Source organism: Amphiura filiformis, chromosome 16 (assembly GCF_039555335.1).
Source record: "Amphiura filiformis chromosome 16, Afil_fr2py, whole genome shotgun sequence".
In the NCBI taxonomy this organism is placed as follows: Eukaryota; Metazoa; Echinodermata; class Ophiuroidea; order Amphilepidida; family Amphiuridae; genus Amphiura; species Amphiura filiformis.
In genome coordinates this window covers 16,405,432-16,549,188 of record NC_092643.1, presented here as the reverse complement: position 1 = coordinate 16,549,188, position 143,757 = coordinate 16,405,432, and the positions used below count along the sequence as shown (strand labels likewise).

The following is a 143,757-nucleotide window of genomic DNA, read 5'->3' as shown; positions in this document are numbered from 1 at the left end:
GAGCGCCGTCCTGGCTAAAAAAAATTTGGGTCAACAAATTACAAAAAATTTCCGTCGGCAAACCATATACTGTACACCCCCCGAATCATATTGGTCTAGCGACGCCCCTGATTATGACCTTGCACTGTTGGGGTCTAGAATAAAAGTAGAAGAACCCTCGACTCAGTATGGGTGCTTGTTTAGGGTTCACTGTTGAGGGTACTTCTCGGTAGACTACCAAAAGCAGGAAGCAGAAAACAAAAAAACACATAAGAAAAAGTACAGTACAAAAACTTTGAGAACTTTGACACAAAGGGCTATTCTACTACTATCCATACACCCCTATGGAAAACATGACCTTAATCATTCACACAGGGAGTGTGAATTTCAAATGAGGTTACCTGAAAAGGATTTCAATTGGAATAGCCCAAGTATAGGTAGAAGTGTACAGATTTCAGCAAGAGCATGCTTGGTTATTTTGCAAATTGATGATGATAATTTGAAGGGGAAAAGGCCTCCTTCAGTTCGTTTGAATAGATTATGTCACATGAAACAGCCAAGTACAGTATGTCTGGTATCCCAGTTGGTTTCGTTCCTTTACCAAACAAACTGTCTGGCGACAAAGATCAAAATAATTATGAAGATCGCTGAATGATTTATGAATTTAAATATAAATATTCAAAGAACAGACCTTCTAGAATAGGTAGTACAGAATACCACCTATTCTGGAAGGTCTGTTCTTTGAAGTTTTATACGCTCTCCCTTCTTGGGATTGAGCACTTTATTTAAAAGATAGTCTAACTATGAGTAAAAAGTTGAATTTCCATATATGTGTACATCCATATCAAAACGATGCACTTGTCGGCTGCTACATGTGTCTCATTTCACAAAATAGCTAGGAATAAATACCAGACTCATATCAAGTGTAGGTCACTTCAAATCATCCTTAAGTCAAATTGTATAAGGAATGTTCTCAGTATTCCCAAACCATGTGACTTGTGATGATTTGAAGTCGGAGATGAGTCTGGTATTTATTCCTAGCTATTATGTGAAATGAGTCACATACAGCAGCCGACAAGTGCATCGTTTTGATATGGATGTACACATATATAAATGTTTTCCATTGGATATGGAACCATATGATTGCGGAATTAGGATGTGACTTGTGTAGGAATCAAACTCGGAACAATATCCGGAACAATATACCGCTAAGATTTGTAGCTGAAAACTGCAAGTGCAAAGTATATACAACAGAATGACTAGACTTAGTGGCGGCAGCCATGGAGGTGCCAATCGTCTGATATCACCTTTCATCCCAGAGAAACCACAGCACATACTCCTGTGCAATGTGTGGATTTATATCACCGTATGGCTGTCAATCAACCACTGAAGCCCAGTGCTTGATTGACAGTCGATTAAACCCGTAAAAATTCCGGGTTCAGTTCAGGCCAATCAGAAAAGACATACCTACAGCTTGTCGCCAGATGGTTTGTTTAGGGACGAAGAAACACAAGCTGGCTGGGACCGAGACTAGATGGAATCAAGCAATGACTGGATAAGTGTAAAATGAGGATAAGTGAAATCATGTGTAACTACGCATTGAATGTCTAAAATTGTTGAAATTTAAAGTTGTCCTTTCAATGCTTCCCAGCATACAAGGAGGTATCATTGCATTGAAAACATGTTTCTTCAAAGATAATTTTTTCCAAATAACTGAGATGGCAGTATAAAAGAGGTCTGGATATATGTGGTTGGATTGTACAACCAGAGAAGATGCTCTGGTACAACATTTTTATCACTAGCTGAAGGATTTTTGCTCATCATATCGACTGCTAAGTGCCAGAAGTGGATAAATGCAATAGCTGCCTTTTGTAGCTGTCATGTGTAGATGAGTGCAATATATACTATGTGTTCACAGAGCAACTATTGCCCTTACCCACTTCTGGCACTGAGCAGTCGATATTGATCAGTATAACAGCTTGATAGGCAATTAGTCTATTGATAGCTGGAGGGGGTGACAAGGTACTTACTCCCAGATGGTGTGTGCCACAAACAGTAACCTCCATCCTGGCCAGTCCCCAAATGTTTGCATCCTGGGGGGGGGGGGTACTCAACTTTGGTTTTGGTAGGGACGTGCTGCTGAGATTTTGGAAGTGGACCCATAAATATACCAATTTTTCAAGAAATTTGGACCCATTGATATACCAAAAGTCAAAATTTGCGGCCGAATTTAACCAAAATTGTCTTAGTTCTTATCAATTTTCCCAAAATTTTGGGAAAATTTTGAACATTTTGGCTAGATTAAAGAAAAATTGGGCTGTTTTCCGAAAAAATTGAGAAAATTTTGAAAAAAGGACCCATTCATATACCAAATATATATATATATATGTGTGAAAATCATTATGCCATCATTCAACAAGTAATTAATTCGTTTGAAGGCAAGTTAGTGGGGTTCATTGTGATTGTAGATTGTAGTAATACCGTACTGACGCGAGTATAGTCCCACCCGTTTTTGGGTGAACATTTTTCAAAATTGGGGGGTGGGACTATACTCGAATTTAAAAAAAAAAAAATTAAAAAAAAATTTCAAGATATTTTGTATTTTTAATATGAAAATTGATAATTTGTATTCATGTCATAGTCTATTAATGATTTCAAAATGCATTGAATTGAATGCATTTTGAAATCATTAATAGATTATGACATGAATACCAAGTATCAATTTTCATATTAAAAATACAAAACATCTTGAAAAATTTTTTTTTTTTTTAGGTCAACCATGAATGATCCTAGCATTTAGGTCTAGGTCCTGGGACACTCCAAAGCCGAAAAAATAATTTAAAAAAAAAAAAATTTATTTATTTTTTTATTTTTTTTATTTTTTTTAAATTTCTGAAATTTTTCGAAAATTTGGGGGTGGGACTTTACTCGAAGGTGGGACTATACTCGCGTCAGTACGGTATTATTTATTAACCTACTTATTTGTTTTGTGAGCTTTTTAAAGTTTCAAATTAATCCCATTCAATTACACGGCAGACAAAGGAAAATCCCTGAATTTAGTAAATTTGATACACACACCACCTGGTTACTACAATCAGTTTCCATTGTTGGTTTTGATTGCAGATGAGTCCTTCATAAAGCAATAAAGCACTTCAGGCAGTCCTTGACGTCTAGATTTTAAAGGCCAGTGATCAGTCGCTCGCTAGCATAATGCTAGGCGAGTGGTCGGATCACTCTCTAGTAGTATGTAGTGGTCGAATCACTCTCTAAGTCTGAAAGATCATTCATACCAAATGAAATACGGACTGGTGATTACCCCTTCGTTCGTTTTAAGGAAGCAAGGCTAATTTATTACAATATATCAAATGAAAACATTGAAAGTGCTGAAACTTAATGTAATTTGGGTGATCATGATGATTTGCAGCAAGCGATATTTTAGTGTCTATGGCGAGTGGAAAATCGCTCACTAGAAATTGAGTTTGGGTGAGCGGTGGCAAGCGAGAGTGATTCCTCGCCTCGAACGGCAAGGCCTGTTCAGGGTGTGATTGCTAAATTGTGAAAGTGGTGTTGATAACTTTATGTTTCTGAAATAACAGATTGATAAATTACCAAAGGAAAGCATGCATCATGAATAACCAATGAAATTATTCACCAGTTGCATGTAAGAGAGACCAAAGATCATTAAACTGCATGTTATAGTATAATTATGCTTATGCCAAACTAAAGCACAAAGATAAAATAATATCCAGAAATGGAATCCTTTAGCCATGCATAAGCATGATGCTTTGAATTGATATCAACATTAGTTTTAAACAGCACATTATAGTATAATTATGCTTATACCAAACTAAAGCACAAAGATAAAATAATATCCAGGAATGGAATCCTTTAACCATGCATATGCATGATGCTTTGAATTGATATCAACATTGTATAGTAGGTTTTGTGCATGCTAGTTTAAAATGATAAATGGGCTGTTCAATTTGAAATCCACACTACCCCTGTGGAAGATTTTGGTAATATTTTCTACATGGGGAGTATGTTTTTCAAATATAATTGGTTAGAGTTACTCATTTTGAAACTCCTACTCCCCTTGTAGTATGGCTTCACCTCTATCTCCCACAATTGGAGTGAGTATTTTAAATTTGAAGTTGCCCAACTGTATCTTCTATTCAAAACTTATACTCCCTCTGTGGAAGACTTTAGCTAAATCTTCCACAGGGGTAGTGTGGATTTTAAATGGAATAGCCCAATGATTATGAATGATATCATATCAGAAACAAGGTGTTCTACAAAATAGATAAAAGACTTGTGCGTAAAAGTAAATAGCACTCACTTTCAAAGTGTGTTATTATCATAGTCTGTATACCTTCCTCGAGGCAGTAAAGTAAAATCAAATATAAAATACCTTTATACCAGGGACTGCCTTTTGAGGAGAGCGAGAGCAATCACTCTACCGCTGTCCTTAAATCTGATATAGGAGGGTGATTTTTAGCTCTCCTTAGTTGACCATTCTCTCCTTACATTCTATTGTAAATGCTCTAAACAGCTCTCCTTGAAGGCTCCAGAAGAGCTATTTAATGCTCTCCTGCAAATTCCAAAAGACAGTCCCTGTTTATACACCTTATTATGATTGCATTTAGAGATACCAAAAAAATCTGAATTGCTGCACCGAGAAAGGCATACGGACTATAGTTTCTATTTTTAACCCTTCAGGGTTTCTGTATTCAACATAATTATTTTATATTTTCAAATTTTGGTGGTAAATATATTCCTGATAAAAAAAAACACCCTCATTCCTTCTGAAAGAGGGAAAACTGAATTGTGTAATGTTATATATAATCCAGCTTTTTGTTACTTTGTAGCAATGAACTTCTTTCTTTCTTACAGTGCACCTGATTGGTTACTTGCATGATATAATTATCGGAGTAACCAAAAGAGCTTTCAGATCTTTGATAAATCTTAAGCTGAATCTGCTCTATCCCTACTGACTATTTATCTCTGATTGGCTTAGTGCATGATATATCCCTCTTTGTAGCCAATCAAAATAGCTTTTAGAGGCCAATAATTCAGCTGGTAGTGCACATTTGGTTAAATTTACAGCAAGAAAAGAAAATATTGTTTTGAACTGCTAAATATCATTAACATAATTTGTTCAATTCAGTTGGACAAAAATAGTGAAAGCCACATGCAGAAATGTTCCTTGAGTTGTCGTGTAGGAGGATAGTTTCATTAGGAGTATATCTGGGGGCATTTTTGAGAATATCTTACATGCTTTTGTCCTGATCTCTGCATAAGAAAGTTAACATATCCTTGAAGCTGTATGTAAAATTTGACAGAATTTTGTGGGGTTGCCTTAATTGTTGAATTTTGGAATTCTATTATATTAGTTACTGGGTTTTCTTTGTTTTTAGAAATGCATTCTTATTTTCAAATTTATAAAATGTAGAGTTTTCTAACATTCTTTCTCAGGACATATGTCTTTAATATTTGATCAAAAACCTTATGCTTTTACCTTCTTTGAGACTGAATATTTTGTACACAAGTTAATTGTGTCTTTCATTGTGGGTTTTTCAAATCAACATTGGCTATTCCTGTTGAAATTCTTACACCTCTATGGCAGACTGGACCTTAATTTTCCACACAGTGAGTGTGTATTTCAAATGGAATTACTTGTGTGGATGACTCCAATTAAAATCTACACACCCTGTGAGGAATATTAAGATTGAGTCTTCCATATGGGGTGTATGAATTTCAACTGGCCCGTTCACAGTATTCATCATTGACTTTCAATTTTATGTTCTTTTTTATGTAAAGGAGAAATTTGGTTGAATTGTGTGAAAAAAATACAGTAAAGAAAATATTTATTATTAAGACATCTATATATTACTGTGTTGTGGGTGGCAAGGTGTATCAATTTAATTTTTTTTTGTAGCAAAGAAAACAAATTGAAGAAAACAACTCTTTACAAAATTTATTTTTGTTGAATGAAATAAAAACAAGTAATGAATAAATTAATACTACAAATTGTTTGTAAGCCCTTGAATTTGGAACTTGATGCCAAAGGACACAGTGGTGCAGCGATATGGGGTCTGCCTCGCAATTGGTGGATTACAAGTTTGTGCCATAATATTGTGCTTTACCTCACTTGCCTCTCTCTAACCAGGGGTGAAATGGGGAGCTGTTAATATGAATATTTTCCACTGAGCACCAGCCAAAGGTATGAGCATGCCTTGGGCATTGTATTGCAGCTGACATATTGTAACAACAACAGAATAAGACACATAACAGCACTAAGCAGCCATTCGATGACATCAATGCCGTTATGCATTACGAAATTAAAATGCCCAGTCAGATGTATTTCGCACCTGCCAAACACATGTCACCCAATTTCCAAAACTGGACGTTGAATGTACACTCTCATGAATATTGATTGGCAACATTGTCCAATATGTCAGCACTCTAATCGGAAACAATAGAGCAATAAACCTTGCAGAGCGTTGCATGCAACTTTAATTAATAGGACCATATTCTTATTAAAAAATAAGTGATATATTTCGTATGCTTTTTGTATTCAGTATTCAATGTGTCACTTGGTATGTATAGTCGAGTAAATAATACTTGAAATTTATTGTGTATTATTCATATAACTAACATAAGATCCCATTACGAGCTATTACGTCCTCGAACATCATCGCTTTTTACGACATAAGGGTGTATCCTCGTGTAAGAGAATACCAAACAAATCCTAACTCTTAATCCTAACCCTAACCCTAATCCTACCCTAACACAAACCCTAAACTCGGCGTCAATATATCAAACAATCTCTCATGGGCAAAACACATAAGCAACATAACATCATCTGCTAATAGATCCCTAGGCTTCATTAGACGTAACCTTTACTCTTGCCCCAAACCATGTAAACAGACTGCGTACATGTCCCTAGTTAGACCTATTCTTGAATACTCTAACGCAGTTTGGGACCCACACCAAAAAGATCTCATCAACAAGTTGGAAAAGATCCAAAAGAGAGCTGCTAGATTTACCACTAACACATACGATAGAAAAACAAGCATCACAAATCTCATCAAAGACTTGGGTTGGGATACCCTTCAAAACAGACGTCATGCTAACAGACTAACAATTCTTCAGAAAGCCAGAGAGGGCCTCCTGGCTCTGCCGGTGGATCACTTGCTTAGACCAAACCCACGTCAATCGCGGCATACTCATCCAGCAGCCTACCAGATCATAACAAGCACCAAAAACTGTCACAAGTTCTCTTATTTACCAAAAACAGTTATTGACTGGAACAGTCTACCATATCATATTACTCAGATAAAGGATCCAGCTAACTTCAAGGAAGCAGTGCTTCAGCACCTTCGCCAAGACTAGCTTTGTTCCGTATGCGCACACTACCCTATACGCCTGGCTCCAACATTGGGAGCGTTGTATAGTACAACCACAGATACAGATACAGATACATCCTGACCCTAACCCTAACTATAATGCTATCAGTATTTCGTGCACTCTTACGCTAAGGATAAACCGACATAAGTCCTTACGCGAGTATAGTCCCACCCCGTTTTGGGGTGAACATTTTTCAAAATTGGGGGGTGGGACTATACTCGAATTTCAAAAAAATTCCGGTTTTGTAGTGTCCCTGGACCTAGACCTAAATGCTAGGCTCATTCATGGTTGACCAAAAAAAAAAAATTTTAATATGAAAAGTGATCATTTGTATTCATGTCATACTCTATTAATGATTTCAAAATGCATTGAATTTGAATTTTTCGAAAATTTGGGGGTGGGACTTTACTCGAAGGTGTGACTATACTCGCGTCAGTACGGCATATGACGCGTGTTTGGTGTTTTATTTTTCTTCACTGGTGTTTTTCAATGTTTTTTTCGGCATCCTTGCATCTCAAATAATAAAGCTAGAATTGGTTCCATTTTTATATACTATATGCTTCCCAAGCTCATAATGTGATCAAAACTCAAAATTGGTCATGTCATGTTCAATGACGTAATATATCTCAAATTGGTTCTTTCATCGCTAGGAATTAAAAAAAAGTCAATTTTCCAATTGTATACCTGAGTGGAAGAAGGGCCCAACTACATTTATTTTACAAAAATGAGTTGTTTTTATTTTATTGCCAGCAGACTGTTCTTCCTTGTTTGTGAAAGATAAGCCAAAATCCACTCTCTAAATAGTCTTCCACGTACACTTAATCATGGTTTTTATGGAAGAAAGGCCCAACTCCATGGAGTTGGGCCCTTGTTGGTTAAAGAGGAATTGTGTTCATCCATGAAATCTGCTTTTCACTTCAAAAACTTTCTTGCTATGCTTCTACTTGTGCAATTAATGGATAATTACCAAATTTCTGTACCTACAAAGATATAGCCACGAAAAAACTCATGTGAAAAGCATTAAAATGCCCAAGAAAGAACCAAGCCAAAACAAACCCAGGAGATTTCCCGAAAACTTGCATCTCTGGTACAAAGATAATAACCACCAGCCCCCTGTAGGGCCTGAATAATTCATACAAAATTTAACATTTAACAAAACGGGTTGTTATTTTTTCCCGCTATCTACTGAAGATAGCATTAGGAAAATAATTCATACATATATGAGCATTACTATTATTAATATCGTCCAATTATTATAACCCCAGATCTTCCATCTCTTTCTACTAGTCACCTTTTTCACTTATTTTATTCCCATCACATCCCAGATCTTCTTCTCTCCCTATACATACACGGCCCGTTCAGAATTTTGATCAGCTGCTGTCATTTTACCCTTTTCTTTATATAATTGAAGACCGAAATAAAAATTAAATTCAATCCGCTCAAAAAGACTGATGTCTGAAATATTAGGCAAACCAGAGAAGATGTAAGAAAAAAATTGCCTACCAACTATCCTAACGTGTACTTGTACTGATAGCATTGGATAAAATATCATAGTGGGTTTTTTCCTGTTAATTCTTTTCCAAAGTCAAAAACCACCAAATCGCAAACTATTTCCACCAGTTGTTTAGTAAGTTTGATATTGACGTCATATATTTAGGAACAGATAGTGTTACTGTAAGTAAAAAAAAATCTTCTTTAGATATTTCCGACTTTGCCCAATGAAGCAAAGAAATCAGTACATGTATACTGCGCCAATAAAGTTTCCTTACACTTGGAAAAATAATCACAATTTCCAAACTGAACAATTATTGGGGTAAATTTGTTTTTCTAATAGATGCACTATCTAATCTTGCACATTATGACACCACATTGAATGTTATGTGACTTCAAGGAGCAAAGTTACAAGCATTTGATTAGACGAAGGTCCAGTTTTAAAAGTGACAAACTGGCCTATTCAAAACTTCATAGACTATAGAAATCTGGTTTGAGAGTGGTGAATGGCTAATTAACGCGTTTGGCTTTAATTTGAAACAAAAGGACCAAAAGAAAACTGAAACAAAAGAACTGACAAATAAAAGTTATGAAAAGTACAGAGAAGTAAAAACTGAAATAAAAACTGCTTTAAATAACGCTTCATGGGAGAAACTGTGTTGTCTCTTTGTTGCGCTTGTTGGAATCTTTTTGCGTCTTGTATAGGCCAGTTTGTCACTTTTAAAACCGGACCTTCGTCTATTCAATTGCTTGTAACTTTATTTCTTGAGGTCACATTGGATTCATTGTGGTGTCATAATGTGCAGGATTAGATAGTGCATCTATTAGAAAAATAAATTTACCCCAATATTGTTTAGTTTGTAAATTATGATTCTTTTTCCAAGTGTAAGGATACTTTATTGGCGCAGTATATATATTTTACATTGTACTTGACGTTACAAGTTTGCTGTGTAAAAGTTGTCCCATGATACAATATATTAATAGCGTAACGTGGAATATTCTTAAAATCATGAAACAAATGTAGCTAGTCCGGCTACGCTATAGGCTAACCCCAAAATATAAATCTACTGATTCACACTTTTGGGAAAATACCGCAGTGGCTGGTGGGTTTTCATAACGCCCGGTCATATGACGTCAATCTTGCTACGACCTTGATTTTGAAATCACTCAACTGAACTCGAATTTCAAAACAAGGCATGACAATTGTGTATTCGTATACTATTAGTAAAATAGACATCCAGTCATAAACCACAGACACCTTTTTCTAGGGTCTGTGCATAAACTTCAGAAAGTCTGGACTCATCAATATAATATAACTATAGCAGCGGTAAAACGAACGCAGAAGCTTGGTAAGTGAAATAGTTTTTTGTACATGTATTCTCAGAAATATGTTTAAGAACAGAAAAGTTCCTGGTAAATTATCAGTTTTACTTTTGTAAATAGCCAAATTTCCCAATTTTAACCCAATTTTGTTCCCCTGGAAATTTCGAGTGATGAATGGGGATAGCTCTTTTTGAAGTTAATATTCCAATTCAAACGCGTTTTGTCCTCCTAAAACCTCACAGGACTGTGATTTTGAAAAGCATATACCCCAGCACACCCCAGCATAGGCCTATCCCATGACTTCCGTCACACGTCACTGTGATAATGAGCTATAACGACTGGATCGGATTTACCATTGGGCCAGATGGGCCCCGGGCCCCGATACCCCCAAATTACTGTGTGTATCTATCTTTTTAGCCCATGTTTTGGGCCAAAATATGGTAAAAAAATCTCAGTGATTCAAGACAAATGGTTCATTATAATTATATAAGAAATGAGGTACATTTTAGCGGTATACCTCTTTTCTTATTAAAAGTAACGCTACAGTTAGCTAAATTTAGCTCAATCGTTAAGGCATTCGACTAGGCCTATGGTGCGAGAGGTTGCGGTGCCCAATAGGCCTACGCTCTCCTGTAAATATTTAGTTAACTTGAAATTCCCCTGGACAATGAACTTACTGCTTATTTGTCTCGTTGCAACCCGTACGAAATTCGGGGAGCTGGTTGCGAAGGTTATTTGTGGAATGTCTAGGGTGTGCGCTCTTGAAGAAGCAAAGTCTCTGATTTGTTGTTTAATGGTGTATGGAATGATGTAGACCGTAGTGGTCAACGACAACCTGTAAAGTGTGCTGAGGCTTGTACGTGGATCAACGTCTAGGCGTTGTGCCTGTGCGTAGCGCACTATAAATCACTGCGCTTTTTTTAAATGTTTTTTTAATCATAAATAACGTACCGCTTGTCTTGAGTCACTGAAATTCCAGTAGTAACTGGATTCCTTGCCCCTATAATAAAAAATAATATACATAACTTTTGTTACCAGTGTGTTATTATTTTTTGAGAAAAATGCAAAAATAGTCACAAATTTATCAAGGGGTGTAGTACCCCCTTAAACATGTTAAAGAAGGAAAAACAAGAGTCAGTAGTTCTGTGACCGGTTCCAATTGAACAAAAATGCCACACGGCAGGTAAAAATCTTAGTAACACGTCGTTCAGATGTTTATGTAAGCCCCAATGTATTGTGCTTTATTATCTATACCTTCTGGCTCTGCTAGAAACGCCTGAAACGGACTTTGTTGTTGTTGCTGCTGTTGTTTGGTCAATCTATATGGTCAATTCCAGCCAAAGCGGGACAAAATTCTCTCTGGGGGCCATTTTAAAAATGTTTTCCTTTTCAATTCTAGACTTATCAAATGAGACGACCATGTCTAGTGAATCATCAGGTGGAAGTGCCATCGGATTGAAAAATAACTTTTCTTGCTAGACCAAATAAAGTGTTAAATGCGCATATGCATGTTACCCACGAATTCAAGCCTTTTTCACCTGTTGTACGCCATAAAATTTCACTTTCTTTAATATCTTTCAATATTTTATGTGTGACTCATATACACTAGAAATCGGTGAAGACTTTAAACGTAAAATAGAATTTTATTACATATATCTACAAAGAAATATTTTGGTTATTACAAATTTTAAGAAAGAACCAGGTGTACAGTTAAGATTGTGTCAATTCTTCGAACTCTTTCCAAAGTGGCTGTCATTTAACATTACTGTATTATTTCGAAAGATTAGAATAAATGCTTCATAGAAATATAAAGTTAGATTTTGTATCTTGTCGCAGGATGAGGATCTCGGATGGATTCGTGGGGTAACAGCGTCTGAAAAATAGCAATTCCTATTAATTTTTTAATAAAAATAAAAATTACTTTTCCGTATGTCAATAATTCAGGCTGCAATGGCACTAAAATGAATTTTAATCAAAATACAAACTACATGGAATATTTAGAATTGATCATTATGGCATTTTGGGTATACAAATTTTGAGAATAATGAAGTTGCCAAATTCAAATAGAGCAAACAGTTTTTTTATTATTATTTTAAGTAAAATCATTCCATATTTTCATGCAGCAATATTCTATTAACTCGTGTTTGTTAGTTCCTATGATCTAAAACACTATCAATACATTGTTAACTATAATTTAAGTAGGGATTCGTGGGTAACCCAAATGTTCGTGGGTAACACATATTTGAAGGTATGTATTGGTAAGGGGCAAAATAGAAAATATTACAGAAGGTTGGAAACCATCATGCGGTTATTCCTCCATTGTGTTTCAATGATTCCCGTTTCTCTAACCAATTGCATTTACCCAAAAAAATGGTAATTTAGGATAATCAATCAAAACTTCATGATACAGCTTCAGTATACCTTCAAGAGGACGCTATTAAACAGGACTGTTTTGGAACCTATTTCGCATGTTTTCAAAATGTTAAGATGCATAAGAAACATATAATTTACGAGTAAATCCTTGGATTCATGGGTAACGCCGAATTCGTGGGTAAAGCTATAAGTACTATAGTACCGTTTGGGGTTTGCGTTTTATAGGTGCATAAACTGTAAGTACTGTAAAAATTATAGCATACCCATAGCTTGAATATGTGCTGATTTAAACTTAAAATAAACAATCTCCTTGTTTTTCAAGGTTAGCATCTATTCGGGATTCGTGGGTATCAAAAGTTTAAACCGTCGTAGATTCTTTTATAAAGCGGTGAACGTATTTTTACGATTTACAATTGTAAGCGCTTGTCAAACTAAATTCAGTGTCCAAAGTCATTAAATGTTAATTTAAGTCATGGCAATTATATTTGCTGGACTCGTGGGTAATAGTTGATACGTGGGTAACGTCAAATTTGATTTTATGGAATTTCATGGGTAAAATGTATTTGCATAAAATAATCACTTGGACTTCGTTTCATGATATAGTCATTTATGGCATATTAACATTTTTCAGAATGATCATTTTACTTTTGGTACGCGGGTAACAAAGTTATTAGCCAAATTGACTTAATGGCCTCTAGAGTCCACAAACTTTGGTGGAATTCAATCGTTTTACATATGATGAGAAGTCATGCAAACGTCTTTCTAACGGTAATAATTTCATTTTGATTGAAGGACATTCAATGACATATATGGTGCTTTATCTTTGAATTCGTGGGTAACGCCAATTCATTTAAGCCATCATAACTTGTCCCCTGGTATGACTTGCTAGTAAAGGCCTATATGCTCAAAGAGAGCACATTGGACGAGACATGGTATGCTCCATCAATAACGTGATTTCCGTTATTAATGACATTTTAAAGTGGAAAGTTAACATAGAGAGAATTTTGTCCCGCTTTCGCTGGAATTGACCATATACGTGTGTCTTTTAAGCCATTCAGAATATGGAATCACCCACCACTAATTGCAACATAATCCATTTCACATGCGTCCATCTCCCAAAGCTCACACAAAAACATATCAAAAGTCCCAAAAAATCCAAGTAGTGGAGCAGTGCCTGATTTGCATAAATCCAAAATGTCCGCTTATGCAGGGACTGAAATTTCAGAGTGGGTCAAATCTTGTTTAAAAAAAACCATACCAATGTATTTCTCTCGTCATAAGGATTTAGAAAAAGTTTAGTTTGGCCTATCTCCGATTTTCTGTTCTTGAGTTATCCGGGGGTAAGGTAAAATGTCCAAATTTGGATTCCACAGGGGACAAAAGTTGAAAAATTCTCTGATTGCTCCGTTTGCAAAAACATTTAAGAATATTTTGTCATATCTCAGCGTTATCTTGGTAACATGAGCCTTTGACCTTGACCTATTTTATGATGTTATTTATGTGACAAAACATCCGGAAACAATGCAACTGTTGCTACTTGGATTTTCGAGGACCTTATTATGTACTGAAATGAATAGGGATTAAATGGATTCTGGTGCAATTAGTGGTGGCTTCTCCCCTTATTTTTCTTAATTTGACTGACCCAAGATGTTTGGACTATAGTTTGTTGAGGTGTGCATTATTAGCGTGGTTCTCAATATTTGCGAAGCAGTACACAAATGTCATAAATGTTCTTGTGTTATAACGACTTTTGCTCTTTGGACAGTGTAGGTACATGTACTTCCATGCATGGCACAAGAACACACGTGCGTACGTTGACAATTGTGACGTATCATGTCAAAAGGAGACACTTTTGGGCAGGTTATGAATTTTGAGGTTTTTACATATCTTAAATATAGAGATATTTTGCTCCACAACGCCGTTTTCTCCAATGAAATCAGACATTCCTAAGTGAAGATATTGAGTTCGTAAGTTATGGTATTATGAAATTGAAAATTGAGATATCGGCCTTGAAAAATATTATTGATAATGTTGAGAGTAGGAATTACCATGAAACATGTCTCAAAAAATACAAGATGCCAGTTATATTCCGGTCTGAAACTATATCAGACAATATTTTAACAAATTCGCAAGAAACTCAAATTGTGAAAAAATCACCCCCAGTCAGAATTTTGGCTATTTCTCCATTTACGATCCTGCCCAAAAGTGTCTCCTTTTGGCATGACACGTCACAATTAGCAAATCAATGGCGTTTCCCTGTCTCTACGTTAACAATAAGATGGTTTTGACCTATTCTCAAATGTAAATAAAATTATCATCCCCTACTGGGAAATCTCCGGCTATACACAATGGTCTTTATTTCCGTGTTCTCTCACACGCAACACGTAGATTCAACTTTTATTTTGGCATACAATACGAAACTGTTTTAACGTACTATATTCAGTATAGACGATTTTATGATCAGATTCAACAATATGTCAAGTAGCCTATGAGGCCACATGTCAGGGAAGTTGCCCAAAGACGGCAAAATTCTCCAAAACGCCTGAAATTTTGCAACATTTTTAATGTTACGTAAAGTTTCCCAAAGCTGCGCAAGACTGTCATGACCTGATTGAGCTGCATTGGACATGAAATCCGCGCCCTCTTTACGCAGTTTGCGCGGAGGGTGAAACATTTTTGAATAGGCTAGGCCTAATATTGAAAACTTTTGAGCGTCTTTTTAGCAACTTTAAGGGCTGGGGTATGAACGTTTGGACAGTATTTATTTTGGGACATTAGAGCACATCAGACATATCGAATTGCATTCTGAATACGAAGAATGTCATTTTTTGAAATTCGCAATTTAATACGCATTTTATGGCAAATCATTAAAAATTGATATTTTTGATATTTAACAGTACTTGAAGTAAACTTTATAAATCTGATGATTTATACTTAAAGTGTAGGCCCTATGTAGGTGGGATGAAAAGCCGACGATCAATTGAAAATTTTGACCTTTCGTATTGAAGATATGGATTTTTTTCCCAAAACACCAAAAAAAATTAGATCTTTTTGGGAAAAAAATCCATATCTTCAATATGAAAGGTCAACATTTTCAATTGACCATCGGCTTTTCCTCCTGCTACATACACTTTAAGAATATATCATTAGATTTATATAATTTACTTCGAGGACTGTTATTTATAAAAATTTGAAAAATATCAAATTTTAATAATTTGTCATAAAATTTGTATCATATCGTGAATTTTAAAAAATGAAAATTATTTGATATCAGAAAGACATGCTTCGTATTCAGAATGCAATTCGATAGGTCTGAGGTGCTCTCATGTCCCACAAAAAATACTGTCGAAACGCAATAAACGCTCATTTTGGATCCCTTAAGCAATTTTGAAAAAATGTTAAACAATTTTGTGAAACTTTGAATAACTTAACACGATTTTGAGAAACTTTAAAGCAAGTTTGAATCTTACCGCGATTTAATTCGAGGAAGTTTTTAAAAACTTGCTTAAAAGCAATTAGTTTGTGAAACTTTGAGTAACTTTATACTATTTTGACCATTTTTGACCACTTTGTGCAACTTCCCCTGTGACATGGGGCCTCCTATGTCACGATTGTTTCCCCCAAATCCCCTTTATTACAGTATCGCATAGCAGAAAACTTAGTCACTACATTTAACAGGATGCAACAAGTAGGAAAATAATAATAATCAAAGTATAATATAATATTTTATGTTTTGTCAGTTTTTCTTTTGAAATACACAACTGATTTCTGGTACCTGACCAAGGTCAAGTTCAAGGTAAATAATTATTATTACCCACGCTTATTTCTTTTCATGACAATTATCTAAACTGTTGCGATTTGGTAGTTCACAGCATCTTGCGAGTGATAGGGAACTTTGGCCAAAATTGTTTTCATTTCATAGCGAGCGTGTAGAAGAATTCAAATATCACAGCAGGGGGGGGGGGGGCAGGGAGGCACATTGGGGCTTACATAAACATCTCAACGACGTGTTACTAAGATTTTTACCTTCACTTTTTCAATCAAGCAAAAAACTTTTGGGTCAACAAATCACAACTTCCGTCGGTAAAAAATATTTCCGTCGGTACACTCATAGAAATGACTTGTTTGCCTTGTTGGCGCGATTCAAAAGGAGTAAGTTTGAACAACTCAAAAATAGTGTAAAAGTTGCCAAAACAAAATTCATTTTAGTTATCCGAACTTAATCCGTTTTCCGTCAACTAATCAACTTGGTTGGCATTACTTAAAAAGTTGATGTAAGTCGTTGCGTCAACTTTTTAAGGGATCCAAAATGAGCGTTTATTGCGTTGCGACAGTATTTTTTTGTGGGACATGAGAGCACCTCAGACCTATCGAATTGCATTCTGAATACGAAGCATGTCTTTCTGATATCAAATAATTTTCATTTTTTAAAATCACAATATAATACAAATTTTATGACAAATTATAAAAATTAGATATTTTTCAAATTTTTGATATATAACAGTCCTCGAAGTAAATTATATAAATCTAATGATATATTCTTAAAGTGTATGTAGCAGGGAGGAAATAAAAGCCGACGGTCAATTGAAAAATTTGACCTTTCATATTGAAGATATGTATTTTTTCCCAAAAGACCTAATTTTTTTTGGTGTTTTGGGAAAAATCCATATCTTCAATACGAAAGGTCAAAATTTTCAATTGATCGTCGGCTTTTCATCCCACCTACATACACTTTAAGTATAAATCATCAGATTTATAAAGTTTACTTCAAGTACTGTTAAATATCAAAATATCAATTTTAATGATTTGCCATAAAATGTTTATTAAATTGCGAATTTCAAAAAATCAAAATTATTTGATATCAGAATGACATTCTTCGTATTCAGAATGCAATTCGATATGTCTGATGTGCTCTAATGTCCCAAAATAAATACTGTCCAAACGTTCATACCCCAGCCCTTAAGTAATGCCAACTTCTGAATTCAAGTTCAGGGAACTTGGAAAAATAAACAAGGTTCAAAGAGCCAATTAGTTGAGTTATTGTAACTCAACATATGTAAGTTGATGTAACTCGTTCATACTAAGTTACTGGTACTTATTGTTTTGAGTTATTCCAATTTGGTACTTTGTTACTTAATTCACGTAATTGGATCATTTTCTGTACAATTAGCAGTATTCAAATATTTATTTTTGTAATCAGTGCAAAATTTTGTATACTATAGCACACCTCTAGAAAATTATGCTAACCTAGGCTAGTTTTCTGAGTTGTAACAACTCAATAAAAAGTAAGTGCAAATGAGTGCGACCAACATAATGATATCGAGTCAGCGTTACTCAAAATTGTACGCGTTGGCATTACTCGGAAAGTTGACGCAACGACTTACATCAACTTACCGGTACTGAGTAATGCCAACGAACAATTTCTATGAGTGTACATTTACAAGTTGTGCCCCCTCGGTTCCTAAATCCTGGCTACGCCACTGTATCACATATATACTTTTGTAGGCCCTGTGGTTCTGTTATAAAGAGGGTTGAAACAACAACACTTTTGTAAAACGAACACAACTCATTAACAACAATAAATCAATCAAGTTTTCAAAGTATATGATTTGTAGAATGAACTTTTGCAAAACATCAAAGTGTTATTTTTCAATAATTGATTTAGATAATTGGCTGCTTCGACCAACAATACCTATACCTAGTCTACCCTTAAAGGCCCATTCAGTAATTTGCTCAACCCGACGATTGTAAAAATCTGGTCAACCAGGCATATGGACGAAACCAACGTTCAAATGACATTGAGTATTTAAAATCCAAATGTAACATTGTGTCTTCTTGACCAGATTCAGTTTTAGGAAAATTCATAACATTAATCTGCAAATCAGGCGTATCTTATATTTCATTTTGATGTGACAGTCTTGTCCATAATTATTGGAAGCAGATGGGTATCAATTTTGCCCGCAATTCTGATACACCCTGTAGATGACAACCGACGAGGAATATCATCTTTTTATGATTCTGTCCCAGCCGTGAGAAACCTTTGCCCGGACGCTTAATTTCTTTCTGCAACCATAATGGGCCGCAATATATCACTAACCGCATAGTCCGAGGCAAGGTTCATTATTGTCAGGGTTAGGGTCTTAGGGTCTTATGGTTAGGGTTAGGGTAAGGGTTAGGGGTTAGGGTTAAGGTTAGGGTTAGGGTTTAGGGTTTAGGGTTTAGGGTTAGGGTTTGGGTTAGTGTTAGGGTAAGGGTTAGGGTTAGGGATTAGGGTTAGAGTTAGGGTTAGGATTATATTCGTATTTATTAATATAATATACTAGTAATAGTATATTGTGTGTATACACTTTATTTCGTAATCAATAAGTATCATAAACAAACACCTTTCTGGCACAACGAATCATAGCACAGTCGTGTAGGCATTAGATTATGGATACATAGATTGTGGGTTCGAACCCCAGGTAAACCGTTGTAGAATTTTAATTCTGTCGATTTCTTTTTATTTTATTAAGCAAGAGGATAATAATAATAATCGTAATAAACTCGTGTTATATCTAGCCTCATAGGCCTATAATTACATGTATGTACTATGTGTTATCGCATTGCGGCCCATTATGGTTGCAGAAAGAAATTACGCTGCCCGGACGCCTCCAAAATGAATGTGATTCTGCACAGTTTTATAAATTTCGGGCAGTCAAGTTAGCTCAATCGATAAAGCGTTCGACTATGGTACGAGAGGTTGCGGGTCCGAACCCTGGCGGTACGGTGTCTAGTACGCTCTCGTAGAAAACTTAAGTGTAATAACTTGAAATTCCCCTGGACAAGGAACTAACTGCTAATTGTCTTGTTGTATATCCCGTATGAAACTCGGGGAGGTAGTCCTGGTTGCGACGGTTGTTTGTGGAATGACTAGGTTGTGCGCTCTTAAAGCAGCAAAGTCCCTAATTTGTTGTTAAATGGTTTATGGAATGACGTGGGCCGTAGTGGTCAACGACAACCTGTAAAGTGTGCTTAGGCTTGCCTGTGCGCAGCGCGCTATAAATCACTGCGCTTTTTGTTTTGGGAATTTTCTCCCCCTTTTCGCCCGGGGTGGGCACTCAACATTAGAAGTGACGGGTATGTGCCTACCGGAGTCGCGAAGTAGGGGCCTATCGGGTACAAAGCGTTATTTTAAAAAAGGGGGTCATTGGGTACAAACAAAATAAAAAAGGGGGTCATTGGGTACAATATTTTGAAAAAAGGGGGTCATCGAGTATAAGATTTTTAAAAAAGGGTCATCGGGTAGAAAATTTTGAAAAAATGGAGCAAAATTTTGAAAAGTTTTGGCATAATTTTGAAAAAATGTAGCAAAAGATGAAAGTTTCGGCATTTTTTTGTTGCATTTTGATGATGCTATTCTAGAAAAAATGGGGTCATTGGGTAGCCGTAACCAAAAAAATGGGGTCATTGGGTAGCCGAAACTAAAAAAAAAGGGGGGTCATCGGGTATGGCTTTAAAAAAAGGAGGTCATCGGGTATAGTCGACTTCAAAAGAGGGGGCCTATTGACAGGCACATACCGTCACTTCCAAAGTTGAGTGCCCCCCCGGGCCTTTTCGTCCCCTTTTTCGTCGTGTAGGTAAGACTTGACTAAGTAAACAATCAAGTTCAATCTACTACAGACGTGTTTATTGTTTGTCATACCACTGTCAACTCAGACGTAACATTTTTTTGTTCACTGTTCAATAATATGATATGAACGACGAGTATCAAAAGTCACGGTTTAACAGATTTGAATAAAATAAATGACCTTAAAAGAAGTAACCCTTTTGCAGTGGACAAATTATTTAGTCTATTGTATATCATTTAGTCAACTCGATTCTATGGGGAAGTAATTTCTCGCTTTACTCGCTTAGGTTCAATGCTTTTGAGTTTAAACGTAAAGGACAAAACGTACCTTACACAACGAGGTGAAAAAGGACATAAAACGGTTACTAAAACACCTGGTAAAAATGATCTCTGAAACTTCAGACACCGACTAATTGCAAGAGACAAGTAAGGGAACTAACTGACTAATGAAAAGCTTAATTGGAAAACAGGAACATCTTATCTTAGTTGTGAAAACAAGGCAACTATAATGGTTTAGGTCATTTTGATCACGTATAAAAAAACAGCCGTGCCAACTCCACCACTTACAATGCGGGACTGATTGTACAAGAAAGAAGATCAAAAATTGGACATGGATTTATTGACCCGGGGCGCTCCCACTTTGGCGGTGATTTAAGACCCCCCTGTTTAGTATCGCTATCACCCAAAGACCCCATACCCGCCTGAACACATGCTCTGCCACCCAAAGACCCCCTACTTTTCAATCGACACGGTTACCCACTGAAACCCTTATTTTTCAACTTTCATTTATCACTGATAAACAAAGCCATTTGAAGACATTGCTTCTGCATGTGGTACATTAACCAGTGGCTCCGGAACCGGGGACCCGGGCCGCCCGAATACTTTTGGTGGGGCCCCAAGAACTCTAGCCCCTCCCCAATATATTAAGGTAAAAATCCTAATTTTAGGGCAAAATTTCTAATTTTAGGGTAAAATTCTTAATTTTAGAGTAAAATTCTTAATTTTAGGGTAAAATTCATAATTTTAGGGTAAAATGCATAATTTTAGGGTATAATTCAAAATTTAAGTTACAATTTAAGGTACACATTTTAAATGTAGGCCTATACACCCCTCCCACACCCACCCCTTTAGCGTCTCGCGCCTCCTCGGTGAAGGTCTCATGATATGTGTCTTCAGTCTTGCAAAGTTAAGTCAATACCCGGTCAATACAGCATGAACCCATCAGTCAGAAAAGTTAATGTGAAGTTGTTTTTTGCCGTTTTCTTTGGCAAATGATGCATGCATGTCTAGACTTGGACAATACAAATATAAAACAATTGACTTGTCGAGCTTCGCAGATTCTGAGGTAGATGACATTAAGGGTAGCGAGCTGTGATTAGTCAAGTCAAACTATGAAATGACTCTTCACAATTGCAAAAGAATCCATTTCACAAGCTACCAAAATGAAATGATTACGAATAGCTAAATTAAGCAGAGAATAGACATTCGTGAGAGGGTATTCAATTCACCGTGTTTTTACGGCAAGTTCCGCCGACGAGTTAAGATTTTTAAACAACCCAGCAAACACAAAACGTTTTCGACATCATTCGCAAAAGGTTATAGAAGGTTGTCAGAAAACGTTTAAATGTCGGGTTATATAAAGGGTATTTTAAGAGTATAAAACGTTTTCATAACCTTAAAAAACATTTTTTGATAATCTACTGCTCTGTAAACAAAAATGTTTTACAAAAAACGTTTAAATGTCGGGTTATATAAAGGGTATAAAAACGTTTTAATAACATTCCAAAAACATTCTTGAAAACTTGATACAAAACATTCTAAACAGAATGTTATTTGGGGTTGAAAAAATATTTTGCGAAAAATGTTTGCACAAAATATTTTCAATAACGTTTTAAAAACGTTTTCATGACCTTTATATAACCCGACATTTAAATGTTATTAACAGGTTTTGAAAAAAACATTTTAAGAACATTTCTGTGTTTGCTGGGTTCAAATATTTTAACATAATGTTATTTAAGTATTGACACAATATTTGGCAAAAATGTTTGCAAAATTTGGTTTACAATAACATTTTTGAAAACATTTAAAAATATTGTTGTAGTGTGTTTTCATACAAAACGTTTTAAAACGTTATCATGACCTTTATATAACCCGACATTTTAATGTTATTAAAACGTTTTACCTAAACCAAAAGCCAAACTATAACTTATTTAAAACGTTTTAAAAACGTTTTTGTGTTTGCTGGGAAGTCCCATCGGCGAGTTAAGATTTACAGCATGTCCCCATTGGCGAGTTACGATTTATAATATTCTGAAATATCAAATGCTTATAGTTTCTTCTCACCATCATGATTTATGTATTAGCCTTTTTGAGGGAGTGGGAATTTTACCCAAGTGAAAGAGATATTGAAATCGTCTCGCAAACGGTAAATAAACCATTGAATATATTACTCCTACACGAAAGCTTAGAATCGTTACTGAAAAGAGCCAGTAATTTCCTAAAGGCCACAAAAGGGCAACTAAAAACCAATCGCTATCGCTCAGCGATTAGGTATAAGTTCAGCTTTTGGTGTAATGATTGCACACAAGATCTGCTCCTGTTTTTAATCCCTTGTTTTTGCATTCTGAACAAAACAGAAACTAAAACTTGGACGAGGGCATGTCTACCATTGTGCACTAGACACACGATCAATAATATTGTATGTATAGGGTCTTTGATATTGCCCAATAAAATGGGCCGCCCGCAAATTAGTTGGAATAAAATATTTTTCATTATTAATTAAAAACAAAATCTAATAATGTTACCATATTCCCGGCTGTTTTATGTAGTGGTACCGCTTTTATTCAAAACAAATTTTGGTATCGTCCTTCATTTGGGGCTTAGTAACTGTAAGACTGCTTAAACAACGATGGTTTAGCTGTCCGAAATTCGAACCCATAAGCGGTCACTTAAACTTATCCATAGCAAATAACCCATAGTAGCTAGCTAAGACCGTTTATAATGCGAGAAATAAATTGCCATCCTCGCTGTAGATGAAATATATAACATGGAAAAACAGTGGTATGATCGACGAGAAATAATTTAAAAATAAACAAAAATTTTCACATGTTCACCGATACGTTTAATGGACCGCTTATGGGTTCGAATTTCAGCAATCCTAACCAGAGCACGTGTCTCATAAACCTGAGGTCCCGGGTTCGATTCCCCTGGGGGGTATTTTTTTCTTTTTCATGTTATCCGAATATATTGTTGAAGAGATTGATTTCGACAAGATTCTGTTACGTCCCCTCAGAATAGTCATGCTTGTCAAATAGGTTCTATTCATTTGTGAGGAGTTAATTTTAAGAGTGTATCCCCTTGTGGTACTATTTTACTTTGGTATCGAGCTGTAAAATTGGTGTGTTTTTTTGTCTTTTGTGCAAAGTAAGGGCCGAGCGCGCACTCTGGTTTATATTTGTGATGCTGATGATATTTCGGTTTTATTATCAAAAACCTATGTCAAAATTGTCTCCAAGCGGCGCGGTGTCGTTTGAAATGGGCGGAGGCGGAGCTTGAATGTGACGTCATTTCAGTTTATGCAACGAGAAGTTATCTCTAATTTGCAAAACACTGGACTGTCACATTTTGTCTCTTTTATTGGTATACGTACGTATAAAGTGCACCACTGCCTATAATTGACTGTTTGTCGAAAGTTGTGCGTGTCTTTGTCTGGTCTCACGTAAGTTATTTACTCTATTTATTTATATATTTATTTATATATATATATATATATATTTATTTATTTATTTATTTATTTATTTATTTATTTATTTATTTATTTATTTATTTATTTATTTATTTATTTATTTATTTATTTATAACAAGTATACTTTACAAGTGACTAACTTTGGAATTTAGAGTGCTCAAACCCATTACAGGTGAGCTATAGAAACAAATTCAAAGTATAGACCTCTGGCAAGGCAACCGTTACTTAAAGTTTCACGGAGTACCCTCACTTACGATCATTGGGTAAACAGATCATCAGACGGATGATGATCGGTTTACCCAATGATCGTAAGTGAGGGTATTCCTTGAAACTTTAAGTAACGGTTGCCTTGCCAGAGGTCTAAACTTTGAATTTTATTTATTTATTTATTTATTTATGTATTTATTTATTTATTTATTTATTTATTTATTTATTTATTTATTTATTTATTTATTTATTTATTTATTTATGCCTATGCCTATATATTTAATTGGTTAGTTACTTACTTGGTTAGTTAGTAAGTTAAAGGGAAATTTTGACAAAGGGACTTCTTACAACACAATTACAGGACTTTTATTTACAAATCCTAATTATACATGGCATGTGTGACTTTTCATCATGCAGTTATTGTTAACTACACGTACGCATACAACACAGGGGCACTCACAATAGGCAATTGACCCGTACTGGTAGCGCTGTGTTGTAGATATAGGAGATGAACTAGTTAGCATCATATATCAAAAAGTATAAAAGCTATGATTTTAGTACTTGCTCTATGTTTCAATTACTTATTCTTTTCAAAATATCTGAATTTTTAACCCGGTACAAGCTTTAATAACGGGGGACCATAAATTTGTATGAGAAAGGAAATACATCTTATCCAAACTCCCGTGTTAATCCAATGCACATTTTGCTTCACCAGACCGCCCTGACTTGGTCGCATTTGCAAGAGGGGTGCCACGAAACAGTAATAGGTACAAATTTAGTACTTTCTGTCAATCAAGTATGGTTTATTCTCTACATGTCAATCTTTAAATTATTAGCATAGTCCTTATAATAACGGGGGACCGCCCTTGATAAGTAAATGATCGCAAACCAGTGAAAAATACCCTAAAACGCAGTCAGTGGAGCTCCGCCCGTATGTCAATAGCATCATTATCGATTGGATTAGTCGACCGTAGCGGACAATTCGATCGCTCATTGGATTAATATTATCACGTAGTAAGAAATTTGCATTGGACAATCGATTACTATAATGGTTTAGTACTTCATATTTCGGTTTAATCTTCATTCGGTTTATGGCTGAAAAGGTCACGGTGAATTTGCCGTGGACAAAACTGCACTATGTTTCTCTCTGATTTTTAACTAATCTGTTCCAATTTACCGCACTCCCTTAATCATGTTAATAATTTTCCCCCAGAAATAATCGGTTGGTAAAATTGGAATATCGACAGTCGTATATGTCCATGACAGCGAGCGCTGCACGCATGTTTTCCACACTCTTTTTGGCTGCGTTGATTTTTCACGCAGCCAATGCTGCTCCACGTATAAGACGTAATGGTAAAGCGCCTCTGCATTCCCAGGCCCAACAACACAGGAGAGTTCCAGGACAATATATAGTTGTTTTTAAGGTAAGGAAATATTGTTCTTTGGGTGAGGGACACGGTTGTTTGATGGCATGTAAAACTGAGTTATTTTAAAGAAAAGTTGAACAATGGTGGCGCTATTTATCTAAAATCTTGTTTCCATCTTTACAAAGGGTAGACAGACACTTGTAAAATGGTATTAGAACTTCAACAAACAGACTATCAAATGACAAAGGAATTTTCATGAAACGTAAAGTATAACTCATATTATTTGGCTAATTCAAATTTGAAAAATATGTAAATAGCGCCCTCAATTTTCACACAAATGTACAGTTTATATAATACAATTACCACAAAAAAGCAGAAAAAGATGAAGAATTTGATATAGAAACGAAAATCTATGTTAAAAATTGCTACAAAATATATGTGTATAATACAGTTTATTAGTGTGATAGCTGTTGGTATTATTCAAGTATAGAATTGAACAATATGATAATGTTTTGTTAGAAAAATTAATAAATGATCACATCAAACAACCGTGAGGAGCCGGGGAGGGATGGTTGATCTTGGTTGGGTTTTCATGATCGTGCTGAATGTGGCTTAAAACGGAACAAAAATGGTCAAAATTATACCGTTTTACTTATCGTGCCCTTAGCAAAAATGATTCTGGTAAGAGGAAATTTAACCTCCAGTGGGTTCTTGCTTCAATGTGTAAAGCAGATGAAAGTGATAACTGATAGTGACTTTTTTTAATATATTTTTTTATGTCAAGCATATCTGGGCATTAACCTCTGAAATCAGGGAGATAACGTTAAAAAAAACTTCGGCCAGGCATGCTGGCACAAGTGACCTGGTGAATGGGTCGCCGTAGATATCTGTCGGGCATTCTTAAATGTTTACAGGAACGTGTCCAACAAGCGGGCGTATTTCCTTGATCGGACCCGATTGTAACGAGGTCTTTTACCATTGGTAATCTGCTTTGCCTTTTCCAAATGAGCCACGGGAAGAGCAGATTTGATTTTTTTTGGTCCTGCAGGGATTTGAACACGGGACCTCTCGCACCAAAGGCAAAGACCTTATGTGCCAATGTTAATCTTGTTACTATACCATTTTGTTTTGCCATCCGTCAGGACACACTGAGCGACGAAGAAGTGGATGCCGTCGTCGATGCGTTTGACGCTTCCCGTGGTAATTCGTCTGGATCATCTCAGGAGCATTCAGTAAAGAGATTCAAGCGAGCCATGAAAGGATTCTCAGTTCGATGCTCGGTCTCTTCCATGGAAGCGGTTAGTGTTATTATCCCCCATTATCACCGAATGGTTGCAAACGGTGTCCCCGGTGTTAAACAGTAATTTTCAGTATTTCTGGTTCTGTCCGGTTCCCATTGTTTAGAACAATAGAAACCAGACGGAACCGGTAGACAACCGAGTTTTGATTTCATCCTAACTAATTCCGTATTCTGGACTCACCAACGATTTTTAGTAACGTTGCGACCCGTTCACCAGGTCTTCATCAGACTGCGCAGAGACTTGACTGATGGTTTGGTCACGTGATGGTAATCGGCGAGGAAGTAGTAGTAGTAAGTGGTTTGAGAGGGGAGTGAAAGAAGCCATCCGGGAAAGAGCTGAGGAGCCAGAATGGGGGCCTCCGTTTCCTGCTATCACACGCCTGGACCCCACCGTGAAACTACTTCCTCGGCGATTACCATCACGTGACCAAACCATCAGTCAAGCCGGGCAGTCAAGTCTCTGCACAGACCCGGTGAACCGGCCGCAACGTTACTAAAAATCATTGGCGAGTCCATAATTTGATTCATATTATTGTCTATTTTATACTACTGGATGACTCAAAACATTCTTAATCTTACTATAATAACTTGCACTATAAGGATGAAAACGAAACACACACCAAAAAACCATAGGCCGTATTATAATAGTGAGAAAAATAAGAGCAAATGTTAGGAAATGCCAGGAGTGATAGTAATTATTATGCTAGTTTCATATTGCCGCTGAGCGACGTGACGGTGACACACTCGTGTAAAGTCGCATCGCAGACAAAAGGACACAATCAGTGCTTGTCATTGGCTGATACGGCATGACAGTATGACATTATAATTGCACCATAGTGGTATTCGGTGGACAGTCACGGTCACATATATGATTGAATCAGTTTCCTTGGGGATTGGTGCACACCGACATCGCCTGGTTAATAATTACATTATACAGCAGAGACACTGAAATGAATACCCGGGATCGATACACGTGAATGTGCTATGCACGATTTGATATTCAGACGATAAATCTTTGGGTACCGGGGTAGAAAATGATGAATATCTCCCGTAATTTATTTAGTCTAAAGAAGCCAGATTTTGTTCCTTGCACTTGAATATATGTGTTGAACGGATAAGATAATCGTTAGATTGCGTCTTGAGAAAGAACCGTGCATCTTGAACTCAAAAACTGACAAAATTTCTGATTTTATATGTGCCGAACTATAGCGCAGCGTAGGCTAGCTGTACTCACTCGTTGACGGCAGTCTAAAAGCAGATGACCATTGACCTCATGGCATATACATGCTCACTCACACACAGAGAGGTCAATTACCAGGCTATTGTCAGTAGCCTTAGTCGGATGCCCCTCGGCTCATTATGCGTCTCAAAGGTCGGAACAAACTGGCCATGCGTGGCTGTGGATTCAACCTACCATGGCGATTTCTGCCATGAAGATATCGGGGCGATGACACTGTGTGGTGTAATTAAATTTGCTCGTGGCAGGTTCGATTTGCCACCACTGAACTTATCCCGTTGGACTTATAAACAATCGCCCGTGAAGGATCCATGACTGTCAATTAGGGGGTGCAGAGGATATGCAAATTAGGCTGATTTGGCATGATTTTAGCTAAATTTCCTTTTTATGGAATCCGCCCCTGATCGCGTAATTACTCAGTGGTCAGTCGCCCCAGTTACCTGACTTTCAATGCATCTCTTTTTTATCTTGATCTGTACTCTTACAAAATCACGAAGTTTGGTGCCATTTTTGTCCCATGCAGTTACGTGATTTAGAAGCAGTAGCCTATGTAGAGGAAGATGCCATAAAGACAACATCTGCCGTGGCATCATGGGGTTTGGATCGTGTTAATCAACGTGATTTGCCGTTGGATGACTCGGACGTATTCCAAGGTTTGTTTGCCAATGTTGTCCCTTTGTTTACAAGGTCTTTCAGAGTGGAAATATGGACATTTCCAATTTTCCATTCCTGTTCAGAAGACGCTTATGCGCAGTTGAGGCTAACACGGGGAACTTTGAATTATGGGAAGGGAAACTGGAATTACGTCATGATTAACTTAGGTCCTAGGTCTAGACAATAGGCGCCATTAGCAGCCAGTTTAGTTCCTGCATGATGTTATTCACGTGTCGTAATACTTTGGTACAAAATACATTAGTTAACATTTTTACAGTTTTAGTATGTTTCGTTTTGTTTGTTTTGTTTTGTTTTATTTCTTCTTTAACCTGGGACACTCAATCAGTTGAAAACACAATTAATCATCTGTTCTTCCTTGAGGCCCAGGGATCAATACAACATTTATATAACATAATTATTAAGGTTTAAAAATACTACATACATTCAAATACACAATAATATTGCAAATTTAGATAAATACAATGCTTACAAAATAAATCAAATTACAATGTAACTTTACAACATGTTTAAAATACTATTAATACTACATACATAGGCAAAGCATATAGAATAAAGGATCAAATAATATGGGGACCCAATAAGCATTTAAACTACTTAAAAGATAAAACACTACAAAAATCAACCTATGAACCAGCATAGCTATAAAACATTAATATTATTCAAAACTATTGATTGCACCAAATACAAACTAAATAATTCATTTAATGTCAAATACAAATAATTCAATATGGAAACTGATTGCACAAAATAGTAGTAAGGCCTAGCATGATAGTATAAATACAACTCAAAAAAATCTTGTTTTGCAAAATAAACGAATGAATCCAAAATATGAAACAAATTAAAGACTACAATTTAAGAATCATAAAATTGAGAGTTGTATATTGTTTTGAAAGTTGCTGTGCTAATTGGGAGAGGTGATTTCAGTTTAGAATCAAGTGAATTCCAGGCCTTAGCCCCTCTGAATAAGAATGAGCGTCTACCAGCTTCAATTCTGGGTTTGAAATTAAGTGCAATATTGCCATGAGCGCTACCACGGGTATTGTGACGATGACTGGTTTTCACTGAAGTAAAATTGTTTGCATATACTTTGGAACAAAACCAGCAACACATTTATAAGTTAAAAGACACAGATGGTCTTGTCTAAGGTTGCTAAGAGGCTTCCATTTAAGTTTTTCCCTGATTAAAGAAGACGGTGTCCGGACTGGAACTTTAAGAATGGCCCTTCCAGCCCTGTTCTGGAGACGCTCAATCCTATTCAGAAGTGTGTTATTGCAATTTCCCCATACAGTATCACAGTAAGTCAATCTTGGAAGAATAAGAGCTTTATAAATTGTATTCATGTGGTTAGCAGATAGCCATTCCCTGATTCTGTACAACATTCCAATGTATTTCGAAACTGTTAAACAAGTTTGATTAATTTGTGCTTCCCATTTTAGATTTTGGTCGAGAATGACTCCCAGGTATTTACATTGATTGACATTTTCATTCAAGTTGTTCCCTATTCATGTAAAGACTTAGCTCATCAACCCTTGCATTAAAATAACTTGAACAAAAAAGGTTCAGCATACAATATTTTGTCGGGGGGTGGAAGCGTTACAACAGGGTCTATGGTTACAATTTAGGGGGGGGTGGCGTACGAGGATATTTTGTAGGCCTACTGGTTTTACTGGACTTCTTTTCGCGCGAAAAATTTCAATTTCAGACCATTGAGGTGTGTTTTGCTATTTATAAATGGACAAAATGTTGCAATTTTATCCTATCTGGGGGGGTCCCACTTGCAATTACGTCACGAATAATTTCATAAAGTACATTCACCGATTCCTGGGGATCATTGTAGGCATCAGATGCCCACATTCTCCAGTTTCCACCATCCAATACAAAACGCTGCAAGCCCTGCACCTCTGGGCGCACCAACCGGTTTATAATGGCTGTGTTATCTCCGCTTATAATGCCCACTGGTGCCCAAATTAACTTGAATGGTGCATCAGGGGTCCAATAAGGGGCAAGTGAACTTAAAGTCCTCGTTAAGTCTTCTTATAAAAATAATTTGCACTAAGGTTACGCACAAGACTCTGACATTGCGAACTGGTTACTTTTAATTTCTTTTTTTAAATATAATTTTAGGATCTGGATCAGGTGTTCACGTGTATATCATTGACACTGGAACTTCGAAAACTCACCAAGAATTTACTAATCGGTTTAGCACCTCCGGATATGATTATTTTGGTGGACCAATAGGAGTGGTAAGATCATTATAAGTATGAGAGGAATTTAACTAGCTATTGGGTTACATCTTGCACCACGACCCTCCGACCACCAGACGGACGCCTTATCCATCAGGCTAGCAGCTCCCACTGATAAACGGTGGTTAAAACTGGGTACTAATATAGGCAGTCGAGGTATACAATACACACAAATAGATATTACGCAAATACGCATGTCTAGGAGATCATTAGTACTGATGCTTAATCGTTTCCCCAGCATATTACAAGTTAAAGGAGTATTTCGTGATCCTAGCATCCTCTATTTATGTCATTTTTAATTAGATATCCACGAAAAAAACCTATTCCCAAAATTTCAGTTGCTTCCGATTTTGCGTTCGCGAGTTATGCATGATTATGTGTATTACACTGCTCCATAGACAATGCGTTGTAATTTCGTTCTGGTGCACCAGAACGAAATTCAAATTTCACGATATCTTTGCTAAACAAATTAATCTGCAAGAAATATTTTGTACATAAACATTATGTAGCCAGAGGTTTCCAGTGATATAAAAATCTCAACTTTTTTGAGAAAAGTGGGGGATGAGGCTGTGGATCACGAAATGCCCTTTAAGTAGGTAACGGGGCTATGTATCCTGCACAAAAACCTATAAACACAATGGGGAACGATTGCTCGCTACAAGAGGAAACTAAATATAATTAATAAGAAAGAACGAACAGTTCAGCAGCCCAAATGCCACAACCAAACAAGACAACAAACAAACAAACACAAATCCCGACCGGCACACAACCCAACTTGAAAAAACAACAACAAGGGAATGCGCCGGCATGGGACCCGAACGCACGACCCTGCCGACAATCAGACTGACGCCTTATCCATCAGGCTACTAGCTCCCACTGATAAACGGTGGTTAAAACTGGGTACTAATGTAAGCAGTCGAGGTAAACAATACACACAAAATAGATATTACGCAAATATGCAGGATATGTCCAGGAGATCATTACTGATGCTTACGATTGCTCGCTACAAGAGGAAACAGTTGATCGTCGGCTTTTCATCCCAGCTACATACACTTTAAGTACATATATCATTAGATTTAGAAAGCTTACTTCGAGGACTGTAGAATATCAAAAATTTAAGAAATATCAAATTTTTATAATTTGTCATAAAATTTTGTATTATGTCGCGAATTTCAAAATATCAAAATTATTTGATATCAGAAGGACATACGAGATTCAGAATTCAATTCGATATGTCTGATGTGCTCTCATTTCCCACAAAAAATACTGTCGAAACGTTCATATCAGAGCTCTTAAACGCGCTTGCAATATAACATAACCCTTACCTTTTGCTCGAATGTCTTTTAAAAACGGAAAGCTTTAGGTGAACTGCCTTTCATTTGATTCATTCTACGTTTCTTCCATAGGACTATCATTATCATGGAACACATTGCGGGGGGACCGCATGTGGTAGCTATGTCGGCATGGCATGGACTTCCACAATCCACAGCGTAAGGGTTCTTGACGCAACTGGATCCGGAACATCTACGACAGTCATTGCCGGTAAGTTTTGACTCCTTTAGTAGGCCACCTCCCCCTTGTCACAGGACAAATTACGACAAAATTAAAGCCACACAATCTACCAAAACAAACAAAATTGGCACAATTTGTAAAACACTTGTATATAATAATAATAATAATAATAATAATAATAATAATAATAATAATAATAATAATAATAATAATAATAATAATAGCAACAACACCACAAACAACAACAACATAATAATAATAACACTAATAATGATAATAATAATAATAATAATATTGATATTAATAATGATAATGATAATGATAACATTGATATAACAATAATCATAATTATATTGTATATGAAAATGTTTATTATGATAATTGTCACATTGATGTTATTAAAATCATAAAATATAAAATATTATTTGTTTTATTGTTAGGAATTGATTGGGTAGAGGCCAACGCTGTCAAACCAGCAGTAGCTTCACTCTCTATTGGTGGAGGTTATTCGTATAGTGAAAATCAAGCTATAAAAAGCTTGAGTGATTCTGGAGTTTTTGTAACCGTGGCAGCGGGCAACGATGATGTTGATGCTTGTACCGAATCACCGGCGTCAGCACCTGAGGTAGGTAACCTACGGCATTAATTCGTAGCGATTTGACTTTCATGCTTGTGTGATACGACTTCCGACTCCTTATTTGGAAATAAATATCACTGATATTACAAACGCGAAAACGACTTTGCTAAACTCAGAAAAAGATACATTCAATCCTAAGAGATTATATAGTACCCAATGAGTCCGCCATTTTGGTCTGTCGCTCATGGAGGACAAAGAGTGTACCTCCAGCACAGACAAGAGAATATACAGACTATTCCCCAGCAGGCAAAGTCCAGCATCATCCATTAATGAGGGCCAATTGTTCCTTTTTTCAAAGCACAGGTGAAAAAGCCATGCCTTTATATACATCTAATAGTCTTGAAGAAATACATTTACAACGTCTAACAAGCTGGCGACAAACTTATTTCTTGGTGGACAAATATTTCGTGTTATATCGTTTTATTTGTCTCTCTGTCTTACATCTGTGTGACCTACCAATTTTCGTTTTAATTCTCTTTCTCTCTCAATCTCCCTTTCTTTCTCTTTCCATCTGTTTTGCGTGATCTTATTTAACAGGCCTTTACTGTAGCTGCATCCGATCAGTCTGATTACAGAGCTGGCTTTTCTAATTGGGGCTCCTGTGTCGACATATTTGCGCCGGGTGTTTCTATTTATAGTTCATATGCCAATCAAAACTATCAAGTTTATTATTATGCTTACGTGAGTGGAACTTCAATGGCTTGTCCACATGTAGCAGGTAAGTTGGACCCGGAGTGACTCATTAACGGGCTTTGCAATGTGTACCCCCGGGGTGATGAATTATCAAAATTATCTACCACAAATTGCTTGCCCCCTCCTCTTTGGCCAGGCCAAAAATCTCCCCCCCCCCACTTGTGACGTGCCAGCTTTGCTTCTCCCCCTTTTTGACGCGCCAACTTTACCCCCTCCCCCTCCCTTTACACGTGCAAGATTTTTGGAGCCAAATGTAAAGCCTTATTATTGTTTTTTTTTACGACATGGCATAACTGGGCATCAACAGCAGAGACAAAAAATTATTTTGAAGCTGCTGACGAGGAAGCACCCAGAATGCGATTAACCTCCCTGCTAAAGCTGACCATTGATCTAATGGCTGGACTTTGGGGCAGGAAGAGAATTCCACAATTGGGCTGTAGATGGTGGAAATGATCTTTCATGGCTGACAAGGTTTGATCTTGGGACTTCCACTGCTAGGTCATGAGATCTCACAGCATAATGCAGTTTTGTCCACGGCAAATTCACCGTGACCTTTTCAGCCATAAACCCGCTTAGTGAAGATTAAACCGAAATATGCAGTACTAAACTATTATAGTAATCGATTGTCCAATGCACATTTCTTACCACGTGATAGTATTAATCCAATGAACGATTGAATTGTCCGCTACGGTCGACTAATCCAATCGATAATGACGCTATTGACATGTACGGGTGGAGCTCCACTGACTGAGTTTTGGGGATTTTTCACTGGTTTTTGGTAGTTCATCTCCTATACCCACAGCACAGCGCTACTAGTACGGGTCAATTACCTATGTGAGTGCCCCTGTGTTGTGTGCATACATGTAGTTAACAATAACTGCATGATGGACCGTCGCAACCTGAGATGATGGACATGGATGTCTGGCATCAGCTTGCAGAACAACTCAGGACCCTCCTTGTAGAACATACGATAGAATATGGTGGCTGCTCTTCGTACTCATTCGTTGGCAGACCAATGAAACGCTTGGCTCTATATTGGATGACGTCAAGCTGAGCTAGTGAGGTGGGGGTTGCACCAATCCAAGCACTGCTAGCATATTCCATTTTGATCGTACCATGGCCTTGTAGATGATGGCTCTCTGGGCAGGTAGAATACAAGGCGAGGCTCTGATGTGGAGTCCCAGTCGCTGCCCGGCTCTCTTAGACATTTTGGTAACTACTTGGTTCCAGGTCAAGTTGTTATTTAATGTAAGGTCCACGCTGCCAGCTTCTTCAAGAGTAACACCGAAAAAGTGAAGTGGTGGATGGTTGCCATCGGCATCTCTCCGGTTGGAGATAGTAGTGGTTTTACATTTGGCAGCACCAAACAGGACATTCCATATCTTAGCCCATGTCTCCATCTTGGCTAAATCCTGATTGAGGAATGCAGCAGCAGGAAGTCTATCCTCACTGGATTTGACGAAGGACTTAATGGTGGCATCATCTGCATACAAAATGGAGTGGTTCTTCAGATCCTAGTATGGAGCCTTGAGGTACCACAGCATTAATTGATTTCAATCCAGACTCTCTCCCATTCAGGACGACCTTCAGTGATCTATCTATCTCCGTCAGCCAAGCATAAAGAGTACCTGATAAACCCTAGTGCTGTAGTGCAGAAAGTTCTCGAGCAGACCGGGGTGCCACACACGGTCCTTCCACATTTTCCACATTTTCTTGCTGCTTTTTAATCACCTTTCACATGATGCTTTGTTCTGCTTTGTCGTCTGAAGAGATATGTGTATTTCAATTGGCCTTCAATATTGGTATATCAGATATTCCACTCTTCCCAGCTGGTCTACGTGCTGTCCACCATCAGCTCTTTGCCCCTGTTTTCAGTTCAGTTGTCATCTTTTCTCGCACCCGTAGTTTATGGGAGGATATAGCCTTTCGGGAAAAAGAGGTGCAGGTGTTTCGTGCCTGATTATACTCAAGGCGAGACTCAGGTGTTTGAAGCAACTTCCTTCTTCTCCATTTGCTAGTTTTCTTCTTCAAAGCCTCATTACACACCTCATTCCACCACTGAGGACAGTCTTTCGTGGGATGTTGCTATGCATCGTTGTCTGGATGGCATTTGGGATGTTAGAGCAAGCTGTCTCCGGGTCGTCATTTTTCAAAAGCGGGACGGCAGCCAGGTGCTTTCTTAAGTTGTTCCAATCAGCCTTTTTGTACAACCATACATGTCTGGGAGGGGATGGTTCAGAGAGAGGAGAAACTTCCAAGGCAGTTTAGAAAGGAACTGGTCTGAAGTACCCATGTTGCACTCGATCTCAGTTGGTGTGAATATGTTTGGTGCATCGGTCTTGATGATGTCAAGACGATTTCCCAGTTGGTGGGTTGATCCATTGACAATTTGAGTCAGTCCATGAGAATGACACAGATTCAGTGCAATCCTGCCTTCTTCATCAGTTGGAGATCTACTGCCAAGCCATTCCTAACGTTTTCCTACACCTTTTAGGGTGTGTTAGAAACGGTGCATAACACATCTGTTCCAAAAACTGCCCCCACGACCCAACAAAAATAGCCCCCCCCCCCCCATCTTTCGCCTTGCCAAAAATACTTCCCCCCTTTGGCCCGCCAAAAATCTTTCCCCTTATATTTAACCAACCCGGTGTACACATAATTATTGCATGACCCATAATATCAGGGGAAAATGGTGCACATTCATCGTACTACTTTTATCTAAATGATATTCAGAGCTACATATATTTCTTCATTAATATTTAATACCTGAATTTTGCGTTCATTTTGCGCATTTCTAGGTAAAGAAACAAACATCTCAACAAACAAAAAAATTATAATCTATAGGTCACAAATGACGGGTGAATCTACAGCTGATTTAATGACAACGTTGCTCTATACCAGTTAAAGGGTTGATCGGTCGGGATGTGTTTAAGAAATTTTTTTTATGGAATAGACGAAATGACCCTAAATAAAACCAGAAAGATTGAAAAATCTGAAAAAATATTTGCTCTTGGGCTACATTCAACAATTTGTGGATAGTGAAACATTTTAGCTCCATAATATCTATTCTGCCTTACATAGAGTTGCAATTGTAATATACCAACTTTTACCTCATGTCTCATGTCATAGGGGCTGGTGCCATTTTGTTGGGAAATAATGACACATTGACACCATCAGAAGTAGCTGCCCGATTGACAGAAATTGCAACCACAGATTATATATCAGATCCTAAAGCTTCAGTCAATAAGCTTTTATACATTGGAGGTAAGACATAAATTATTTTATTTATTTAAAAAAAAATCGGTGATCTGAAATCTTAGTACTTGTGCAGTTCACTCAGGCTAATGTCGGCAAATACGAAACTGAAATATATAGCCAGAAATAGGTTAATGTATATAGTTAGTCAGAATTAGACTATTAACATATAAAAATGTTGTAACTTTGCAACCAAATCAGTTGAGTAATAGAAAGGGATTTGTTTACTTCATATAAGCCTGATAATAATTAAATTTTGAGAAAATATGACTTAAGCCTGAATGGACTGGATTGGATCAACTTTACGACACTTTTGTACAATTTCAGCCGTGGATGATTGTCCCTCTAACCCATGTCAGAATGGCGGTACTTGTAGTGAAACACTTCCGGGTTACACCTGCCAGTGTACGGCTGCCTTCAGTGGGACAAACTGTGAACAAAGTAAGCAACAGGGTACTCTCTTAAAACAGAACTAAACAAAAACTATCAACTCAAAAGAAGCCAACAAAGGTAAGACTTGCAAACAATATTCATTCTACTTTTATTGAAGTCACAAACAAAGTAATGCATTCATGGGTGAACTTCAAAATGTAGACATAGGTCCGATTTCTGGAAGCTTAGCTAGTGGTCGGGTGTGCTAAGCCAGTATGCTAGCCCTATCAATGTGGATCTCTATTTTATTGATTTTCTTTGTAGTTGATGTATGATGTGAAATTGTAAGCACTTGTATATAGGACTAATTGGGCTTAAGACTGATGGCTTAGGAAGCCTGACCACTAGCCATACCTCGAGAAACCGGCCCTAAGTGACCAGATCAAGCAAAATAAAGTCAACATCTGATGCACCATTCAATTTGTTATGTGCATTGTTGTTTAAAGGAAATGACAATTGCATTAAAAGCTCTATATCATGAGGCAAGTGGATACTCAGGGCGCTGTTGTGAATCAATTTCGCCCTGTCAACGCACAGAAAAAAGAAAAAGAAACTTTTTTATAGAAAATTTAGCGCGCTTAATGCGTAGATATCCCGGTAAAATTGGGCAGAACTAATGCTCAATGGGCAAGTATTTTCCTTGTCCCCCGACAAAACTCCAGGTACGCCATACGCATTAATTCGCAGCTATAACACCACGAGGGGAACCAGATATGATGGCACAGAAATATGAAAGTTATATATAAGTGGTACGATTTTAGAATGCAGGAGAAGCTGCGGGGAATCGAACCCGCGACATAGTAGTGAGAGGCTACACCAACCCATCTCATAAAAGGTCGTTGATTCCCGCTCTTTCTGTGCAGATACGTTAACCCCATAATGCCATTTAACTTAAAAAATAAAAACAACATAAAACCTACCTAAACATGACGAAACTTGAATCCATTTCAGGTGATAATGAATGTGATTCAAACCCATGTCAAAATGGAGGTACTTGTACGGATGGAGCAGATTTGTTCACGTGTGAATGTGTTGCTGGATATACTGGAGACACATGTGAAACAAGTAAGAGAAAATTTTTACATTTACATCAACCATGTTAAAGTTACATTAAAATCGTCTGTGTTGTGCGCCATACACGAATGTAAATACAGAAATGATAAACAATCACGCTATTTGGTGGATCAACTGTTAACCCACTGGTCGTCGACTTGTAGAAGGTGAGGAAACATCGCCACTTTACTTTAGATATCCATATAATAATACGCAACGTCTGTCTATAAACTGTCCATCTCTCTGCCTATTTTCTCGGAGACTGGGGGTCGCACGTTCCTTAAACTTGGTGGATGGGTGCCTCTTGACCCGAGACAGAACAACTTTGTTTTGGTTAGTGGGTCAAGGTCACTCGAGGTCATCCAGGGGTCATCTGAGGTTAAATTAATAAAAACTGTCGGATGGGCATGAAACTTGGTGGATACAGTCACCATTTTGCCAAATTTTTGGGTCACCAGGGGTCATCTAAGGTCAAATTGTCATATGAGCATGAAACTTGGTAGATACAGTCAACATTTAGAGCTAAATTTTTGGAAGTTCATTTCAGGGTCACCAGGGTCATCTGAGGTCAAATTAGTATAAACTAGCGTATGGGCATGAAACCTGGTGGGTACAGTCACCATTTAAAGCCACATTTTTGGAAGGTTATTTCGGGATCATCTAAGACTAAGGTCAAATTATGACATCTGGGGTATAACCGCAAGGAAGGTGTGAGTTTTTTGCAAATTTGTTTTGAGAATTAAATAATCTATTGATTATTAGATATAAACGAGTGTGCTGCGAACCCCTGTAAGAATGGTGGAACTTGTACTGATGAAATCAACACCTTCAGTTGTTCTTGCGCCCCTGGATATACTGGAGGAACATGTGGAACGAGTAAGTTTTACAAAATACTTGAATTATTTTTTAAACTTATTAACTAACTATATGAAGGATAACTCTAGAGTTTCTAGATTGTCATTCGCACAGTTTGTGGAGTGGAGTTGATTTACTGTTTTCTATTTGCGTTTGTTTTTATGTGGCTTTATAATTGGTAATATTATTTTGACTTCGTCATGTTCATATGTGGTATATACTTTACTGGAATGAAATACTGTAATAAAAGCTGCAAACTCATAATTTATGTTGGCAATATAGAGGATTTGTTTAAAGAATATCGATGCTATATTTCTTTGGTCAGCTGGTGGCTGCACGTAGCTATATGTGAACGAAAAAATTCTCAATTCTTTTGATGAGAAACTTTAACCACAATGAGATGAAAATTTTCTTTGTCAATTAATAACTGGTTTTCAGATATAAATGATTGCAGCCCTAACCCATGTCAAAATGAAGGTAGCTGTACAGATGGAGTAGATTCCTATACCTGACATGTCAATATTCGGACATGTCAATAAAACGCTAAATTTCATCTGCAAATATATACACAATAACACTTACTTAGGTTTTACGAGACACATTTAACTCAATTATTTAATTGATGGCAATTACACTTGTCCAATATTTATTTTCAGATATCAATGATTGCAGCCCTAACCCATGTCAAAATGGAGGTAGCTGTACAGATGGAGTAGATTCCTATACCTGTACATGTGCTGCTGGATACACTGGAACCAATTGCGATACAAGTAAGTAAAAATGTCACACATTTGTTGCGGGTTTGCTCTGCTTGAAATGGTAGGATGATTATTTTTGAGAATTCATAGATTCAGACATGTCAATGAAACGATAAATTTCATCTGAAAATATATACACAATAACACTTAGGTTTTACGAGACACATTTAAGTCAATTATTTAAATGATAACAATTACACTTGTCCAATATTTATTTTCAGATATCAATGATTGCAGCCCTAACCCATGTCAAAATGGGGGTAGCTGTACAGATGGAGTAGATTCCTATACCTGTACATGTGCTGCTGGATACACTGGAACCAATTGCGATACAAGTAAGTAAAAATGTCACACATTTGTTGCGGGTTTGCTCTGCTTGAAATGGTAGGATGAATGTCTTTGAGAATTCATAGATTCGGACATGTCAATGAAACGATAAATTTCATCTGGAAATATATACACAATAAAACTTAAGTTTTACGAGACACATTTAACTCAATTATTTAAATGATGACAATTACACTTGTCCAATATTTATTTTCAGATATCAATGATTGCAGCCCTAACCCATGTCAAAATGGAGGTAGCTGTACAGATGGAGTAGATTCGTATACCTGTACATGTGCTGCTGGATACACTGGAACCAATTGCGATACAAGTAAGTAAAAATGTCACACATTTGTTGCGGGTTTGCTCTGCTTGAAATGGTCAGATGAATGTCTTTGAGAATTCATAGATTCGGACTTGTCAATGAAACGATAAATTTCATCTGGGAATATATACACAATAACACTTACTTAGGTTTTACGAGACACAGTTAACTCAATTATTTAAATGATGACAATTACACTTGTCCAATATTTATTTTCAGATCCCATAGCAAAAAGAAAAGTTTCCCGGTGACCACCCGATGACCATTCGATGGTCATCAGAAACGTTTCGGGTAATTTTTCCAGAGTTATCCGAAAGTGCCCGCTAGCGGATACCTTGCGGATACCTAATTGTTATCCAAAAGTTTTCGGGTAGACATCCGGAAGTCTCCCAAAAACTCAAATATTTCAAATGAGTTACCCAGAAGGTTCCCAGAAACTTAGATTCACTTGCAGGATTTACCCGGTGGTTATCCGCTTTTAATTTGACCTTGAAAACAGCATTAAGTATCTTAAGAATGCATTGTGGGTGGGTATATGGTCTAAGGTCACTGAATGAATTCAAAATGGAGCAGCTAGCTGTTGGCAGTTGGAATATATTTGTGCAGAATAGTCAAGTTATTTGTGGTCCAAAATGTATGGATTTACATGTAGGACATTACAAGATGTTTACTAATTAATTTGGAACATGCTGTAGGAATTATAAAGCATTGAATGCTTGATTTCATGACAATGCAGGTAGGAAAATTTGTATTGTATGCAGTCTTTATACACTATGTACCTAATATATGACACATTTGAATTTTAGTTTATATCCTAATAAATCATACATGATTTTGACTAATCATCAGCTAATGTGTCAATTAACTGATGTTGTTGTAAATAAATTATAATATTTGATATCAAAATTATAGGCTGTGTCAGTGATGTGATCACATTTAGATACTGTAATACATGTATATATGCTGATATCATATTAAATGATGACAATTACACTTGTCCAACATTTATTTTCAGATACCAATGATTGCAGCCCTAACCCATGTCAAAATGGAGGTAGCTGTACAGATGGAGTAGATTCCTATACCTGTACATGTGCTGCTGGATACACTGGAACCAATTGCGATACAAGTAAGTAAAAATGTCAGACATTTGTTGCGGGTTTGCTCTGCTTGAAATGGTAGGATGAATATCTTTGAGAATTCATAGATTCGGACATGTCAATTAAACGATAAATTTCATCTGGAAATATATACATAATAACACTTACTTAGGTTTTACGAGACACATTTAACTCAATTATTTAATTGATGACAATTACACTTGTCCAATATTTATTTTCAGATATCAATGATTGCAGCCCTAACCCATGTCAAAATGGAGGTAGCTGTGCAGATGGAGTAGATTCCTATACCTGTACATGTGCTGCTGGATACGCTGGAACCAATTGCGATACAAGTAAGTAAAAATGTCACACATTTGTTGCGGGTTTGCTCTGCTTGAAATGGTAGGATGAATATCTTTGAGAATTCATAGATTCGGACATGTCAATTAAACGATAAATTTCATCTGGAAATATATACATAATAACACTTACTTAGGTTTTACGAGACACATTTAACTCAATTATTTAATTGATGACAATTACACTTGTCCAATATTTATTTTCAGATATCAATGATTGCAGCCCTAACCCATGTCAAAATGGAGGTAGCTGTGCAGATGGAGTAGATTCCTATACCTGTACATGTGCTGCTGGATACACTGGAACCAATTGCGATACAAGTAAGTAAAAATGTCACACATTTGTTGCGGGTTTGCTCTGCTTAAAATGATAGGATGATTATCTTTGAGAATTCATAGATTCGGACATGTCAATGAAACGATAAATTTCATCTGGAAATATATACACAATAACAATTACTTAGTTATTAGATAATTAAATCTGGTCAACCAGAAAAACTCACTTTTTTGGTCAGATGGAATCACCGACGTTGCGGCCAAAACCTTTGGCCTTCAGCTGGGTGGATGATCTTGGGTCATGTGAGGTCAATCGATGAGGAAGTTGCTTGATGACCCGATCCCAACCATGTGACAGATTCACTCGAACGCCCCCACTCCTGTTGAGCGACGGTTGTTCGGCTCGTACCCACACTGCTTCTTTGACGCCCCGTTCGAACCAACGAGGCTCCCGATCCAAGATAACCACGTCGTCTATGTCAAAACTGTGGCCGCTGCCCTCTAGATGTTTGTAGACCGCCGAATCGTTGCCACTTGAACTGCCGCGTCTATGTTGGGACATGCGACTCTGCAGGGGTTGGCCGATTTCTCCAATATAACGATCTTGACACTCCCGATCCTCAGCGCACTTGACACCGTAGACTACACCGCTAATACGGCCCTTGGGCTGCTTGTCCTTTGGGTGCACGAGCGATTGCCGCAGGGTATTGGTAGGCTTAAAGTGTGTGGTGATGCCGTGATCGCGGTAGATTCTCTTCAATTTCTCATAAACATCCCCATGGTACGGGATGGTGACAAAAGTCTTGGTACCGGTACCAGAGGAAATGGTGTCCTTGTTAGCTAGTTCAGCGACTTTATCACCAGGATTAAGGGCTTTGTCAATCGCCCAGTCTTTATATCCGCACGTTTTCAACGCTTGGCGAAGGTGTTGATGCTCAGAGATCTTGTCAGAGTCTTTTGTGATAATAGTGTCAGCCCTGTGGTAAAGTGTATTTACAACACCAAGTTTCTGGACCAATGGATGGTTTGAGGTAAACTGCAAATATTGATCAGTATGTGTCGGCTTGCGAAATACTGATACAGAGAGAGTACGATCTTGGTTAACAGAAACCAAGCAATCCAAAAAGGGGAGTTTATTGTCCGTCAAGCCTTCTTGGGTGAATTTGATATTGTCATCCACTTTGTTGATATGCGCAAAAAAGTGATCAAGTTCAGATGTCTTGTGTTAACAATTACTTAGGTTTTACGAGACACATTTAACTCAATTATTTAAATGATGACAATTACACTTGTCCAATATTTATTTTCAGATACCAATGATTGCAGCCCTAACCCGTGTCAAAATGGAGGTAGCTGTACAGATGGAGTAGATTCCTATACCTGTACATGTGCTGCTGGATACACTGGAACCAATTGCGATACAAGTAAGTAAAAATGTCACACATTTGTTGCGGGTTTGCTCTGCTTGAAATGGTAAGATGAATATCTTTGAGAATTCATAGATTCGGACTTGTCAATGAAACGATAAATTTCATCTGCAAATTAATATATACACAATACACTTACTTAAGTTTTACGAGACACATTTAAGTCAATTATTTAAATGATGACAATTACACTCGTCCAATATTTATTTTCAGATCCCATAGCAAAAAGAAAAGTTTCCCGGTGACCACCCGATGACCATTCGATGGTCATCAGAAACGTTTCGGGTACCTGTTCCAGAGTTATCCGAAAGTGCCCGCTAGCGGATACCTTGCGGATACCTAATTAAGTTATCCAAAAGTTTTCGGGTAGACATCCGGAAGTCTCCCAAAAACTCAAATATTTCAAATGAGTTCCCAGAAGGTTCCCAGAAACTTAGATTCACTTACAGGAGTTACCCGGTGGTTATCCGCTTTTAATTTGACCTTGAAAATAGCATTAAGTATCTTAAGAATGCATTGTGGGTGGGTATATGGTCTAAGGTCACTAAATGAATTCAAAATGGAGTAGCTAGCTGTTGGCAGTTGGAATATATTTGTGCAGAATAGTCAAGTTATTTGTGGTCCAAAATGTATGGATTTACATGTAGGACATTACAAGCATTGAATGCTTGATTTCATATGACAATGCAGGTAGGAAAATTTGTATTGTATGCAGTCGTTATACACTATGTACCTAATATATGACACATTTGAATTTTAGTTTATATCCTAATAAATCATACATGATTTTGAGAGTAAATTAATGCCAGTTAAATTACTAATCATCAGCTAATGTGTCAATTAACTGATAAGCTTTTTGTTAAGCTATTTGTTGTAAATAAATTATAATATTTGATAGGCTGTGTCAGTGATGTGATCACATTTAGATACTGTAATACATGTATATATGCTGATATCATATTAAATGATGACAATTACACTGTCCAATATTTATTTTCAGATACCAATGATTGCAGCTCTAACCCATGTCAAAATGGAGGTAGCTGTACAGATGGAGTAGATTCCTATACCTGTACATGTGCTGCTGGATACACTGGAACCAATTGCGATACAAGTAAGTAAAAATGTCAGACATTTGTTGCGGGTTTGCTCTGCTTGAAATGGTAGGATGAATATCTTTGAGAATTCATAGATTCGGACATGACAATGAAACGATAAATTTCATCTGGAAATATATACACAATAACACTTACTTAGGTTTTACGAGACACATTTAACTCAATTATTTAAATGATGACAATTACACTTGTCCAATATTCATTTTCAGATATCAATGATTGCAGCCCTATCCCATGTCAAAATGGAGGTAGCTGTACAGATGGAGTAGATTCCTATACCTGTACATGTGCTGCTGGATACACTGGAACCAATTGCGATACAAGTAAGTAAAAATGTCGCACATTTGTTGCGGGTTTGCTCTGCTTGAAATGGTAGGATGATTATCTTTGAGAATTCATAGATTCGGACATGTCAATGAAACGATAAATTTAATCTGGAAATATATACACAATAACACGTAAGTTTTACGAGACACATTTAAGTCAATTATTTAAATGATGACAATTACACTTGTCCAATATTTATTTTCAGATATCAATGATTGCAGCCCTAACCCTTGTCAAAATGGAGGTAGCTGTACAGATGGAGTAGATTCCTATACCTGTACATGTGCTGCTGGATACACTGGAACCAATTGCGATACAAGTATGTAAAAATGTCACACATTTATTGCGGGTTTGCTCTGCTTGAAATGGTAGGATGATTATCTTTGAGAATTCATAGATTCGGACATGTCAATGAAACGATAAATTTCATCTGGAAATATATACACAATAACACTTAAGTTTTACGAGACACATTTAACTCAATTATTTAAATGATGACAATTACACTTGTCCAATATTTATTTTCAGATATCAATGATTGCAGCCCTAACCCATGTCAAAATGGAGGTAGTTGTACAGATGGAGTAGATTCCTATACCTGTACATGTGCTGCTGGATACACTGGAACCAATTGCGATACAAGTAAGTAAAAATGTCAAAAATTTGTTGCGTGTTTGCTCTGCTTGAAATGGTAAGATGAATATCTTTGAGAATTTATAGATTCGGACTTGTCAATGAAACGATAAATTTCATATGCAAATTAATATATACACAATACACTTAAGTTTTACGAGACACATTTAAGTCAATTATTTAAATGTTGACAATTACACTTGTCCAATATTTATTTTCAGATCCCATAGCAAAAAGAAAAGTTTCCCGGTGACCAGCCGATGACCATTCGATGGTCATCAGAAACGTTTCCGGTACCTTTTCTAGAGTTATCCGAAAGTGCCCGCTAGCGGATACCTTGCGGATACCTAATTAAGTTATCCAAAAGTTTTCGGGTAGACATCCGGAAGTCTCCCAAAAACTCAAATATTTCAAATGAGTTACCCAGAAGGTTCCCAGAAACTTAGATTCACTTGCAGGAGTTACCCGGTGGTTATCCGCTTTTAATTTGACCTTGAAAATAGCATTAAGTATCTTAAGAATGCATTGTTGGTGGGTATATGGTCTAAGGTCACTGAATGAATTCAAAATCGAGTAGCTAGCTGTTGACAGTTTGAATATATTTGTGCAGAATAGTCAAGTTATTTGTGGTCCAAAATGTATGGATTTACATGTAGGACATTACAAGATGTTTACTAATTAATCTGGAACATGCTGTAGGAATTATAAAGCATTGAATGCTTGATTTCATATGACAATGCAGGTAGGAAAATTTGTATTGTATGCAGTCTTTATACACTATGTACCTAATATATGACACATTTGAATTTTAGTTTATATCCTAATAAATCATACATGATTTTGAGAGTAAATTAATGCCAGTTAAATTACTAATCATCAGCTAATGTGTCAATTAACTGATAAGCTTTTTGTTAAGCTATTTGTTGTAAATAAATTATAATATTTGATATCAAAATTATAGGCTGTGTCAGTGATGTGATCACATTTAGATACTGTAATACATGTATATATGCTGATATCATATTAAATGATGACAATTACACTTGTCCAATATTTATTTTCAGATACCAATGATTGCAGCCCTAACCCATGTCAAAATGGAGGTAGCTGTACAGATGGAGTAGATTCCTATACCTGTACATGTGCTGCTGGATACACTGGAACCAATTGCGATACAAGTAAGTAAAAATGTCAGACATTTGTTGCTGGTTTGCTCTGTTTGAAATGGTAGGATGAATATCTTTGAGAATTCATAGATTCGGACATGACAATGAAACGATAAATTTCATCTGGAAATATATACACAATAACACGTAAGTTTTACGAGACACATTTAAGTCAATTATTTAAATGATGACAATTACACTTGTCCAATATTTATTTTCAGATATCAATGATTGCAGCCCTAACCCTTGTCAAAATGGAGGTAGCTGTACAGATGGAGTAGATTCCTACACCTGTACATGTGCTGCTGGATACACTGGAACCAATTGCGATACAAGTATGTAAAAATGTCACACATTTATTGCGGGTTTGCTCTGCTTGAAATGGTAGGATGAATATCTTTGAGAATTCATAGATTCGGACATGACAATGAAACGATAAATGTCATCTGGCATCTGGAAATATATACACAATAACACTTACTTATGTTTACCAGACACATTTAACTCAATTATTTAAATGATGACAATTACACTTGTCCAATATTTATTTTCAGATATCAATGATTGCAGCCCTAACCCATGTCAAAATGGAGGTAGTTGTACAGATGGAGTAGATTCCTATACCTGTACATGTGCTGCTGGATACACTGGAACCAATTGCGATACAAGTAAGTAAAAATGTCAAAAATTTGTTGCGGGTTTGCTCTGATTGAAATGGTAAGATGAATATCTTTGAGAATTTATAGATTCGGACTTGTCAATGAAACGATAAATTTCATATGCAAATTAATATACACACAATAAACTTACTTAAGTTTTACGAGACACATTTAAGTCAATTATTTAAATGTTGACAATTACACTTGTCCAATATTTATTTTCAGATCCCATAGCAAAAAGAAAAGTTTCCCGGTGACCACCCGATGACCATTCGATGGTCATCAGAAACGTTTCGGGTACCTTTTCTAGAGTTATCCGAAAGTGCCCACTAGCGGATACGTTGCGGATACCTAATTAATTTATCCAAAAGTTTTCGGGTAGACATCTGGAAGTCTCCCAAAAACTCAAATATTTCAAATGAGTTACCCAGAAGGTTCCCAGAAACTTAGATTCACTTGCAGGAGTTACCCGGTGGTTATCCGCTTTTAATTTGACCTTGAAAAAAGCATTAAGTATCTTAAGAATGCATTGTTGGTGGGTAATTGGTCTAAGGTCACTGAATGAATTCAAAATCGAGTAGCTAGCTATCTGATGACAATTACACTTGTCCAATATTCATTTTCAGATACCAATGATTGCAGCCCTAACCCATGTCAAAATGGAGGTAGTTGTACAGATGGAGTAGATTCCTATACCTGTACATGTGCTGCTGGATACACTGGAACCAATTGCGATACAAGTAAGTAAAAATGTCACACATTTGTTGCGGGTTTGCTCTGCTTGAAATGGTAGGATGATTATCTTTGAGAATTCATAGATTCGGACATGTCAATGAAACGATAAATTTCATCTGGAAATATATACACAATAAAACTTACTTAGGTTTTACGAGACACATTTAACTCAATTATTTAAGTGATAACAATTACACTTGTCCAATATTTATTTTCAGATATCAATGATTGTAGCCCTAACCCATGTCAAAATGGAGGTAGCTGTACAGATGGAGTAGATTCCTATACCTGTACATGTGCTGCTGGATACACTGGAACCAATTGCGATACAAGTAAGTAAAAATGTCACACATTTGTTACGGGTTTGGTCTGCTTGAAATGATAGGATGAATATCTTTGAGAATTCATACATTCGGACATGTCAATGAAACGATAAATTTCATCTGGAAATATATACACAATAACACTTACTTAGGTTTTACGAGACACATTTAACTCAATTATTTAAATGATGACAATTACAGTTGTCCTTTATTTATTTTCAGATCCCATAGGAAAAAGAAAAGTTTCCCGGTGACCACCCGATGACCATTCGATGGTCATCAGAAACGTTTCGGGTACCTTTTCCAGAGTTATCCGAAAGTGCCCGCTAGCGGATGCCTTGCGCATACCCAATTAAGTTATCCAAAAATTTTCGCGTAGACATCAGGAAGTCTCCCAAAAACTCAAATATTTCAAATGAGTTGCCCAGAAGGTTCCCAGAAACTTAGATTCACTTGCAGGAGTTACCAGGTGGTTATCTGCTTTTAATTTGACCTTGAAAATAGCATTAAGTATCTTAAGAGCTCTTGAACATAATTTTTTAGAAGTGGCTCTATACCTCAAAAAATAGATTTTTCTGATATTTTGTGCAATGATGCATGTTAGGGTGTTGACTACTTGTGTGACTAAAAAAAATTCAAAAATCGGCTCGTTGCCATGGAAACGGTCAAAACCCAGATTCTGTCATTTTGGGCCAAATTGGCAGTGAAATTAGTTAAAAAACATGTCATTTCAAGTGTTCGCTGCAACTAAGCCATATAATGCTGGTACATAACATTAAGTTCCTGTGAAAGGACATCTATTCATCTGATGATCAGTATATTTAGAGGTCAATAAGTTATTCTTAAGGGTACGTGCAGAGCCCATCTGCCAGGTGTACTTTCACTTTTACATAAAATGTCATTTTAGCACCTAAAATATCATCATGAAAATCAACAACCCGGTGTTGCCAGGATTTTGTCCATTCTAGTGTGGATAGTACAAGCTAGGTACTTTACATTTTAGTAAAAATCAGCTTGGGCAAATGTTACTTCTAAATACAGTGTTGCCAGAAAAACCGGTATTTTTGCAAATTGACATTTTGTCAAATTACGCCTTTTGTCAAAATTTTGTGCATTTTGACAAATATTTTCCTTCAAGGTGAATCCAAACAACACTTTTTCGTCTTTGTAAATATCTAAATACTGAAAATTCAAAATTAGTGTTGCCAGAGTTCTTGATAAAACACCCAATATTAGTATTTTACTGATAGTATGATTTGTTGTTGATGGTTTGATTGGGAAATGCTTATTTCTAATTTTCATACATCGAATGTACAGAGTATAGATTGTTATATGAATGTTTAAACACCTGAGCACAACGTAAGTGTTGCCAGAATTCTTGATAAAACACCCAAAATCAAAATGCCATGATCCAGTCATCTCACGCTAAAGTTGACAACGTCAAAATTTGGTTTACTATCATCAATAGCTTGTCCTAAAAAGCGTATTCAAATTTTAAAACCCAACGGTTCTAGTATTATCTAGTACAAAGTTATAGTCAGAGTAATTATTGGTATTAATTTTGTTCTTTGTTTTCTATTGGATTTTGAACTGGTCACTCAAACCTTACTGGACTGGATCAATAATAATCAAAAATATTGATATCAATTTCAGCAATAATTAAAAATATATAAATATCGTTATCAATATTATAAATAAACAAAAATATTATCATCAATATCAAAAACATTAACATCAATAATATCAATAATAATCAAAAATATTACCATCAATATCAATAATTATCAAAAATATTAATATTAATATCAATATAATCAAAAATATTAATAAAAAAATAACCAAAAATATAAATATCAATTTCAATAATAATCAAGAATATTAATATCAATATCAATAATAATCAAAAATATTAATATCAATATCAATAATAATCAAAACTATTAATATCGATATCAATATCAATAATAATCAAAAATATTAATATGAATATGAATAATAATCAAAACTATTAATATGAATAATAATCAAAAATATATATCAATATCAATAATAATCAAAAATATTGATATCAATTTCAGTAATAATTTTAAAAAAATATTAATATTAATATCAATATCAATTATAATAAAAAATAATGATATCAATTTCAGTAATAAAAAAAAAAAATATATATATCGTTATCAATAATAAACGAAAATATTATCATCAATATCAAAAATAAACAAAAACATTAACATCAATAATATCAATAATAATCAAAAATATTAACATCAATATCAATAATTAATATTAATATTAATATCAAAAATATAAATATCAATTTAAATAATAATCAAGAATGTTAATATCAATATCAATAATAATCAAAAATATTAATATCCATATCAATAATAATCAAAATATTAATATCTACTAGTATATCAATAATAATGAGAAATATTAATATCAAAATCAATAATGATCAAATATATTAACATCAATATCAATAAAAATAAAAAATATTAATATCGATATCAATGATAAAAAATATTAATATGAATATGAATAATAATCAAAAATATTAATATCAATATCAATAATAATCAAAAATAGTAATACTAATATCAATTTTAAAATATTAGTGATATTGTTGATATTGATATTATATTTTTGATTATTATTGATATTAATATTTTGCTTATTATTGATATTAATATTAATATTTTGCTTATTATTGATATTGATATAAATATTTGTGATTGTTATTGATATTGATGTTAATATTTTTGATTATTATTGATATTGATAGTTTTGTTTATTAGTGTTATTGATATTGGTATTAATATTTTTAAATATTATTGATATATTGATGTGAATATTTTTGATTATTATTGATATTAACCCTAGAACTACGAAGTACCACCACAAGATTTCTTATCCGTCATAAAAAATGTGCGCATTTACGCCCCGACATAAACTAATCATAGATCCATTACCTGGGGTAGGACCGGCTGTCAAAGATGACCATAGAGGGGGTGTTGGTGAGGGCCACCAATGGTTTCTACAGTAAAATAAATTATTTTCACTTCGCTCATGTAAAATTATTATAAGCTATTGACTTTTTACTTGTTAGTTTGAGGAGAAAATTCGGTCAAATTGCATTTTTTGTAGAATTTTAGCCGAAAATCAATTTTGCCAATACTTTTGTAAATAGCTGAAATTTTCCAAATTTGCATGGGCGCCCTCACATTATGACGTCACAGCGACATAATATGAGAGGAATGTTTGTACTTATTGGTATCACTGGGGTAGAGGAGACCCATAGCTATACATTGATTCCAAATATAACGGTATATGACGTTTATAATATTTATTGAAAATTAGGGGGTTGCAACCCCCCTTCGTAGTCCGTGTTACAAAATATGGCTCAGTAGTTCTAGGGTTAATGTTAATATTTTTGATGATTGTTGATAATGATGTTAAGGAGGCACACAGGATCACTAATTATCCATTATTATTCACCTCATAACTCGAAAACTATTTATGTAAAGTATATAAAAGTATACATTTTTTGAACGGAAATGAGCTCATAAATCCATTTAAAATGTCAGTTTTGGGTCAAAAAGTACAATTTTCGAGAAAATCACAAAAACGCCTTTTTTGACCAAAAATTTTTGGTCCGCCATAAAAAAATTATTTGAAAATCAAAAACTGTAAAACATAAATTTTATTAATTTAGACAAATAAATCTAGAAAGTGTTTTTTTATTTTTTCGAAATTTTGCTTAGTTTTTAAAATATAGGCAAAAAATCCGTAAAAACGTGTGACCCGTGTTCAAATTTTTGAATTATGGGTGATAAAAAAAGTTCTAGGCCCTAATTTAAAAAAATGAAAAAACACTATCTAGATTTTGGCCATATCTAAACGTTTGACTTAAAAACTTACCTCAGTGATGCTTCATTTAGACGCTATGGCGGACCAAAATGGTTAAAAGTGGTCAAAAGTGAACTTGCCGAAAATCGCGATTTAGAAAAATACAGCGGATTTTAGGTCCATTTTTGAAGATTATTCCATAAATATATAATCCGGTGACTTGTGACCTTTGGTCAAGTTAGAAAATGAGAAGGGGCGTCCAACTGCAGAAGACTGGCATTTTTTTGGTGATTTAGAAGGTAAAATATACAATATGACAAAATTATCCGTGCACATTCGGCAGATGTTTATCCACATGGAGTAGCCATTTTATTTACTTTAGTCTTGTTTCCATGGTGCAGCAAAGCTTCCGGCAAGGCCGCGGCGTCGCGTGGGCGTTTAAGGAGCGACAGGGCGCGCGGACAGACAGACAGGTTACGCGAATAAGTTGCACAGTGCATGGTCGTGTTGCCGCGAATGAAACCATGATTAAGCACAATTTTGTCCTGTTCCGTATAAAAAAAGATCATGCCCTGTTAGGTATTAAAAGTTGCGGACATCAGAACATTAAAAGTAGCATAGAATAACTGACAAGCAATTATTTCAGCAGATAATCAGGAAGTTTTATGAAATGAAGAATAAATTGAGACATAATCAAGATAATTGCGATTTCTGTTTTGTCCTAATTTTCATAATTTTGCTTTAAAAATGCAATGTTTTTAATTTATCGTTTTTGGTGATTTTTTTTTTTTTTTTTTTTGGTGTGGACAAATATTGCATTTTTATGTTCATTGTCCTTTTCTGACCGCAAACATGATGTTGTTACTACTCGTTGCTTTTTCTTTTTAGTTGGTGCTTGAGAGGCACCACAGCGGCCCGTCCGCACCAAAGATAGGCATTTTAACGCCCGTTATAGCTAGGCCTACACCACAGGAATCCCAAGTAAAATTTTAAAAGATTCTGATGTATTGCATTACTCAATATTCCGTTTTTGTTATTGTAATTGTTTGTTGTTATCATATTTTATTTTTAACTTTTTACGGAATATCAAACACGTACAAAAGTCATAGGCCTAAAGCCACAATAAAGTTGTATTTTGTACCGCATAAAAAGTGAATAAAATACAACAACAAAAATAAAAATAAAAGTGTGTCTGTTGTTGTTTTCAATCAAATAAACGTGTAAAAAGTGGGGTAAAAGTTGTAATATGTCTTGAATAAACTTCTTGTAAAACGGACAAAAAGTAGGCCTAGGCCTATATATATATGTTAAACGGGCAAAACACGGAGAGGTCACAAGAAAACTGAAAAACACGGAAATTGACATAGCCTAACAAAACCGAATTTCAAAAGTAGAAAACGGAACACTTATGGCTTTAAATTAGATTGTGGTTTATGCAGTAGGCCTACCGTATATAGGCATCATGCTATAAAGAGTGTTTTAAAACACTGCATGAAAACATTCACGAAAAATGCTTTAAAGCAGCTTACCTTTTAAAGTATGCAGAAAACATTAGGCCCCCTATAAACGTGAAAGTTGAAAGCCAGACAAACATTGCAAATAAATTTGCGTTTTCGATTATATTTCTCGTTTGAACTATTTAGCATGCATTAAAACATTCATGAAAATGCTTTCATAAACGCGTGTTCGCTATGCATTTTTGACATAGAGTTGTAGGCCTATGCCTAGATGGTCGATATGATGTATTAATATGTCAACGTTTTTGACATTGCGTTAATGGTCAATCAGGAGTAGAGAACGTGCTTAAATCCGTGTTTTAATAACACTTTGAAACATTATTCAGGGCCTTAGGTATCTAATATAGGCCTACCGGTAGTAACTGCTTGCCTATTTTTTATGGTCTTCAAAATTAAGACGAGACTGAACGACCGCAGAGACCTCCGAACCATAGACAAAATATAAGCTAATATAATAGGCCTATATTCTTGTCCAACTACACCAACTTGGTAAATTAAATAATAACAATGAAATGAATGAATGAATGAATGAATGAATGAATGAATAAAATAAAACAAATTTTAAGCATAAAATAATAAGCCTAATGATGTACTATAGGCCTACGGGCTAAGTCTAGCCTACTAGCAAAATATTTAGGGCCTACGTTTTCCATCGTATCTACCAGATTGCATCATCATTACAGGGCTTCTTACGGGTAACTACTTCTTATTATAGATAAATGTCATCTTTTCAAGTTCAGAATGAAACTTTAAAAACAAAACAAAAACAAACAAAAAATTCACTATTATGTTCATATAAAATAAACCTATAATTTATACCACTATATCAGCACTTTTTTGGCGAGTAGGCCTATGATTCTGGGACGGGGACGGTCGGCACGCAGTTTCGCAATGCAATGGTGCAAGCTTTACCTACCTTGGAAGAGATCAATACGATAAAATACGGTAGTGATCGCGATTGGCGACTCCAACGCCTCACTCAGCAATCACCTCACCCATCCAGTTTACCATGTGTGCGTGTCTTTTCTAGCTGTACGCCGCAGTACGCGTTACGAGAACGCGATCTATTGCGGGAAAACAATGATTTATTTGCTTTTGCATTTTGACGAGTTTTTAATGAAAAAGGGTCTTTAAAATAGCTTTTCTTATGGTTCAAATTTTAAGATTTCTTTAAAATCTACTAATGACAAGATAAAATACGGTTTGAAGATGACATTAGTGATGAAAACTCAATTTTGGCCATGTAACACTTCAGTGATCCTGTGTGCATCCTTAATATATTATTAATATTATTGATGATAGTAAACCAAATTGATGTTAATACTTTTGATTATTATTTATATCGATATTAATAGTTTTGATTAGTATTGATAATGATGTTAATAGGCCTACATTGATATTATTATTAATATTGATGATAGTAAAAAAATTAATGTTGGATCATGGCACATATAAATATATATATATATGATTTTGGGTGTTTTATCAAGAATTCTGGCAACACTTACTTTGTGCTCAGGTGTTTAAACATTCATATAACAATCTATACTATGAACATTCGATGTATGAAAATTAGAAATAAGCATTTCCTAACCAAACCATCAACACAAAATCACTAAAATGCTAATATTGGGTGTTTTATCAAGAATTCTGGCAACACTAATTTTGAATTTTCAGTGTTTAGATATTTACAAAGACGAAAAAGTGTTGTTTGGATTCACCTTGAAGGAAAATATTTGTCAAAATGCACAAAATTGTGACAAAATGCGTAATTTGAAAAATGTCAATTTGAAAAATACCGGTTTTTCTGGCAACACTGTATTTAGAAGTAACATTTGCCCAAGCTGATTTTTATTAAAATGTAAAGTACCTAGCTTGTACTACCCACACTAGAATGGACAAAATCCTGGGAACACCGGGTTGTTGATTTTCATGATGATATTTTAGGTGCTAAAATGACATTTTATGAAAAAGTGAAAATACACCTGACAGATGGGCTCTGCACGTACCCTTAAAAATAACTATTGACCTCTAAATATGCTGATCATCAGATGAATAGATGTCCTTTCACAAGAACTTAATGTGATGTACCAACAATATATGGCTTAGATACAGCGAACACTTGAAATAACATATTTTTTCACTAATTTCACTGCTAATTTGGCCCAAAATGAGCCGATTTTTGAATTTTTTTTAGTCACACAAGTAGTCAACACCCTAACATGCATCATTGCACAAAATATCAGAAAAATCTATTTTTTGAGGTATAGAGCCACTTCTAAAAAATTATGTTCAAGAGCTAAAAGAATGCATTGTGGTTGGGTATTTGGTCAAAGGTCACTGAACGAATTCAAAATGGAGTAGCTAGCTGTTAGCAGTTGGAATATATTTGTGCATAATATGCAAGTTATTTTTGGTCCAAAATGTATGGATTTACATGTAGGACATTACAAGATGTTTACTAATTAATCTGGAACATGCTATAGGAATTATAAAGCATTGAATGCTTGATTTCATATGACAATGTAGGTAGGAAAATTTGTATTGTATGCAGTCTTTATACACTATGTACCTAATATATGACACATTTGAATTTTAGTTTATATCCTAATAAATCAAACATGATTTTGACAGTAAATTAATGCCAGTTAAATTACTAATCATCAGCTAATGTGTCAATTAACTGATAAGCTTTTTGTTAAGCTATTTGTTGTAAATAAATTATAATATTTGATATCAAAATTATAGGCTGTGTAAGTGATGTGATCACATTTAGATACTGTTATACATGTATATATGCTGATATCATATTAAATGATGACAATTACACTTGTCCAATATTTATTTTCAGATACCAATGATTGCAGCCCTAACCCATGTCAAAATGGAGGTAGTTGTACAGATGGAGTAGATTCCTATACCTGTACATGTGCTGCTGGATACACTGGAACCAATTGCGATACAAGTAAGTAAAAATGTCACACATTTGTTGCGGGTTTGCTCTGCTTGAAATGGTAGGATGAATATCTTTGAGAATTCATAGATTCGGACATGTCAATGAAACGATAAATTTCATCTGGAAATATATACACAATAACACTTAATTAGGTTTTACGAGACACATTTAAGTCAATTATTTAAATGAAGACAATTACACTTGTCCAATATTTATTTTCAGATATCAATGATTGCAGCCCTAACCCATGTCAAAATGGAGGTAGCTGTACAGATGGAGTAGATTCCTATACCTGTACATGTGCTGCTGGATACACTGGAACCAATTGCGATACAAGTAAGTAAAAATGTCACACATTTATTGCGGGTTTGCTCTGCTTGAAATGGTAGGATGATTATCTTTGAGAATTCATAGATTCGGACATGTCAATGAAACGATAAATTTCATCTGGAAATATATACACAATAACACTTAAGTTTTACAAGACACATTTAACTCAATTATTTAAATGATGACAATTACACTTGTCCAATATTTATTTTCAGATACCAATGATTGCAGCCCTAACCCATGTCAAAATGGAGGTAGCTGTACAGATGGAGTAGATTCCTATACCTGTACATGTGCTGCTGGATACACTGGAACCAACTGCGATACAAGTAAGTAAAAATGTCACACATTTGTTACGGGTTTGCTCTGCTTGAAATGGTAGGACGAATATCTTTAAGAATTCATAGATTCGGAAATGTCAATGAAACGATAAATTTCATCTGGAAATATATACACAATAACACTTACTTAGGTTTTACGAGACACATTTAACTCAATTATTTAAATGATGACAATTACACTTGTCCATATTTATTTTCAGATACCAATGATTGCAGCCCTAACCCATGTCAAAATGGAGGTAGTTGTACAGATGGAGTAGATTCCTATACCTGTACATGTGCTGCTGGATACACTGGAACCAACTGCGATACAAGTAAGTAAAAATGTCACACATTTGTTGCGTGTTTGCTCTGCTTGAAATGGTAGGATGAATATCTTTGAGAATTCATAGATTCGGAAATGTCAATGAAACGATAAATGTCATCTGGAAATATATACACAATAACACTTAAGTTTTACGAGACACATTTAAGTCAATTATTTAAATGATGACAATTACACTTGTCTAATATTTATTTTTAGATATCAATGATTGCAGCCCTAACCCTTGTCAAAATGGAGGGAGCTGTACAGATGGAGTAGATTCCTATACCTGTACATGTGCTGCTGGATACACTGGAACCAATTGCGATACAAGTAAGTAAAAATGTCAGACATTTGTTGCGGGTTTGCTCTGCTTGAAATGGTAGGATGAATATCTTTGAGAATTCATAGATTCGGACATGTCAATGAAACGATAAATTTCATCTGGAAATATATTATACACAATAACACTTACTTAGGTATTACGAGACACATTTAAGTCAATTATTTAAATGATGACAATTACACTTGTCCAATATTTATTTTCAGATACCAATGATTGCAGCCCTAACCCATGTCAAAATGGAGGTAGCTGTACAGATGGAGTAGACTCCTATACCTGTACATGTGCTGCTGGATACACTGGGACCAATTGCGATACAAGTAAGTAAAAATGTCACACATTAGTTGCGGGTTTGCTCTGCTTGAACTGGTAGGATGAATATCTTTGAGAATTCATAGATTCGGACATGTCAATGAAACGATAAATTTCATCTGGAAATATATACACAATAACACTTAAGTTTTACGAGACACATTTAAGTCAAATATTTAAATGATGACAATTACACTTGTCCAATATTTATTTTCAGATATCAATGATTGCAGCCCTAACCCATGTCAAAATGGAGGTAGTTGTACAGATGGAGTAGATTCCTATACCTGTATATGTGCTGCTGGATACACTGGAACCAACTGCGATACAAGTAAGTAAAAATGTCACACATTTGTTGCGGGTTTGCTCTGCTTGAACTGGTAGGATGAATGTCTTTGAGAATTCATAGATTCGGACATGTCAATGAAACGATAAATTTCATCTGGAAATATATACACAATAACACTTAGGTTTTTCGAGACACATTTAAGTCAATTATTTAAATGATGACAATTACACTTGTCCAATATTCATTTTCAGATATCAATGATTGCAGCCCTAACCCATGTCAAAATGGAGCTAGTTGTACAGATGGAGTAGGTTCCTATACCTGTACATGTGCTGCTGGATACGCTGGAACCAACTGCGATACAAGTAAGTAAAAATGTCACACATTTGTTGCGGGTTTGCTCTGCTTGAAATGGTAGGATGAATATCTTTGAGAATTCATAGATTCGGACATGTCAATGAAACGATAAATTTCATCTGGACATATATATACAATAACACTTTCTAAGGTTTTACGAGACACATTTAACTGAATTATTTCAATGATGACAATTACACTTGTCCAATATTTATTTTCAGATATCAATGATTGCAGCCCTAACCCATGTCAAAATGGAGGTAGCTGTACAGATGGAGTAGATTCCTATACCTGTACGTGTGCTGCTGGATACACTGGAACCAACTGCGATACAAGTAAGTAAAAATGTCACACATTTGTTGCGGGTTTGCTCTGCTTGAAATGGTAGGATGAATATCTTTGAGAATTCATAGATTCGGACATGTCAATCAAACGATAAATGTCATCTGGAAATATATACACAATAACACTTACTTAGGTTTTACGAGACACATTTAACTCAAATATTTAAATGATGACAATTACACTTGTCCATATTTATTTTCAGATACCAATGATTGCAGCCCTAACCCATGTCAAAATGGAGGTAGTTGTACAGATGGAGTAGATTCCTATACCTGTACATGTGCTGCTGGATACACTGGAACCAACTGCGATACAAGTAAGTAAAAATGTTACATATTTGTTACGGGTTTGCTCTGCTTGAAATGGTAGGATGAATATCTTTGAGAATTCATAGATTCGAACATGTCAATGAAACGATAAATTTCATCTGTATATTATATTATACACAATAACACTTACTTAGGTTTTACGAGACACATTTGACTCAATTATTTAAATGATGACAATTACACTTGTCCAACATTTATTTTCAGATATCAATGATTGCAGCCCTAACCCATGTCAAAATGGAGGTAGCTGTACAGATGGAGTAGATTCCTATACCTGTACATGTGCTGCTGGATATACTGGAACCAATTGCGATACAAGTAAGTAAAATGTCACACATTTGTTGCGGGTTTGCTCTGCTTGAAATGGTGGGATGAATATCTTTGAGAATTCATAGATTCGGACATGTCAATGAAACGATAAATTTCATCTGTATATTATATTATACACAATAACACTTACTTAGGTTTTACGAGACACATTTGACTCAATTATTTAAATGATGACAATTACACTTGTCCAACATTTATTTTCAGATATCAATGATTGCAGCCCTAACCCATGTCAAAATGGAGGTAGCTGTACAGATGGAGTAGATTCCTATACCTGTACATGTGCTGCTGGATACACTGGAACCAATTGCGATACAAGTAAGTAAAATGTCACACATTTGTTGCGGGTTTGCTCTGCTTGAAATGGTTTGATGAATATCTTTGAGAATTCATAGATTCGGACATGTCAATGAAACGATAAATTTCATCTGTATATTATATTATACACAATAATACTTAGGTTTTACGAGACACATTTGACTCAATTATTTAAATGATGACAATTACACTTGTCCAACATTTATTTTCAGATATCAATGATTGCAGCCCTAACCCATGTCAAAATGGAGGTAGCTGTACAGATGGAGTAGATTCCTATACCTGTACATGTGCTGCTGGATACACTGGAACCAATTGCGATACAAGTAAGGGGTTGTGCAATAATTATGTGCACCCCCGGGGTGGTGAATTATAGGGGGGGCAAAGATTTTTTGGCAGGCCAAAGGGGGGGGCAAGCGATTTTTGGCAGGTCGAAAGGGGGGGCAAGCAATTTTGGGCACAGATATTTTGGGCACTGTTTCTATATTACGCCCTAAAAAGGCGTAGGAAAACGTTACGAACACGTTCAAATATGCAAATTTCCTGCTCGCTGCGCTCGCATTATTATATGATAAGACAATTTAAGGTTTTAAATTTGGGTTCTCCCAAATCTTGCATGTGTAAGGGGGGGGGGCAAAGATTTTTTGGCACATCAAAAGGGGGGGCAAAGGTTTTTTGGCACATCGAAAGGGGGCAAAGATTTTTTGGCACGGCCAAGCGATTTTTGGCAGACCATTTTGAGAATTCACCACCCTGGGGTACACATAATTATTCCACCACCCCTAAGTAAAAATGTCACACATTTGTTGCGGGCCCGGGGTGTCACTTACCCCATTGTGGCCTGTACACCATCCGCGATAATCAACTTTTGAAAAGCACCCTAAACAAGGATTTAACCCTTGGCTAAAACGACACCCTAAACAGGGATTTCATTCCTAACATCAAATTTCATACCCTAAATTTCATTTCCGCGTATTTAGAAATTGCAATTTTGCTACCCTTTTTCCATTTTTCATGTTTTTGACACCCTAAACGCGATACGCGCGTATCGTGCCTACCCACGAAAAACGACCCTTTTACGCGTTTTCATTATCGCGGATGGTGTACAGGCCACAATGGGAGTGACCCCGGGGTTGCGGGTTTGCTCTGCTTGAAATGGTAGGATGAATATCTTTGAGAATTCATAGATTCGGACATGTCAATGAAACGATAAATTTCATCTGTATATTATATTATACACAATAACACCTACTTAGGGGTGGTGCAATAATTATGTGTACCCTGGGGTGAATTCTCAAATGGTCTGCCAAAATCGCTTGCCCCCCCCTTTGGCCGTGCCAAAAACGTTTGCCCCCTTTCGACGTGCCAAAAACCTTTGCCCCCTTTTGACGTGCCAAAAAATCTTTGCCCCCCTTACACATGCAAGATTTTGGGGAACCTGAATTTAAAACCTTAAATTGTCTTAACATATAATGCGAGCGCAGCGAGCAGGAAATTTTGCATATTTGAACGTGTTTGTAACGTTTTCCTACGCCTTTTTAGGGCATAATATAGAAACGGTGCCCAAAATATCTGTGCCAAAAATTGCTTGCCCCCCTTTCGACCTGCCAAAAATCGCTTGACCCCCTTTCGACCTGCCAAAAATGCTTGCCCCCCCTTTGGCCTGCCAAAAATCTTTGCCCCCCTATAATTCACCCCTGGGGTACACATAATTATTGCACCACCCCTTAGGTATTACGAGACACATTTAACTCAATTATTTAAATGATGACAATTACACTTGTCCAATATTTATTTTCAGATATCAATAATTGCAGCCCTAACCCATGTCAAAATGGAGGTAGCTGTACAGATGGAGTAGATTCCTATACCTGTACATGTGCTGCTGGATACACTGGAACCAACTGCGATACAAGTAAGGGTAAACAATTTTCATGTAAACCAAACCAAATTTTACTCACGAGTTTGACGGTTTCGCTTTTCATGGACGAAAAGCATCATCAGAATATTGATTGATGATCACTTCTTCCGGTTGGACGAATTCCGACCACAGATCGAGGGTGTAGAATTGTCACTCAGTAGAGGATCATATACGTGACTTAGATGGTGGGCCCCGTCGTCCCTGTTCATGACGTTGGGTCCTCTTCTCCGAATCCATATGGACTCCTTGATCCGTCTTATGTTTGCGTTATACTCCTTGCCAAGGATTTTTGAATTGTTCCAGTCTATGACATGGTTTTTCTGTACTGCATGGTCTGCTATGGCGGATTTTGATTGCTCTGTTTCTGACTGTTTACGTGTTTGACGCGTGTAATTTTGCTTAGACTTTTCCACCCTTGTGGTTTCTTTTTTGTGTTCATTGAGACGAGTTGCAAATTTTCTTCCGGTCTCACCGACATATGTTTGGTTACAATTAGTGCATGGTATTTCGTACACACAATCCGTGCTGTTAATAGGATCTATTTTGTCCTTTGGGTGGACCAGAAGTTTTCTGAGACTAGTGTTGGGCTTCATAGCCGTTGCGATACCGTGTTTTCTGAAAATTCTATTGGCCTTCTCCGTAAGTCCTTCCACATATAGGATAACCACAAGACCTTTAGTTTGGATGTCATTGTCCTTTTTCTTTTTAGGTTTCTTTGCCTGTTTCTTATCAATTTTTTCTTGCACTTGTTTGAACGACCAATGTGGGTAACCACAACGACTGAGGGCCTCTTTGATCTTAACTTCCTCTAATTTCTTATCTGCCTCCTCAGTTACGATTGTGTTCATTCTGTCGAAAAGGGTCCTGACCACGCCAAGTTTTTGGTGGAGGGGGTGATGTGACTTGAAATTGAGGTATTGGTCAGTGTGAGTAACCTTCCTATACACTAGCAGCTTAACTGACCCATCTGGCTTGCGTACAATTAACGTGTCCAAAAATGGAATGTTGCCCTCCTGCTCTTTTTCATAGGTAAATTTTATGTTCCCCGTGGGATCACTCTGATTGAGGTGCTCTGTGAGATCGTCGACTTGGTCTTTGTGAACTATTTCTAGGATATCATCCACGTATCTCTTCCATAATCTCGGCTTACATGTGAGCGGGGCAGATGCTATGGCCTTTTGTTCTAGAAATTCCATATAGAGATTGGCTACGACCGGGGATACGGGACTTCCCATGGCAGCACCAAAAAGTTGTTTGTAAATAGTGCCACGAAACAGAAAATAAGTAGTTGTGAGGATGAATTGTAATAGTTCCAAAACATCATCAACCGAGAGTAAAGTCCTGTCTTTCAAGGTGGGGTCATTTTCCAAACGTGATTTTATAACTTGGAGTGATTGTTCAATGGGGGTGTTGGTAAACATAGATACCACATCATGTGAGTTAAATATCTCCTCCTCTTCTACCATAACCTCAGCTAAACCCTCAGCTAAATGTTTAGAGTTTTGCACATGATATTCAGATCCACCAACAAGGGCAGACAAGATGTCAGCTAGGGCACGGGACGTTTGGTAACCGATGGTACCCGTGTAGTCAACTATGGGTCTGACTTTATTTCCAGGCTTATGGATCTTCGGCGTACCATAGATCCTAGGGATGTTTTCCGCCGTGGGAAAAAGGAGATCATACTGAGATCTGTTGATTTTACCTTCCTTCTTTAACCTACTCAATATAGCCACTAAGTCTCTTTTAAAGCGCTGTGTAGGATCAGCGGCGAGGGTTTCATAAGTTCTTTTATCATTGAGCATCTCAGATAATTTCTCTTCATATTCTTTCACATCTAAGTCACGTATATGATCCTCTACTGAGTGACAATTCTACACCCTCTGTGGTCGGAATTCGTCCAACCGGAAGAACTGATCATCAATCAATATTCTGATGATGCTTTTCGTCCATGAAAAGCGAAACCGTCAAACTCGTGAGTAAAATTTGGTTTGGTTTACATGAAAATTGTTTATCTATTTATCTACAAACCTGATGAATCTGTTCAGTGGATACAAGTAAGGGGTGGTGCAATAATTATGTGCACCCCCGGGGTGGTGAATTATAGGGGGGGCAAAGATTTTTTGGCAGGCCAAAAGGGGGGGGGGCAAGCGATTTTTGGCAGGTGGAAAGGGGGGGCAAGCAATTTTTGGCACAGATATTTTGGGCACCGTTTCTATATTACGCCCTAAAAAGGCGTAGGAAAACGTTACGAACACGTTCAAATATGCAATTTCCTGTCGCTGCGCTCGCATTATATGATAAGACAATTTAAGGTTTTAATTTGGGTTCCCAAAAATCTTGCATGTGTAAGGGGGCAAAAGATTTTTGGCACATCAAAAGGGGGGCAAAGGTTTTTTGGCACATCGAAAGGGGGGGGCAAAGATTTTTTTGGCACGGCCAAAGGGGGGGATGCAATTTTTGGCAGACCATTTTGAGAATTCACCACCCCGGGGGTACACATAATTATTGCACCACCCCTAAGTAAAAATGTCACACATTTGTTGCGGGTTTGCTCTGCTTGAAATGGTAGGATGATTATCTTTGAGAATTCATAGATTCGGACATGTCAATAAAACGATAAATGTCATCTGTAAATATATACACAATAACACTTACTTAGGTTTTACGAGACACATTTAACTCAATCATTTAAATGATGACAATTACACTTGTCCAATATTTATTTTCAGATATCAATAATTGCAGCCCTAACCCATGTCAAAATGGAGGTAGCTGTACAGATGGAGTAGATTCCTATACCTGTACATGTGCTGCTGGATACACTGGAACTAATTGCGATACAAGTAAGTAAAAATGTCACACATTTGTTGTGGGTTTGCTCTGCTTGAAACGGTAGGATGAATATCTTTGAGAATTCATAGATTCGGACATGTCAATGAAACGATAAATTTCATCTGCAAATATATACACATTAACACTTAAGTTTTACGAGACACATTTAACTCAATTATTTAAATGATGACAATTACACTTGTCCAATATTTATTTTCAGATATCAATAATTGCAGCCCTAACCCATGTCAAAATGGAGGTAGCTGTACAGATGGAGTAGATTCCTATACCTGTACATGTGCTGCTGGATACACTGGAACCAATTGCGATACAAGTAAGTGGTGGTGCAATAATTATGTGCACCCCGGGGTGGTGAATTATATGGGGGGGCAAAGATTTTTGGCAGGCCAAAAGGGGGGGCAAGCGATTTTGGCAGGTCGAAAGGGGGGGGGGCAAGCAATTTTTGGCACAGATATTTTGGGCACCGTTTCTATATTACGCCCTAAAAAGGCGTAGGAAAACGTTACGAACACGTTCAAATATGCAAAATTTCCTGATCGCTGCGCTCGCATTATATGATAAGACAATTTAAGGTTTTAAATTTGGGTTCCCCAAATCTTGCATGTGGGGGCAAAGATTTTTTGGCACATCAAAAGGGGGGGGCAAAGGTTTTTTTGGCACATCGAAAGGGGGGCAAGGATTTTTGGCACGGCCAAAGGGGGGCAAGCGATTTTTTGGCAGACCATTTTGAGAATTCACCACCCCGGGGTACACATAATTATTGCACCACCCCTAAGTAAAAATGTCACACATTTGTTGCGGGTTTGCTCTGCTTGAAATGGTAGGATGAATATCTTTGAGAATTCATAGATTCGGACATGTCAATGAAACGATAAATTTCATCTGTAAATTATATTATACACAATAACACTTACTTAGGTATTACGAGACACATTTAACTCAATTATTTAAATGATGACAATTACACTTGTCCAATATTTATTTTCAGATACCAATGATTGCAGCCCTAACCCATGTCAAAATGGGGGTAGCTGTACAGATGGAGTAGATTCCTATACCTGTACATGTGCTGCTGGATATACTGGAACCAACTGCGATACAAGTAAGTAAAAATGTCAGACATTTGTTGCGGGTTTGCTCTGCTTGAAATGGTAGGATGAATATCTTTGAGAATTCATAGATTCGGACATGACAATGAAACGATAAATTTCATCTGCAAATATATACACAATAACACTTAAGTTTTACGAGACACATTTAAGTCAATTATTTAAATGATGACAATTACACTTGTCCAATATTTATTTTCAGATATCAATGATTGCAGCCCTAACCCATGTCAAAATGGAGGTAGCTGTACAGATGGAGTAGATTCCTATACCTGTACATGTGCTGCTGGATACACTGGAACCAATTGCGATACAAGTAAGGGGTGGTGCAATAATTATGTGCACCCCGGGGTGGTGAATTATATAGGGGGCAAAGATTTTTGGCAAGCCAAAAGGGGGGGGCAAGCGATTTTGGCAGGTCGAAAGGGGGGGGCAAGCAATTTTAGCACAGATATTTTGGGCACCGTTTCTATATTACGCCCTAAAAAGGCGTAGGAAAACGTTACGAACACGTTCAAATATGCAACATTTCCAGCTCGCATTATATGATAAGACAATTTAAGGTTTTAAATTTGGGTTCCCCAAAATCTTGCATGTGTAAGGGGGGGGCAAAGATTTTTTGGCACATCAAAAGGGGGGCAGAGGTTTTTGGCACATCGAAAGGGGGCAAAGATTTTTGGCACGGCCAAAGGGGGGCAAGCGATTTTTGGCAGACCATTTTGAGAATTCACCACCCTGGGGTACACATAATTATTGCACCACCCCTAAGTAAAAATGTCACACATTTGTTGCGGGTTTGCTCTGCTTGAAATGGTAGGATGAATATCTTTGAGAATTCATAGATTCGGACATGTCAATGAAACGATAAATTTCATCTGTAAATTATATTATACACAATAACACTTACTTAGGTATTACGAGACACATTTAACTCAATTATTTAAATGATGAAAATTACACTTGTCCAATATTTATTTTCAGATACCAATGATTGCAGCCCTAACCCATGTCAAAATGGGGGTAGCTGTACAGATGGGGTAGATTCCTATACCTGTACATGTGCTGCTGGATATACTGGAACCAACTGCGATACAAGTAAGTAAAAATGTCAGACATTTGTTGCGGGTTTGCTCTGCTTGAAATGGTAGGAAGAATATCTTTGAGAATTCATAGATTCGGACATGACAATGAAACGATAAATTTCATCTGCAAATATATACACAATAACACTTAAGTTTTACGAGACACATTTAAGTCAATTATTTAAATGATGACAATTACACTTGTCCAATATTTATTTTCAGATATCAATGATTGCAGCCCTAACCCATGTCAAAATGGAGGTAGCTGTACAGATGGAGTAGATTCCTATACCTGTACATGTGCTGCTGGATACACTGGAACCAATTGCGATACAAGTGAGTGGTGGTGCAATAATTATGTGCACCCCGGGGTGGTGAATTATATAGGGGGCAAAGATTTTTTGGCAAGCCAAAAGGGGGGGCAAGCGATTTTTGGCAGGTCGAAAGGGGGGGGGCAAGCAATTTTTAGCACAGATATTTTGGGCACCGTTTCTATATTACGCCCTAAAAAGGCGTAGGAAAACGTTACGAACACGTTCAAATATGCAAAATTTCCAGCTCGCATTATATGATAAGACAATTTAAGGTTTTAAATTTGGGTTCCCCCAAATCTTGCATGTGTAAGGGGGGGGCAAAGATTTTTTGGCACATCAAAAGGGGGCAGAGGTTTTTGGCACATCGAAAGGGGGCAAAGATTTTTGGCACGGCCAAAGGGGGGGGCAAGCGATTTTGGCAGACCATTTTGAGAATTCACCACCCTGGGGTACACATAATTATTGCACCACCCCTAAGTAAAAATGTCACACATTTGTTGCGGGTTTGCTCTGCTTGAAATGGTAGGATGAATATCTTTGAGAATTCATAGATTCGGACATGTCAATGAAACGATAAATTTCATCTGGAAATTATATTATACACAATAACACTTACTTAGGTATTACGAGACACATTTAACTCAATTATTTAAATGATGGCAATTACACTTGTCCAATATTTATTTTCAGATATCAATGATTGCAGCCCTAACCCATGTCAAAATGGAGGTAGCTGTACAGATGGAGTAGATTCCTATACCTGTACATGTGCTGCTGGATACACTGGAACCAATTGCGATACAAGTAAGTACAAATGTCACACATTTGTTGCGGGTTTGCTCTGCTTGAAATGGTAGGATGAATATCTTTGAGAATTCATAGATTCGGACATGTCAATGAAACGATAAATTTCATTTGGAAATTATATTATACACAATAACACTTAGGTTTTACGAGACACATTTGACTCAATTATTTAAATGATGACAATTACACTTGTCCAATATTTATTTTCAGATATCAATGATTGCAGCCCTAACCCATGTCAAAATGGAGGTAGCTGTACAGATGGAGTAGATTCCTATACCTGTACATGTGCTGCTGGATACACTGGAACCAATTGCGATACAAGTAAGTAAAAATGTCACACATTTGTTACGGGTTTGCTCTGCTTGAAATGGTAGGATGAATATCTTTGAGAATTCATAGATTCGGACATGTCAATGAAACGATAAATTTCATCTGGAAATATATACACAATAACACTTACTTAGGTTTTACGAGACACATTTAACTCAATTATTTAAATGATGACAAGTACACTTGTCCATATTTATTGTCAGATACCAATGATTGCAGCCCTAACCCATGTCAAAATGGAGGTAGTTGTATAGATGGAGTAGATTCCTATACCTGTACATGTGCTGCTGGATACACTGGAACCAACTGCGATACAAGTAAGTAAAAATGTTACATATTTGTTACGGGTTTGCTCTGCTTGAATGATTTGGATGCGTACGAATAAGATGTTCCTTAACTCTGATAAGACAAAAATCATGCTTTTCTGTTAGAATTGATGGTAATGATCTTGAATGTGTTGATAATTTTAAATGCTTGGGTGTTGTAATTGATAATCAATTAAAATGGCATAAGCAAGTTAATAATGTTGTTCGAAATGTTTTTGTAAACTTGCTTTGTTACGTCGTGTTAAACCATATCTTAATGTTGATACTTTAAATGTTCTTTATAAAAGTATGGTTCAACCTCACTTTGATTATTGTAGCTTAGCATGGTATGGTCGTTTTAAAGAAGATTGTCATAGACTTGATGTAATACAAAAGCGATGTGCGCGAGTGATCTTAGGTGTTAATTACTACACTCCATCTAATTATATGTTTCAAGAGCTAAGGTGGTCACGGCTATCAGATCGTAATAATTATTTCAAAGTTCTAATGATTTATAAATGTCTTAATGGTCTCGCTCCACAGTATTTAAATAATATGTTTAATTATGTGCGTGACAATCACGATCGTGTTACGAGGCAAGCTGCAGCTGATTTGCTAGCTCTTCCACCCATTGTTCATGGTACTGACATCGAGTCTTTTAAATTTTCGTTCAGCTATAGTGGCGTTAAGTTGTGGAATAATATTGACCCGCCTACTAGAAATGCTGTCAATGTTCAGTCGTTTAAGACAATGTATAAAAGTAGCCATCTAAAGTAGATTGCATATTCGCTTGATTTGATGTTTTTAAAAGTTGTATATACCTATGATTATATGAAATTACGTGCCATAATTGTTTGTATATTATATCTAAATCATGTGTTTTTATGTATAATTACTATATTTTATAAGAGTGTCTTTTAATATTGTTGTAACTTAATTGTATATTGCAGGGCCCCGGTTAGAACAGCTTTAAGCTGATTCGGGTATACCCTGGGTAAAGATAATAAATAATAAAATTGAAATGGTAGGATGAATATCTTTGAGAATTTATAGATTCGGACATGTCAATAAAACGATAAATTTCATCTGTAAATATATACACAATAACACTTATTTAAGTTTTACGAGACACATTTAACTCAATTATTTAAATGATGACAATTACACTTGTCCAATATTTAAAAGTAAAAGTGGTGTAGCGTGAATCATCCTATTGTGGGCACCAACCATGATAGGGGCAACAGACCTGATTGTGATCACAATCCGTTTCTTGGCAATTTTGCTATGGGATTTTCTAAATTTACAACTCGATTGCGGGCAAGTGCCTTCCCCTGTTACGCCACATGGTAAACCATCTCATTTGCCAAGCTATAGATGCTCTCGTTCAAGCTCAGCATAATAATCAGTTTCCCAGCCTGTGGCACACATTCGAGATACTATAAATCCAGAGTTTTTCGGAACTAGAGATAGATGCCGTTGGTGGTGTCTGGAAAGATGAAGGGGCTATACCCGGCTACCTGTACATGTATAGACCCGTGACGTCACGCAGACGTCACGGGTCTATTAGATCTGTCGATTAAATGCAGTTTTTTGGCCCAGATCTATGCTGTTTTGTATATATATCAACGTTTCCAACCCTTTTGAAACCATTCTAAGGCATTCCATACGCTACAGTGTCAAAATTGTGGCTTCATCATAGATATCTCGGGTATCTCAGAGCATTACCTTGTTTTTCCATAATATGAAAGTAATTAAGGTGTTCCATCAAAAGTGTCGTCGTGTGCTGCCACCTAGCGGTGGTTCCGGGAACGTTGCATCCAGAAATGTATCCTGACCCCTTGTTATCCCCCTTTTCATTAAATCACACAGCTGCATGCACCTTAAATTGGAGCGAGTACGAAAATTCATGTTACATTAAGATCACAGATCAGCTCGCATGGACTGCCGCGCGGGATCACTGTATCGGACTTGTCAGCGGCGGCAACCTCACTAGTATTCATTCCGCAGGAGAGAATGACTTCATCGGTCTCAACCTGACAGGTGCCAATGTAAGTTAATTTTCATGCGCTTTTTCGTGCTATCAAGGGTTTCAATCCTGGGAGAACACAATCCCGATTTTCAAGTGAGGACACAATCCGGGGACACAATAATTATCAAATGTCCCCTACACATTTGGGCAACTTTTACTATAAAATCACAAGCACAATGTTGCTCGATTTCGAGCAAGCAGAATATCATAGTAAAAATATGCACCAAATGGCTTCAATTGGGACTTCATTTTGAAGGAAAAAAAGACAGCCTTATCGCTCAAGTCTGAGGTATGTTTATACTATATAACTATAACCAGTGATAGTATGAAAATGTGTACCAAATGGCCCGATCATTTGAAAAAAAAAGCAAAAACTCAAGGGTGCATTATCTTCAGACACCCACTCCGGGCACATCTCTCTCTGACACCTCTCCGGGCTCACGCACAGAAATACATTTTAAAGTCATAATATACGATTTCGATTTTAAAAAGATAATAATTTCTTTATTCTATGCCAAATATTATGAAATAATATTAGTATCAACTGTCCAGAAGGTTTTCTGTCCATTTTATAATCAACAAATAAATCAGGTAAAATGAAAGGAACCCCACCTGTATCTTGGCTGGTTAGAATGTAGAGATATTAATGGCGACTTAATGTCATGATTATTTTGCCATAAATTCAAAATTGCTCTGTTGTTCTAGAAACATACAAACACAGCATACTTGATCGATTTCAATTAAAGTATAAGTTAAAACATGTGCAAACATTACCATGATTACGATATGCCCAAAAAAATCAGATTCGAAAGAAAAAATTAACCAAATCCATGTAAAAAGTTTATACATGTTGGCTTTAAAAATATGTATTCTCTACTTTTAAGAACGGATTAACGCCCCTCGGTTGCTAACCAGAGGTCACCAATTTTCCCTCTTAGGGACCTACCATTAGATTTTATCGGGGGAGGGGCGGACTTTGCCCACTATGCCCAAAAATTGGCCTCACTGATGAGTAAAAAAAAATCCCTACCCAACTCTGTATAAATGTGTACATCAAAATTGATGAAGACAACTTCAACAAAAAAATTTGCCCCCAAAGCCAGCGGAAAAATCACTAGACTATGCCATTGTCGAATTTTGATAAAAATATGTTATTATTATTTAATCATGATGAACGCATTCCGTTGAACTCTAAATTATACTGATGTTTATTAAACATGTTAAAATTAAATTGTTCAATAGTAAAATGGTCATAAAGAATTTATATAATTAGATCAAAGTATAGAATACTTTGATTAGATGATTAGTGACAATAAAAGTTATCGATTGCCACATATTTTGCATAATTATAATGGCTCACTTCAATGCTAAACAATTCTGGTTTTGGAATCTACCAGTAAAAAATCCGACAATGTACATTGGATTTTAAGCAGAACTCCGGGACTTTGGTCTCTAAAACACACTGTCAATCATACTTGTTTATCAATCCAATTTAACCGCAAGTACTAAGCATGGTAGTACATCGACGCGCTAAATGTACGTGTACGTCCATGCACCACTGTAAAACTTTCGCGCCACCTAAAACGTGCCGCAAAGTCCATAGATTGATGTGTACGATGTAGTTAATGGTAATAGCACGTGCCCGGAGGATTTAAACAATAGCGAGATCTGGGCGACCAATCACACGCCAGATCCATTTAAAGATGCATTACATCATGGTCAATTTTAGTTAGGCCAGATATTGGCATAACTCTCCATAGAGTCCCGTGTTAAGAATCTTAACCGTAACCCAAATTAAGTAGGCCCCTTGGGAAGCTAACAATCAGAGGGAGTATGGTGACTGAAAATATCAGATGTGAAAATCTATCAATTGCACACAAATTAATACAAATCAGCGTTTTATGCTTAAATGTAATAGCCAGTGTATGAAAAATGGGCAAGTGGACTACGGAGAAGTCCATGATTTTTATTTCTTTATTTAATTAGTCTTGCATGAAATAAGTTTACATGGGAAAATATAAAAAAATAAAAGGTATGAAGGTTTTTATTTTTTGCGTCAAAAAGTGGGTAATCAGATATCAGATGTGAAAATCTATAAATTGCACACAAATTAATACAAATTGATCAGCGTTTTATGCTTAAATGTAATAGCCAGTGTATGAAAAATGGGCAAAATGGGCTAGTCTGACCCTAACTCACTAGACCCCCGATAATATCTAATGGTACATCCCATATACTATCTTGCAGGTGTGGGTTGGATTGAACGACAGGACGACAGAGGGTACATACACATGGAGTGATGATGGTTCAGTCCTTGGTTCTTACGCAAACTGGAAGGGTAACAAGGAACCAGACAATGGAAAACGTAATACAGAAGAAGATTGCGTGATGTTGAGCCGACAGGGGCAAAATGTCGGCTTGTGGAGTACTGAACAATGCTCTCTTCAGAAGGCATTCATATGCAAATATCAACTTACTTAAGGACTACTGTGTACTCTTAAAAATACATGAATTACAAAAGTGATGTAACTTCTTATACAAGTATTCATGCAAGATAATATAGATTTTGGAAAAGGATATTAGCCACGTAATCTAAATATAAACACATGTAAAAATAACAGTGGAGAAAATCATCAAATTACACTTTTCTACATTGTTTCCTATTGTTTTGGAAACTCTTTAACTGCTCATATCTTTTGAACTGGTTGTCCAAATTCAATGAGATTTCAGTTTACAATCCTATAAGAAACTGACAATTGAATATATCCGACCTCGGACTGATTATGCTTGATGACACCACAAATAGGTTTTCTCTTTACACTGTAGACGAATGTTCAGGGGTGTCTCGATGGTTGGAAAAGGAGGAGGGAGGAATTATATTAATTTCATGGTTAATTGACCGTTACATTTTGGAAGGTAGTTCAAATAACCATACACTTAGATTTTATTGAAATTTAGTCGAAGATAGAGCCGTAAAGTTGCGTACTAATGGCATTGTTTTGTTGCTCACAGTATTAGAGGAGGATGTGTAGATTCAGAATCTGTTGGATGCCAAAGAGGCACCCTTGAGTAAATTAAGTTATTGAAGCCAAATGTCACATGGAGAATTAAATTTGAAAATGCTTTGATCGTTGTTCGTTTGATCCCAAGGAACAAAATAGTCAATGGTCATGTATCTCCTGGTCGTATAGGTCAAAGGATACAATAACAATGTCATAGGTCAAATTTTCAAAATGCTCCAAACTGAAACGTCTCAAATATTTCGTCTTTACAAATGATTATGATGAATACCAAATAAACATCTCAAAAAAAGTAACTAACCCCCTTAAATAATGGCCATTATTCAAAAACAAATCTGTAAAATGCGTTGGAAGCAGAATTTATTTCTGCGTATTTTGACACCTCATTTGATACGATAGCCCAAAAAACATTTTAACACCGGACCGGTCAATTGATTGTAGTGATGTCCAGATTTGAAAGTTGCACTTACATACAAATTTTTACAAAACAAAAACACTCGGATATCATTACACAGATTTCCTTCCATTACACTGAATACAAAATCAATACAATTTACTGCAACTTTCAAGTCTTGTGTTACATTGATTTAAATGTACGCTGTGACGTCAATATTTAGTCAATTGCTACTATGAGGTGTCAAAATGTGCAGAAATAAATTCTACTTCCAACGCATTTTACAGATTTTACAATCTTGTAAGTACAATACGGAGTCTGCAGCGCTCTTTACCCCTGTGTATTTTTTTTCTCACAGTAAATTGATTTGCTTGTTCTTCAATCCTTGTATAAATTCTATTATAAATGCTTGTCATTAACACTAATAAATAAAATACAGGACAATGTACATTAAGGTCACTGAGTAAGTGGCAGTAATATGTAATAAGAAACTTTGAATAAAGTCGGCTGTCAAAAAAAAGAAGAAAAAAGAAAGAGTCGTGAGTACTCATTTAATGGATTTGTCAAGCAAAAATATTTGAATCAATTGTTGATTGCTTTTAATTCATTGTTGACAAGATCGTATTTAGATATTATGTCCTTATGTGAGTAAGTTAAAGTAGTACGAGTTTTTTAAGACGAATTTTAGAATGGTGGAAGTATTTATGATCTCATGATGTCATTAACATATAAAATGAATAATAATGGGCCTAGGATGGAGCCATGGTGTACTCCACATATTTATATCTTTATATTGAGATTTACAAGAATTGTAATACACATACTGTAGAGATTCATCAGATGTGTTATTGTTTAATTGTTAAAGATTGTTTTTACTACTCCAATTGGTTTTGTAAAAAACAATCTTTAATAGTTGTAAATACACATACTGTTTTCTATAATGTAAGTAATCTTTAAGGGGGTACTACACCCCTGCCCAATTTTGTGCCTATTTTTGCATTTTTCTCCAAAATTATAGCGCATTGGTGACAAGTAAGATATGTATATTATAGGGGCAAGGACTACAACTACTGCACTGGAAATTTTATTTCAGCACAGACAACAGTTGTGGAGTTACAGTCAAAAATGAGGGAAAACCAATATTTGATCAATAAATCAATAACTACTAGCCTTGAGTTGTTGAATTTTCAGTGCAGTAATTGTAGTCCTTGCCCCTATAATATACATATCTTACTTGTCACTAATGCGCTATAATTTTTTAGAAAAATGCAAAAATAGGCACAAAATTGGCCAGGGGTGTAGTACCCCCTTAAAGCATTTTCAAACGTCTCCTCTAAATCCATAGCTATCCATAATATTCCAACTTTATGTAATAAAATGTTGTGGTCGACAGTGTTAAAGGTTTTGACAAGTTTCGCATAGGAGCTGCTTCCAACTGCGTGTACGCCATATCAATACACGATGTTATTGGTCTTTTTGCAAGCAGAACAAAGTGTATCTTTTATTGAAGACCGAATTAAAAAAAGGACTAGTTTGCGTCTGGCGCCAGGGCAAAGGAGCAGCGTAAATGTTTACTAACCTGCGCAGTACGGCATTTTTGGTCAGGTTGACAGGACGTCATACGCTAACTAGTCTTTTCAATACGGTCTTCAATTATATCACAATTTATACAGAGGTACCACTCCCGATTCCAGAATTTTAATGATTTATTCAGGGTGTGGTATATGGATGATGCTTGATTGCTGATACACAACATAAACACAGAGAACAGAAAACATGGAGCAAAACGACAAACGGAATTGAATTATAATCACGAAACATTTAAATAACACGATTTATTCATCAAATAATGAACCTATCGTACTACCGATATATGAAGTCATGTCTCTAAATATAAAGTAACATAGAAAAGGTACGTGCTAAACTGCTAACTAAACGAGCTCCAAATCATAAGTGACATCCACTAGCTGACAGGATTGAGACCTCTCCTCACGTGAACATGCTCAAATGCTAGCTGAACAGCACCAACCAATAGGAGAGTGGCGACGGTGCCGGCGACGGATCCGTCCCCGCGGAGACTAGATGCGTCGCCAGGTCCCCGTCTCTATCCTGCTGGTGCGTCTCCCTTCCGCCGTATTATTTTACGAACCACAGAAGGAGACGCAACTGAGCAGTCATGAGAGGGGAACGCAAAGGAAAATTAAGACAGTTAACTAGCGCTATAATTTGGTAACCAGAATACATCAAAACAGAAAGAAAAGCAGGGATAATTTGGTTTCTACAACTAGAAAATTACCAAAAGTACGCCGAATCAGGATATGCGCCCTGTGTAGCACTGTAAGGGGGCTATCATTTTCTTCGGAAGGGGGGTCCCAAAAAGTCGGCGTCAATAAAATTGCGACCCCCCCACTATTTCGGCAACGAAAATTGTATGACCCCCTCCCCTCACCACCACCACCACCACCACCGATACACCTTACCCTGTATTGATAGTCCCCTAAATAAGAGGTCCGGATCGCGTCGCAAGCTGTCAATCATTCGTCCAGGTCAACATGTAAGTCCAGGTCACTGGCGATGCAGAGTTGCCGGAATTGCATCGCCAAAGTCAAGCTTATTTACCATACAAAGATAAGAAACACTAAAACCAGAAATAATAGGAAGACACCCGCAGGCCAGGGCATTTCAATACAGTACTAGTATAAATAAAATTTAGCTCAATCATAATCCTTTAGTTGGACCTATCTGTCATAATTATTAGAATAAGGCAAAAGACAGAAATTGAGAGTGATATTTTATACACGTGGTTTTGAATGCTTAGACTTGTGCTAAGTTGTTGTCAGGAAAACATGCAAAATAATTAAGAGTTTGGGGCTTTTTTTTTCAAAAAATTAACAAATATGAAATTTTCACTTTTATTTCCCGTTAAGTAGGTCTAAAATATTAACCTGTTTTACCAAATGAAACATTCCAATCCTAATCCTTTAGTTGAACCTAATTTAACAATAAAGGTGAAATTCTATATTTGGCAATGTTTTGAGGTAGAAGCAATTTTGCATGTTTTATGCAATCTCAGTTCAAAATACTTGGCACAAGTATAATTATAAGCATTCCGAATCTCGAGTATAGGCTAAGATGTTACTATTTTATGTAAATTTTAATAATTAGTAATAAAATAGAATAGAAAATGTGTTTGCAGAATGCAAGCACTCTAAATATTGCCAAATTAATCAATATTATTATTTGAGTTAAGTTTTATTTTATCTAAGTTCTATCCGAATATGCAAAAGCAAAAGAAAACCCGACTACAGCATATATGATTAAGAGTACGATTCCAATAACTTGAAAAACGATTCCAGTGACCAAACCGGCGATAGACCAACATTTCGCAGACCTGGAGGCTTCCACGGCACCTGCCACATCACCAGATGCGAACCTACTGCGAACCTGTAATATGTAATGAGAAAATAATTTTCATCATCATCATCATCATCATCATCATCATCATCATCATCATCATCATCATTATCATCGTTGTCGTCGTCATTATTGTCACCATTGTCGTCGTCGTCATTATTGCCATTATCATCATCATCATCATCATCATCATCATTATCATCGTCGTCGTCGTCGTCATTATTGTCATCATCTCACCATTATCAACATCATCACCATTATCATCATGATTATCATCATGATCATCATCATCATCATCATGATCATCATCTCATCGATGGGGAGGGGTTTCCTCGAACAAAGTACGGGGGATATGCCACGCACTCTTGAATTCTGGCTTGCTATATTATAGAATTATTAATAATTAAAGACACCCAAAACTCCTACAGGATCATATAGGGCACAAAAATTCAACATGCTCCAAATTCACTAAAAACATATCACATTATTCGTCTGGGCCTGAGGATCACAAAAATGCAACATAATGTGCGCGTAGGACATGTAGTAACCAAGTTATAAGGCTCAACATCAACAAGCCAATAATATTTTCATGTTGTACAGGGGTACAAATTAAAGTTGCTGCGATTTTTGTAAAAATGGAGGCAAAGGAGATTCAGGAAGAAAATAGTTTTTCTATCCGCAATATAAAGTTCAGAAGATAAATGATAAATAAATACAAATGCCATTGAATCCTATATATCTTTTAACTCTTTGCTGTGTAACATGCTAACTAGACATCGCAGATGACGCAAACAATTCTTTTTCTGAAACCTTTAAGCTAGGCGAACAATTTGCCTCCCATGTTCCTTAACCATGCACTCATAGAAATGACTTGTTCGCCTTGTTGGCGCAAGTCAAAAGGAGTAAGTTTGGACAACTCAAAAATAGTGTAAAAGTTGCCAAAACAAAATTCATTTTAGTTATCCGAACTTAAAAAACGCTGAAAAAGCTCAAAAAGTTCCGTCAACTAATCAACTTTGTTGGCATTACTTAAAAAGTTGATGTAAGTCGTTGCGTCAACTTTTAAGTAATGCCAACTTCTGAATTCAAGTTCAGGGAACTTAGAAAATAAACAAGGTTCAAAGAACCAATTAGTTGAGTTATTGTAACTTGTTACGTGCTTGCCGGCTTTTCTCTTAGTAAAACTATAAAATGTTATAGTTTTTCTTTAGTCTTAGACATCAAAAATCACACCATCAAGCGAAGATTTTACAATAATTCTTAGAGTCCTTTATTCATGTCTCCATCCTCCTCTCCTCTTCCCGAATTCCATAGTTTTACGACATCACGGTCGGACATTATTGAAGAGGCGTGTTTGTTACTTTGCCGTCACATTCAAAGTGAATTCCAATAATAAAATACATTCGCAATCATGGCGCTACGCAAATCTGCGGACATAGCGCGCCGCACCGCGTAGGCCTACTAGTATTTATTTTTGTAATCAGTGCAAAATGTTGTATACTATAGCACCAGAAAATTATGCTAACCTAGGCTAGCTTCATTTTCTGAGTTGTAACAACTCAATAAAGTAAGTGCAAATGAGTGCGACCAACATAATGATATCGAGTCAGCGTTACTCAAAATTGTACGCGTTGGCATTGTACGCGTTGACGCAACGACTTACATCAACTTACTGAGTAATGCCAACGAACAATTTCTATGAGTGTGTTAATAGAATGAGGATGTGTACTCTCAGACATGCATGTAGTAAAAGTGCAATAACTTTGTAATTATTCGCGCAAGGCATATAAAAGTATACATTTTTATGAAGGCAAGACATCAATACATCTTAATAGAAATACAGATTTGCGGTAAAAACAACAATTATGAAGAAAATCACAAAAAGGTGAGTTTTTGGCAATATTTGTTAGGTACATCATAACAAAAAAACACTCTTTCCAAAATATTTTATTTTGTTTTTAGCTCAATCTTGAGGCTCCATTCCAAAAAACGCTATTTTTATTTTTTTGATATTAGCCTTATTTTTTGAGATATTGACCATATAAGGCATCAAATTGAACTTTTTAAAATTCACAAACGCCTATTTGCACAAAATGATGCCTAAAATCGGAAATAGACCAAAATATTTAAAAAAATGAGAAAACCGTTTCTTGAGTCGATCATGCTTTTTACGATGATCATATTTGCTTACCTATAGATGCTGTATTTATTGAGTTATCGTGTACCTAAATCGTCATTTTTCCGAGAAAATGAACATTGAAATAATGGCCGTTGAAGTTTAAAGTGGTCACATATTGCACTTTCATCGAATCTCGCAGGAGAATGCGGCAGTTTTTATTTTTTTACCTTACATTACATAAACATCGGGTAAATCCACGGCCCCTTGAGAAGTTTGAGCAAAATCCATTCATAACTTGATATTTAAATCGGGGGAAAGAACTTGAAAAAACCCACATTTTATCAGCTAAAACGGAGCCATTTGGTTTTTGTGCGTCCGTGGTGTTTCAATAAGATGCGCCGCGCATGAAGATAAGCGTCGCGTATGCGTAGCATATTTGTGCGTTAACAAATTGTGCGATACGCAACGCGATACGTTGTTGCGCGCGTGTACCTTGCTGGTACAACAAAGATTTTCTTTCCTTTTCAATTTCAAACACGAGTGGAATAGTGAAATAAAATCCTTAAAATATTGCAGTTGGAGTTTACAAATCTGGATTTTCATTCCTTGTATTTATAAAAAAACATAACAAAGTACAAACATATCAAAAAAACTCAATTTTGCGGAAGAAACAATGTCTAGAGTACACAGCTGCCTTAACGTCTTAGCTATAAGTCGCACTCGCTATATAACATTGCTGGGATTCTTGAGCATAGACAAAAATTTGAAAGGGTTATTGGAATGAAATGAATTTTTGCCCCAAATACGATCCTATGGGTCATTTGGGGGCTTTTTGAGGGTCACGGTCTCATAATACTGCTTGGCAGACAACAGATTCGAGTTCCGCATACCCAATATAAGAAAAAATAAGCTGGTTTCCAACTTTACGCAAATTTGCCGGTTGTAACGCGATCCAAAATAGAACCAGTCTATGTGATATGAGTTGGAGTATGCATTTCAAAAAGGGGCTACGAAGTAGACTAATCATCGTCTCAAATATGTGATGCGATCAAGCAAAATCACTCGGAACTCGGAAATATTAAATTTTTAGTGTCTTATAGGATAGTAAAAAGCATTTACAAAGCTGGATTTGGCAGAAAATCCCATTGAAATTGAACAACCAGTTCCAAAGATATGAGTAATTAAAGAGTTTCCAAAACAAGAGGAAACAAAAGGAAATGTTTTCTTTGTTTGGCTTTATCTCAAAATCAATATTTCCGAGTTCCGACTGATTTTGCTTGATCGCATCACATACAGCCTGTCTCCAAAAGTGTGCAAGTGAAAAGCGCCCTCTCTGGCAATTAGAAAATACCTTTGTGACATAATGCTTACATCAACGTCAAGGGCGTAGTCTTAGCTCTCAAATGCCGTTTGTTCTGTTCAATATGCTTGTTTTAATCTCGAGATATGTTTAGTTAAAGACGAAAGGGTAAGATCACAATTGTGCCACTTTTACTAGGGAAGATGGCTTTACATGTAACAGTGATAGCATCAAGTTTATAAAGAGTTCCTTCGTGAAATCAAAAGAATGCATCAATTACACAATACAAAATGTTTTGACTGTTTTATCATGATGCAGGAATGATGATTCACTTAAAAGAGATTAAAAGATAAATAAATATTTCACATTCTGCTGTAAAAATTAAATACATGTGCATGTCTCTTAGTCACTTAAGACATGTTAAAAGACAAACGAATATTGCGCACTTATACATGTTATAGGTTAATGAACGCGTATTACTTGTTGGGAGAGATATTAGACAAAATAATACACGCGTGCTGATGTTGATGCGTCTAATGCATGCGCCACGAAAGAAGGAGTGCATTAGACGCATCAACATCAGCAATCATTGATTTACATGAACAGCTCTCTTCCCTAGTAAAAGTGGCACAATTGTGATTTTACCCTTTCGTTGTTAAATAAACATATCTCGAAATTGGAACAAGCAAATTGAACAGCACAAACGGCATTTGAGAGCTAAGACTGCGCCCGTGACGTTGATGTAAGCATTATGTCACAACGGTTTCTCTAATTGCCATAGAGGGCGCTTTTTACTTGCACAATTTTTTTTGAGACAGGCTGTATATCTTATAAAAGATAGTTCTAAACTTCAAAATGAACTTACATTCATTGCCTGGACAATCCCCACAATTCCAAACGGTAGACAGCAACAAATCGTTACAAAAATCGCAAAGGCTAGGCGATCGTTGGGTGGAGTAGATTGCGGTGCCCTCACAATTGTATTTTGGGTAGGAGCATTCTGAAAAACATTTCAAACATCTATCATCAGTTTGGTGAATTTGTAACGTTAAAAACTTACGGTCTACATTTATTTCGGGAAGAGGTTTTTTGCGATGCGATGAATAGGGTTGTTTGTTAACGTTAAGGTTATTAATCATTTTAAACTGTTGTGATTTGGTAGTTCACAGCATCTTACGAATGATAGTGAGCTTTGGCAAAAATTGCATTGCTCAATTTATAGCTAACATGTAGAAGAATTAAAATATCACAGATATACTTTTATAGGTGCTGCGGTTCTTGAGTTACGTTGTGAAGATGGCTGAAACAACAACACTTTTGTAAAACATACATCACTAATTAAAAATAATAAATTAAGCAAGTTTGCAGAGTATACGATTTGTAGAATGATCTTTTGCAAAACATCAAGGTGTTAATTTTCAATAATATATTGATCTAGATAATGAAAATGGATTTTTAGGCTGCTTCGACCAACAATACCTCGTCTACCCTTAAGGGAGTCAAATTTATACTACATCGCTAAGCGATGGTAATTTGTTTTCAACCAATTAGGTAGAGCACTGTTTTGTTGCGTTGGGAAAAGCGCGCTACCTCATTGGTCGAATACCAATCGCTCGTCGCTCAGCGATGGAGTAAATTCAGCTTAAAGTTATTTCATAACCTCATGAATATGGCTATGCGTGTGATACAATCATATTTTATTATTTGTAAAAACGCAAACGCAAATCTCGGTTATTAATATCTCGCAATTGACCGCAAAATGCATAATTGTTCGAAAGTAAATATTAGTAACCTCCACGTGCGCCGTATTGTGCGTCGAACAAACTGCGTGCGAGCTGGCTGCCGTATTTGGATTGCGCGCTGCCATATTTGCACATATTTGTTATTGGTCGTCCTGTTTTAGGCTGGTCGATTTTTGGAAAGGGAAGATGTAAAAATTATTTATTTTTACAAACTTTTGAGGAAAATTTTATGTTATTTTGTAAAGTGAAGAGATAAAAGTGATAGGGAAGCCAGGCTATTGAAAATTTTGGCCCGTGGTAAAGATTATTCACAAAGCTGAAAATCATCTATATTATTCCTTAGAGTCTGAATTTTAATATCTATTATGTTGCCAAGTCTGTATTCCGTGCTTTCTATTCCGTTTCCATGGCAACGGTCACGCTATTTAAGGATTTTTTTAATTTTTACCTAAAATTTTGCATATTTTAACAAGTTATTTCTTGAAAACTAAATGGAGTAGAAACTTTATATTTGATGTACAGAACACATGTCACAAGGATATTTGAAATATGTAAACAAAATCTTCGCTAAAGTCAATACATTTAATTTTTGGGTAAAAATGCCATTTTTTGGTGATTTTTGTTCAGTTTTGACCAAATGTCATTTTTACATGGGTATTTTTTTTTTTTTTTTTAATGACTTATGCATCATGGAAAGTGTATCAATTTACTCAGATGGATATTTGAATCAAAAAAGTCAATCATAACATTTTTCTGTGACCTGTGGTTTTTGACTTATGAAATCTTGGAATTCATAAATTCCAATTCCTTCAAACCCTTGTAGGTTAACATGTACAACGGGATTTACAATGTTGTTGATATATTATCTCATGACAATTCTAAATGATATCTTGTTGTATCTACATTGATCCATGTTTGTGATATACAATAATGCTCTCGATAGCAATCCATGTTCAGTTGGTTACAAAATGATTCTTTGTTGTATGTACAAGTTCATGTATTTATGTGCTTCGTATTTTTATTCCATGTTGGTTTCATTAAAGGTAGATATATCTATGTTAAGTCTAGAAATGATGTTTGTAGACATATATTATGCTCCTGATATGATTACATAACGGTTCCAAATGACTCTAAAGATGCAATTGTAAACTCTTAAACATTGTTAAATTGTTTTTTCATGTATGCTTGTATACAATTCATGTATGTCCTCAATATACAGATTTTATGAATCTAGTACGTTTATTCTATAAATTGGTCATGTTCAAAGTCTAATACTGCATTATTCAACATCGATATGATGTGTCTTAATTCGCAAATTGTTTTTGATAAATATGTTCTTTATAAATATGTTCTTTATAATATTGGCATGCAAGCTTAGTAATATCTAAGTGAAACCCTAATATTTTGCTGTGTTTACAGCATAACTAGGTTATTGCTTTATATATTTTGTTACTTTATTTGTTTGTTGTTTTATTTATTTTATGTCTTGTTTATGTGCTATATGCTCCCATCTTGTAAAAAGAAATCATAGAAAGTTAATTTGCAATTTATGTAAGAAATGTGTTCACAAATGTTACAGTGACCTATCTGCAAAGGAATTCAGAAGCAATGACTATACAAAATATTGGCACTGCTCCAGCTGTAATGAAAAGTTGACACTGCCTTTTAATCATTTTACTGACGAACGCGAATTCCAACTTGAATTGTATAGGTGTTTTGAGGACATGTCGGCTGATACTGAGTATATGAAATCCCATTTCGATAACATGAAATACAATCCTTTTGATAATGATGATGCATTTGAAGCAAATGAATGTAATAGTAACACACAATATTTTTCCACAGACAACCTAAAAGAAACAGCCGGTATAAAAACAGCAATTTATCATTACTTTGTAGCAATGTAAGAAGTCTGACTAAAAACTTCGATACATTAAAGGAATTACTCTCAGAAATTGATGTCAACTTTCAAATCATTGGACTGGTTGAAACATGGTTGAAAGAAAAGCCTCATGATTACTATCATCTAAGAGGATATAACCTCGAATTGTGTAATAGAAATGACAAGAGAGGCGGTGGTGTTTCTATGTATGTTGATGAGAATATTGCTTATAATGTTAGACATGATATTAATGATCTAAATCAGCTGAAGTATACTGAATCGTTGTTTATAGAAATTGAAAAAAATAATTCGCAAAACATTGTAATTGCGAAGACATCTACATACACGATAACTGTAGTAGTAGCAGAATTTTGAGCCCAGTAACTTTACCGATATTGACTGAACCTGTTACATATTCTACTATTCCTGAAATAACACGCCCTACAGATGCATGTATTACTTACACGAGAACTGATCTTTTGCTTTTCAATCATGGCAAAAACCTTCCTGATTTGTCTCCAGAAGTTATGGCCAATTTGCACGATCTCGGTATACAGAAACGTTACCGTGGTCGCCGTGGTGGCCGACATATACACAGGAGCATTCCTGTCAGAATTACTGAACATGTTTCACAATCAGTTTTTGATTACCATGATGAGTACGTACAACCATCTGTTGACTTTCGTCCTAGAACTTTGATCAGTATTCCTTTGATCGATAGCCATGCCAGCAGAGAACAAAACAGAACAGTTACCAATAGCAAGTCCTCACGACACAGTTTGCCCACAGTTTGCCCACAATTTTTATGACCAATGCCCAGTCGCTTGGCAATAAATTTGATGAAACTGCTGTAATTTTTGATCAAAATCAGGTGGATATAGCTGTGATAACTGAATCTTGGTTTTCTAACAACATCCCCGAACATCAGTTGAACTTTGGTGGTTACACAATGTTTTCAAAACACCGTGAACATCAGCGCGGGGAGGTGTAATTTACGTAAAGGAGAACATTCCATCATCTCCCATTACAGACATCATTGTTCCTGACCAACTCGAATGCAGGTGGGTGAAAGTTCGTCCGAACAGACTTCCGCGTGGTGTGTCAGCTGTGGCAATTTGCGCCGTTTATATAGTTACAGACTCGCCGTACCAGGAACTTTTAACTGAACATTTATTACAAAGTGTTGATTTCTTACGTTCTAAATACCCGGAAATAGGGATTGTTATAACAGGTGATTTTAATCGTATGAATATCGCGCCCATTACAAGAGGTAATGACCTGTTTCAGTTAATTGACTTTCCTACACGGGGTAAAGCAACGCTTGACTTTATCATCACAAACAGTAAATTACAAGAGTATTATAATAAACCTCAACCTATTTCACCTCTAGGTTTTAGTGACCACAGCTGTGTTTTGTGGAAACCAATTGTAAATGTAAGAACTAAAAACAGTGCTAAATATTATGTTGGTCGCCCAATTATACAGATTCTGGAATTGAAGTCCTTGGTAGTTGGTTACAAAATCAGGACTGGCATGATGTTTTGAATTGTATTGGTACACAGAACAAGGTTGATTTATTTTACTCCATGCTTGAATCTGTCACTAATGTGTGTTTTCCAATCAAAAGGAAGAAGGTTCATTGTAATGATAAGCCCTGGATTACTACTCATATTAAAAATCTCATCATAGCTCGTCAAAAAGCTTTTGAATCTGATGTACATGAGTGGCGTAGATTACGCAATGCTGTAAAAAGAGAGGTAATTAAAGCAAAAAAATCATATCATGCTGATAGAATTAGAGTTCTTCAGGAAACCAACCCTCGTAAGTGGCATCAGCAGATTAGAGTTATTACAAACAACACTAAATCTGAACTCAGATTAAATATCCCAGGCATAAAAGAGGATGACTGTGCAGGTAAAGCAAACGCTGTTAATAACTTGTTTGCCAACGTGTCAGCTCACATTGAGCCACTTGATAGAAAAAAGCTCACGCCTTTTTTACCTGCTAAATCAGAAATCTGTCAATTATATCCCTGGGAGGTTTACTCTGAACTTCAAAAGGTTAATCCTTCAAAAGCTGGAGGTCCAGATGGTATAAAACCCCAGCTAGTCAAAGAGTTTGCTTATGAACTCAGCATCCCACTCACAGACATTCTCAATAGCTCTTTTAGAGAGGGAATTGTGCCCAATCAGTGGAAAAAAGCTATTATTGTTCCAATTCCAAAAACAAATCCCCCTAGTATTGACAAGTTAAGACCTGTGTCTTTAACATCCATCTTCTCTAAAGTTGCTGAAGGCTTTATCACCAAATGGATTTTAGATGATATTGAATGTTTGATAGATGTCCGTCAATTTGGCAACGTCCCAGGGGTTTCCACTAGTCACTATTTACTCAATCTCATTCATTTCCTTAACCTGGGTGCTGAAAAATCACAAAACGTGGGTACGGTAGTGCTTACAGATTTCTCCAAAGCTTTTGACCTGATCAACCACACCCTCCTCATTGAGAAGATGATCAACATTGGTGTGCGGAGATCCATCATACCCTGGATTTGTGATTTTTTACACAACAGGCAACAGTGTGTTAAGTTAAATGATACCCTCTCTGAATATGTTTTTGTTAACGGCGGGGTACCTCAAGGTACAAAACTGGGCCCGCTGGGTTTTCAGATTTTAATTAATGATGCCGCATCTGATGCAAAAACTGAGTATTGGAAGTATGTCGATGATATGACTTTTGCAGAAAACCGTAATGTAAAGCAAAAAGGTGGCTTACAGGATGACCTAACCAAATTTGAGGATTGGTCTGAGACTAATGGTCTGAAACTCAACCCTTCAAAATGTCAGGCTCTTCAGATTAATTTTGGCAAATCTGAACCTCTTTTCTCTGAGCTCACTATTGGCAATGAACCCCTTTCTGTCGTTAATAAAGCTAAAATTCTTGGCTTATGGGTGCAAAATGACCTTAAATGGGATGCCCAGATCAATAATATGCTTGTGGCAGCCAATAGGAGGCTCTTTATGCTCCGTTCTTAAAAAAATTTGGCTTTGACAAAAAGGAGCTCACTGTAGTTCTCAAGAGTTATCTCAGACCTGTCCTTGAATATTCTGCTGCAGTCTGGCATTCAGGTATTACTGTTAAACAAAGAAATGAATTAGAAAGAATTCAAAGAAGGGCATGTAAAACCATTTTAGGCCCTGATTACACCACCTATAATGATGCTTTGTTATCGTGTAACCTTGAACCCCTTGATACTAGGAGAACAAATCAGTGTTTGAAATTTGCCATTGGTCTCCCAGATAATATCAGATGTAAACACCTGCTGCCACCAACCCGTATTCAATCGCATGGCAGGAACCTCCGTAATGCAAATTCTGTTTCCCAATTTAAAATCAGAACATCTCGTTTTCGTAACAGCCCAGTGCCCTATTTTATCAATCTTTTGAACAATCAAGGTAAATGTAACTAGTGGCTCATCATGTACTCACTTTGTGTTGTAATATTAATTTTACTCATTGTATGCTTTTGTTGATGTTTGATGTGCAATAATACATGTATTGGGGCTTTGGTTGGGATTGAGAAGTGTATGAAAGATGTCTGATTTAGTATGTGTGAGTAAAGGGTCTTGTGACTTGAGTGGTGTTAGGTGTACATGGTAAGTGAGAGAATGCAAATGAGTTTGTGAATCCATATTTTGTTTGTGTTGGCTGTATGGAGTTATGTGTGCATGGTGTAATTAAGTGCTGGCAAGTTTGTGAATGGTGTGCTATACATGTGAGTTTGTTGTTAGTGGCGTGCCTGTGTGTGAAGTTAATGTGTATGTGTGAGCAGGGTATAGGTGAATGAGGTTTAATTGCTGTGGACATTGATTATTTTGCAATTTTGATATTTATTATATTGTGCAATATTATTATATCTTTTTTCTTAATTAATGCTATTTTGTTCATTTATGTGTAATAATTTGGTTGCAACTTTTTGATGTTTTAATATTTTTATATTGTAAAAAATGGCAGCAATTTGGCCGGTGGGCCACGATGTTATTTTTAATAAAATTGAATTGAATTGAATTGTATATAGACCACCTGACCAAACTATTGATGAATTTAATAAATATATTGATGCTGTATTATGTAAAATAACAGGTCAGGAAAATAAGCTCCTATTTATGCTTACTTGCTTACTTGCTTAAGATGAGTGGTGTCCTCGAACTACAACAGCACGCCAAACCCTTCTGTCCTGCATGGCCGTTCCCACATCCATAACATCCAGTCCAGTGTCCTGTTTCAATACATCCACGTATGTTAGAGGGGGTCTGCCAGGTTTTCTGTTTCCATGTTTTGGTGTCCAATGGATCAGCTTGGCTACAGGCTCATTTTTGCTTCTGTATGCATGTCCAGCGAAACGTGTCCTCCTCTCTCTGATCTTCTGTGAAAGTTTCGGTAGGTCCCCATACAGCTCTTTGTTTGTGATGTGCTGCTTCCAATTGATGTTGTAAACTGCTCTAAGCATTCTTGTGTAGCAACCATCAAGTTCTTTACATAATCTGGGAGACATGGTCCATGCTTTATAATGGGTGATTTTAATATAAACCTACTCAATGATGATGTTCATAAACCAACTGGTGAATTTGTAGATGTTATAACATCATATTCTCTATACACTAGTATACATACTGCAGTTACTGTCCGTTTTCCTATACACAATACACAGTGCTCTCACCATTGAGCTGTGACCTCTACAAATCGTGCCACGTTAAAAGGATAGGCATTTGCCTAGTTAACGTCAATGTGTGAAAAATAACCGGCCAATATTAAAAGTACTCTCAAAAACTTCTAGCAAATATATTTCTCTAACATGACCTAAAATTACAGCTAGGTTAGATGTTCAGAAATATTCGTACTTTGGTAAAACAGTGAGTGAGGGCAAGGCATAGCTAGCCAAATCCCGTGTTAATTGAATGGAGATTTGACCGAAAATTTTGGTAAACGGACCGCTCACTTCTGAAGAATGCCACACGAAAACAGTACAAGCTACATTTAAAGTACTCTCTGTTCGATCATCATGATGAGTTTTTTAAATAGTATGCCGAAATTTGGTACTGTAGGTAATTGACAAAGGGTCGTACTTCGCTGATGAGTAAGTGACAGTGAACATGAAAATCAGGGCCCATAACCCAAGTTAGTAGCTAGTTAGTGGAGGCCGTCACGGGACTGATTATTGATTATTGATTATTAATAGATACGCACGATTTAGGGCAAGAAAAAAAACCGGGACACTTTTGGAGACATCATCATCATCATCATCATCATCATCATCATCATCATCATCATCATCATCATCATCGACATCATCATCATCATCACTTTCTACATTTTTTCTAAACAACATAGGGCCTACCGTTTTAATAAGATTTTTTCTTGAAATGCATGTAACTATAATTATTGTTTAGAGCGTGATGAAATAAAACATCACGATTTTCATCACAAAACAAATATAATGCATAAGAAATCGTTTGTTTTAGAGCGTGATGATGAAATAAAACATCACGGTTTTCATCACGAAACAAAGTAATACATAAGAAATCGTTTGTTTTAAAGCGTGATGAAATAAAACATCACGATTTTCATCACAAAACAAAGTAATAGGCCTACAAAAGAAATACATTTTTCGAGAGTGATTAAATAAAACATCACGATTTTCATCACGGAACAAAGTAATACATAAGACATCGTTTGTTTGATTGCAATCAACCGCGACAGTTCGTCTCACACACATAACAATGCACTGCGATCAAATAGGTTGATGACAACATTTGATTGAATGGACTGCACTGCGCCATGATTACGTGCACCGGTTCAAATCCTTTGTTTGGAGCCAATCAATAATTTCACGTACAGCCTCTATGCAAATTAGAGTTTACACACGCTGCAGCTGGGGTAATCGACCGAAGCTGGTTGCCGTTAGTGATCGAATGCATGAGCTTATTGCTATATTGAATCGATTTACTGGATTAATTTCCTGTTAACTGGGTTTAATGCCACAAAGGTCGAATCGGGCTTGCCATGGACCATAAGTGCATCATGAACTAAACCGACTCGGATAACTAGAAAATCAGCAACTCTGATTGATAACTTTTTACCAACAATTATGCAAATCAAACATCTGGCATTATTCTAACTGATATAAGTGACCATCTTCCTATATTTGTGTCTACAAACCTAAGTGTTTATGGTAAAAATACCAAAGATTCTGTCATCGAAATTAGGGATATGAGTGTACAAAACATTGATGCACTTAAAGATAAACTTAGCAAGGTTGACTGGGACAATGTGTGTGAAAATCATGATGCCAATGTATCATACAACAAGTTTATTGATAAATTTAATGCGGTTTTTGATGAATGTATTCCAAAAAAGGTAGTTAAGAAATCTCATACAAAAAATAGGATGCCTAGGGCACCTTGGATAACATATTCTCTACTAAAATGTATTTGTAGAAAGAACAAGTTGTTCTCGTAACAAGTTAAACTCCTTATTGAGGAGGGCAAAACAAAATTATTTCAGTTCACAACTGGACAAAGAAAGGTATAATATGAGAAATACATGGAAAATTCTGAATTCTGTACTCAGATGTCCAAAATAATGTACCCTTTTACGGAAGGAGCAAAGTTTAACAAGTTATAACTCCACTTCTGCAGTACGAATGTCAGCGGCGAATGTCAGGTTATTATTTCACAGTCTTGAAAAAAAAATTGCAGGCAGAGGTGGGAATCGATCTCGGTACCTCCCGGTTAAACATCACTGTGCAAGACCACTAAGCCAACTAAATATCTGTTGTGAGATGTGTGACATTAATCTTTGATATTGCTTAATGGAACAAATCGCGGAATTAAATCAGTAATAAACGAAGTATATAGCGGTCAAATTGGATAAAAGGGGAAATATTTGTCCCTGCTCTAAAGAAAATATAGGGTAGAAAATTATCAAATAAATTTAAATTAAAAATTAAGATTTTATATTTATTTCTTTCACGAGGCGGCATTATCACAGACAAACACTGTATAAGCTAAAAACTCGACCCTCATCACTAGATGCTGTCATAGCTCAATGGTAGAGCATCAGACTGCTGATATCAATATCTCAATGGTAGAGCATCAGACTGCTGATATCAATATCGTTGGTTCGAGTCCTCCTGCCAGCAATGGTTATATTTGTGATTTTAATGCTACGCTAAAATTTGTTCAATTTTTTTTCGTTTATTTATTTATTTATTTATTTATTTATTTATTTATTTATTTATTTATTTTTTGTTTTTGTTTATTTATGTAAATAATTTGATATATTTGAAAGAGGTATTTGAGCAATTTGAAATTTTGATTTTATAATCCTATGGGGTCATTTTGAACCCCCACCCCCTCCCAAATTGCCAAACGAACAACACCTATCATAATGAGTTTGCATCATCATACATAATGATCAGTACGTCCATGTCATCATCATAAAAAAAAACATTCTATGTATACCTGACGCCGGCAACTAGACTACTATAAAAAAAAATAGTATCACCTCTCTCCTGCTCAATCAAATCAATACTTGCAAATAGATCATAGTTTACTAATCTAATCCTGTAATATAGACCTGTAATATCACCTGTAATATAGGTGATCATTGTTTACATGGTTTGTTATGGTTGGGATTAGTGTCCGATCTCTGTAATGTAATGTAAATGAAGCATATTGATATGCAGGAAGAATCGGTCAAGGCGCTAGCTTTATTGTCCTATGAGATGTAGGGCCTAGTGCGAACTGGCCAAGCTGATTGTTCATTTAGTATCATAATCTATTACTTTAGGGAAAGATAAACACTATTCAACATATCAATAGATAAGAAGAAAGGGATTTAGAGATTTGTAATTGAGTCATGCATGATTTAACAGAAGGTTCTTTCCAAAACCCAATCGTAATGTAGCGCACAATACAACTGATACAGGCTTGTTTTTGGTAAAAAAAGTTTAAGTTTGTTTAGGACACCAATATTTCTAGAACATGTTTTACTAATGTTGTTAATATGTGACCTCCAAGTTAGGTTGTCATCAAGTGTAATGCCCAGAAATTTAACGTCATATACACGTGAAAGTTTGCATCCATCCAGAAATACATTGTGGACATATTCTTTGTTTGATGAGGTGTTCCAATAAACATAAGATTTGTTTTACTGGCATTCAGGGATAACTTGTTACACTTAAACCAGTTAACAATCTGCTTCAACTCTTTATTCATATTGTCACAACGCCTTTGAATATTGTTATCAGAAAGAAAAACAGTTGTGTCATCTGCAAATAATATAAACGAAAGAAGTTTGGATGTTCTGCTAATGTCATTCATATATATAATAAATAATAGTGGCCCCAAGATGGAGCCCTGTGGCACCCCACACTTCACACTGGTACAAGATGATTTTGCAGAATTAAAAGATACATATTGTTTACGGTCTGACAGATAGTTTTCAAACCAGTTATACGGTACACCACGAAAACCATAATGGTACAATTTTTGTAATAAGATGTCATGATCAATAGTATCAAAGGCCTTTGAAAGGTCCATGAAGACACTTGCAGTATACATATTTTCATCAATAGCCTTGTTTGTATCTTTACTCAAGTCTAATACAGCCATATACGTAGAATGTTTATGACGAAACCCATATTGCATATTGTACAGTAATTCTTTGGCATTTAAAAAGTTACTACATCTTTCATGAACAATTCTTTCAAGAATTTTTGAAAAACAAGGCAACACAGATACTGGTCTATAATTACCAAATAATTGTGGAGAATCTTTCTTATATATAGGTACAACCTTTGCTATTTTCAGAGCATCAGGAACAATTCCTTCTGTTAGTGACTTGTTGAAAATGATTTTCAATGGATATAAAATTTCAGTGGCAACCAATTTTACCACGTCAGACTTTATTAGATCATAACCTGGACTTTTTCTATTACCTAAGTTGTTAATAATCTTCAGGATTTCATTTTCGTCTGTAGGTTTGAAAAAACAACTAGAGTTGCAACTATTAATTAGATACTCATCAAAATTTTTACCTTGGTGTTTTATAGAGGCAGCTAGTGTAGGTCCAATGCTGGCAAAGAATTCATTGAATTTGTTTGCTACTTTTGATGGATCATTATAAGTTTCATTGTCACTTACAAATTTTTGAGAAGATGTCTTTTTTGGACATCTGAGTACAGAATTCAGAATTTTCCATGTATTTCTCATATTATACCTTTCTTTGTCCAGTTGTGAACTGAAATAATTTTGTTTTGCCCTCCTCAATAAGGAGTTTAACTTGTTACGAGAACAACTTGTTCTTTCTACAAATACATTTTAGTAGAGAATATGTTATCCAAGGTGCCTCGTTCAGTTGGGGATGATTTGAAGTGACCGCCAATTATGACCATTTGATATTTAATACCAGCAATGTGAAAAAAAGAAATAATGTAGTGCCAAAATAATGTACCCTTTTACGGAAGGAGCAAAGTTTAACAAGTTATAACTCCACTTCTGCAGTACGAATGTCAGCGGCGAATGTCAGGTTATTAATAAATTTTTACCTTGGTGTTTTATAGAGGCAGCTAGTGTAGGTCCAATGCTGGCAAAGAATTCATTGAATTTGTTTGCTACTTTTGATGGATCATTATAAGTTTCATTGTCACTTACAAATTTTTGAGAAGATGTCTTTTTTGGACATCTGAGTACAGAATTCAGAATTTTCCATGTATTTCTCATATTATACCTTTCTTTGTCCAGTTGTGAACTGAAATAATTTTGTTTTGCCCTCCTCAATAAGGAGTTTAACTTGTTACGAGAACAACTTGTTCTTTCTACAAATACATTTTAGTAGAGAATATGTTATCCAAGGTGCCTCGTTCAGTTGCTGGTATTAAATATCAAATGGTCATAATTGGCGGTCACTTCAAATCATCCCCAACTGAACGAGGTTCAGGAATGTCCTCTCATTGTTAATTGTTGGTTAACCCACCACTTGAGAATAAAGGACTATGAATAGGTGCAACAGGATTACCTACGGGATTATCTCAAGGATATAATTCTGTTCTCCCTCCTTTTCTTACATCTTCTCTGATATGTGCTAGTGTCATTGGTTATTGTTAAAGGCAATAAGGTGTGTAATTGCAATATTTCCTCTGAATAGGAAAGACTCTCTACATCGAACTATGGATGCTGGTGGTTCGCAATACTGTTATTTAAGAGAAGGTATCTTCCAAATCCAAATCGAAATGAATCTTACCATATTTAAGCTACGGTATAATATTGTGGGGTTCTGCTAATAAGTATAATTTAAACAGACTTGTGAAGCTCCAGAAAAGAGCAGTAAGAATTATAAATAATAGTTTGTATCTTTGCCACACCAAACCATTGTTCGAAAAGTACAATTTACTTAATATATGCCATCTGTATAATAAAGAACTGGGTATATTTATGTACAAATATCATAAGGGTCTATTACCAAGTTCATTTGACAACTTGTTCATAAACATGAAGTCTATTCACAATTATAAAACCAGAAAGAAAGAGAATTATCGAAGTGACATCCATAAAGTCACTGACGTTTTAACACTTGGTCCTAGGCTGTGGAATAGTTTGCCAAGTGAAATTAAAGAAACTAAACTGGTAAATGAATTCAAAAATAGTATGTTAAGGTATCTAAAAGATAACAAATAATGTCACAATTCATATTGTGCTGAATCTATGTTATTCACTATACTATTTGATACTACACTACTGCTAAAATATTTGCCTACTTAAAATTGTATTATGGTAAATAATGATGGGTTCTTATAATTCATATTGTGCTGACTCGATGTTATTCACTATAGACGAATCCAACGAGCCAAGTCATGGTCAGGATTTGATCGGACATCTTTGGGTAGCCGCTAGCACCAACCTGGTGTTTTGAGCGTTCAATTGTGCAAATAAAACCCGCCTAACACCTGGAGAAGATGCAAGGACGAGGGGGTTAATAGAATAATATATACAATATAGATAATTCCGCAGGTAATCCCGTCGCATCTATTCATACATAGGCCTAGTCCTTTTGTTCGCAAGTACATCAATGTATAGATACCGCGTGTAGTTAATCCGATTATTATATCACTTCAACAGAGAATATAGAAGCTGTGTGTTTTGACAAAGGGAACTGTATTGTTTAATCATTCTTTTGTCCACCTGTGTTTTCGCGGAAGGTGTACAACGGGTGATGGAATGCAGTTTAAAATTTCCGCCAAGAGCGAATCATTTCACATTTTGGGTGCATTGTAGCCGGCGGCTACCCAACTAAAGGCTGCTAGTCAGGTGTAGGAATGCGTGGATTTGGATTCGTCTATAGACGAATCCAAATACACGCATTCCTACACCTGACTAGCAGCCTTACAATAGAGATAATTCCGCATAGATTCATAGATGTACAAATGGATGAACAAAAGGATTATGTATGAATAGATGCGACAGGGTTACCTCTATTGTATATATTATTCTATTAGCGATGTTGCGGCTCCCGTATGCATATGTACCTTAGATTTTGATGAAAAGATTTACGGTTAAAAGTCAATCAGCTGTAAAATTTGAAGTAGCTTCACGTGCGTGACGCACCACGAATACAGGCTTATATCAATCAATAAATCCCACCGTTAAGTCTTTATAAATGTGACCCTGAAAGTTGTGCCTCATACATCAATAGAGCTGGGTGGGTGCTGTCCACTTTATCTGCCAGGTTTCAAGGTTTGTCTGCGGTTTGATAGACACCGGTGTTTGAATTGGTCTAGCGTCCTCATCGCTCATAATAATTTTTTTATTGATGGAATCGGGGCGAGTTATTTTTTTATTTATAAAATAGGGTCTTTTGGTGATAGTGATAAAATTGGGAACATCATCTAAATCTAATTCCTCCCTTTCCTTTCAATTTCTCCCCGACCGGGGCTTTTCCTCCCCCGCTCGTGATTATTTTTTCGTACATCATATTTGAAAATGTGTTCCGTTTTTCATAATCAAACACGCAATAAAGCAAAACTCCGCCTGAAAAAATAAAAAAGTCCTGAAAAATCAACTGATTTTACCACGAACATGCGTTAAAATACTATATAGGCCTATTTTTTCCTATCATGTCCTCGATCTCCTTTCTTCGCCTTTCCTCTCCTCTTTTCTCATCTCCACAGATGTCCGCATTTTTCTCAAAGGTTCCTCAAAGTTTAATTTGTTTGGTAGGCCTACACACCGTCAGTTCGAACCACTGTCAGTTCGAATTTTTAGGGTTAGGCTTAGGGTTCTTAGGGTTCCTAACCCTAACCCTAACGCTAACGCTAACCCTAAACCCAACCCGAATCCGAACCCTAGAAATTCGGACTGACGGTGGTTCGGTCAGCCCCCAGTGTGTGTATTTCATGGAATTGGCACTGTGTGGAGAAGGAAGAAAGGGAGGGTGGGGCGAGAAAGGGACCGGGAGATGAGGGACAGTCGAAGAGGAGAAGGGGAAAATGGGATAAAGTAACGGGAGGGAAGCGGACTCTGGCATTGTACTTGGTAACTTCAATCAAATGCGATCAGCCGCCCCCCCCCCCACCTAGAGGGAAAGAGGGTGTGTGTGTGTGTTTCATAAAGTTGTGTGTGGAGAGGGAAGAAAGGGAGAGTGGGGTGAGAAAGGGACCGGGAGATTAGGCACAGGTGAAGAGGGGAAGGAAAAAATTGGATCAAGTTCAAGAGAGAGAGAGAGCAGATAAGGAAAGGGGATGGACTGGGAGAGGAGGAAGAGTTAATGTTACGGGAGTGAAGCGGACTCTGGCATTGTACTTGGTAACTTCAATCAAAGGCGATCAGCCCCCCACCTAGAGGGAAAGAGGGTGTGTGTGTGTGTGTTTCATGGAGTTGTGTGTGGAGAGAGAAGAAAGGGACAATGGGGTGAGAAAGGGACCGGGAGATGAGGCACAGGTGAAGAGGGGAAGGGAAAAATTGGACCAAGTTCCCAATTGCGGCACCACTTTCACCAAAAGACCCTTGAAGTTTTATTAACTGAACTCATAATATCGAGTTGGTTCAAATAGTAATAATAATTATTATTATTATGAGGAGAGAGAGGGGGCACCTGACCACTTCCAATGACAGTATAATCAGCCCGATATCTATCAGTATTTGGCAGCATACTTAATTGTATTTAAAAAGATAAATTGATGAACAAATCTTTGCTAAAGAAGCCAAATTATAAATCAACTCACATAACCCCTTCGGTTTTCGTTTGGTACAATACACAAACAGAAATTGAGATAGAAAAAACCTTTTGCTCCATTTTTGCGCAAAATGGGTTGATTCCCCCTGAAATTCACTTTGACACCTCCCCACCATTGTACCCCCGAAAAATGCCTGCAGCCGCCACTGCCCCGGCCCCGCCATCCCCACCTCCCCCACCCCACTACTGATATGGTTAGTTTCCATAAGGGATTAGAGAGACTGCTCAGCTGCGCAAGCCCGATAAGTGTTATGGTAATTCTCTTCATTGTTTTACCGTACTATAGTACTATTAGACACCTTAAGTAAAAATTTACACCCAGTCGCCTTTGGAACAGCGGTTTTATTCAATAATAGTCAATCAATCGTCGCAATAGCGTAGCGACTGAGTTTAAACCTTTACCTAAGGTGAGTAACCTGTTCCGTAACAAACAATGAAGAGAATTAGCATAACAAGCGGCCTTATGCGCTCTCTAATCCCTTACGGTAACTAACAATGAAGGAACATAGTAGTCATGGCTACGGTCATATCCTTTATCCACAACAATTAAACGTACGGTATATAACAAAGGAGAATTAGCATACTAACAAAGGAGGCACCTTAGCGGTCATTCACCTAACCCCAGAGAAGTTGGTGTGTTTACATGTTCGTTTAATTTCGAAAGTAACTTCCGAGTGAGTCCACACGAGACGTAGGCCTACTTGTAAGTTCACTCCTGGGAGAGGAGAGAGTGGAGGTGAGAGGGAATGAGAGAGACGGGGTGGGTGGGTTGGCGCCATGTGTGGGAGAGAGAAGAAAGGGAGAGAGAGAGCAGATAAGGAAAGTGGATGGACTGGGAGAGGAGGAAGAGTTAATGTTACGGGAGGGAAGCGGACTCTGGCATTGTACTTGGTAACTTCAATCAAAGGCGATTAGTCCCCCCCTCCCACCTAGAGGGAAAGAGCGGTGTGTGTGTGTGTGGGGGGGGTGTGTGTGTGTTTCATGGAGTTGTGTGTGGAGAGAGAAGAAAGGGAGAATGGGGTGAGAAAGGGACCGGGAGATGAGGCACAGGTTAAGAGGGGAAGGGAAAATTGGACCAAGTTCCCAATTGCGGCACCACTTTCACCAAAAGACCCTTGAAGTTTTATTAACTGAACTCATAATATCGAGTTGGTTCAAATAGTAATGATAATAACAATTATTATTATGATGAGAGAGAGAGGGGGGGGGGGCACCTGACCACTTCCAATGACAGTATAATCAGCCCGATATCTATCAGTATTTGGCAGCACACTTAATTGTATTTAAAAAGATAAATTAATGAACAAATCTTTGTTAAAGAAGCCAAATTATATATCAACTCACATAACCCCTTCGGTTTTCGTTTGGTACAATACACAAACAGAAATTGAAATAGAAAAGACTTTTTGCTCCATTTTTGCGCAAAATGGGTTGATTCCCCCCTGAAATTCACTTTGACCCCTCCCCACCCTTGAACCCCCGAAAAATGCCTGCAGCCGCCACTGCCCCGGCCCCCCAATCCCCACCTCCCCCACCCCACTACTGATATGGTTAGTTTCCATTAGGGATTAGAGAGACTGCTCAGCTGCGCAAGCCCGATAAGTGTTATGGTAATTCTCTTCATTGTTTTACCGTATTAAACACCTTAGGTAAAGGTTTGCACCCAGTCGCCTTTGGAACAGCGGTTTTATTCAATAAAAGTCAATCAATCGTCGCGATAGCGTAGCGACTGAGTTTAAACCTTTACCTAAGGTGAGTAACCTGTTCCGTAACAAACAATGAAGAGAATTAGCATAACAAGCGGCCTTATGCGCTCTCTAATCCCTTACGGTAACTAACAATGAAGGAACATAGTAGTCATGGCTACGGTCATATCCTTTATCCACAACAATCAAACGTACGGTATATAACAAAGGAGAATTAGCATACTAACAAAGGAGGCACCTTAGCGGTCATTCACCTAACCCCAGAGAAGTTGGTGTGTTTACATGTTCGTTTAATTTCGAAAGTAACTTCCGAGTGAGTCCACACGAGACGTAGGCCTACTTGTAAGTTCACTCCTGGGAGAGGAGAGAGTGGAGGTGAGAGGGAATATGGGGGAGAGAGAAGAAAGGGAGAGAGATAGAGAGGGCGCCTGACCACTTCAAAGGCCAGTATAATCAGCCCTATATCACCCCTTCGGTTTTTATTTAGTACATGTACAATATTAATTGAGATAAAAAAATACCTCATTTAAACCTGAGACTAGGTATAATAGTCTCAGTTTAAACAAACACATACAGGCGGCGCCGCGGGGGGGGGGGACATGGGAGAATATTGGTTGATTTAGCCCCCTCCCATGCCCCCGAAAAAATCCTGGCCCGCCATTGTTTATGACATGAAACAAGAATACACATTTTATGACAAACAAGGTGGTGGCAGTACACAAAAAAATATGCAAATGTAAACTTGTTGCGCCAATTTTAGCCAAAAGTTGTCTACCCCACTCCAGAAATTCACTTTGCCCGAAATATTTGAGGAGAGAGGTATAGAATTTATTTTGCTTTCCAAGGCCAGGACAAGAACCTACTGATATAATCGAATCAACTCCGCAGTGGCCCATGAAGGGCTGGGGGGCAATAATTTTGGTGGGGCCAAGTACCCTAGGCACCTCCCAATAATTCATAATTTAAGGGTAAAGTTCATAAATTTAAGATCAAATTCACAATTTGAAGGTAAAATTCATAATTTGGAGGTATTCATTATTATATTTTATTGTATTGTATTTTAAGGTCAAATTCCTAATTTTAGGGTATATTTCATAATGCGATTGATTTTAGGTTAACATGTATGTATTTCAAAACCCGCCCTCCCGCACCCAACCCTTCAGCATATCGCGTCTCGGAGCAGACTCAAAACAATTACCCACCCCTCTTCCCTATACATGTATTCAAAATCTTTCAGAGCTTCTTCTGCTCCGCGATGACCATGAAGCTTGTGAATCGAAAACCACCGCCCTCATTGAAGAGGACTACTATTATATATGCATCGATGCACTAACCCTCTCATTGTTATGTGTATTATACTTTGGATTCGATTTCATGTCGGATTTATTGATTGGTATCAGCACGCTCTTCGTGGTGTGTCACGCATGTTGAGTACTTCAAATTATACAGCTGATTGACTTTTAACCGTAAGTCTATTCATCAAGATCTACGGTCCATATGCATACGGGAGCCGCAACAACGCTAATAACCCTCCTCGTCTTTGCATCTTCTCTATGTGTTAGGCGGCATTTATTTGCACAATCGGGCGCTCAAAACCCCAGGTTGGTGCTAGCGGGAAACCAAAGATGGCCGACCAAATCCTGACCATGACTTGGCTCGTTGGATTCGTCTATACTACTTGATACTATACTACTGCTAAAATATTTGTTTGCTTAAAATTGTATTATGGTAAATTAAGATGGGTTCTTTGTTTATTTATTTATGTTCTTTGGTTTATTTATTTATGTTTATGTGTATATTCGTTGTTTTGATTAAATTATAATTATTTGTTAGTTAAAAGGTGGTACATCGTTATCAGGCCTCGGCTTTGTGATGTACCTACCTTCATCAAATCTTGTTAATACACAATAATTGTATAAAATAATGCTATAATGTTTGTATGAGATTGATGAAAATAAAGATCGATTGATTGATTGATTGATAAAATGCATGTTTTTAGTGATTTTGGTCATTTTGGCCAAAAATAGGCCATTTTTCATCATTTTAGCCATTTCTTGCATTACACCTCATATTATTGATATACAGGTCTTCTTTAATTTTAAGCTATAAGGAGAATTCAAAGAGAAGACAGTTTCCATGGAAACTGACATTTACACCCATTTTTTGTGAATTTTACTGGGAAATTGTGTGGTTTTTTGTGTGCATTAATGGCCATTGCCATGGAAACTGCATTCTCTTTGAATTCTCTCAATAGCCTAAAATTAAAGAGGCTTTGTTTATCAATAGTCAAGTCAAGTGGAATTCAAACTTTTGTAATGCAAGAAATTGCTCAAATTGGTGAAAAGGGGTAAATTTTTGACCAAAATCACCAAAAACGTGCATGTTAGGCCTACTTATGCATTCCAAGAGGTCATAGGTCAAAAATCATAGGTCACAGAAAGATGTTGTTTTTGATCCAAACATCTGAGTAAATTGATACAGTTTCCATGATGCATTAGTCATTTTACAAAAAATTCCCCATGTAAAAATTACATTTTTTGGACAAAACTGAACAAAAATTAAATGTATTGAACTAAGCGATCATTTTGTTCATATATTTTAAATATCCCTGTATCATACGTTCTGTACACCAAATATGAAGTTTTTACTCCATTTAGTTGTCAAGAAATAGCTAGTTAAAATGTGACATTTTTAGGTAAAAAAATAACAAAAATCCTTAAATAGCGTGACCGTTGTCATGGAAACGGAATAGAACGCGGGGTTTACAGATTTGACAACATAGTAGAAAAGATTCCCAGGACTCTTTCGAACATTGATGATTCAGCTTTGTGCATCATCTTTACCACGAAATCGTTAATTTAGGCACTTATGGCATTTTGGAGAGGAGAGGAGAGGAGAGGAGAGGAGAGGAGAGGAGAGGAGAGGAGAGGAGAGGAGAGTAGATCAAGAGAAGAGAGGGGGCGAGCAGAGCAGGGAGGAGTTTATTCCGTTTATTTTGATTTTTCCACGTTGATCATCGCCTACTGCTAAAACAATGAGAGGGGAAGAAGGGTAAAGGAAATACAATTAATTCAGATATCCACATAATTCAAAAGATGGCACAGGTGAGAGTTGGGGAGGCATTAGGAGGGGGAGAGACAGACAGACTAGAAAGAGAAGGAAGCGAGAGGAGAAGAGGCAGGGGTCCTTTTTTTAAATGTCATAGTAATATGGACCATAATGACACCAAATTTGCGTTCCGACCTGATGTAGGCCTATCCTGCCTGGTTAAATGACTGACATGACTAGTAAGATTGCCCACTTGAGACACCAGTGTTGCATATAATTGACTTATCCAACCTTTATTAACAGACATAAGTGTGATTGACAGCACCTATTATTACCTCTTCAAATGAGAAGCATGATGCCCCAAACGTAACAATGAAGTCCACTTACACACCATCCTACTTAATCCCTTGCGTTTTCGTTTCTGAACAATAGACCTCCCGAAACAGAAAAGATGAAACGAGGGTAATTCACCTCCAATACGCTGGTGAAGTTATGCAATAATCAGATTAACTACCATAGCAATAGGTGAAAACAATTTTTGAATATACCGCGCTTAACTGGTACGTTCATGCGGTACCTCTGCATTGAACCATATCATGCTGATCACTCGCACCTGTAAGATTAGTAGGCCTGTTTTTGAAAAGATAGGTATTGTATTCAATCTATGATTGCAGACATACCCAGGTGATGAGTGCAACCTGCTTGTAGTGCAACGCGATATTTTCCAAAAAATTTCATCTATTGCTATGGTAGTTAATCAGATTTATTACGTCACTTCGCCAGCGTTTTGTTTTTTTTACCTTTCGTATTGAACACCTAAATATTTTAGGTCTTTGGGAAAGAATATATATCTTTAATGTATAGGGTCAAAGTTTTCATATGATGGACGGCTTTTTATCCCAGTTACTTTCACTTTAAGATTACTTAAAGATTACTTCGAGGACTCTTAAACTCTCAAAAATATAATAATAATTTGTCATAAAATTTGTATCATCGCAAATTTCAAAAAAGCAAATTATTTGATATCAGAACTATATTCCTCGTACTCAGAATGCAAATTGGTGTGTCTGATGTGCTCTCAGGTCCCACAAAAATACTGCGCAAATTTCGCTCTCCGAGGCAAGTGAGAAGGCAGGAGGTATATTGTTTTTGAGTTTTAGCCATTTAACTAAAAATCTGGCGGCGTTCTTCTCATATTGATACAATAACCTTATGAGTCAAGGAATCCAACAATTACCTTCATATTTTTACGGTTCTTGGGCGTTTCTCCGTGCCGAGATAAAATAAAGGACTTATGTAGAAATGACACCCCCATATATTAAGCTTTGGGATCCCCGGGTTGGGATCTCCTTATAATTATAACCCATATACCATTCCTCTTGTGTGTCAGCTTTATTTGTCTATTTTTCAAGATAAAATGTTACTATATAGTTTTATAGCTCTTCCTAGTTCAAGCAAGGAATTTATGAGATATGTGATAAAGGAGCTGCTTGCATTCATCCTGATAATTATAGATAAGATCAAAATAAATACAATGTATTTCTGTTATACTCTTAAGGGGTGGGGTATGACCGTTTGGACTCTGAATACGAAGAATGTCCTGATGATATCAACTAATTTTAATTTTTTGAAGTTCGCGATGTAATACATTTTATGGCAAATGATTGAAAAATTATATTTTTGATATTTATCAGTCCTCGAAGTAAACTTTATAAATCTAATGGTTAAAGTGGGTAATGGTGAATCCACCCGTTTAAATGTCCAATCAGGATAACCACATACTTTCAGCGCTTCCTGGACCTTATCTTCTTCTGCGATCTCATCTTCGTCTTCGGTTATAATGCGATCTTTCCTGTCAAACAGAGTTCTTATGACACCCATTTTTGGGTGCAGTGGGTGGTCGGACTGGAAACTCAGGTACTGGTCAGTATGGGTTGGCTTGCGGTAAACGAGAAGCTTAACCGTACCGTCTTCCTTTCTGACTATGAGGGTATCCAGATATGGGATGGTTCCTTCCGACTCTTCCTCATAGGTAAACTTTATGGAGTCTGATTTATCAGTTTTGTTGATGTGGTCTGTTAGCTGTTGTACCGTGTTTCTCTTCACCACCTCGAGGATGTCATCGACATATCTTAGCCACAATTTTGGCTTGCAATCCAGGGGAGCCGTAGTAATAGAGAGTTCCCGTGTTTTGGGTTACCCGCCATCTTGGAGGGAAACCTAAACTCCGTTTACAATTTTCAGAATACCAACACTCTCGCAAATTAGCAAATGTTATTTTGTAGAATGTATCACCAATAGGGTCATTGACCAAATCAAAGGAATGAGGAATACGGCGGTGCGAATCACGTTATAAACACTATTGTAGTCCGTTCCGCTTGAAAACACGGGAATTCTCTATAGCTTGTTGTTCTAGAGCTTCCATAAAGATATTAGCCGCAATCGGTGATACTGGGCTTCCCATCGCGGTCCCAAACAACTGACGGTAAATCTTCCCTCTGAAGGTGAAATAGGTGGTGGTCAGAATAAAATCCAGAAGTTTCTCCACATCCTCACTAGTCAAGTTGAAACCTGTTTCTTTGTTGTATACTCTCAACACGCTTTCTTTTTCCAGTCTGTGTTTCACTATGTCCAGAACCTGATCAATAGGAGTGTTTGTAAACAAACTGACAACATCATGGGAATTGAGTATCTCGTCTTCTTCAATGACCAACTCAGCCAGTTCTTCTGCTAGATGCTTTGAATTTTTCACATGATGCTGTGTATTTAAAACCAAACCACCCAAGATATCAGCCAGCCATCTAGAAGTGCTGTACCCAATGGTTGCCGTATAATCCACAATAGGACGCAGCGGGGTGTTAGGCTTATGTATTTTGGGGTACAATACAACCTAGGCACATTCTCGGCCGTCGGGTAAAGATCTTTATATTTTCTTTCTGTGATCTTGCCTTCCTTCTTCAAATCGGAAAGGATGGACACAAGTTTGCGTTTGTATTTTGGCGTCGGGTCACCTGGTAGCTCTTCATATGTTTTCTTATCGCTTAACATGGATGTTACTTGCTCGTCATATTTATCCTTGTCTAACACGACAATGGATTTTACCTTGTCCGCCGGCAAGATTATATCTTCCGCTTGTTTCAGTTCTTTTATCATGTTTATGGCCTTCCTTTCTTCTTCTGTTTTGCACTGGTAATTTTGAAGACTTCAACGTGCTCGCTACTTTCGCTCTTAGTTGGATTCTATCATCCTGAGGTAGGTGTTTACATGCGAACTCGGTAGCCAATACAAATTCTTTCGCACATATCTCTGGTGGCGAAACGGCGAAATTGAGTCCTCTTGCTAACACACTGGTCTGCTCTGGATTTAACTTGTATTTTGAAAGGTTTACCACCCATTTTTTCAACTGGGTACCCTATAAATCAAGCGTAGAATTTGGTGACTTTTTCCTTCCTGTAGTCTGTTTTTCCGCTAACTTCTGTAGCTTCTGTAGGTGACATCGTTTAGTGTTTACATACATAGTCTCCCTGACAGTATCTAAATGTTGGTTGATATTTTTCCCCAGTTCAGATTCTGCGGGAATCTTACGATTGAAATCCTCCTCCAATTGTGATTTCTTGGATTTCAAACTCTGGATTTTGTTGTTCACTACACGAATACGTTCTCTAATGAGTCTCTTCTCTGCACGCTTGATAATTTGCTGAGCCTTGATGGTATTTATTGGGCAACGAAGTTTTAAACTGGGCGGGGTGAGGTTTTGGTCACGGCAACGGAGACTATAGACGAGATGGTTTCTATGTCTCTGTATCTTTTTCTCACTGTTTTCAATATCACGAAGATGTTTCACTGTGCTATGTCCATAAGACTGTCGAACATGGTTGAACAAATTCATCAGGATCGGTAGAGTAAAGTCAATCAAAAGGTTCTTATTTCTGATCCAATAAATTGCACTTACTGTGTACGTTTCGATAACCACTCGGTTACATCCTGTGAAAAATCCATCAAAACATCCAACAGGAAAAAAATCAACTGGCAACACAGTCAACAAGTCAATCACCAAGAAATCAATAGGTGATTGGATGACCAGTTCACAGTAGCAGTCTTCATTCAGTGTTGATAAAGATAACCGAGTGGTTATCGAAACGTACACAGTAAGTGCAATTTATTGGATCAGAAATAAGAACCTTTTGATTGACTTTACTCTACCGATCCTGATGAATTTGTTCAACCATTATCAGGGACAGTCTGTGTAGCTCAGTGGTAGAGCGCACGCCCGACAAGTGAGAGGTCTGGGGTTCAAGTCCCAGCACAGGCAGGTATGTCCGGAATTTTTACTCTGGTATATCTGCCTATGGATGTCTTGTTTCCATTAGTAAATTCATGTTTAATTGTGCTAGTGTGCGATGCGTAATTCTTCTTTCCCCTGTACACCCCTACATACCTTACAAAAATTGATATTGATGTCTTCAAAAATTCAATGATTGAGGTGTTTGGTCTTTTGATATCGTACTTACGGGGTAATATTGAGCATTTCCTGACGGCGGGTAACCTCGTTGAGGTCGGTAGCCCTGTTGCTGTCGAGGATAGCCCTGCTGAGCTGGATAGCTATAGCGATAGCTATAGCCCACTGCATGAGAAACAAATGTGTAACAAGATCTAAGCAATAATCATCATCATTATCACCGTCATCATCAACAATATCCTCATCATCATTATCATCAACAACAACATTGTGATTTTATGTTATTGAATCGATAGGCTAAAACAAGAACGGTCCTTAAAGAGGACATTTGATTTTTGATTTGATTTGATTTGATTTGTTCGGGTTTTGACAACCCCGGATAACCCAAGAAAGCCTCTATTGAAGCTTATATCCATTGGGGTCCATTTGAACAACAGGACGGGTTGGGAACAGTCAGGGGTTAATGCACTCTTTTCAAAACTGGCTGCGAGATACATTCAGTTCAGTTCAGTATAATTTATTTATCCACTAAGTCATACAAAATATAAATATAAATATATAATGGAAGGATGGTCAAAAGAGAGCACAGCTCGAAAATATTTGGCCACCCTATAACAAAGAAAATGTTGAAAAAAAAGTGCAAAGAAACTAAGGACAAGTCACACAAGACAAAAAGAGAGACATGGTGAAAACAACAAGAAGACAGGACAAGTGAGACAGACAAAGTACGTATGTTGGCATAGACAAATGAAATATGAATCAAGACTAAATACACATTGAAAAGTATAGAATAATAATTATTACAATAAACATTTGTACTACAAGAGATTACTGATTTGATAATAAATGGATCTTATAAAGTGACTTGAACCGCTTGATTGATGTTGAATTACGAATAGAAATATCAATGTTGTTCCATAATATGGGACCCTGTCTTCTGATTGTATTTCGTGCAAGATCTGTAACAAAATTGGTTGGGCGATACAAATCTATTATGATACTTGTACATAAAGACGGCTTTTTGAAACATATGAATATCATGAACGGTAAGAGTTTTAAGTTTGGTAAACAAGGGTGGTGTATGTGCAAGGAAATGGGAGTCAGTACATAAGCGCATAATTCTCTTTTGTTTGATATGAATGGAATTCAAATTACAATTGTTACGATCAGCCCATATTAAATTACAATAGAGGCCCTGCATTCTTTTATCGATTGGCTCCAAACAAAGGATTTGAACTGGTGTCCTTCACCGTAGTTATGGCGGAGTGCAGTCCATTCAATCAAATGTTGTCATCAACCTATTCGATCGTAGTGCAGGGTTATATGAGCGAGACGAACTGTCACGGTAGATTGCAATCATGCTTTTGTTGAATGCATTTGAGTAGTCCGCCATATTTACGGGATGATACGTCACATGCAAGGCCTCTATATTGAATATGAGGCAAAACTAAAGTTGTATACAAGGAGAACAAAATGTTGACACTTAAAGTAGGTTTGAGACGATAAAGAATTCCAGAATACTTGGACACAAGATTAGCGTACAGGTATGGTCTCTCTGCACAGTTAACCGACGGCTAAACGTCCGAAGGATGAAGTACTTTCAAGATTCATTTACCCAATTCTAAATGAACCATGGGGAGAGCGGAAGTCTGAATTTAATCAAGGATGGCCAATAATAATTGATGACAAGAATATGCTCCTATGAATGATGTGTAAGAACTACATGATATTCAACCCAGAAGTCAAAGATCATTCATGGGTGGTTGGAGCCCAAACGTAACACCACCCCCACCCCTAGCCAACGGTGCCACTAGGTGTACAATTCTTAAGTCCCAATTCAAGTAGATTTCATGCTCAGTGGCCTTGGTCCATATATTGCAACTCAACATGCTCAATGAAATGTCATAGTGGCCGGAATGACAGTTACAAACAATTTGCGCGCTCCGCGCACCTTAACTCCGGCAAGGAATAACTTGTTTCCAGTCTGTGTGCGCGGAAGCGGGGTAATAAACATTTTCAACCCGAAATATAGGGAGGGTCATAAAAACTTGACTGCGGTCATATTGATATACCGTATCCATGACCCTCCTTCCGAGAAATGTGGGAGCCATATATACCTTGGTATTTATACGGAAGCTCTGACAGTTGACGAGTTGATGAGATAAATGCCGAGTTAGTGACGACGCCGGGTGCACGACGTTGCTAACTGGGGCGGTCGCTCATGTCGTCGCTTACCCAAGCGTAATGCATGGTAATACCAGCATAAGTCTCATGAAATCGTTTCACAACTTCCACGTTATGAGTCAAACATGTTTGTAAATACAAATAATAATTTCTAGTAACTTACCACTGTCCATATTTTGTTTCGAGAAAGTATATACTGCAGGTTAACGGTTTCAACTATCAATATTTCTCGAGCGTCTGAGTGGAGTCGTCAAAGGCCGATACGCTAACTGGTTTGCGTGTCAGTGTTGTTTAGCATGTTTAGTGCAATGGCAGCCGTTACATACGTCAGTTATAATCAAACTGTTCACATAAGCCATGCAGAAGTTTTGTTGAATGAGCTTATGTGTTCATTTTATTAAGGGCGTCTGGAGGACTTATTGACAACGGCTATTCGGCTATTACCCGGGGCGCAGGTTCCTATACTGAAATAATAATAATAATAAAGGTGTATACCCTACAATAGCTTTTCTATAGCTACATTTAATCGACAGCCAGAAGAAAAGCAAAAAACAAAACAATATCATACCTAATCTTTGTTCCATTGAAGGATGGGGTACATTGTTACGAACCGTAAATGACTCAAGGAGCTTCAAGGCCAAAAAAACATTTTACCCAAATTCACTTCAAAATGACAACAAAACACACTATAGGCCTATAAGTTAACAAAATCTGGATCTTTAAGAAAAAGTATTAGGTATAATATGATTGATAATGATTTTGCACATAAACATAAATGAATACACCTTACAATAATTACTACGGTACTTATCCAACAGTCTTCTTCTTATACAACGTTCTGCTGCACTCAATATTCCGGACGACTGATGTATAATCCTGATTCAAGCTTGTCTTGCGAAAACCATTGTTCAGCGAAGACCACACAGCACACACTGTATACTTGAATTTATATATCCTTTGCTTACAAATCCTTTTACAGATGACAATTTCCCAAAATGGTGATTGCTCACATTGACCATGTTGACTGGCTCATTTCGTTGATACAATACAATACAATACAATACAATACAATACAATACAATACAATACAATACCGCTCTTTTCAAAGATACTAATCTTACAGGTGCGAATGATCAGTGTTCTACAGGGTCCTAGGGGGCCGTAAAAAGTGAAGAAAAGATACTGTACTATGGGGCAGTAAAACCAAAGAAAAGGTAAAAAGGTTAAGAAAAGATACCTTGCAATTAAGGCATATTTTCTTTGCTTTACTATACGGACCGACAATGGTTTCTTTTCTTAGGCCTCAAGTCGTCGCCAGAGTGCTACACTATCGTAAGTGACATTTTTGGCCAAAATGAGATTTTGACGAATTATGAAAGGCCATATAAAAACGCACATTTTAAATCAGGTTTTAAGTTTCAAAATTGCTTAATTATTTTTTAATTAATAAAATAAAATATCGTAAGTGCAATGCAATTTTAATTAATGCATGCAAGACTATCGTATGTGCCACTTACGATAGTCTTGCACGCTAATTTTGTTTTTCATTTGCTGCAAGACCATCGTATGTGCCACATACGCTACTTTATTGGGCCTAAACAGCAAAATCACGGAATCACCATCGTAAGTGCAAAACAGTCTCTAACACATCACTGGCTGTGACGCTGACGGCTGTATGCGTTGTCATCATGCTGGCTAAGTTCATAGCTCCCATGACTGGTAATAGAGACGATAAATCCGGTGTTTTTAGTTTTAGATTCAGTAATAAATCTTGAGATATAACATTACAGCAAAAGGTGTCTTGCTATTGTAAATATTATGTGCCAAAATAAATTAACACTTGTTAAGAAACATAAAATGACAACATATTAGATATTTGAGCCGATATTACGCATATCCTAACAATGAATGCTACACTATCGTATGTGGCACATACGATAGTGTTGCACTCTACACTTATTTCTATTTTAGTGCAACACTATCGTATGTGGCACATACGATAGTGTTGCACTCTATCCTCATTTCTATTTGAGTGTAACACTATCGTATGTGGCACTTACGACATCTAAATCAGTAAATAATTCATCGATTTATTAACTTTAACACCATTTATATAGTTTATATTATTAAAATCAAATTGCTTTACATTCCCATGTCATTTTATGGCTACTTGGAAACAAACGGCTACGTTAAACACAAAAACGCCCCTCCTGTAAAACTGTCCAAACTGCACTTACGATAGTGTAGCACTCTGCCGACGAAGTATCTCTTCTTTGCTTTTTACGGACCCTCCGAGGTCTCTTTTTTTCTTTGTATGGGTCCATTAAGGTATCTTTTCTTTGCTTCTTAAGCTTTTTTACATACTCACTAAGGTCTCTTTTCTTTCCTGTACATGTACGGGCCTATGTTATCTTTTCTTTGCTTTTTACGGGCCTACTACCATGACTACGGGCTCTTTTCTTTGCCTTTACGGGTCCATTATAAGGTCTGTTTTCTTTGCTCTTTTACGGCCCATAAAAAACAAACAAAAGTAACGGGCCCGTAAAAACAAAGAAAAGAGACGTGCATTTTATAATAAAAAATACAAGATAGCCTTTGATACACACACTCTAATAAATATTTCAATTGAATTTACAGTTTCCCTTGGTCAAAATGATCATCCTCGATAGGCCTATAATGAAATCTTCGAGAAATCAGGGGAGTGCAGCTTAATCTTGAGAACACAAATTGCAAATTTTCGCGCATTTTGCCCTTCAGTTTATTATTTGATCATTTACCTTAAAATTAACAATTTTTCCGCGCTTCGCACGGAGTTTGTTTCAATAAGTCCAATCTGGGAGCAAAAGACGCTGATTCGAATTACAAATTTTCGCGCGCTTCGCGCGCATTTGTCAAATTAAACGGTTCATACATGGATCATTTTCGCTTCAAATTGGCTTTGAATTGGCAAATTGAAACTTAATCTGGGAGCAAAATGCCGTTCAAATTGCTAATTTGTGCGTGCATCTCGCGCATTTATCTCCTTCAATGTTCATATTTGATTATTGGTAGCTAAACATGCTACTTTAGCTACGCTGCAACATTATGGTAAAGGTTTTTACACCAACCTCCCTCCCCCATGTTACAAAGAAATCATGCCACTGTTGTCCCCCCCCACTCCAACACACTTATGAAATCCTACACCGTCATCACTGATCAAAGGGGCCCGTGCATTCACATTGCCCCCGGGCCCGTAATGGCTCTCGGCGGCACTGATACCGACGTACGTGTTTTCTTCCGGGCATTATACCGCTTAACTGACGAAGCATATTGTTTATTTGTTTACCCAGGTTGGTCCGTGAGGGACACATGCTAATCCATGGGAAATCCATGGATCGTTCCAAGTTCATACAATAAAAATGCACAAGCCTGGATAGCCAGTGTAGGCTAATAAGATGCATGCTGGCCCAGATAGCTTTGATAAACAAAGCAAGAAATGGAAGAAAATAACAAGGAAAGGGAGAAAGGAGAGAAGGCCACTCCCAAACACAATTGTACAATTTTACTCTTAGCTCTTACTTCGTGAGAAAGGAAACTGGAATTCCAATCTCATAACTTTCACTGGGGTCATCCTGATGACAAAATTTGCATTTTGATGAAAGAGGCTATCAATCGGGACGCGCACCTTTGATATGATTAGGTGCATTTTACAGACAAATGGTTATTTCGTTTGAAATCCACACTCCCTGTGGTCTTCCATAGGTGTGTGGATTTCACTGGAAATCCCAATTTTGCTTTGTTTTTTGCAATGTTATTAACAAAAATGCCATGTCAATTCATGAGTCGGACCGACATACTTGTGTTTTGTACCAGAATAAAAATATTTTCTTGCGGTACCACATGTCCGTAATTTTAAATTTATTTCATTTCAATAACTGAACGGTCCAGTGAATTGTGGACTATATGTGAACTTGACGCTATTTCAGGGCTGTGACTAAACACAAAGAAAAGCATAGACCCGGAACCCAGAAGATTTATTCAAGTGAAACGCGCCGTAACAACTTACCCCATGAATATCGTCACAAAAAGGCATTATTGCTGGGTCAGGACCGGGGATTTCCGGCCCAAATCCGATTAGCTAAGGACACCATTACTAAAAATCCTATTTTCGTCAATATCTGGATAACTATCAACGCAGGACAACCGATTCTCATTGTTCTGCAAGGCTCACTCAGTCATTTAATGAGGCAATACAAACGATCGAATTTGGTATTCAAATGAACAAAATTTTGAGTTACACCTTTTCAGTGTAAATTTTTTTCTCTCGGCCAAATGAAAAGCAATAATTTTCATTTTTTCAGTAAATGTCAGGAAAAACTGTAATGCTTGATACTGTATTTTTTTCAAATCTTAGTGTTAAACTTAGGCGTGAAATTCAGTCATTTAGTGTAAGATTTTTGATTTTGATAGGCTTCAACTCTGCCCGCGAGCCTTTTTTTGGATCAACCTTTTAGCTTTCCAAAGTTTATAGTTGGCTAACGAAGGATTTTTCCCAACTTTCTAATGCACATCACCGTGAGCGATATATCATAGTTTTGTCAGAATTTCCGTTTTGATTTCACCTTTTTTTACTGCTGGCTGAAAATTTTTCAAAATCAACACGTGAAATCCAAGGCATTGTAAATCGATATCCCCGGGTGCCATATGCAGTGATATGAAGACCGGCCTGGCTCCAGTGTTGCCAGAACTTCAATATAGCAAAGAAATTCCCAGGACTAGCGCTCCTATGACACTGTGAGTGATTATTATTCGAATGTTTTGAAATTTGCTTCTCCTCAAAACAACTTTGCCCAACATTTGGTAAAAAAATCAACAATCTTACATGCAATTGGGCAATATTTTAAACAAAACTTTCATTTACAAAACATAAATATTACGCTGTATGTTTTATAAACTGTTTGGAACACACTTCCAAATAACCTTCGTAACATCCCCAGACTTTCGTTACCGTATTTAAACGCCAGCTCAAAACCAATTTTTGTAAATTGATGGTTTTATGTTTGTTTGTCAATCTCGTGCTTTACGCGCTTTGAGTTTCTAATCGGAAGAGATTGTGCCTTATAAGAACCATTCATGATCATTGTTAACTTAAACCTGTTCAAGTAATTAATTAAAAGTGCTTGCCTAAAAACAGAATAACTTGGATGTTAATACTTGACCTAGTGTTTCAATTGTCATGAAGGTGACTGGGTATGGTGCCTTTTGTTTGCGTTTGTTTGAAACTGCTTTTGGAAAACCAGCGAAAGTCATAAGAAAGCAGCCAAAACAATACAAGATTAAACATGGAAGTTTATTTAAAAAAAACCTATTAAATAACATTTGTGGCAACAATGAGCCTTGCATTGAACATGTTGAAAGTCATATTTAAAATGTGTTGAGTACCACCCCAAAGTTTCCCTTTATACACCCCCTATACTACCCACCTCACACACCTCTGCACCCACCCCACACCAGATAGGCCTATACATAATATTACATACCGGTATAATAATATTTATATAGCACGTTATAGCTATACATTTAAAAAGTATAGCCCTATTATGACAAATAGGCCTACATGTCAAATTAAAAACAAACCCGAACACAAGTCTGAAGGGTGTAATGAAAATGCCAACCCGCGATGGGGGGGGGTCATACAAAATTCACCTGGAGATAGGACGGACAGAAAAATAAAATCCCCTATAACTTTACCACTAATTTTTCTAGGTTTGGACAGTACAACGTGCGTCTCTTACGGACTAACCTTAGGTAAACAAACAAACATACAAAATGGTCGACATAGGCCTAATCATGGAAACCATATTTGCCATTGCAGGCTATCACCATGATCACGGAAGCAAATATCCAAAATTCACTTTAATTTACCAAAGCACCCAAATGGGAGATTTGGGCTACAAAATCGCCCGTCGGGTATTCCTTGCTTCCAATGCAGAAGAGACCTGGATTAGATCAATGGAATTATCGACTATTTATGCTGCTTGCTTTCGAGATAAAAGTACTGAGTTTGAGATTTTAGGAGCATGTCGTGAAAAAAGGTGAAATCCAAACGGAAATTCTGACAAAACAATAATAGATAGACCCACACGATGTGCTTTACAGAGGTGGGAAATATCTTTCCTTAGCGAATTATATTAGTTTGAAACGCTACAAAATGAATTCCGAAAAAAGCTCGTGGACGGATGTAAGGCCTATAAAATTCATAAATCTTACACTAAACGACACAATTTCATACCTAATTTTAACACCAGGATTTTTAAAAAAATGTATATCCAAGCACAATGTTTTAAACTGACATTACTGAAGAAAAAAAATATTGCTTTATATTTGACCGAGAAAATTAATTTCATAGCAAAAAGGTGTATATCCGAATTGTGCTGATTTTAACATGTATCGATCGACTTTTAGCGCGACTATGCATTTCTAAAGAATCGGTTGTCCTGCGTTGAGACTGAATCAGGTATCTACTCCTATGTTTTCATGGTCAATCATCGTCGTAGGTATATAGTTTCCTAGTCAGGATAGTGTCTTTATCGCCCAAATCGCCTACATTAAGAAAGCCATTACAGAAAATCACATTTTCGTCATTATCTGGTAAACTATACATGATAATACTACCAATATGGACCCAGCAAACACAAAAAAAAACGTTTTAAAAACGTTTTAAATCAGTTATATTTTGGCTTTTGGTTTAAGTAAAAACGTTTTAAGGCTACATGCTCTTTTTGGTTGAAATTTTTGGCGGGAAATAATCCCGCCAAAACATTAAAGTAATCTTTTCCCACAACTAAATATCATAGTCAGGAAATTAATGATGCATCTGGTAGCTTAGATCATAACTTTCATTGCACTTAGTTGCAATTATCCCAGAAAATTCTTGATTTGTTTTTACAGAGTCTTGAATTGTCGATGTTTTTGATCAAAAAACATCACTCGGTGTATTTTGAAACTCGAGGCATTAACTCTTCTCAAATTAGCCCCAAATCATGATTTATTATATGCACGTGTAGCAAACACAATGGGAATAATTGGACGTTGTTTGCGGAGCCTAAATTTGGTTTGATTTTATTTCACAATAATTCTAAGGTGAGAATTTTGACCTGACATTTCCTTTTTGGATTTCAAATTTAAATTCATTGATATACATATTTTGAATAAATAAAGAGTACGCTTACCTTTCTGCAACACTTCCCGGTATCATTAAGCATCTGCTGATAACCAACATTTTAGCTGAAAACAGTCCCTTCCTATCATTTTTGAACAAAATATGGTTCAAAAGTGCGTACACTACGCGTATAAACTAGCACAGCGAGATAATGAACAGAGCTATTTACGGTGGGGTATCTATTGTAAGCTATTAGGGTAGGCCTATAGTATATCTTCCCGCAAGTGACAAGATGTGTCAAGCAGGGCGGTATATTCAAACGCTATTGTCTGGATCATTGAGTATCGATTGCGCACGTATACATGCAGCACGGATGTGTGTGGTCCTCCCAGGTTTTGACATAAATTACAAATGACGTCGTGAATGACCCAGTGTTTTCATTTTATTATTACTAAATTAATCGTCGTTTATCACGAGTGCTAAGAATTGTACCAGTTCAATTCATCAAAATTAATTTGTATTAAATGAAAAACAAACAGACAAGTAGAGTCATATGTCTTTCTATGACCGTATTCCTACCAAAATCAAAATCAAAATGATTTTCAATACACTAGAAACGTGTTGATATGTATATCTTTGAAAATCGCCGAATGTTAACCACAGTCACCGTGGCACAGTATAGGCATCTTTAGCATTTAGTGAAATTGGCAGTGTTTCGAACCCCGGTGAAAATTTTAGTATTTTTTATTCTTTTTACTAATGCGCTGTGCCGTTTTTCAAACACGCCCTGAATGAAACTCATGGGCAAGTACCCTTAATAAGCTTTAATAACATTAAAATGTCGGGTTGTATAAAGGTCATGATAACGTTTTAAAACGTTTTGTATGACAACACACTACAACAATATTTTCAAAAATGTTATTGTAAACTATTTAAAAAAGCATTTTGACCAAATATTTTGTCAATACTTAAATAACTTTATGTTAAAATATTTGAACACAGCAAACCCAGATATGTTCTTAAAATGTTTTTTTAACAACATTTTAATAACATTTAAATGTCGGGTTATATAAAGGTCATGAAAACGTTTTTAAAACATTATTGCAAATATTTTAGGCAAACATTTTTCGCAAAATATTTTTTCAACCCCAAAATAACATTCTGTTTATAATGTTCTGTATGAAGTTTTCAAGAATGTTTTTGGAATGATATTAAAACGATTTTATATCCTTTATATAACCCGACATTTAAACATTTTCTGTCAAACATTTTTGTTTGCTGAGCAGTATTATCAAAAATGTTTTTTTAAGGTTATGAAAACGTTTTATTCTCTTAATATACCCTTTATATAACCCGACATTTAAACGTTTTCTGACAACCTTTTATAACCTTTTGCGAATGATGTCGAAAACGTTTTATAGTATAGTATAGTATAGTATAGTATAGTATAGTATAGTATAGTATAGTATAGTACAGTATAGTATAGTATATTTTAATCACACACAAATCGTTTTGTGTTTGCTGATGGGGAGTCTATACCCATTACATGTTTTTATGGTAAACTATTACACTTTCATTGGTTTTGTTGTCTGAACCACACATCAGGAAGGACACTCGTTCAAGCTTTAGTAAACTTTCCGTCAATGCAAGAGGGAGCTTAGATTGGCTAGAAACCGAGAGCTAAAACCGAGAGCTGAAACAACAACACTTTTGTAAAACGTAATTAACTCATTAACAACAATAAATGAAGCAAGTTTTAAAATGAACTATTGCAAAACATTAAAGTTTTATTTTTCAATCAACTTCGACCAACAAAAGATCGCGTCGCCTTAAAAAGACAAAAGAGGGAAATTGAGAGTGACATTTTATACGCGTGATTTTGAATGCTTAGACTTGTGCTAAGTTATCGTCAGGAAAACATGCAAATTAACTATGGGTTTGGGGCTTTTTTCCACAACATTATTCGATATGGAATTTACACTTTTATTTCGCTTTAGGTCGACCTAAAATATTAACCTGTTTTACTAAATGAAACATTCCAACTTGAATTTAATTTGGCAATGTTTTGAGGCAGAAGCAATTTTGCCTGTTTTTATGCAATCTCAGTCTCAAAATACTTGGCACGAGTGTTAATAGCATTCAGAATCTCGAGAATAGGTCAAGATGTTACTATTTTATGTTAATTTTAATAACTGGTAATAAAGTAGAATAAAAAATGCTTATATAATAAATTGGTACTATATTTCTATTATTGGCCTTTGTACAAGTCTTTGGTCTTGATTGGCTCATGCATATATTTTTGGTCTTTATTTACAAAAATTGTCCAACTATTAAACTTTGACCTTTCTTGCCATTATGATTGAGCTGTGTTTTATTTGACAAAACTGAATAATATTGTTTTAATCCCAAAATATTGCTGCTGTGTTTATGACATTTCCTGGAGCTCTCACTTGAAAGACCTTTCTGCAAATATAAATTTGAAAAAAAAAAGTGCAATCGCTATTTTCCACCCAAGGCTGAAATGATCATTTATTAATTTTTCTAACAAAACATTAGATAATATTCAATTCTAGACCTGAATAATACCAACAACTATCACACTAAGAAAATGTATATACACATATATTTTGTAGCAATTTTTTAACATAGATTTTCGTTTCTATATCAAATTATTCGTCTTTTCCTCTTTTTTTATTCTATAGACTGTACATTTGTGTGAAAATTGAGGGCGCTATTAACATATATTTTAAATTTAAATTAGCCAACTAATATGAGTTATACCTTACATTTCATGATAACAAATTTTTGAAAACTCCCTTGTCATTTAAGTCTTTTTGCAGATGTTCTAATACCATTATACAAGTGTCTACCCCTTGTAAAGATGCAAACAAGATTTAAGATAAATAGCGCCATCATTGTTCGACTTTTCTTTAAGATGACTCTATTTTACATGCCATCAAACAACCGTGTTTCTTAATATGATGTAAAATCAATGTCACCGATGCCTGATACAGCTGAAGTAACAATTGATACAACAAATACAACATATATGATTATGGCTATGATTCCAATAACGAAAAGAACGATTCCAGTGACCAAACCGGCGATAGACCAACATTTCGCAGACCGGGAGGCTTCCTCAGCACCTGCCACGTCACCAGATGCGAACCTACTGCGAACCTGTAATATGTAATGAATGTAATGAGAAAAGAGTTATCATCATCATCATCGTCATTATTGTCATCATCGTCATCATCATCATCGTCATCATCATCGTCGTCATCGTCATCATCATCATCGTCTTCCTTATCATCTCACCATTATCATCATCATCATCATCATGATTATTATCATCATCATCACCTCACCATTATCCATTATCATCATGATTATCGTCATCATTACCATCTCATCGAGATTATCATCGTCATCGTCACCTTCATCGCCGGGGTGGGACTCTTCAAATAAAGTACGGGGATATTCCATGCAGACTCTTGAATTCGGACTTGTTATATTATAGTAATACCAAATACAGTCCCTTCAAGATCCCTTCCTTAAAACACATCGGGATGTCGCGGTTTTCTAATCATTGTTAGACTGCTTCTATTTTGGAAATATGTGATTTCTTTAAGCGTCAAGCGCCAAGTTAGTGTTAAAGCTGGCAACCAAATCAATTTTGCTAATATATGCTGATTTCAAATAGTTTGTATGCCAAGCTGTAATTTAAAAGCCATGACCGTAAAAAGATACCCAAAACCCCTACAGGGTCATATAAGGGGCAAAAATTAAACATGCTCCAAATTCACTAAAACAAACCTATCAAATTATTTGTCTGGGCCTGAGGAAAACAAAAGATGTACATATGCGCGTAGGACATGTAATAAACAAGTTATGAAGCTCAACAGGTCCCATGTCAATATTTTCATGTTGTACAGGGGTGAAAAATTTAAGTTGTTCCATTTTCGTAAAAATGGAGGCAAACTGTTCCTCTAGAAGATAGATGACAAATAAATACAAATGCCATTTAAAAGGGCATTTCGTGATCCACAGCATGACCCCCCCCCAAATTATCTCAAAAAAAGTTGAGATTTTTATATCACTGGAAACCTATGGCTACATAATGTTTATATTCAAAAAACTTCTTGCAGATTATTTCCTTTAGCAAAGATATCGTCAAATTTGAATTTCATTCTGGTATACCAGAACGAAATTACAACACATTGTCTATGGAGCAGCGTAATACACATAATCATGCATAACGCAAAATCGGAATCAACTGAAATTTTGGGAATAAGCTTTTTTCGTGGATATCTACTGAAAAATGTCATAAAAAGAGGATGCTAGGATCACGAAATACTCCTTTAATCATATATATCTTTAGAAACTCTATTCTGTGTAACGTACCAACTAGACATCGCAGATGGTGCAAACTATTCTTTTATAGTTAGGAGAACAATTTTCTTCCATTTTTACCAAAATTGGAGCAACTTTAACTTTTGACCCAGGCACAACAAGCAAATCGACCACAGACCTTTTATGCCCCATAACGTCTTAACTATAGGTCGTACGCGTACAAACTTTACATTTCTGGGATCCTTGGGCCAGACGAATAATTTGACAGGTTTGAAAGAGTTATTGGAATAAAATGGATTTTCGCCCCAATACGATCCTTTTTGAGGGTCACGGTCTCATATAATACAGCTTGGCAGACAACAGATTCTATATAGTTCAGTATACCCAATCTATAACTTTTCCGCACATTTGCCGGTTGGAACACGATCCAAAATAGAACCAGTCTGTGTGATATGAGTTGGTTTTGAAGTGGGCTATATATTTCAAAACGGGGCTATGAAATAGACTAATCACCGCCTCAAATGTGTCTTATAAAAGGTAGTTCTAAACTTCTAAATGAACTACAAACTTACATTCGTTGCCTGAACAATCGCTACAATTCCAAGCGGCAAACAGCAACAGATTGTAACAATAATCGCAAAGGCCAGGTAATCGTTGGGTTGAGTAGATTGCGTCTGTCGCACAATTACAGTTTGGGTAGGAGCATTCTGAAAAAGAAATTCGAACATATATTATAAATTAGGCAGTTTGGTGACTTTGTAATGCGAAGAACTTTTAGGTAAAGATTTCACGAAGCTTGGCTAATGGTCAGGCTTCCTAAGCCAGCAATGGCTTAGGCAGCATGACCACTAGCCATGTTTCAAAAAACTGGTCCTCACGGTCTCGGGAAAAGGTTTTTTGCTATGCGAAGAATATGGTTGTTCGCACCCCAATAAAACGTTGAGTTTTGTTTTTGTTTACGTTAAGGGGTCAACTTATGTAAACTAGGCGGTTACCCGTATTTCGCGGTTTTCGGCTATCATGGTTATTGGCTTTTGCAGATCTCAAAATCAGTTTGTGTCCTTTGGCTGGGATCACTTTCCTCACAGCTGGGCTCAATTGCAGCTTTTTGCAATTTGACCTGACTTTGCCCTCAATTTGAAATTTGACCTGACCTTTGACCACGGATGACCTAGAAAACGCAAACCTAAGCTTCCTTGGCCAAAGTTACACCCACCCACAAAGTTTGAGCTCCATTATGTGAGCAATTTGAAATTTTTACGTTTTTTTGGTCTGACAAAAAGGTCACCGTGGAAACTTTTATTTGTTAGTCCAAGGTCCACTCACCCACCAAGTTTGAGCTCCATAGAGGCAATTTGAAATTTCTACCTTTTTTGCCCTATGACCTCTTACCCGTAGGTCTGACAAAAAGGTCACTGTGGAAACTTTTGTTGGTTAGTCCAAGATCCACCCACCCACCAAGTTTGAGCTCCATTGGGGCAATTTGAAATTTCTACCTTTTTTGACCTATGACCTCTTAACCGTAGGTCTGACAAAAAGGTCACCGTGGAAACTTTTGTTTCTTAGTCCAAGATCCACCCACCCACCAAGTTTGAGCTCCATAGGGGCAATTTGAAAAATCTACCCTTTTTGACCTATGACCTCTTAACCGTAGGTCTGACGAAAAGGTCACCATGGAAACTTTTATTTGTTAGTCCAAGGTCAACACACCCACCAAGTTTGAGCTCCATAGGAGCGATTTGAAATTAGACTTCAATTGGACTTGACTCGGTCGTTGACCTTTGACCTTAAAAAATATAAACTGGTTCTTCTGAAAGCAACATGCGGACTAATTCACCTCCAATAAGGTTGTCATATTTATTCACTCGCAGATCCTCCTTTTGTCTGATATCCGGTTACTGAATCAACTATTCACAGACTCAATTAACTATTCAGATGGTGTAAGGCAATTAAATTTATGTGTCAACCTCGCAAGCAAGCAATTATGTCAACATGTCCTTTTGGAGTTGCAAACAAGGCAAAAATCGTTTTTAATCTATTCCCACTCTGTTTCCAGTAATGTTTTAGTTCTAGCGAATGTTTATCGATTATACGTCATCAAACGTTCGTTAGAACTTAAACATTACTGGAAGTACAATGGTAATATATTAATGTTATGCGAGGTATTGTTGGTCGAAGCAGCCAAAAAAGTAGATTTGAATCAATATATTATTGAAAAATAACAGTTTGGTGTGTTGCAAAAGTTCATTCTACAAATCATATACTTTGAAAACTTGCTTAATTTATTGTTGTTAATGAGTTATGTACGTTTTATAAAAGTGTCCTACAAAAGTATATCTGTGATATTTGAATTCTCCTACACGCTCGCTATGAATTGAGCAATGCATTTTTTGCTAAAGCTCACTACCATTCGCAAAATGCTGTGAACTACATTTTGTTGTTGCTGCTTCGACCAACAATACATCGTATTACCTTCAATAATATAGATATGTTACTTCATCCACTCAAAAGTCTGCAGAGTCCTTTATAGCATGAGCATCTCATTTACATATGGTAGTTAACTACCATTAACTACCATTTACATATGGTAGTTAATGGTAGTTAATGATAGTTAATGGTAGTTAATCCTGTTACATCATCACTATTACGCCGAATTGATGTCTCCAATTTTAATATCGTACTTACGGGGTTGTATTGAGCATTTCCTGGCGGCGGGTAACCTTGCTGAGGTGGGTAGCCCTGTTGCTGTGGAGGATAGCCCTGCTGTGGTGGATAGCCCTTCTCTACATGAGATGAGAAATAAATGTGCCAACAAAATTTAAGCAGTAAGCTTAAGGGAAGGGATATGAACGTTTGGACAGTATTTATTGTGGGACATTAGAGCACATAAATAACGATTGATGCCAGCACCGTCAGGTCGCTCCTGCATCGTCGGTCTGATTTTAACCGATTTTCGCCGTTTTTACTGCATTTTAGTGTACAACATTGAATTCTTTCATATTGGACATTATTTTATCCATTTTATATTTCAAACTTCAAATAATTTTACTTTGTGTAGCAAATATGATTTTGAATGTCCAATTCATTATCCAAATAAATACATGTTTTAGGACAGACTTGTTGCAGTCTAAAAAGTTTTTTTTTATTGAATTATCAGTATTGTAACATGGTAGACTTGGAACAAATCTTAATTAATTTTTATTCTAAGAAAAAACATGGATTCTGAAAGTAAGCATTAAAATGAGCAGAAATTTGCATAATTTTGGCTAAATTTGGATTGGTCATGATTAGTAATATTAAATCCTACAAGTGTATCACAGATGGCAGATATCAAAAATTGTTTTAAGGATTTTAAACAGCATTTTTATAAAGAAAGAATGGCATCCTTTTCAGTGATGTGCGCCCTTATGTTAATTTCCGGTTAATTTGCTCATGCACGATGGTCGAATTCAGCATCGTTGAGCATGATGCAGTCATGTCTACAGTAGAATTCATCTCGACCTTTGCAGGACTTAAATCCCATTAAAAGCTATTAAACCAAGATAACACTCATTGAAACAGCTCAACTGATTAAATCGGATCTTCTCTGGTTGTGCACATGTGTCTGTTTTTGCATGTGCGATATCGCAATAAACCTGGTATTATAGCTTCAGTTGGGTAACCGATTATAAAGGAAACGGAAGGACACAATGGTATGTGGACCTTTGTTCACGAAATGAGACAATGACCTGCTTTTTGTTAACCAGCATTCTTGAAAATGAGCAACATAATGATTGTTGACTTGGAAATAATTTCTTCATATTTTTGGTGTTATTTGTCGTTTACATATCCTTCCTAAAACACAAAAGTGCGACCCTCTCCAAACACCTAAATTAGCTAAAAATTTAGGACATGTTACAAAACTATATTTTCTAGAATTTCATAGAATAATTTAAATGTAGCTTGTACCGTTTTTTTTGTGGCATCCTTCAGAACGGAGCGGTCCGTTACCAATATAGCTCAATATTTTCGGTCAAATCTCCATTCAATTAACACGGGGAGTTGGCTAGCTATGAGCTAGCTATGCTTTGCCCTCACTCATATTTTACAAAAGTGCGACCATTTCTGAACATCTAACCTAGCTGTAATTTTAGGTCATGTTAGAGAAATATATTTGCTAGAAGTTTGGAGAATATATTAAATATTGGCTGGTTATTTTTCACACAGTGATGTTAACTAGGCAAGTGTCCATTCTTCCAACATACATCATTTGTAGAGGTCACGCGTCAATGGTGAGAGCACTGTGTATTGTGTATAGGAAAACGGACAGTAACTGCAGTATGGGAGCTGGCGTTTGAACTTGAAAATCAGTGTAGGCTACTATGAAAGCCGAATAGATTTCATGTTGGAATTTGAATGTCTGTGATACTAGTGATGTGAGTAATTATGATTGTGTGTGTGGGGGGGGGGGTACATAGGCCTGTATGTTCAGTAGTTAAGCTTATAGATTTCATGCACGTGAAAATGCAAGGCTGTTGATAATGCACTTGTCAATTGAAACCCTGACCCTGTGATACTAGTGATGTGAGTAATTATGATGTGTGTGTGGGGGGGTACATAGGCCTGTATGTTCAGTAGTTTAAGCTTATAGATTTCATGCCCGTGAAAATGCAAGGCTGTTGATAATGCACTTGTCAATTGAATTGAAACCCTGACCCACTCCAGCCTGCCTGCCGAGTACCTGGAAAATAGCCGGGCAGTTTATAACAGATGGACATTGACACAAATCTTGTCCCTGTAGTGCCAGCCATGTGTCGTAACTTGCAAATCAGTGTACTATGAAAGCCGTTTAGATTTCATGATGGAATTTGAATGTCTGTGATACTAGACTAGTGAGTAATTATGATTGTAGGGGGGGGGGGGCGGTGCATAGGCCCGTATGTTCAGTAGTTAATCTTATAGATTTCATGCACGTGAAAATGAAGGCTGTTGATAATACACTTGTCAGTGAGTCCCTGACCCACTCCAGCCCCTGCCTGCAGTGCAGAGTACCCGGAAAAATAGCCGGGCAGTTTATAACAGACGGGCATTGACACAAAATTTGTCCCTGTAGGGCCGGCCATGTGTCGTTTCCCGTCGGTCCGGGACTTGGCTGGGAGTTTTAACATTTTAGAAATTTAGCCCTGGTATAAGTCACAGCCACCCGTCCCCCTGGTACCCTGGCCATGAGGGGGGGGGCTGGAAATTGACAACTGCATATAGCCATATCTTTGATAACATGGACAAGTATAGTGATGGTGTACATTATACAAATGATGAGATATCCTCTAAATAGGCAAAATTCACATAGCCATATACATGTACCTGTACAGACGTACACACACCCACACAAACAACTGTATTTTATCCAAGGTAATTACAGACCCCTCATACGGTACCCTATAACCCTAAACATGGGCCATAATACTAACCGTAATTCTAATCCTAACCCTAATCCTAACCCTGACCCTAACCTAACCCTAATCCCAACCCTAACCCTAACATACCCTTAACAGGCAAACCCTAATCCTTATATATCAATTCCTAACCTTTAGTCCAAATCCTAATCATATAGCCTTGGAAGGGGGGTGCTCCTTTTGGAATGGATAATAAATTGGACATTCAAAATCATACTTGTTACACAAAGTGAATTTAATTTCAAGTTTAAAAGAAATCCGGACTTAGTAAAGTCCATAATGAAAATCGTCTCTGTTGTACATTATTTTTAATGTGGGCTGTTTTATGTGCATGGAACGTCAAAATGTTTGTGTTGCCGAGATATCGTTCTTCATTTTTCCATATTTTGTTTAACGATTTCTGTACTATATTTACGGGATGTTAGTGTTGAATGGGTACGTACACACAGAACACATAGTAACTTTACTGGTTTGTTGATCAATACCACTGAATCGATCGACAATCATCATGAGAATAACATAAAGAGCAATATTGAGCGTATTAGTTACAGCCGTGATTATTTGCTTTCATTTAGAACATCTCCACCCGGTACTGAATTATACATTGATTGTGGTATGACTGAGAACCTATGCACGCATCTTGCTGACCGGGCTTGCTGATTTGAATATACTCAAGCGATCATGCCCTTTTCATGAACGACCCAAACCACCCAGCCGTAAAGTTAAGACTAAACGCTGGAAGAAGAGAGGAAAGGGACGAAAAAGTCAGAAACAACAGATTTATTCAATCCCTGTTATTCAGAACGTGCGAGTCGAACCCAACATCACTGGCCAGACTGGTTTGAACTTGAACAACTTACGCGGTTTGCCCAAACACAATGAAAAACTTCTTAATCTTCGCTTATGGAATGCAAGATCTGCATGCAACAAAACTATTCAAATTTTCGACAACATAGTAGACAATGATGCTGATGTATTTGTAATTACAGAAACATGGCTAGCTGAGAATGACCGTGTTGTGATTGGGGAATTGCTCCCACAAGGGTATTCATTCATGAATTTCCCTAGGAAACTCGATCCGCATGGTAGCATTGGGATCATATACAAGTCTAATCTTAATATTCAAAAAGCTCCAACTGACATTGATACGCCGTCTTTTGAACATGCATCTGTTATAATTAAGAAACTTGACATTAGACTTATCCTAGTCTATCGCCCCCCTCCGTCGAAAGAAAATGGTCTTAAAGTGCCGCAATTTCTTGAGGAGTTCGATGCATTCATCAACGAGATTAGCATGGCCCCTGTAAAGACTTTACTATTAGGCGACTTTAACATCCATGTCGACCTCCCATCCAAACCTGATTCTGCTCGATTCCTAGAATCACTCGCTGAAAATGGTTTCCAACAGCATGTTCATCAGTCTACTCATAAGGACGAACATACTTTGGACCTGATCATATCTCGCAATGAAGAAAATCTTGTAACTAAGTGCCAAGTCTTGCCAACGCTAGGATCTGATCATGAACTTATCAACTGTGCAATAAATTGTGAGAAACCCCAACCTATGAAAGTTTCAAGTACTGTTAGAAATATAAAGGGGATTGATAGTGTTTCATTTGCTAATGACCTTGCATCAAGTTTGAGCGACCTGGACTTTGGTGAGGACTCTGCTGAGGAGATGCTTGGGAGGTTTGACTCTTCTATTCTAAGTGTGTTGAACACCCATGCACCTCCGCGGCAGCGTGCTCGCAGTATCAAGCCCACGTCGCCCTGGTTTGATGAAACAATCAGAGATGCTAGACGTATACGTAGACAATGTGAAAGAAAGTGGTTAAAAAGTAAGAACCAATGTGATCATGATGACTATGTTGAACAAACTAAGGTTACTAGTAAACTCATACAACATGCCAAGGAAAACTATTATCAAGAACAACTTGAGAATTCAAGCAATAAGAACATGTTTGTGACTCTGAACAAACTCTTGAACAATGTTACTAAACAACTTCCTGACTTTGATAATTTGAATGAAATGTGCAATTCATTTGCCAGATTCTTTGTTGAAAAGGTTTCTAAAATCAGGCAGGATCTTGATAGTGTACCTAGTGCTCTTCCAGATTGCAAACCTTTAGAGTACTGCCAGAATCTTTTAAGCAAAAATGTTCCTTTGTCTTCATTTAACCAGGTCACTGTGGAAGAGGTGTGTAAAATCATATCATCTATGCCACCCAAATCATGTGCAATAGATACCATTCCTCTGTGGTTGTTTAAAGAGAATGTTGAATTGTTGTGTAAACCGTTAACATCTATAATTAATGTGTCTTTAAGGGGGGTCGATCTTTTGTGCGTAATTATAGAGGGCCAGGGGATTCACTCTATCATTAAAAAAATTATTTGAAGAAGTCAAAGAGCCCTAGGAATAAAAACTGTAGTGTAATTCACGCCAGATACAATTTCTTTATACGACAAAATTAATTTTTTGTAATCGATCAAAAACGAACGTTTTATATCAATTTTAAATTTAGCCTGAATCCGTAAATATGGTACCTCTCGCCCTTTTTTGAGTCAAGGCTATTTTTACCATTATGCAGCGAACCATTGTTGAAGCTATTTCACATACATGTACAAAACATTCTAAAGAAAGAATGAGGACATATAGTGTTGAAATATCTTTTATTGATTTCGAATGATAATGTCATGAAGTCGTAAATTTTAAGGTCAAATTCCTAAAACCAAAACAAAACATTGCGACGCAGATAATTCCCGACTTACGCAATTTCATCATCACATCAGTGTCTTTATTATTTGTTTGAAACCTTTCCCAAACGTTCGTGCTATTTATGCATAAAACGGCTAATCTATCTTTACAAAACGCGTCTTTTTTAGTAAACAAAAGGCTAAAGATGGCCTTATGAGATTTATCTTTTATCATTAGACTCCATCGCTCAACTGCCACGGTGGCCGAGTGGTAAAGCGCTAGACGCGTAATCGAAGGAAGTTTAGAATCGCTGGTTCGAGTCCCAACGAAGCCCGTGGAAACTTTTTTTTTCTTCAAAATTCATGATCGCATTCCGAAATGAGTCACATGTCGGTAAATCATGTATCGTATCCTTAAGTACAGGTGTCTTTCCATCTAAGCTCCGTGAGGCGATTGTATCCCCCTCTTGAAGAAGCCTTCCCTCGACAAAGAGGTTTTAAAGAATTTCCGCCCAGTGTCAAATATAAGCTATGTGTCTAAGTTAATGGAGAAGGTCGTGTAGCCAGATTAAAGACCATCTCAATTCCCACGGCCTCCTAGAACCATTCCAATCCGCGTACAGAGAACTGCATTGCACAGAAACTGCTCTCCTTCGTGTTAGAACTGATATATTAAGATCTATGGACGAAAATAATGCTGTTGCGGTTGTGCTACTCGATTTATCCGCCGCATTCGATACGGTAGACCATGCCATCCTATTGAATCGGCTTAAGCACACCTATGGAATATGTGGCACAGCCTTGGCATGGATTTCATCTTATCTTCAAAATCGTTCTTTTCGCGTATCCGTCGGAGATGCTTCATCTAGCAATCACGCTCTCCATTATGGGATTCCACAGGGCTCTGTGGTTGGCCCGCTCTTCTTCGTTATGTATATATGTTGTCTTGGTGCTATCATCCAGAAGTACAAGATCAAGTACCATATGTATGCCGACGATGTGCAGCTTTATTTACCGTTTAATGCTAAATCCGAAAGTGATGTCAAATTTGCCATTGACAAACTCTCTTCTTGTATTAATGAAATCAGTGAGTGGATGACTAGAAATAAGCTCAAACTTAACAGTGAAAAAACCGAGTTCTTTATAGCATCGTCTAACTATAACATCAAATATATCAAGGACATCTGCATTAATATTGGTGGCAGCACTATATTGCAATCTCTTGTCATCAAAAACCTTGGTGTTGTCTTTGATCAGACGATGTCAATGACAGGACATGTGAAACACACGGCGAAGTCCGTCAATTTCCACCTCCGTAACATCTACAGGATCCGTCGGTACATCACTGTTGATAGCTGCCACAAACTTGTCGGCTCACTGATTTTATCCAGACTTGACTATTCAAATGCTATGATGTATGGCATCACATCCAAAGATCTGAAGAAACTTCAATCTCTGCAAAATAGGGCGGCGCGGATTGTGTTTAGATTAGATAGGAGACATTCATCAGCTCCGTTGCTCAGAGAACTCCATTGGTTGCCTCTTGAATCCCGGATAGTTTTCAAACTCATGCTGCTGGCTTATAAAGGTATCCATGGACTACTGCCGTCTTATCTCACCGAGTATCTCATTCCTTATGTTCCATCAAGAGAGAATTTGAGATCTGGTGACGACAAGTTACGTCTTGCCATACCACGCACAAAACGAACACTTGGGGACAAAGCCTTCACGGCAGCTGCACCGCGCCTTTGGAACTCTCTGCCTATGATCCGCCAACTCCCTTCCATCCATAGATTCAAGAAATCGCTCAAAACCCACCTTTTTCCAACATGTTAATTTTCTACTTGCCTCTTGATAGTGAGCTTGTCACCTGTTTATATATGTTTTTAGCATGTGTATATTTAATTTGTAGCTTAACAGTGTTTGCAATGTTTTTAGTATGTGTAATGTAAGTTGTAATTTTAAGATGTAATTTTTAAAGTCTCTTTGTACAGCGCCTTGATCTCTTTGATAAGGCGCTTCATAAATGCTGTCTAATAATAATAAATAATCAGACATATCGAATCGCATTCTTAATACGAAGAATGTCCTTCTGATATCAAATAATTTTGATTTTTTGAAATTCGCAATGTAATACACATTTTATGGCAAATCATTAAAAATTGATATTTTTGATATTTAACATTACTCGAAGTAAACTTTATAAATGATTTATACTTAACGTGTATGTAGGTGGGATGAAATGCCGACGATCAATTGCAAATTTTGACCTTTCGTATTGAAGATATCGATTTTTTTTCCCAAAACACCAAAAAAATTAGGTCTTTTTGGGAAAAAAACCATATCTTCAATATGAAAGGTCAAAATTTTCAATTGATCGTCGGCTTTTCCTCCCAGCTACATACACTTTAAGAATATATCATTAGATTTATAAAATTTACTTCGAGGACTGTTATATATCAAAAATTTGAAAAATATCGATACGTCTGTGGTGCTCTCATGTCCCATAAAAATACTGTCGAAACGCTCTAAACGCTCATTTCAGATCCCTTAAATAGCACCCAAACAGTATAGCATGTATAACTATAAGTATCCCAATTCAGTTTTTCTGTAGATACACCTAATTTGGGCTTAAAATCAATGACCCTATCTTTCGCTTACACCCAACATATTTGTGTGTATTTAAGCTCCTTCCAGAAAGTTCTATGAATATATAACAATAGGTTTTAGGGAATCTTTAGAATTGGTAGTACTAGCTTTATCAAAACATTGGCCACATGTCAGGTACAGTACACCATTTCATGTGGGCCTAGAATCTGCTGGTAGAGAATTGATTTTTCAGTAGAAGTAAACAAATTATCCACTTATCTCCATCATGCTCCATTACCTGGTAAGTGCTTGGCAAACAAACTCCTAGATAATACTGATCAACCTCATAATCCTCCCTACCAGCAGTTTGTTTATATCTACCACATCCTCCAATAAATATTAACAATAGGCTTGAATTACCTATATTTGTATGGGGTTCTAGTTCCAATATTTATGCTAGTCCTATACTACACAGGACAATTTCAGAAGTGTTTTATAGCTTAATAGGCCTACTCCGGAAGAAACAATTCAAATTGTCCTATTGGTTGGACTACACAAATATGGATACAGTTCTCAAAGCAAACAAAAATCTTTATATTCCTCATAATTATACACACATTATTACATGCAACAATGATTTGCAACTAAAGTAACAATACATTCTTTGCTGATTAAACATAGTTTGCAAATCAACACACTAGCTTGTGTAATCAGATTCCATCCATGATGTCAGATTGATTTAAATTCTCAAGTAAGTCCAGGAGCTTGTAAAAATACAGTGAGAGAGCTCGATGGTGAAAGCATACTACTATAAGATTTTTACTTTACAGTTTGTTGTTTTTGTTCATAAGATCTATACTTCTTTGAACAATTAGCTGTGGTTTGCTAACACTTGTATACACTTCTTAATGATAAATAAGTTATCCTGACAAATATCCAATTAGCTTTAGCTATTAAGCTATTTAGATATTTAATATTTATATTATATTATATCATCGAGCTCGATGATTATATATATTAAAGGATATTATGTATAATTTGGATAATAGTTGCACCTATTTATTTTTTAGATATTTGGATATTTTAGATAATTTGGATATTATTATGGCTAATTAGGATAACTTGGATATTTCAGATCATTTGGATATATTCATAGGCCTAATTTGGATATTTTAGATAATTTGGATATTTCAGATAATTTGGATATTATTACGGCTATTTAGGATATACTCTCTAAATGTGAAAGAGTGAAAAACAGCTCAAAAAGAGTGGTTTTTCCACTCCTCCTTGGAGCTGTATGAGTGACCACTCCTTTTAGAGTGAAATTCACTCTTCAAAAGAGTGAGGAAATTCACTCGGAAAAAAGAGTGAATAAAATCACTCTTTAGTGAGATTGAATTTCACTCCAAAAGGAGTGGTCACTCATACAGTTCCAAAGAGGAGTGGAAAAACCACTCTTTTTGAGTTAATAGCTCTGAAATAAAGAAGTGAATGAGACTGACAGAAAATAATCACAGAAATAGGCACAAAATGTTAATTCATTCATGTATTTTTGTGAGCAAAGGAATTACAACACAATAAGTGTTATTACATGTTAATTAAGATTAAAATGGTAATTTTGGCATGATTAAAAGCTTAGTGACGTAGGACTATGGGCCTAGCATCACACATGCAGATAGACGTGCTGCAGTATATAAACATGATAAATTAGAGACTGGTCAGAGATAACAGGCCTATGCTTTGGCCTGACCCTATAGCCTAAGCCTAGCTAGAGGCCTATAGTCCTCTGACTTTTGGCATCACACATGCAGATATAATGTGCTGCAGTATATAAACATGATAAATTAGAGACTGGTCAGAGATAACAGGCCTATGCTTTGGCCTGACCCTATAGCCTAAGCCTAGCTAGGTATGGCCTGGCCTTGCTGCATGTGATCCTGTGGCTACTGGCATGTATAGCATGACTAGCGCATCGGACTCGGAGATGTGATCGGGTACATACTAAAAAGGCTGACGCAGTATAACAAACATTACAATTATTACACAAGTACACTCAATCATTTACAGGTTTATGAAGTAATACATGTACCAGGTATGCATAGCAGTGCATGAGTGTGCTACCGTAATGCCGGACCGACAATGTGAATCAATGTGTTCAACAAATGAAGAAGCTTCATGGGTACAATTATCACCTTTGAGACAGTAACATCAGATTTTTAGTTGTCGATTACAATCTGCAATGATTCAACATATAAATAAAATAGTTCAAAGTATACTTACCAACGAAAATATTGGCTATTTCTTCGCCAAACTGCTACTGACAACTCCACCGCCATTGCCAGGGGCGTAGCCAGCTTTCTTGGTCAGGGGGGGCAAAATAAAATTTTTGGGGCACAGACGAAAAAATTGCAGTTGCATCATACAATACATAGAGACTGTATGTCTTCGAGCTTCCCGAAAAGGGCCTTATTGGGATAATGTGCGCATGTAGCGCGAAAAAAATGGTATTTTACACTATTTTCGCCCATTATCCGGCTAAAAAAGGGCTTTATTGTTACAATTTGCGCGCGTGGCCCTGAATTTTGCTAGAAAAGGGGCTCCTTGCCCTTTTTCTTTTCCTTTGCCCTCCTGATTTTCTCTCTCATTTTTTGTCAGAGGGGCACTTTTTCTTTCATTTTTTGTCAGGGGGGGCACTCTGCCCCACCTGCCCCCCCCGCTGGCTACGCTACTGGCCATTGCTGCAACGACTATTCGCCGAATGAATAATCACAATTTGTTCGCGGCTCTCAGCGTGAAAATCCGGCTTTCTGATTGGCTGTACGAACTGTGGATTCACTCCGCAAAGAGTGATTGTAATTTCACTCTGAAATTGAGCGGTAATTTTGGATCACTCTGTAAGGAGTGAATCTACATTGACCGAGTAGAAGCTTTTTTTCACTCTAAAAGAACGACTAACCGCTCGAATAGAGTGAGAATGAAATCACTCCAAGTTCCGAGTGAAATTTTCACTCTTTTACATTTAGAGAGTAGGATATTTTGGATATTATTAAGGCTCATTTTTGGATATTTCATATCATTTGGATGTTCAAGGCCTAGTTAGGATGATTTGGATATTAACATTTTTTTCCAACAACATCCACTGTCTATGATACTAAATGCCTATACATCGTTCTACTTTTCCATTGTCTAGGATACTTAATGCATATAAGTGTATGCATCGTTTTTCGTGTCCAGAAGGCCAGAATATTAAGCAAAATACATACAAAATAATGCACTTTATTCAATTTCACTGAAACTCATGTGGAAAGAACTGAACTTTTATGGAAATCCAGTGTTTGAAGAATAAGACTACGTAGTATAATACAATGAATAGGGTTTGCATATTTACATAAATCCCTGCCCATTCAGTAGCGTCCTTCGAAGATCAATAGGCCTACTACCCATATAATATGTATAACACTCAACATTTGTTATAATATTCAATATTCTTGCTCTAATTATAGCCACAAACGTCAAGGTAAAGTTGACTTTTACTTTAACCATATCAGCTTTAACAATTTTGCTGGATAATTAACATGGATAATAATGCATCTTTATGATACATTTATTCCTATTAGAAAGTAAAAAGACATTGAATTTGCCATTTTAAAATGATATTGTGTGGTTTACATTGTTTACATTATTGTGTGAGGTTTTATTTAAGATAAAAGCATCAAGCTCGAAGATAAAAGCCCATATCAAAAGTGAAGTCTTGTCCACTTCTCCGAGGCTTTTTTTAATGGATTTCAAATACATGGATAGAGAGATCTGTAGTATTATATTATTCTATTAGGCCAAGTAAAAATAAAAACATGTTTCTCGTCCGGGTTTTTAAAAATTAGGAGAATGAGGGGCTTTTTATTTTTTATTTTTTATTGGAAAATGACGCTAAATACCTGTATTTGGCACCATGTTTCGGGTATTCGACATACAGATTGATATCTGAGAAAAAGGAGGAGGCCCTTTTTATTTTATTGTTTTGAGAGGTAGACCCCTCTAGTGATCACAAAACTCTTCTTAAATGATGTCTTATGCATTTACAAAACCGTTAAATAAGGTTCAACTTCTGAAACATCTTTTTCTACAAGTTATAACTGAAAGTTTACAAAATAAAAAGAAATTTGAAAAATCTTCAGAAAATGAGGAGGGCGCGGACGAGAAACATGTTTGTTTTTTTACTCGGCCTTAAAGGTTTAAAATTCCCAATTAGGTCAAAATAAAAGAATAGGCCTACCAATTTTTGACCTATTGCAATTAAAATAAAAGTACCCGGTAAGTTGTGCACTATTTCTGGAACTGCATTTTTGAGATAGTTCACGATGTAAAACTATTTTTACTTCCTTTTTATAGCGACACAAAAATTAGCAAGTAGCATGCATGTTTGCAAAAAATGAAAATCACATTTATCATAAGGAATTTTTATTTTATCATTACAAGTATGCAGTTATTTCCCATACCCTCATGAATAATCAATCTGATATGTTGAATAGCTGTGTGCCTTTTATTCTCTGATTGGAAGGTAAATACCAGTCCAGTAAAATAAAGTCATCCAAGCAAACATAAGCCAACAATTTGATCTAGGCTATACAGGCCTTATAAGTCAGTTTAACCACAATCATTGACAATAGTGAATAGAATTCTGTTTGCCCATTATTGATTGAGTAAACAGGATTAGACACATCATCTGAAATTGTTTACGCTTTTTAGGATCCAAAAAAGCGGTTTGTAAACCCGTTGAAATGGTGGACTGTACATCACATGCAGGCCATCTGAATAGACTAGATAAAGTTTAAAGGATTTGCATATTACTGTTACATGTAGTAGTATAGGAAGAAAATATTTAGAGTCATTTAATATGAGAAGGAAATATAAGTGATGTAAATACTAATATTACATACAAATATGCCTGTGTATGTTATTTTGGTTTAAACAATTCAACTAATTTGATTGATTGTAATCAACATGTTACAACTATTTCGCTCAATCACAGATGTACCCTAAAAGTTATTTGGCATTAATTTATTTGGATTCAACATGTTCAAATTCAACCTTGTGACAATTGTGTAAGATTATTTATATTTTGGACAGACATGCATGGTGATTTTGATGTTATGTTAAGTAAAGTGTGACTATTTTGTTATGCAGTATTCAATTTAAAACTTAGTTAATGTTGGAAACTTTGTAATGAAAACATTCTTTATTTTGGAAAAGTTATTTAAATATACAAATTGTCATATTGATTACTGATAAATTCTATAAACATGATAACCTATCATGAGATCATGGTATTTAGGCCTAATTCATAAATGACAGTTTACTTTCTTTAATGTGTGTTAATCTTATTGAGCATTATGTAAATATGTGTTGGATAATTAGGATTAATAGTACAAGTTCAAATGAACATAAGTCATACTAATTATTTGCTATTAATATTTGTTAATTGTTTATTTGATGTTAAGGTGTTCATGTATAATTAACAAAATGATTAGAAGTGTTAAGACTTTAAACAAGACCAATTTTGAACGCAGTCAGATGCCCCGATATATTATAGACAATGTTAATGATTATTGTGTAAGTCAAGACGATTCGAGAACAGACTTAAGTATAAGTTTAAGGTTTATGATCTGATTTACTTAAAAGTCTCGGTATTAAATAGTAATTTAATAAATACTTTGTGATATATATGCTTATGGTCAAGATGCAAACAAGTGGCTCATGATTCTCATTTCATCTCTTTTACTCAGATACCCTGGACCCCGTAACACAATAAGGCTATTGAACAGTGTAGTGGTTGCATGGGGTTCACTCAAGCATATCGATATACCGGTCTCTTGCCTTTGTTGGTAAATATTTAAAAACTTGATTCCGGTCATTGATATATTCATGACCTTCCTTCTGAAGAATATGGGATCCCCTTAATATAAGGAGCGGTCTTGGTATTTATACTGAAGCTCTGAAAGTTGACGAGTTGATGAGATAATTGCCGAGTCCCACTTTGGAGGTGACGCGTATGTAAGGCTATTATTAAGACCCCTTTTTCAGCGTCGCTGTCACCCAAAGACCCCATATTTTTTTACGAACACACGCTCTGTCACCCGAAGACCCCTATTTGGCCATTTGATCTGTCACCCAAAGACCCATACAAGTTCAATTTGAACAGCAAATTTCATTTATCACTGATTTTGTTACTTATTTTGAGAAAAAAAAACAAAGAAATTTGAAGCCATTTAGTACTAGAAATTCGATGTTCGAGGTTTCTGTGGCGCTGTTTCGGATGGGTGTACTGTTTCGGCTCTCACCCAAAGGTTCCATTTAAAAAAGGTCATGCTCTCACCCAATGACCCCATATTTTTTAAATTTTGCTCTCACCGAATGCCAAAAATCATGCTCTCACCCAATGACCCCATATTTTTTACATTTTGCTCTCACTGAATGCCCATTACTGCGAAAGTGCCAGCCCTACACCTATATCCATTTCATATTGAAGTCCCCCCCGGGTGACGAGCCCGGGTGACGAGCCCTGGGTTGTGACTGCTTTGAAAATTTGACGACTTTAGTAGTGTTGCCGCGTTTTGAACTCGACTTCAGAAGTCGACTTCATGACTTCAAACTCCGCTTTTGTAGTATAAGCGAGCACCGTAGCACGCAATAATTAGAAGTCGCGTTCATAAATGATTATTAGAAGCATGAGCAGGCGATGGCATAAAATTCGAATTCACAATTTGTTTTGAAGTCGAATACCTAGTAAACACCCGTCAATATTTGCATTTTGAATTAGATGTCGCACTTAAAGTCGATGATGTCACAGCTTCCACGGTACAAATCAAACATGTTTATATATACAAATAATCATTTTTAGTAACATACCACGGTCCATATTTTGTTTCGAGAAAATATCTACTGCAGGTGAACGGTTTGCAAATATAGAGTATCCTCAATATTCTTCGTAAGCGTCTGAGTGGAGTCGTTAAAGGCGAGTGTAAAGACAGCACATTCGTCTGTAGCAACCCAACTTTTCACTGAGTCACTGAGTCATGCAGGAGTTGTACTTTGTTGTTTAATATATAAAGTATTTATTTTATTCAGGACGTCTGGAGGACTTATTTATAGACTAGTTCTATTTTGGAAAAATAGGGTATGCTGAACTCGAATCTGTCGTCTGCTAAGCAATATTTTGAGACTGTAACCCTCAAAAAGACCCCAAAGACCCCATAGGATCATATATGGGGCATTTTTTATTTTATTTCAATAACACTTTCAAACATGTCAAATTATGCGTTTGTCCCACGAAATGTAATGTTTGTGCATGTACGACGTATCGTTAAGAAGTTATGGGCACAAAAGGTCACAGGTGAATTTGTGCTTGTTGTGTATGGGATGAAAGTCAAAGTTACTCCAATTTTCGTAAAAGTTGGGGCAAATTGTGTGCCAAGTTTAGAGGTTTCAGAAAAGAATAGTTAGCACTATCTACGATGTCTAGTTAGTATGTTACACAGCAAAACGTCAAAGATATGTAGGATTCCATAGGATTCAATCTTCTGAACTTGACATCGCAGATAGTAAAAACTATTATTTTCCTGAATCCCTTGAACTTGAGGAACAGTTTGCATCAATTTTTACGGAAATCGGAGCATCTTTTAATTTTCACCCCTGTCGAACCTCATAACTTGGTATATGCCCTACGTGCAAGTATGTTACATTTTTGTGATCCTTAGACACAGACAAATAATTTGACAATGTTAATAATGTTTTTTATTGAATTTGGAACATGTTTAATTTTCCCCCTATATGAGCATGTAGGGGGGTTTGGGGGTCTTTTTTGAGGGTCACAGGGTTCCAATATAGCTTGGCAGACAACATTTCTGAATTCAACATACACAAATTAACCAAAATAATTTGGTTGCCAGCTTTTGGAAACTGAATTCAAAAACAAAGATGAGAGAGATTCTAGAGCGGCAAAAGAACGGCAAAAAACCAGACATCAGATGTGTCGCTCCCAATACCTCAATGGCAGAAACATTTCCAACTGCTACAAGACATGAATGCAAAACAAGAAACAACGAGGCTGGTATGCAAAGATCCAGATTTGAAACATAATAAAAACATGCATATGGCAGGCAAAAACATACAAAATGATAAACAAGAAATTGAGTTCAAGAAAAACTGAATGCAAGATAACATTAATATTGACATTGTTAGGTGCATTTAGATTGGGCCATTCCGTTTGAAATCCACACTCCCTGTGTCTTCCATAGGGGTGTGGATTTCAACTGGAATCCCCATTTTGCTTTGCTTTTTGTAACGTTATTATTCACATTTCGGAAAAAACAAAAACGCCATGTCAATTCGTAAACAGATGAACAGGATCGACATACTTGTTTTTTGTTTGTTTGGTTTTTTTTTTTTTTTTTTTTTACCAGAATAAAATGTGAGTTATTTTTTTGCGGTACCACATGTCCTTAAATTTTAATTTTATTTGTATTTCAATAACTTTAAGGTCCAGCGATTTGTGGACAATAAACGTGACGGCCATTACAGAGCTGACTAAACACAAAGAAAGGCATAGTGGCAGCGAGGTCATATTACATTGAACAGACGTCATATACATATTATTTACAGGTTAATGAACACGTATTACTTGTTGGGAGAGAAATTAGACAAAATAATGTATGCGGGCCGATGTTGATGCGTCTAATGCATGAGCCCCGAAGGGGGGATGCATTAGACGCATCAACATCAGCGCAAATGCATTATTTTGTCTAATTTCTCGAGCAACAAGTTATACGCGTTCATTAACCTATTCCATACACGAGAAGAAAAAACAACAAAGATTTTTGTTGTTTTTATAACAAAATTGTCATTCAAATGTTGAAAAATACAAGCAAATATATATGCATCAACCCGTAAGAAAAATGAACGCTTCCAACAGCACAGCGCGTAATACGCGAAGTGCGCGCTCGTGCATTAGAACAATCAATGTATGGTTTGCCTTTTTCTAACGGCTGCTCTGATTGCTTCTCGCCATCTAAGAGTGTATGAAACATGTTGATTCGACTGCTTTATGATTATCAAACTTTTGGATAACTGCATTTTTGAATATGTAAACATATCCCCCCCCCCCCCCCACCCATTATTTCAATGTGGAAACCAATTTTAGTATTGTGGAAATGAGGCAAAGGCAACATAGCATTACAATTGTCCTTGAAACGCGAGAGTTTAGAATACGCGATTTCACGAAAGGTCATTATATAGTCATGGACAAAAGTTTGGAATATTTTTATATTTTTGCATAACCCTGTTTTTAAGTGCACATTATCTTACCATCAATGACCCGTCAGCCATGTAAAATGGATTACGGGTGTCTGGTAAGGTCTTAGGTACCATTCCATATCGCACAATACCTAATGTAGGACAATGGCTTCTTATGCCTGACCAATGAATCATCGGGCATCCATTTCGCAGTTATTTTAGCGATATGATTCATAAGGTTACATTGGCTTTTGCATTACGGTGTGAAGAAACCAGCTTTACTTTGTTGTCATCTGTTTGTTGTATACGATATTTCTGATCATGGTGTACGACTTGAGCGCAGATTTATACGCCCGCGTCGATCGGACTTACGTAATCTACAAACGGAAGGATATAGGTGCCGCTTTCGGAAATACATAAGGTGCAGTCTCTAAAATTTTGAAGAGACGTCGAGAGACCGGAACTACCACACCAAGAGCAAGGTCAGGTCGGCCCCGAAAGACAACTGCCAGGGAAAATCTCTCCTGAGACTTTCCCGCAATGGCCGCACGAAGTCTGCATCTACGCTATGAACAGAATGGCCGAGGTCCATAAACGCGCCTGTTACCAGGAAACTGAGACAACCAATAAGAAAGCCGATACTTCTGCAAAGACATCGGCATACGCGCTTGCTTTGCTCACAGTGACATAGGGATTTGACAGTAGGCACCTGGCGTAATGTGATCTCCAATGAAGAGGCCCGGTTCCTCCTCTACAGACAAGATGACCGATTCAATGTCCGAAGACAGGTTGGTCAAGCCCTGCTTGATAATTGTATCCTTCCTAGAGTGCAGGGAGATGGTGGTGGAATCGCAGTATAGGGAGCATTTCACAGTTGGTCGAAATCACACATCTACATGCTAGAAGGACACATGAACCAGGACAAATACCTGTATGTTATTTATACAGTTATGCTTCCGTTTGCAAGAAGAGACTTCGGGAACAATTTCGTGATCCAAGATGACAACACCACGGCACACAGAGCCCTACCTGTGAGGGAATTCCTTGAAAATGAGAATGTAGAACACCTGGACTGGTCGGCTTTGAGCCTGGATATGAACCCTATAGAGAACTTATGGGTAGAAGTATCCCACATTACAGGATAGGTAACATGGACAACCAACCAATCACCCTGCAAGAACTTAGACACGCCCTCATTGCTTGCTGGCAAGATATTCCGCAAGGGACCTTGGCAAACCTGGCCGAGGGAATGTCACGTCACGTAAATGACCTTGAGCTGGCAAGGGGTGGACACACCAAATATTGAGATGTGGTTTCTCAAGCAAGAGACTTATCTGAACATGTCACAGTGAGAGTTTAAGTTCTTGTTTAAACAATAACATTTGCTAGTGTCTTTAATCTCATTTTGTGATGCAAAGAGACCGCCAAAAAGTGTTACGATTGTGTGATCCTTCCATTGTAATGCGGTTTCTCAGGTAATTCTTTGTTTAATTGACAAACTCTGTGATGTAAATATCAATGGACATTCATATCTTCCAATTAAATTCAACTGAGCACAACTCCAGAACGAACAATAAATCTGTTTCTAATATGATTGAAAACTGCATTTGATACAAAAATAAAAATATTCCAAACTTTTGTCCATGACTGTATTAGTTCAAATCTGCCTCCAGAAGACGTGATGCATGGAACAAGTACAAAGCAAATGGGTCAATTAATATCGCTTCAACTGGGGATTTTATCGTGAAATTGCCCTATTCGTCAGCGAAGTTACGTAATGTTACCATGTCAACTGGATCACACGTACGTCTGAGTATTGAACCACGATCGAAACAATCACCATACAAAGTATATGGCACTCGAAGGCATACCAAAATAGCATGATATCCGGTAACCAAGAGAATTACGTAAATTCGATGGCGAATTGCCAAAAGATTTCCTTCTTTCATAATCAGAAAGTGTGGACATCCATAATCACGAAAATGCCAATAACTTTCGATGATCAACAGTATAATTGATGAATGTTATGTTTTATTTGTCATAGTAAAACTGTAGTGCTCAATCAGTATTTTGTGTGCGCCTGGTCGTATGA

At 36.7% G+C, this 143,757-nt stretch overlaps 5 protein-coding genes and 1 long non-coding RNA gene across 6 annotated transcripts; 4 read left to right on the top strand and 2 right to left on the bottom strand.

Moving 5' to 3' along the window:
* Positions 1-25,384: 25,384 nt before the first annotated feature.
* Positions 25,385-33,111, top strand: LOC140172451 (extracellular serine proteinase-like). The gene is made up of 6 exons (XM_072195599.1): positions 25,385-25,555; positions 26,641-26,796; positions 28,559-28,688; positions 30,835-30,953; positions 32,360-32,495; positions 32,906-33,111. The coding sequence occupies exons 1-6, from the start codon at positions 25,385-25,387 to the stop codon at positions 33,109-33,111; spliced, it is 918 nt and encodes a 305-aa protein (XP_072051700.1).
* Positions 33,112-37,384: 4,273 nt separating this feature from the next.
* Positions 37,385-39,409, top strand: LOC140136517 (uncharacterized). Its single transcript, XR_011856674.1, has 3 exons — positions 37,385-37,491; positions 38,434-38,547; positions 39,298-39,409. It is a non-coding gene; the product is annotated as an uncharacterized lncRNA (long non-coding RNA).
* Positions 39,410-39,590: 181 nt separating this feature from the next.
* LOC140172450 (uncharacterized) lies at positions 39,591-69,596 on the top strand. Its single transcript, XM_072195598.1, has 24 exons — positions 39,591-39,603; positions 40,047-40,160; positions 40,370-40,483; positions 40,693-40,806; positions 44,966-45,079; positions 45,616-45,729; positions 45,939-46,052; positions 47,431-47,544; positions 47,764-47,877; positions 48,822-48,935; positions 57,474-57,587; positions 58,446-58,559; positions 58,776-58,889; positions 59,422-59,535; positions 59,749-59,862; positions 60,075-60,188; positions 60,406-60,519; positions 60,736-60,849; positions 61,062-61,175; positions 62,651-62,770; positions 65,503-65,616; positions 66,938-67,051; positions 68,040-68,153; positions 69,475-69,596. Exons 1-24 carry the CDS (start codon positions 39,591-39,593, stop codon positions 69,594-69,596), a joined length of 2,649 nt encoding a protein of 882 aa, XP_072051699.1.
* On the top strand, positions 41,317-42,591 carry LOC140136367 (uncharacterized). The gene is made up of 4 exons (XM_072158094.1): positions 41,317-41,323; positions 41,816-41,929; positions 42,143-42,256; positions 42,470-42,591. The coding sequence occupies exons 1-4, from the start codon at positions 41,317-41,319 to the stop codon at positions 42,589-42,591; spliced, it is 357 nt and encodes a 118-aa protein (XP_072014195.1).
* Positions 69,597-76,820: 7,224 nt separating the features above from the next.
* LOC140135642 (proline-rich transmembrane protein 1-like) lies at positions 76,821-110,500 on the bottom strand. Its single transcript, XM_072157215.1, has 4 exons — positions 110,329-110,500; positions 108,034-108,146; positions 82,718-82,852; positions 76,821-78,463 (listed from the first exon to the last, which is right to left on the bottom strand). Exons 1-4 carry the CDS (start codon positions 110,336-110,338, stop codon positions 78,281-78,283), a joined length of 441 nt encoding a protein of 146 aa, XP_072013316.1. The 5' UTR covers positions 110,339-110,500; the 3' UTR covers positions 76,821-78,280.
* An 8,573-nt stretch (positions 110,501-119,073) lies between these two features.
* LOC140135640 (interferon-induced transmembrane protein 3-like) lies at positions 119,074-139,435 on the bottom strand. The gene is made up of 4 exons (XM_072157214.1): positions 139,284-139,435; positions 124,345-124,442; positions 122,232-122,366; positions 119,074-120,486 (listed from the first exon to the last, which is right to left on the bottom strand). Exons 1-4 carry the CDS (start codon positions 139,291-139,293, stop codon positions 120,280-120,282), a joined length of 450 nt encoding a protein of 149 aa, XP_072013315.1. The 5' UTR covers positions 139,294-139,435; the 3' UTR covers positions 119,074-120,279.
* Positions 139,436-143,757: the final 4,322 nt, after the last annotated feature.

Excerpts from the sequence above, each read along its gene's own strand:
- LOC140172451 (XM_072195599.1), top strand. The coding sequence starts at position 25,385 with ATGTCCATGACAGCGAGCGCTGCACGCATGTTTTCCACACTCTTTTTG. Across the intron at positions 26,797-28,558 it reads CGGTCTCTTCCATGGAAGCG|TTACGTGATTTAGAAGCAGT; the intron begins GTTAGTGTTATT and ends TGTCCCATGCAG. Across the intron at positions 28,689-30,834 it reads TGACTCGGACGTATTCCAAG|GATCTGGATCAGGTGTTCAC; the intron begins GTTTGTTTGCCA and ends ATATAATTTTAG.
- LOC140172450 (XM_072195598.1), top strand. Across the intron at positions 40,484-40,692 it reads TGGAACCAATTGCGATACAA|ATATCAATGATTGCAGCCCT; the intron begins GTAAGTAAAAAT and ends ATTTATTTTCAG. Across the intron at positions 45,730-45,938 it reads TGGAACCAATTGCGATACAA|ATATCAATGATTGCAGCCCT; the intron begins GTATGTAAAAAT and ends ATTTATTTTCAG.
- LOC140136367 (XM_072158094.1), top strand. Across the intron at positions 41,930-42,142 it reads TGGAACCAATTGCGATACAA|ATATCAATGATTGCAGCCCT; the intron begins GTAAGTAAAAAT and ends ATTTATTTTCAG. Across the intron at positions 42,257-42,469 it reads TGGAACCAATTGCGATACAA|ATATCAATGATTGCAGCCCT; the intron begins GTAAGTAAAAAT and ends ATTTATTTTCAG.
- LOC140135642 (XM_072157215.1), bottom strand. Across the intron at positions 82,853-108,033 it reads GAAATGCTCAATATTACCCC|AATGCTCCTACCCAAAATAC; the intron begins GTAAGTACGATA and ends AATGTTTTTCAG. Across the intron at positions 78,464-82,717 it reads GGATTGTCCAGGCAATGAAT|GTTCGCAGTAGGTTCGCATC; the intron begins GTAAGTTCATTT and ends TACATATTACAG.
- LOC140135640 (XM_072157214.1), bottom strand. Across the intron at positions 122,367-124,344 it reads GAAATGCTCAATACAACCCC|AATGCTCCTACCCAAACTGT; the intron begins GTAAGTACGATA and ends TTTCTTTTTCAG. Across the intron at positions 120,487-122,231 it reads CGATTGTTCAGGCAACGAAT|GTTCGCAGTAGGTTCGCATC; the intron begins GTAAGTTTGTAG and ends TACATATTACAG.